This window comes from Pyrgilauda ruficollis, unplaced genomic scaffold (genome assembly GCF_017590135.1).
Source record: "Pyrgilauda ruficollis isolate IOZ18807 unplaced genomic scaffold, ASM1759013v1 scaffold203, whole genome shotgun sequence".
NCBI classification, from domain to species: domain Eukaryota; kingdom Metazoa; phylum Chordata; class Aves; order Passeriformes; family Passeridae; genus Pyrgilauda; species Pyrgilauda ruficollis.
In genome coordinates, this window is record NW_024519541.1 from 310636 (window position 1) to 430843 (window position 120208).

At 44.8% G+C, this 120208-nt stretch overlaps 1 protein-coding gene across 9 annotated transcripts; it reads right to left on the minus strand.

Annotated features, from left to right (window-relative positions):
* Positions 1-283: 283 nt before the first annotated feature.
* Positions 284-95157, minus strand: WNK2 (WNK lysine deficient protein kinase 2). 9 transcript variants are annotated; one of them, XM_041467218.1, is made up of 28 exons: positions 94047-95157; positions 60353-60525; positions 59160-59380; positions 55890-56047; positions 48814-48902; positions 47811-48030; positions 45116-45404; positions 42884-43080; positions 42169-42309; positions 39801-39992; positions 38296-38781; positions 35043-35357; positions 32237-32286; positions 31445-31610; positions 31248-31364; positions 30928-31095; positions 30673-30718; positions 30387-30503; positions 28986-29944; positions 27368-27419; positions 26875-26930; positions 26110-26801; positions 25396-25610; positions 23705-23920; positions 22706-22804; positions 17209-17253; positions 15522-15720; positions 284-518 (listed from the first exon to the last, which is right to left on the minus strand). In XM_041467218.1, exons 1-28 carry the CDS (start codon positions 94758-94760, stop codon positions 512-514), a joined length of 6399 nt encoding a protein of 2132 aa, XP_041323152.1. In that variant the 5' UTR covers positions 94761-95157; the 3' UTR covers positions 284-511. The 9 variants fall into 9 exon arrangements, with proteins under 9 accessions (XP_041323152.1, XP_041323149.1, XP_041323144.1 ...); XM_041467215.1 differs by having other exon boundaries at positions 15467-15720; XM_041467210.1 differs by lacking the exon at positions 284-518 and adding an exon at positions 6147-8435 and having other exon boundaries at positions 15467-15720; positions 39801-39989.
* Positions 95158-120208: the final 25051 nt, after the last annotated feature.

Sequence of the window (120208 nt, forward strand, 5' to 3'; positions counted from 1 at the left end):
GGAGGTTTTTAACTTGATTTAAGTTGATTTAAAATAGAATTTCATATTTTAAAAAGAACTGTGAGAAATTTAAATGGAACTGGAACTTCTCTTTCTCGTACGCGTGCCTAGTTTATCACTTGGAAAATTGCTTAAATGACAATTAACTGTGTGAAACAAAAAGCATTTGAAGGAGTGCCTCCTCCTCTTCCTCCTCTTCCCTCTTCTCCATCTGCTGCTCACGGAAACCTGGCTCACAACAAAAGGGAACAATTTGGAACAAAATCCTTTTCCCCCAAAATAATTCTCCTTTATTTTTTATTGCATAACATTTTTGTATTTCCAACTATAAATAAAAAAATGATTAGAAAGAAGTTACAAAATAGCATTGAATGGACCAAAACAGCACAGAATTCCTCACACACGACAAATCATTTCCCATCTTCCTCTTCCTCCTCCTTGGCCGCGGCGGGGCCTTGCGCTTGGCACCGTAGCTGTGGCGGCCACGTGTCAGTCACTGATGGTCTCATTTTCAGAATCTAAAAGAAAAAAATCCACATATGGATTTCACATCTAGGAAAGCCCAAATCAAACCCAAAAAGGCCATGTGAGCTAGGGCACCTCAAGTGTGTGAGAGGTGCTGCTGCCAGAGCGCACTCCCGGTCCCGCTCCCTGGAAACAGGGACAGAGATGGGCGCTTGTGCTGACAGCTCAGGCGTGTAAACCATTTCTTTTGGTGGCAGAACCTCAGCACCTCACAGGGTCCTCATACCTCTCATTCCTGTGGGGGGAGAGCCAGGCTCCCAAGAAGCAGAGATGGAAAGAGCCAGCAGAGACAGCCAGCGTTTGGCTCAGTTTGTTGGGAGGAGGGGAGATGGATGTGAGGCCGTGTGCAGGTGTCAGAGAGGATGGGGTTGCCCGGGCAGGTCATGGCACCAGCTCTCCATGCCTGCAGGCTTGGCTCCCTTGTCCCATAGGAATGAGCCAATCCTTGGATCACAGGATCACAGAGTGGTTGGGTTGGAAGAGACCTCCCTGCAGCAGGGCCACAGGGATGCTGTGCCCCACGCCGGCAGGGATGGGATCCATCCGCTGCCACAGGAGCAGAGCACGGGGAAGGTGCTTGGACAGACATGAAGGCACAGCAATGACAGGACGAGGGTAAAAGGCAAGGGAGGTGCCGAGAGCAGCACATCACTGAGGGTGTCACCTCGTGTCCCCCAGCCCGCGCCACACGCGCTGGCCACACTGGGGCCGTGCTGGGGCACATGCACCCCACACGGCTCCACAGACAGAAAGACACACGCACGCTGCTGTAGAGGGGCAGCACAGACAGATCTGACGCAGCAGACAGCTTTGGGAAGGGCTCAAAGCTCGTGCAGGGAATCCCCGGAGCAGCAGGGGAGGCAGGGGATGCTGGGGACAGCGCACGGTGCAGACACTGCCAGGATCTGGCACAGCTCCTGCTGGGTCTCTGTGGTCTGGGCTTTGTGTTTGTCAGATGCAACCCCAACTTTCTCCCACCTGTATTGCCTGCTCTGCTTGTTCACAGGAACAAAGGGAAGGAAAATCATGTCCTCCTCATAATTCCTCCCTGAGCTTCTGATCGTCAGCTCTGAAGCCTGGATCCACCCCAACACGTGCTCATGGTGAATAACCAGCATTTGGCATGGAGTTTCATCCAGGAAAATAGGACAAAATTAACTGTCTCCAGGTAACTGGGAAAAAAACATCTGGCAGCAGTGGGTCAGCCACAACACCCAGAGCAGAGCCAGCTCCCCAGGCACTCAGCTCCTAAAACAAACCCCCACAGTTGCTCAGCCATGGGCAACCACCCCGCTTCTTACTCCAGGCTCAGTCAGCCTGAGCTTTCCCAGGCTGGGTGGGCAGCAGTGCTGGAGAGGTCGGGGAGCGCAGTTACCCATGAGTTTGCTTGGTGACAGCAGAACTGTGGGAAAAGGCAGCCGTGGCACAACCTGCAGTTGCTGCCTATCTGGGACAAAGATACCAGATTCAGTCTGTCTAGTCTGACAAACAAATTAGAAATGCTGAGGAAGTTTTGACTTTATTTGCAAAAGTCATTGAAAAAAAGCAACACCAGAGTAAATACTTTTTGGGGCTGTTTTATGTCAGAAGACTGAAGAATCCCCATTTGAAAAGGACTGGCAGCTGGTTATTTCTTTTAAATCTCCTAAGTTTTTACAAGGTGTCAGGGCCCTAAATGCCTCACAAAAACTGCAACAGGCCCAGAGAAGTCCCCTGAAGAGTGGCTGGAGAGGCTCTCACCATGCCCAGCTCTTCAAAAGCCACAGTGCCATAGCTGGCACTCAAGTGGCGCCTCAGTCATGAAAGGCAAAGTGTAGGGATGTGCTCCTTTCTGAGGGGAAAAAACAATCCTAACTTTTCCCTCTGCCTTGTGACTACAATAATGTGCTCAATATTCACCACACATTCATCCTGTTGCATAAAGAAATTAATCCAAGTGCTCCTTGCTCACCAGATTTGGAAAAACCAAGTGCTTTGCACAAGAATTTCAGTGTTGCAATAGATACTTTATCAAATCATAGGGCATTGTCTATGAACAGCTTCTCCACAGTGACCAAGTGAGACCTAAAGCTTCCTGAGACTTTGTGTGTCACACTGAAGGCTTGACCCATGCAGAGCCTAAACTCCTCATGAGAAAATATTTCAAGGGAGAAGTTTGATAATCAAATATAGATCTAAGCATATGCTGAAACAGCCTTGATAGCACATGACTACACCTGAGAAGGGAGCAGAGAGGATCACATCATTCCCAACAGCAGCCACCTCCTGGTCTGAGCCTGACTTCCACCTGCATCAGATGTAAGTGATCTCTGTGCTCACACAGCCATTGCTCACACAGTGCAGCACATCCAGACCCCTCTGAGCAACAAATTCCTTCATAAAGCAAAATTTGTAGCCTGACAGTCCCTAAAATCTATCTCATTACACTGCACTTCTGGAGCCTGGCAGCAGCATGGCTGGGGCTGGAGCATCCCTGTCCTGCTGAATCTACAGTGATCACTCCACAGCCAGAAATGTTGCCCCTACCAAAAGGCACACATATGAGTTACAGCACAATTCCCACCAGATCAACAAACTGGTTCATTTCTGGGGTATACAGACAGGAAACTGACTGTCAGGTATAAAATAATAACAGAGGTCAGCACATCAGACAACTTCACTGAAGCTGAGTCTGCCCAAGCACCAACCAGGTGCCCAACACCGTGAACCACTGAGGTGCTCCTCAAGGACTCAATACGTTATAAATAATCATAGCCAGAAATAACAAACAATCATGGTTTTGTTGTTTTATAAATTCAATCCCATATCAGGCATTCATCCAGCCATGACAAGAAGAGTGTGAGCTCCCTGTCGTACACTCTGTAGAGAGACTGTGCCCACACTGCCCCATAGGAATCATCCAAAATCAGGACAGAGGAGGGCAGACAAAGAACTGGAGAAGGCAAGGAAACCTTACTGTACATGACACACAGTCAGAAACTGTTTCATATGTGACTGAGCCAACAATTTCAACAGCATCCATGGAAAACTTGGGGGGAACTAGCTGGCAGCAAGGCAGAAAACAAGGCAAGCTTTTGCCCTAATGGCTGTTATCTGATGATTAACATCCATCTCACTCCAGAAACCTTGAACCTTTTCCTTCACTGCAGTGGGGGTGGTAGGGGGAATGGGGATGACAGGGAAAGCAATACTGACATCACATAAATTTTAGAAGGGAGACCTCTGGCTACAACTCTCCAAAGCCAGCTTCCAAGGCATGTGTGAGGACAGATGTTTTTTCTGCTCAAACAAACACCAACCAGACAAAATCAACATGGACCCACAAAATATCCATGGGGCTTCTCTGGAAAAATTCTCCATGTTTCCAGACCTGACAATAATGCACTGGGATCATGAAAAATGCTTGAAGGGAAAGAGCTACCATTGGCAAAGCTAAGTTAAACTAATGATTCAAAGTATGAGTGATTTCCTTCCACAAACACCAAACAGCAAAACCTCCCCTGGAGGAAGAAGCTCATTTCAGGAATCCTGTCTCTTAGCACCTGGTTCCCAACACAAGTAACTCTGCAGGAGCACAGAGAATGCCACACCTCACCCATTCAGTCCCTTGTCTTGCCCTCAGCTAATGTCAAGGACTTCAGAGAACAGCAGAAGGCACAAACGGAGCAGAGCAAAGAGAGATATGGAGTAATGGTTAAGTAATCACAGAGCCCCAGAATGGTTTGAGTTGGAAGGGACCTTAAAGCCCATCTCATCCCACTCCTTGTCCTGGGCAGGGACACCTTCCACTATCCCAGGTTGCTCCAAGCCCCATCCAACCTGGCCTTGGACACTTCCAGGGATCCAGAGGAAACCACAGCTGCTCTGGGCAACATTTTCTCTTTAAATGAACTTCTTAAAGATTTTTTTTTCTTTTTTAAAGGAATTTTTAAAATATTCCCTCTTTAAAGTTGTAGAGACCAGAGTTAAACATGCAAACAATTTGCAAGGGCCAGTGTTGCACCATTCTTTTGAGTGAAATCTGTTCCAGGGAAGTTGAATCCAGATTTGCAAAAGAGCCTTAAACCACTGCAGTGTTTCTCCCTGCCATCTCCAGTGCCCAGCTTTGCATCCCTGTGGCAGATGAGTATTGGCAATGGCAGCAGCCCCTCTCCATGTCCAGTCTTACTCCAAGCAAGCTGGGAATGCAGTGGGAAAGCAGGATGTGGTCGTGCATTAAGACAGTCCATCATGTCATAAGGCAATCAGAAAGCCAAATGAAAGGCACACAGCAAAACTTCAACTACTTTCCCAACTGCCAAAACTGAAAACTGCAAAACTTTCCCACTACTGGCTATGGGGGTTAAACATTTTTTCAAGATTTGTATTATATTTCTATAACTGGAAGACTGAGAATCAGGGGATCTGTGAGCTCCCTCATTGAAACCTGGTATTTGAAGCTGGCCTCTGTGCTGACTTCCCACATATCCCTGCAGCACAGTGCTGGCTGGGAACGTTGGGTGATGGCAGAGCTACAGGACATGCAGGACTGGAACCAGCAAGGCCAGGAATTCTGCCAGCAGGTTTGACCCATTTGCTGCATGTTGAAGCAATATCCAGTCAGGAATAAAACAAGTTCAGTTCTGGGATCTGTAGGGGATCTTTTAAGATGCAGTTTTCCCACTGTGATGGTGCAGCATGGACCCCTCAGTTCTGTCTTACTCTTGGCTCACCTTTTGCTCAAGAAGTTGTTCCATTTATTTAATCTCGTGTCATTTGCTTAATTGCCACTGAGGTCAAAGCACCCTGAGACACAATCCTCACAACCAAGGGCAAAAAAACCAAGGCTTGAATTGAACAGCCAGAAGAGCTGCGGCCAAGAGAGCCATCAGGAAATTACAAATCACAAGTACGACAATGCCAGCAACAGAATCTGAGCTCCTGCTTGCCCCAGTGTGACAGGCAGGTGCACACCCCCCAAGGCCCTGGAAGCTGCACCCATGCCCTGCTCCCCAGCCACCCCGCTCTCCCGGGAGCACAGCCATGCAACGCAGTCACCGCGGGGCACACGGGCACCAGCGTGGGCCAGAGACTTCCCAACCAACACAGCACAGACAGCAAAGCCACACGGAGACAGAAGCAGGAGTGTCACACCTGCATGCCCTTCTCTCATTTCTCCTGCAGCCTCACCCAATGACGGTGACTGTAAAAAGGGTGCTGGCAACGGGACCAAGCTTCCTCACACTTAAATGATGCCAGGATCCTTCAGAAGGGCTTCCCTAGTACTTTGCAGCTCAAGAGAGAGTTCATGGGCCTCTTTCCCACCTACCAAACTGAGCATCCTCACGAGCAGCACCGGCACCCCTGAGGGAGCCATGTGCTCAGAGGCTGCTGAGGCTGCAGCCCCTCTGCTCTGCAGAGCCCAGCCCCAGCCAGGGCTCGGGGCTCAGTGCCCCCGAGGTGCGAGCACGCACCCCGGGCACGCTGTGGGGAGCACCCAACAACTGCTGGAGGCACCATATCTGCTCCTGCTACCAATCCATGGACAAGAACGAGTCTGGAAAACAAACACAGAATTACCTGGAACAGCTAGAAATTGACACTGCTCTATGGTTTAGGAAAACACTGGGTTTTTCACACCGTTTTCAAGCACAAAATGTTTATTTTTCTTTTTAATCTATACAATTTCTTGGGGCTTTTAGTGCCACTGACTTTGTCAGTATACAAGGGATGGACTATACAGGCAATAGCAACATAAACTGTAGGAATCAGTGTGAGCCAAAGGGAACCCGGTGTGAGAACATATTTTCCATGTTTGCTCATGAAGCATACAGACATGAATCTAAAAAACCCAAACAAATTAAAGATACATGGTACAGAGAACAGAAATCTCTTACTGCAGTAAGTATTTTGCCCAGGCAGAAGACTCTGCATAATTGTCTATAAATTCAATTCTAACTGAATTGATGGAATAATATATTCAAAGGGTACAAACAAAGTAATTTAGACCGGTATAATGCTTGAAGTACAATAGAACTATACAATTCACAGCTTGGCAGCACAGGATGTCTCTGCTCCTCAGCAGAGGGCTACAAAATGTCATTGTGGGGCATTTGGCTGTGGCCACACCTGGGTCCTGTGCCTGTAGTGCTGCCTGTAGCACTCAGGGAAGGAAGGAGACTTACCATGGCAAACCAGCTTTAGTGGTTACCTTGTGCCTTTACACTAAGTGTAGGTGGAGGCTCTGTGCACAGTAAAATAGGAAAAAAGCAACTTTCGAACAGGAGAGAGGTGTCCGTGCCACCTGGAGTGCAAACTTGGGTAAAAATAAAGATAAATAAATAAATAAATCATTACAAACAGAAGGCAGTGAGACACTAAACCTGGAGTGTCAGATACGAAAAAGAACAGCTTGACATTTTTATTCTGTTTTAGCATGAACACAGCTGGCACACCAGGGACCAGACATCACCGTCAAGCTCAGGGGCTGGAGCAGAATCTGGACATGTGTGCGTGCTCTGCTCACACGGGGCTCACAGCCACGTGCCGACACGGTCTGCCAGAATCAACAGTTCCACGTACTTGTCTTCACTTATGGAACATGCAAAAGCTTGTGATTTAACTAAATTATAAAAGCCCACGACACAGGGAAAGGAAATGAAATCCAGTGTGCTGCTGATCCAGAGGAAAACAGCATTTGCTGCCTGTTACAGAATTAAGTCATCATCTACAATGTCTTTGCCACAGGCTGGGAAGGAGAACGGAGAGCGCTGCCTGAAGCTGCTCCCCTGTCCTTGCACACACCTTCCTTGGATCACTCTGTAGAAGCTCTTACATTACAGCGTGCACTTCACTACTCCTTGTACAAACACCAACAATTTTACGATCAGTGCATCAAACAAGCATGTCAAAGAAACCTCACCTCACAATTCTTATTTCTAAAAGCTTCAGAAATGAAAATTCAACCCGTGAATAAAAACAAAGCATTTACAGCAGAAGGAAGCTGATGAGGAACATCAACTGTAAACCTGCAATATCTTTGCAAATAAAAATACCTCCAACTCTCAAGCAGATTGTAAATAAAATACACCTTTCAAATAATTGTACATCTCTTTCCAGCTGGGACTGGAAAGCTGAGATTCAAGGCACTGAACTCCTGCAGGGTTAGTACAATTTGCTAATTATCAGTTCAAGTACAATGATGTTAAGGATCACAAGTGTGAAACAGAACACAAGGAATAAAGTGTCTTCAGCAACGGGACAGAAGCAGGTATTGCCTTGACAACAAACGATCTGTGGTGATGCCGCCTCACAGTGATTGCTGATGCAGGGTACGGCCGTGCCCGGGGCCCTGCCTCATCCCACACAGAGCACGGCACGTACAGAGCAAACACTCCAACACGACGGCATCAAAACCCAGGGCAGGGTCCCCGCGGCAAGGCCACCCCCTGGCAGAGTCCCTCAGGCCCGGGTCCCCGCGGCAAGGCCACCCCCTGGCAGAGTCCCTCAGGCCCGGGTCCCCGCGGCAAGGCCACCCCCTGGCAGAGTCCCTCAGGCCCGGGTCCCCGCGGCAGGGCCCCGCGCTAGGTCATGCGCAGCCGCGGGCCGGCCGGCCGGGCCGGGCGCTGCAGCGGCACCGGGTACATCCGCAGGCAGCTCCGGCCCAGCGGCGAGAAGCGAACGATGCCGGGCCCTCGGACCAGCCCCGGCTGCGCCACCGGCCCCGGCCACGGCACTCCGTACACAGGCGAAGGGAACACGGCTCCGTACTGACAGAGAGGCATCACGTACGGTGTCACCGCGCCAGCCAGGGCGGGCCCCGGCACGGGCACTGGCAGGGACGGCGCGGCTCCAGGAGCTAATCCTGAGGGCATGGGGCAAGCCACTGGAACGGGGCACTTGCTCCCCAGTCCTGTCCTTACCGAACTTACCTACAAAAAGAGAAACACAACAAGTGTTGCTACAGGGCACTGCTCTCCCCATGCCAGCAGCGTCCCGGCCCAACGCTGGGCCCTGGGCAGCTGTGGGCACGGGGTGCCACAGTGTCCTTGGGGCTTTCTTTTGCGCTCATATTTTTTTTTGTCTTTTACTGAGGGGTTGGGTTGAGTTTGTTTTTTTTTTTTTTTTTTTAAGACAGAATATTTGGAATTTAATAGAAAAGGCTGATATGAGGCAGAGGGGAAAGTTACCTCATATAACCTCATTCTTTAGAAAGACAGGAAGCATCATTAAACAAGTGAAAATTAACACCCTCCTATGTCCAAAGGAACTCAAATGTTAACTTGTGCATGAAAGTAAATAAACTTCACTAAACACAGAATTTACCCAAATCCCATGCTCTTACAGCCAGCCTCCAAAGAGCTTTAAAAACTCCAGCCCTTATTTCTGTACGAAATTGTTTCCCCAGCCACAGGGAGCTGAGGGTGGCGAGGGTGGCAGGAGACCGCTCACAGTGGCTCGGTGCCCGGTGCTCATGCTGCTTGTGCCAGGTGAGGCAAAGCCAGCGAGGACACAGCAGGGCTGCTCTGCCTCATGGGCTGCCAAGACCAATTCCAGACGGTTTTCTAAAATTCTATTAACATACACTTCAATTACTCAGCTTTTGCATGTGAGGGGCAGAGAAAGAGCTCTCCTCCCTCAATATGGAATGGCAGAGCTTCCCAAATTACACACTCCATCCTGCATGATGCCATGGGAACTGCTGCTATCCCAAATGTTTGCAGCATTTCATTACATTTTTCATGTCACAGCATTTACAGCTCCCTGCCAGGGTTCCCACCAGGCCACAACCTATATATGGCATAAGGAAAAAAGGTTGTTATGTAATTCTGGAAGTCTCCCATCAATGTGACATTCCACATTCAATTGATAAAACTGGTAGGAAGGTGAAATTTCAGCAGAAAAAATGAATGTATGTTTAAGGTTGGGTTGGGTTCAAATCACCATGTTTGTGATTTTAATCTCTCTTATCAATGAACAACAAAAATTGCAATGTCTCCCAGGATGTCCTACTTTGGGGAATTAACCTCTGTTCCTAGGGCAATTTTAGAAAAAATACAGGACTCTTTGATACTCTCCTTCACTTCCCTGTCTCTCATTCTCACCTGAAACCTGAATCTGATGGTGAACATTGAACTGAAGGAGATGCTTCAGGATCACAAATTAAACACCAATAATGTATAAAACCCCACCAAAATGAACAGAAACCAAAGAACAAGAAACAGAGGAATCAAGGATATATTTTTAAGACCTGCAGACGTCTGCACGCTGTTACTAGATTCTTGTTTTAACATCCTCAAAATGGTGGTTTCCACCAAACTAAGCACCTGTGAGGAGTGCCAACAGATGTTTGTGAAAATGCTGCATTTTGGACAATGCTCCTAGGCATGTGTGGGGCTGTTGGGGTGCCCTGTGCAGGGCCAGGAGTTGGACTATACTAGCAAGAGATTATTCAGTGGCACTAAAAATGCAAGGTGACATTTTTGCCCCTTTTAAAAATTAATTTGAAAAAGCTTATTTTCAGCTCTTTTAAAATACTGAGAAATCTGTCTCATTCCAGTTCTGAACTTTTTCCTTCTCAGCTGAATTCCTCAGTAAAGCAGTGGCTGCATTTAATGGTATGTGTGACCAAAAAAAATTGTCATGCCCCAAACCCAACATTACACATACACATCAAACCTGATAATGTCATGACAAACACACATTAATGGTTTAAGTTTGCTTCCTTTACCTTCCTCCTATGCATCAAGTGAGCTAAATACACACTTTAGGAGCTATGGTACCGCACTCTTGCATCTTCCCCTTGGTAGGAGCCTCTTGGCTATGATGTATTTTAACCATTATCTTTTTAACCGCTTCTGATGACTCAACACTGATGGAGGCCCACACATCCCATCAATTCCTGCATGGAGGTGCTGACTGAAGCATCACAATTAACATGTGCCAGAAAAGCAGCCCCAAAGCTGTGCATTTCCCAGCTCCAGGAAAGCCATGAGATTGCAAGTCCCTTTGCTGGTCCCATTCAAAGGGCAGCAGATGGACATTCAGGAGCGACGAACGAGGTGCGCGCACCGCTCTGCTGGGATCACAGCACAGCCCTCAACAGGACTGGCTCAGCATCTCAAGCCAGCCAGGCTGATGTCGGATGGCAGCCAGGGAAGCCCCTCTGCTGCACAGTGCTGCGTCCATGGTCAGGGGTTCACCTGAGGAGGAGCCCGAGCTGCCGGGGGTGACAGTGACCAGCGCAGCTGTGAGTCCGCGTGGGCTCCTGTCACTCCTGCTTTAGCCCTCATAGCATCCCCACGGCCTCCCTGTGCTGAGGACCCCAGACCTGCAGGCAGCCCTGAGAGCGGGGTGCCATGTATCATATGGGTAGGAAGGGAAGCTCTTCCCCTCCACATCTCCACTAGGCTCCTCTGTGAAGCTCCGAACTCACCGAGCCAAGGGAGACAGTGGCACCTTCACCCGCCACAGCTCTGCTCGTGCCACCTCCTCACCTGCACGCACCCAACTCTCTCTGCACTGACAAGCCTCTGCTCGAGCACCTGTAAGTGTCCCTGCAGGTACCAGCCACCAGCTCCGGCTTCACCCACACCTGCCTTCTCCTGACAGTTTTTCCTTTGTTTATTCCCCTTCCCCCAAATAATCACACAAACTCATTTAGAAAACAAGAATAATACATACACAGAGAACAACATACCAGAAAATACTGGTAAAAATGAAAAAACTTCACAAGACTAAGACTAGGGTAGTTCAAATACCCCAAATCTGTTGTTTGGACTTGTTATAATTTTTCCTGTGGTCTACCAGGCAAACTTCAAAGTGCCACCCCAGTGACACTCACAGCTCCAGTACTGTCAAACTACACAGGCAAGCACTGGGTGTGACTTACCAACATCATAAATACTTCTGGGTTTCTATCAGAACAGAGGAAGCCAGGTAATTCTGTTGTGAAAGCTGACCATAACTATCACAACCCACTTGAAAAGGCAGGATTTTGGACAGTTTTTCTTTTGCTGGCTACCCCATTAGCATCAGTGTTTTCCTTCTGTATGGACCAGCTACCGCTGAAAGGAAACTGAGTCACAGGGCAGAATCAGAGCTGGCTGCCAACACGAGCTGGTAAGGATGATAAAAGAGATGGATATCGCTTTTATCACTTCTGCCCAGTTTTTTGAAACTCCAAATCTTTTAGGCACTCCTGAAGAGATCTGTGTGTGCTTTTCCAGTTCCCTGGAAAACTATTCAGACCAAGGCAGTGTTGAATAGTTTCAAATGCAGATTCATTTTTTATTATTTTCCCAATCCAACAGAGAGGGAAGACACAGTGAAGGGGCTATGGCTTGGTTTTGCCATCGTGACCACGTCCAGCCCGGCTGCTCCCGGCAGCACACCCAAGCCCATGAGTCAGGAAATGCCAGCAGAGGTTCAGATGCTGCTCAAGGTGTCCAAGCCCTCAGCTCCTGTCACCCAGTGACACAGACCTGTGTGTTTTCAGAAACAACCTCACTATGCACTGGGAACATGTTTCAGCTTTTTGGGGGTAAGGTTTTTTTTTGTAAAACCTGTGGAGCTACACACAGCATGGAGAATAGAAAACATTTTTGGCAAGCCCTTCATTCTCAGGCACCTTCAAATAGTGTCTTTAAGTACACAATATTCAGTATTCTTTGCACAAAAGGCAGCTCATATTCCTAAGCTATTCCTTGACTAATGCTAACCAAAATTACCTGTAAAAATGATTATTTCATCATATCTTCACAAAGATCACACAGAGAAATCACTCAGGCAGTTTGACCTCAGTTTTAGTATTTCCTACTGCATTTCAAACTGCTGCTGATGAGAATCTACCTGCATTTCCATGCTTCATAAAACCATTTGAAAAGGTGCATTTCAATGCTCCTGTGACACCTTGGATGAAGGCTCCTCCCCTTTTGAAAGGTCTCCCCCGGATTTCTAATATGATTAACCAGGATTTGCAGGCAAATGGACTGGTAACTTCCGTAGAAACAAAGCACAATATGAAGTTTTCCTTTACATGCTGATTACATTATTGCTGTCTACATTTCTGATGGTAGAGGATGAAAAGAAAACCACTCACTCTTATTAAAACACACCACCAGTTTCTCTTCTATTTCCAGCCTTAAAGAGTAGCTTTCACTTAGTTAAAAAATAATATATTTTATTCACAGCAAACAATTTGCTGCTAGTGGTAGAAGGAGTCTTGAGTAAAAAAGAGATAACTTAGGGAAGTGAGTCCTCTGTTCCAGGGGGAAAGAGAAGATTTTGAGTAAGCCACACAACTGCCCTGCATATTCATAACAGTGGGTGAACAGTAAGAGAAAATTTTGAGGTAAAAAATGTATTTTTCTATTTAAATGTTTAGTTAACATTTTGTATTTTTTTTAAAATTGTTTAATGTATTTTTCGTCGTGGGACAACTCCCTTCACTCCCACTTCTGTATGAAACCCTTTAGGGAGGCATTTCTCTTTACAATAATCCCAAGAGACAAGGCAGAAGTGAAGGTACAAATCCTGCCACCCCCAGCCCCTCATTTCTGACCATCACAAGGGACCACTTTTCCCAAAACAACAAAGCTTTTCCCAAAACTAAGCCCATGTGACACAGCCCACCCTAACAGCTCTGTACTAGTTTGTTCCGGTTAAAAAAAAACCAAAAAAACAAAAAAACAAAAAAACACAAAAGGCATAAGAATCACCTTGTTTCCTACTTATCCAGCCTTTATTTTCAACATAAAACCTTATAACCTTCTCTGATGGGCTGGAAATCTGCATAGTGCTCCTTATTCTTTTCTTGCAAAGGCATTTTTGATCAAAAGAGGCGACAAAAGACTGTGTTACCAGATGAACTGAAGAAGTACAACCTGAGCTTCAGATTCTCTCTCTCCTGGAAAGTCATTTTTTCCATCCTTTATGTGATTTCCCAAGTTCTTTTTGTCTTTCCAGTTGACTCAGCTGTGATTCAGCACATGGACATCTCCCCATGGAGCTCATCCCTCCAACACACAGGTCACTTGTCCAGCTGTCCACACTAGGAGTCCTCTTATGCTGTGCCCTTCCCCTCCTTTGGCCATTTCTCTCCCAACACCACGCAGTTCTCTTCTCCCTCAACTTCAATTTCCCTGTTAGGGCCAATTTCAGAGGGTGCAAACAGCAAACCAGTGCTGAACTCTCAAACCAACCCTTGTCAAGCTCTTCTATATCATACCTGCCACCTGCAGTATCCTGTGCCATCTTCATGGCTAAAACACTCAACAGAAAGTACACCAGCAGTGTTTGCCTTCTGCCCTTGCATCTCTGCTGCAGCCAGCACGGTCCTTACAAGGACTTCATGCCCCAAACCACCCCAGGTCTCACCCACCCCAGGGCTCCAGCTGATGCCACTCCTCCACACAACAAGGAATTATGCAAAATGAAGAGCAGAGAATCCCAACCTCTCCATGCTCCTGGTAAATCACCTCCAAAAAACTTCAGTCAGCTCTGCTGGCTCCCTGGAACAACTGCCATGGTTCAGAAAGACACAAACCCTCCAAGATCCAGTCTACTGAGACAGGGACATTCCTGCTCCTCTCACAGTGACACACTGCCTTCTCCACAGGCTTTGAGACAGAGACACCAAAACTGCAGGAGGTAAAATCAGCCCTAAATTGATACTGACAGGTGATTTAAATAAGTAAAATAACCACTTATTTCTCCAGAGATACGGGTGGGCAAAACATCCACATTTAATACTTCAAACTTCTGCAGCGGTCTCAGAGGAAAGACACCAAAATGCTGCAACAAGTTTATCAAAAGAAAGCAAGAAGTGACTAAACAAAATCTGCACCCTCCCCGCCTCTTTTATGGAAATCTTCAGTTTGGGTTTACTAGCACCAACTTTTGACTTATTTTATGAAAACTGTTAGGGTCTTAAGTAGACATTGCTTACTCCTGAGCTGGTTGAAGCATTACTGAGTAAAAGGATAATTTACTGACTCAGGAAGCAGCAGGTACCAAAGCAGATGCAATGGTGAGGTTCCTGCTTTGGTACATTTCACCTCACCAACTACTGCTACAGGATTTTTTCCTTCTACATCTCAAAAAGGCAGTGGTTTGCTATCCAGGTCTAGTCCTCTTGCTTTTAGCGGATTACAAAACGGCTCCACACTGTTATTTCCCTCTATTTTGGCTCAATTTGCAGCCTTCCAAGAAAATGAACCCAGCAAAAATTACTAGTCAAAGAGTCTCCAACTGTGAGAAGGAAGAGGTTTGGAAACCCAGACCAGGGTGGGCCAGAATGGTGAACTGGGATTCTGGGTGTGTGCTCATTTCTTGCTGAGTTGCCTCTGCATCAGCCCTCAGCAGCACTGAACACAGACACGATACACCTGCAATGGCTTTGTCCTGCTGCTGACAACAAAAGGGACCAGTGGGAGCTTTTCAGTTCCTTATTTTTTGTAGGATACTTTGACAGCATTTCTGAGGATGGTGTTGTCCAACAAGCAAGGGTCAGCACACTCCTAGCTGTCCCCTCTCCCAGCACAGGACTCACTCCAATTCCACTCAAACAATGGCTCCCAACCACAGAGTCGCCAGCCCCTGTTCTGAGGAAGGTTAATATTAAACATCAAAAAGAAAACTTTAGTAATAGATGAAACTGAAGTTGAGCAAGAGATGATAACAATAAGAGTATTGCTCTGCATTGCTGTTAATAAGCAGTTTGGAATTTTAAAATATATATTATATATACATATATATATATATTGCTGCCCATATATCCCTTAAGATTATTCCAAAGGACAATTAAAAAAAATTTTGATTTAGTACTGAATGAAAAGAGCTGGACATTTATAGAAAGCATTTATCTGGAGTAATTTTAGTCTATGTCCTCCTCCTCATCTGAGGTCTGCAAAGGCTGTCAGACACATAGCAAAAGGTATGTCCTTCAAGGAGGGCCACTTACTCCACATGTCTCATTCTGCGTTTGCATGGGGTTAGCCTTTGGCTCCATGTCTTGCCTTTTTTGGTTCTGCTTCAGTTGGTTTAAAGAAGGTTTTGTCTGTGCAGCTCCAACAGTTTTGCTCGTCCACTGGTCCACCAGCTTGTGCAGGTCATCTGTGAACGTCCCTTTCTTGTTGTTACTGTTGTTGGCCTGAACCTGCAGCGTTGACTGTGGGAGGGGCTCAGGACATGTCACCAGGCTGTTGGTCGAGGATCCTGGAAAATCACACAGAGAGCTGAGATGGTGTCTCTGCCTCACCCCTGCAGCTCAAACCCCTTCTCACCTATTGCCACTCCAGTGGTGGCTTTTCAGATTTCCAACCCTCCCCCTCCTGGCTGCAGAACACATTTGCTTAAAGAAATGGTCCAAGTCCAATGGTTTTGCATTTTCTATCACATCATGTTACCTTGGCTACTAATTTGTACTAATTTGGGTCAAATTAGGGACAGGAAGTGAAGCCAGGAATGCAGCCCCATAAAGCTCACATCCCATACAACATCTCCTCAGACACTACCATGAGGAAGAGGGAGGTGGGATATACTGCTAATACTGCAAACATTTATAAAATGAATTTACCATTTATTTCACTTGCCTAAGTTTACTGTCCTCCTGGAAAAATGCTATTGTCACAGAGGTTACAGGCAGGGCTGGCTCCTGCTCCTCTGGGAGCCCACCACCCCTCTCGATGATGCCAGGACGATTCACATGGCTATTTGTGTATTTTGGGGGGAAAAAACCCCATCAGGACCATGAAAGTATAAAAGAGAGAGGAGAGAGTCTGTAGTGGGCAGGGTGATTGTTTGAGACAAAGACAGAGAACTTTTGGTATAGATAAAAGCAGTCAGGAAGAGTATTGATAGAGATTTAATTCTGTATGTTCACTTCTTTCCAGAAGAACTAGTAAAAACAAAATAAATTCTATCCTTTTTCTGCTTAGTGACTACAAGTCTGACACAGCAAGCTCAGCAGGGGACTGCAACTGAAGGAGTCTGAATTTGACCCAAGCAGAAAATGTAAAGTAACTTCTCAGCTAACATACTTGGGACAGCTAAAGATTGGAAATAAAGACCATCTCTCCAAGCAAAAAGTTCATAGAACTGTAGTAAAATGATTATATAAGCAAACATGAACATGGAGTATTTTCTCTGTTTATCAGTTACCAGCCCATGAAACCGAGTACACTAATTAGTCCTACAGTTACATAAAATACATTAATAACCTTTAAATGATCATGCATTCCTGCAACATCACTTCTAAGTGAATACTGCTCAATTCCTTCTCCTTTACTTGGGGTAAAAGTGAGAAAAGTAAGGATTTTTAGAAGAAAGCTCTTCAATTGGTGTTTAATATTTCATGCAGCTCAAGGGGGCTGGAATGGTTTTAAGCTATCAATTCTTCCAGCAGAGAACTGCAGTCATATAGAGGTGTGTATTTCAGAGACAGACACTGGACCCAGTTTCCTGGCTGCATGCGTGCACGGTCTCACACACAGAACACCACGACTCTTGCAGCATGCAAGGTTCCCAAGACATCACAGCACATGCATTACTCTCAAAGTACCACAATTTATACAATCTAGCATCCGGTAAGTGCATCAGCTTTAGTAATTAAATAACCAGCTTTTAGTAAAAAATAATAATAAAAAAGCAAAGAACATCCCATGCCATGAAGGAAATACTGAGAAACAAAAATGGGATAGTTACTACTACTGTGATCTTTGCCTAGACATAGTCGTTTCAAGGTGGACCCTACAAGGTAAAACAATACAAGACACACAGAATTAGGTAAGACTAAACAAAACAAATCAGACGGACAAGTTTCTGTACTTTTAAGCAATCAAAAAGTAGTTATTATGCAAGAAAGGACAGACAAAGTCAGCAGTTCAGGTGAGTAAAGGAAGCCTAAATAACTGGACAGCTCAAACCTTTCTTAATGTGCAGCCATTCAAAAGCTTTGGGAAGTACCACAGCATGCCAAAAGCAAGGGCTCGTGACTTAAAGATGCATTTGTTTGGTTTGTTTTGGTTGGTTGATTTTTAAATTTTTAAATTTTTTTTTTTTTTTTTTTTTTTTTCCCAAATATCCTTGGCTTCCTAATAGAAGGTTTTGATTTGTTTCCTATTAATGCAGGAAATAAGGTCAATTTAGTTTGTGATTGGAGGCCAAAAATGCTTTCAGGAACAAGTCAAGCTAGTCTGGCTGCAAAGACAAACCATGAAACAACCCTAAAAATCTTGTTTTACAAGTCCAAAAAGATACATTGTTCTGCAGGTCTGAGGCCAATTGTTTCCAAATAGTTTATTTGTAGGATTTGTGTCTAAATGTGAGACTCTGAACTTCAATTGAATGAACTGTGAATGAGTTTCCCTTATGCCTTGTCCGAGTGCAGAAAAATAATCTGTCAGGGTAGCCGAGTTTTAATTTAACTAAACTACTTGTTTTTTTCATTATTGTCTCGTTCCATCATTCATCATGATTTTACAGTCTGTTGACATATAGCAGAGTGCCAGAAGTGTGCTGAGACCCCGACTCGACTGTCAGATCTTGCCAGACATTGGCACCGTTGCTATTTGGGTGCCAAAATTTCCTGAAAGGTATTTTGGACTTGATAAGAAGAATATTGTTATGGGATGGGGGGAGATGAGTGTCTGACATGGGCTATGGTGGGTTCATTGGGAAGAAGCATTTGAAACCATGAGCAAAATCAGACTGGGGCAAAAAAGTAAGATAGAGGATGATGTGCTTTTTCTCTAGAGTAAACAGTGGTGTAACATTTTGTTACTGTGCCAGAAATGCAGCTTTAAACTCAGAGATTGCAGGTCCAGGCTGACACAGGCCCTGAATGAGTCTTCAGAGGAGAAGGAAACAATTTCAGTCAGAGACTGAGGAAGAGAAAGTAAAGAAACGAGGGAGAGAGGAAGAAAGGGAGAAGAGATGTTTGTGCTTAGATATGGGTGGCATGAGGAACAGAGGACTGCTTTGAAAGAACTTCTTATTATTTCATATAGTTCATATGGATTTCTACCCTGAGAAAATAAGGACATGACTACAACAACACAAGCATAACAAGTTCAGTTCTCATCTCAAAGCCCAGACAGCAAACACAGTCATATTCACAACTCAACCATCTGTCTTGTATTCTTATATCTTTTGCTCTTTTTTCCCTCAGATACACCTTACCTTGCCTATCCCAAAGTTAGCTACCAATTTCCACAATGGAAACAAGTCCCCACAATGGCAGTGACCACGGCAGCAATCCTAGAGGCTATTTCCTGCTATTTCCTGCAGCAACAGGCACTTCTTAGCACAATATGAATGCAAATGGAAAGCACCTGCTTGCAAGAAATAAAAGCAGGCAGCTGACTGCAGTAGGTGCTCGAGTGTGTGTAAAAACACCTTCATCGCCAGCCCCTCTGCTTCCTGCACAGCCAGGAAGAGGCTTCCCAGCACCTCAGGTGCCAAACCCAGCCCGGGGAATGACAGAAGCAGCAATACTCAACACATTCAGGAAGCACCTGCACGAGGGGCTCCAGCTCTGAGGAAAATATCACAGGCGAGTCAGGCACCAAGAAGAGAGCTGCTCCTTCCAGCAGCACCACTCCAGTGTGGGGCTTGGGAGATGGGAAACATTCCCTAAGCGGTGAGACTGCCTCAAGCAGGGACTGACAGTTATCAGCCACGGCTGGTTATGAACTCAAATTCAATTAAAAAGTCACTTTGCAGATCTAATTCACCTGATTAATTGTATTACTGCTAAAATTAACACGTTTAAGAACAGTAAAGGAGATGAATCACAATTAAGATTTAATGGAAGACTGTGAAAGTTCAGCGGAGCATTTTACCTACAATTCCAGATCTCTTATCTGAGGAATTAAACAGCTATTACATCATACAGAACAGAAAAAATCCACTGTCCCATATTTGCGCTAACAGCTGCCAAAAAGCTGGAAAGCTACAAAAAAATGGAAATGGCAATAAACTGCTAGACCATTTCCATAATTGCATATGCACATACACTATATGAATTGCTACAAACCTGGCAAAAATTGCATTACACAAGATTCCAAGCCTAAGCCAAATGGAGCTTTGAAAATTCCACTCATGATCAGTGAAAACTCTTCCCTAGGGCACTCTTGCAGTTTAACACAGGAAAGGAACTCAGGAAAAATTATGCCGAAGCCCATAAAAAATATTTTATTTCATGAAACATACAAAGGTGAAGTCAATATTGGACATGGGCACCAGATCAAAATGTCCTGCAGAACACTGTGAAAGTGTTTCAATGGATCTTGTAACCAGAGCAAGATCCTTGTGATACTGTCTTTAACCCATCTGAACATTTATTTTCAAAGTTGTTGCCAACTTTTCTGCCAGTGCAGCAGGTCTCCTGCTGGCACATCCTCCCTCGCCAAAGGGCTGGTTTTCTTTAACCAAATATACAGATTCGGAGCATTTCTGAAAATGCAGCACAGTGTTTCTCAACAGCTCTCAAACAAAAAAAATACCAGGGAAACCTTGACTTATGGAATAGACCCAGAACTCTGAACTATCTGCGAGCTGCTGGCACTGGACAGCCATGTCCCAGCCCTGTACAACTGCACAGAGGATGGAATCCTACCTGCAATGGTTTGGGTTAGAAGGGACTTTAAAACCCATCCAGTTCCATCCCTGCCATGGGCATGGACACCTTCCACTATCCCAAGTGCTCCAAGCCCCATCCAGCCTGTCTTGGGACACTTCCAGGGTATGGATGCAAACATGTTTAGCACCTAATGCAAATTCTTGGCTGTGCCTGCCTGCTGGGTCCACTGACGCCCCTTCCAGAGGGAAAGGAACATGAGACAGCTGGTATTGCCAACATAATCACCTTCAAATAATAGAATCAAAGGATGGTTTATGTTGGAAGACCTTAAAAGCCCATCTTGTCCCAAACCCCTGCCACAGGCAGGGGCAGCTTCCACTAGACCAGGCTGCTCCAGGCTCCATCCAACCTGGCCTTCCTCAAGCACTATTTTTCCTGAGGCTCCAGACACAGCTGCTCTGGATCCCAGCTCCACAGAACATCCTGCTGTCCATCCTGCCCTCCACCATCCCAGCCCAGCCACCCTGGGGAAGGACAGGAACGCACGCAGCCCCACTCCTGCACTCACACACACATCCCACCTGCTGGGCTCACAGGAAAACAAGCTGGAATAACCTCCTGCCCCACCAAACCTGCCCACAGCTCAGCCATGGGGACCTGCCAAGCTCCCCAGGTGAGATGCAGCCCAGGTGAGAGGCTCCCCTGACAGCCAAGCTGTGCTCTCAGGACTGGGACCCTCGGGGGGGACCAAGGATTGCAGTGTCACGTTAAGTGCCTGAACTGCACCCATGTGCTGGTGTGACTCAGGGATGGGGGAGGCCAAACCTCCCCCAGCACTCGCCCAGAACCTGAGAGAGCACATGGGCTGGGAACAGAAAGCAATTAGTCATGCTGAGTTATTTAAGCACGAGGAGACTTCACGATTCAAAGGATTTACATATTCCCTTGGTTTCATTCACAACATCCATGAACCCAAACATTTTTAATACACTGGTTTTAATTGCCACCTCCCAGACTTTTTGCATCCAACTGAATAGTAATTCCATAGAAGATTAAGGAAACATCTTCTGGGAATTACATGTACAGAAGAAGAAATTACTGTGGCCACTATAACACCAAACAGGAATATTTAGGAGCTGAGAATTCTCCTCATGTTCTCAGAAAAAAATCCCTAAATGCAAAATTGTCTAATGACTTCACCAGTCATTAAAAGCTTACATGATAATAAATTCTGTAAACATCAGTCACCTGAGCGTTTGTGCTTTCAGGGAGCTCAAACAAAAAAAAAATTTCGACATTATTTCTTAAAATAATGTTTATTGATAAAATTAGAAGGAGTGTTTTGGAGTGGTCTTGTGCCTTTGACCTGACCCACTTGGATAGTAATGAGCAGTGCAGAACTCCAAGGGGAGAGCTGATACTACTGTAAATCCACAGTTATTCAACCAAATACTTTCTGAAAAACGTTATCAGCCCTTCTAAGGTTATATGTAAGTGGCCTATAGTACCTGTTCAGCACAACATATCTTTATTGTACAAGCAAAATCTGTTTGCCTAAAAAGCAGCATCTACAATTGGGTAAAAAAGTCTTAATTTTTTCATTAAATAGCTTGATATCATTTGGTGGAATTGCCAATTACTTTAGAAGTCAGACAAATAGGGTACAAATAGAAGGTGCACAGTTATTTGAGACAAAACTCCTGGATCCTAACAATCCATTTCCAAGTATCATCTGAATATCTGATATTGCTTTTTACTTATTTATGCTTTGATGAACTGCTAATTGACTTCATCTCTGAGGTCACATAAGGTCATAAGAAAATAAACTGAGTCAAGTGCTTCAGCCAGATCAGCTTACACAAAAAGTTGAAAGGACTCTCCCTTAGAGTAACCAGATCTTCCTGTGCCTTATGACTCCATAAAAAAATTGCTCACTTAAACTAATTAAAGTGACTGCATGGGGAAAAGCCCACCTGGGACAGAGATTTGGAAAGAACTAGCTGGAGCACTGTTGTCTCAGCATTTCCACATGCAAAGAGCGGGGAAAAAATTAAAGAAAATAGAGTGGATATAAACAGTACTGTATATCGAGTTAATACAGCCCTTGTATGGAAGTTATACCCTCCAGTGACCTTCTAGAATTGTATCAGCTTGCTACATGCATGTCTTCAGAGTCCAAACATGTGTGAAAGAGACCATTCGTCTACAGAAGGATGGATTTCATTTTGTTGTCGCTGGAACCGGGACAGCAGACATGTATATTTGCCACATTGCAAATAAAATTACTTCAACAGAAATCACATAAAGTACATAAGCTTTGATAACTCCAGGGTAAAATTTACCATCAGGCTATATATAATAAATGATGAGATCTTCCACACATGCTTTTGGTGCCCAGGCATGAGCCAAAAGCAGTGCAAAAAAAGCTTTCACATGAAAAATTAATATAAATAAGGTGTGTTCATGATGATTACTTAAAAGAAAGATAAAAAAAAAAGAAAAGATGGCTGAGAAAAGGGGGCATCCTGCCAAACATATCAGAGATATAAATCATGGAACTGGAAAAAGGGGGTAAAAGAAAGATGGACTGTGATAAAATACAAAAGAACAAATACAAACAGATGGACAAAGACACAGGTCCACTGAGGAATCTGGTACGAGGTTTGCTACTAGATTTATAGGTCACTCTCTCAGACGTTTGGTGGAAAACCGTCCAGCCTGTAAATGAATATAAAGGGAAGAAAACAAAGACACTTATAAAGTACAAGTAGCTGTGATCAGATGTCCTAAACCATCAGTCAAATCAGCTTTGTTAGTTAAACCTCCATATCTCCCCCTTAACTTTGCCAAAGAGGAGCAAGTTCACTGACCATACACAAAGGATGCAATAACAGCAGAAGAGGACAGATAGATATTCTGTAGATTAGTTTGGCAGGATGTGCAATGAGAGGAAGGTATTTTAATCATCATTGGAACTTCCCATATGCATGGCAACAAGATCAGTCAAAGCCTACGACAGGGGCAATACACAGAGGTCTCAGAACTGGGGTCACATGAGCACAGTCCTGCGGCTGGGACTCCAGAATTATGCACAAAGTGAACCCCTCATAGAAAGGAAACATAACTTGGTCCCCTGGGTTTGGTTTTCTTTTAATTTAATTTTTATTTTCTCTCATGCCCAAGATGGTTTGGCAGTTCATAATGAGGAATTTGGGGTCAACCAGAATCAAGGGGCTAAAAAAATGAAACCAAGCAAACCCTCTCCTAGCCTTTCGTATCTTATTTGTTTTCCATTCATTTTTTCTCAGGAATCTGTAAGGCAGACTCCAGAGGAGGTATTAGGATAAAGCCACTGCTGGAAAAACTGAAAGGTATTTATTTCCTAAGAATTAGGGATGTCTTGGGGCATACCTTCTTGAGTGTTGGCAACACTCGGCAAGATACTTAAATTTTGCTCTTCTGACAATACCACAATGCTCTTTTTAAAGATAAGCCAGTAATTTGGATTGCCAAAGGTTCACATTCCTCTATCACTCCTAAGAAGTTCAAGCCTAAGGGAGGGGAACTAATTTTAGCACGTGCTGGAAGAGACACGAAAGAGGCAGCAGGAAGAATCACCTTGGCCAGAGCCTGTGTTGGCGTCAGCTGCGTCGGGGCCCAGGCCGGAGCAGATGTCAGAGGACAGAGAGGCTTTGACAGAGCAGGGCTGCTGCGTCTGCACAGCCTTGCCGAAGGCAGGGGCTGCACCCGCAGGCACCGCGGCGGCTTCGGGGAAGCCCGGCTGTGAGTTACTGCTTTCTTTGTGGGGTGAGTCTTTAGAGTCTGAAAGGTTACCTGAAAGAGCAAACAAACACAACACATGCAATGGCAAAAGCTAGGAAAACTCTGAATGAAAAATCCATGCCTAAAAATAATCCATATCTTGACCCCAAGAGGAACAGCCGTTCACCATTCTGATGCACTGCATGGAACACAGACTTTGGAGACAGCCTGCACCAGAAAATAATCCACACCTCCTATCGCTGATCCTGTTTCTCCAAGAAGCTCCTGGAGCAGGTTTGATTTTTACAGTTTTCAGGAGCCGCAGAAGGAGCACTGCTGGAATAAAGAGAGAGCTGCTGGGGTGCTGAGGAGGAGGATGGACACACAGAATGATGAAGCAGGACACAGAGGTCTCTTCTCCCACACCAAAGTGAAATTCAGCAAATGGAGAAGAATAAAAAGTTGCAGCAAAGACACAAGGAGCTTTTTATTTATAGCTATTTGAGTATAATTGTCATTGCCACTGTCAGATGCGTCTACTAATAAATTCATGTAACACATGATTGGAAAGGTATTTCGGTTTTTAAGCCTCTTTACCTGAGATATTTGTGTAGACAAAAGTACAGATAGAGATATTTATCTAGATATCTACAGATAAGTATCAATACATAACTATCTAGACAGATGTAGAAGTACAGACAGTATCAAACACTGCTTCAGTCCCTGTGGGCAAGAACACTCAGTCTCAAGATGGGCCACAGAACTTATTGCCTCTGAATATATTTGTTTTTCCCAACTCAGCTGAAATCCTTACCTAAAAGCAAAATCCTCCTCAACACCCTGTCTATAAAGATTGATGCAACAAAATTCAAAGGGGCCCTATGATGCAGTAATATTGAACACAACAGCCACCAGGTTTGAAATAAAGGGTGAATTCTGGAAATGCTGCTGGTCCCCCAAATAACAGCACAAACTAAGCTGAAGAAAAATTATGCATATTCTATTCTACATTTTGCTGAAGAAATAGGTACTGAGGTTTATCGGTATTTCCCAGGTAAATTATATTTTTATACTTTTCCAAGAGATAAAAACTCAAGAGTGTAGTGCTCTGTGAAAATCTCATACTACTTCAGATGGTCAAGGCATCCACCACAGTTTTGTAAATGCTTTTACTTCCCATCCTTTGGGGGAGCAAATGCAATCCCATCTTTTAGACATGGCATCTTGGAGGAAAAAGGAAACAAGAAGATACAGCACCTAATCAACACAGCATAACAGCACCTAAGAAGTGAATACAAACATCAGTAAATTGAAGAACGGAGGAGATGTAACCAGGCTGTTTTCCAAATTGAAGTGGAATATTATTTCTCTGCCAAGTACTGTAGGCAATGCAGAGCAGGCAGGTATGGCTTGCCACTGGGACCTGGGATAAGCATGCCAGCTTAAAACCAACAAAAATTCCATCCTTTCCAGCAGTCCCAGACATCACAAAGCACAGCCACAACTGATAAAAGCAACAGGTGAAGGGAAGCACCCAGTACACCTACTTGTGCTTGATGTTCCACTCCTGAGCTGCTGGACCAGAGGGTTTAAGAGTTTTCCAGCTTTCAATTTGTTTTTGCTGGTTCTTCGGCGTCGGCTGCTTGGTGGGGCAGAGTGAAGGAAGCCCAGGTTGGGAGGAAGGGGTTTCCCCAGGCGAATATACAGTGCCTCTATCTCGTTCTTCTGCTGCGTCTGCAGCTCAGCAATCTCTTTCATATGCCTAAAAGAATAAAAGGATTCTGTTAGCAATGTATTTGATAAAGCACCATATCCTGACAGTGTAATTAATTGTAAAAGAAGAAACAAAACAATTACTGGTTATAAAACAATCAGCTGCTCATCCCTAAATATGCAAAGCTACAACAATCTATCTGTGGTGACTCCCCATCCCTGGAAGGGGGAGTCTCTGGCTTCAAGGCCAGGTTGCATGGGGCTTGGAGCAACCTTATATAATAGAAGGTGTCCCTGCCTATAGCAGCAGTTGGAATGAAATGATCTTTAAGGTCCTTTCCAACCCAAAACATTCTGGGATTCTATGAGTTCTTCTAACTGGAACTGGCAGGTAAGGCAATGCACAGCAGGAAGGTGGGGGAAGGTCCTGGCAATGCCTGATTTGCCCAGAACCAGTTTACTCCTTACAGTTCTGCTCATCCTAAGCTGAGCTGCTGCTAAGGTATGGTAACACAAGCTTCCTTCGCATCACTTGCAACTCAACGTACTTTTCTCTCAGGTTCTGCAATTCTTTCTTCATATCAGCATCTTCAAACTCTGAGTCATTGTCACTGCTCATGTAGGACGACTGTGAGTGGAAGGACGTGATGTTGATGGTAGGAATCTTCGCACCTTGCCCATTGGGCGACTCCGGGCCAGGGGAGCCACCTTTGGCAGACCTCTGCAGAAAAGCAGCTGCTTTTTTGATTAAGTCCGTGGCTGTGCTGCTGCTGGGGGGGGAGAGCTGTGCAGCTGCAGCAGCCGCCGGCTGCCGTGGGAAGGGCTCATCGGCGGAGTCGCTCGAGGCCTGGTCGCACAGGACGTCCACAGAAGAGGCCGTCTGGACCCTGCGGACAGCAGCCTTCATGTCTGGGCTGGAGGGCAGCTCGTCCAGGTACACGTCCGGCGGGGCCGAGAACCTCAAGCAGTGCGGTGCCGCTAAAGTTAATTCGTCCTGCGTGCTGATGACTGAAAACCTGCCAATGGTTTTGGCCGGCGTGCCACTCTCCAGAGCCTCAGCCTGTTTTCCACAGGAACCAGAGCCCGGAGAGCCATCCCTGTGGAAGTTACTCATCGCCCCATCTGCCGTCGCTCGCCGCATTACGCTCCCTGTGTGTGCGGGCGAAGCTGTACTCTTTGCCTCCTCGCTCCTCTGGAAAGTCTCCATCTGTGGAGCTGTGCCTGATGATGGAGGTGCAACCTGGAAAAAATGAGAGCGCTTAACAAAAGGAACTGTAACAGTCAAGCAGAAAACCACTCCTAGTTCTGGTTACCTGAAGGAGGCCTTTTGCTGGAGCAGCAGGAGCTGAAGCGATGCTTGTGACTGGACCTGATTTAAAGTTGGGAAAAAAAATATTTATTTCTGGAATGCTTTAATATAATAAAAGGCAATGTTTCACTGTGATAAACTGAAGTGTACCACTGACAAATAATTTAAAACCCCAGTCTTCATAATACAGGATTGAAAATGCAGGAGGCAATAGCAACGGCAATACAAAATATCTACAGGTTGGCAGATCTAGTGGTTTGGGGAATTCAAATAATAATAGGTGTGTGGAATTTCATAACTCAGTTAACAAATTTTAAGGAGAAAAACAGAAGCAGAATGAAATCTGCATGGTACATTGGGCCTGAACTATTCTGATGTTCTTGGTGTCTCAGAGACACACAGGGCTGCTGGGCACGGAAGGCTGTTGCCCCACTCCTGCCACTGACACCGAGCAGGGATGGCGGGAGGAGCATTACCTGTTCTGCCTGCTGACCCACCTCTTGCCTCTGAGGGATGAGCGCTCACACCAGTGACTTCCAGCTTGTTCAACTTTCAGTAAAAGGAAAAAAGAAACACAATTTCAGTCTCTCTCACAAAGCAGAATGTGTTCTCCTTCCCTCACTTCCCCTTGCTGCCCTGGCACTACGAGAATACTGAACTATTTCACAGTGCCTGTGGAGGTGGCCTTCAAGTCTTGCCTCCAACTCCCCTATTTTCTTCCTCCTTCCTTGGAAGAAATAAAGCAGTGGCAGCATCGCAGCTGGAACTGCAGCCCAGCTACTGAAACCCAGTATATTATATATATATACACACATGCTTGGGGCTTGGTTCTGGTTTGCTTTTCCAGCCAGACTGTGCGTTCCTCACCTGTACGTCTGTCTACAGAAGTTCTATGTCTCTTTCCTTACTGGCACAGATCTTAATAGGATGAATTCCAATTACTAGAGAGACATGGCACCTTTCACAGAGAGTGAATTTAGTTTGCTGTAGAAAGTAATTTACCATTAGAAAACAACACACCCCAAAGAGTCACTCCAGTACAGCTGCTTTCCTGTACCACACAGCACCTCTCGAGCAGTTGATAAGAGTCCCTCCAGCTGATGCTACACAGAACAGGCTCAGCCTTGCTAGTGGGGATGGAGTTATCTCCAGAAATGTTACTTTTGAGTAAGATATAGAATCATAGAATGGTTTGGATGGAAAAGGACTTTAAAGCTCATCCCATTCCCTCCCCTGCCATGTACAGGGACACTTTCCATTAATCCCAGGTTGCTCCAAGCCCCATCCAACCTGGCCTTGGACACTGTAGGAATGGGACAGCCACAGCTTCTCTGAGCACCCTGTGCCAGGGCCTGGAATAGACACTGATCTAGCACAATGTGCTGCAAATCTGATGATTTCATAAACTTGGAATTCTACCTGAAAAAACCTAACATGGGGGCTCAACTGAGACAGAGTAACCACTGCCCTAGACTGGCTGCTACCTTTTTCCTAGAGGCTTCTGTGGCAGTCTTGCTCTACCAAGCTCAGGAGAAGACAAAAGAAACTATTACAGGAAACAGAAGAAACTCCTGCCCATGGAATGTCTGCCTTTGGCTGCAGCATGTGGACAAGGCAAAGGTACTTGAAGTGTTTGCTTTATCCAAGCTGACTTCAAAGGCAGTAATTGCAACCACTGCCATTCATTTATACTTAAAATTGAAGCAAAATCGCCTTCATTAGAACTAGAATGACTATACCATGCATGTGTTTTACATTCTTAAACTACAAAGAAATTGACACATTTCTGCCTGCATTGGACAGGACACTAGAGAAGATGAATTGAAGTATTGTACCACTTCTAAACCCAAAGGGAAAGTCTGGCTTTCATTAACAAGCATTTCTGAAAAATGAGTTGGGATGCATCTGACAAAAAAAATTTAAGTGAGCTTTACACACTGGAAAGCAGTCAGCAGGCAAAGGTAACACAACCTGGAATAGATAGGAAATGTTTAGAGAAGCAAAAGATCTACATGCGTCAGACCTCACAGGAGAGTGAGTCTTGAGCTGTGCCCTGGGGCCAGCCCTACAGGCTGGCTTTGAGGGGATGAAGAGCAGAGCCACTGGGGGACTGACCAGTGGGGGGCAAGGCAAGCCCTCCGAGGGCACAAGGGGCACCAGCAGCGCGGCAGCAGCTTTCACCTCCTGGCCGGTGTCTGGGATGCCTGGTTCTCTCCCATCCAACGCTGGGGCAGGAGCTTGCTCTTCAGGAAACGGGGATAAGGTAAGTTCACTGTCGCCCTGTTCGGGTGGCACGGAGGTGTCCGGCGTCCCTGCTGACGCCGAAGAAGTTGGAACGTACTCCTGGTACAGCAAATTGCGCAGCTTCTCATCAAGGCTTTTAATTGTGTTGTCCACGAAGTCCACCCTGGGGGGGCCCTCGCTGTCAGACTCGGCGGTGCCGGGGGGGTTCTGCTGCTGGAGCAGGCTGACCCCTGCCCCGGCCATCCCCGCGCCACCCTGCGCCACCGGCGGCTGCTGGGACGCGGCCAGCGGCACCTGCGTGGGGCTCTGGAGCTGGGACCCCGACAAGCCCAGGGCGTCGGGGCCGGCGGCCGGGGGGAAGGGCTGGCCGCCCTCGGGCAGGTGCGGCCCCTGCGGCGCCGGCTGCCGCTCCAGCACCGCGGCGTCCGCAAGCGCGGGCAGCGGCCCCGGCGCCGCGGGCACGGCCGCGGGCGGCCCCACGCTGCAGCAGGCGATCTCCACGTCGGGCACACATGCCGGCTCGTCCGCCTGCGGCTGCAGGTGCAGGGCCGGGGCCTCGGGGGGCTCCTCCAGCCCCACGGCTCGGGGGAACTCCGGCTGACCCCCGCTGGCCGCAGCGGGCTCCGCGATGCTCGGGGCAGATGCCGGCGGGGCTGGCGCTGGGAACTCCGGCTGGCTTGCTATGCTGGCAGGAGCTGGTGCCAAGGACGGGGTGGCTCCAAGGGGGCTGTCACTGGCCCCTGTGTGCAGGGGAAGCTGCTGGCCAGCCCCAAGCCCGGGTGCCTCTGTCACTGCAGAGCTCACCGGCTGGTCATCTGCCTGCTCCGGGTCTAGAGAGAACACAAGTAAAAGGTGAACCTTTAAAGGAAAGGAAATCACTGCTAAGTACCCCAGTCAGCTGCAGGGACAACCGACTAGTAATTCCCACCAGCAAATAGCTGTTATGTACATCAAACAAGAATTTTCAGATCATGCAAAAAATGTATCACTGAAAAGACACTATAGTGAATTCTATAGAATTTCAGCTACCCTGCAGCATAAGGTATAGCTAAAATACTGACGCTTTACTGAAACTCAAAGATTCCCAATTTGGTTCAACACCAGGAACATATGTAAATGCACATGCACATGTAAATGCACAGCTTAACAAAACTCATCATCTTCCTCCTCTGATAAAATCAAGTGAAAGCATCACAGCTGAGTGAGGTGAGGACAGAAGAGAGACAACACAGCAGCTCTGGAGAAGATGTTTTCTATAAAGTTTGGAGATACCTGGCCCTTCTGTCTGCTGGGCACTGGGAGGCACCGGGGGAGAAAACTCAGGGGCATCTGTAGTAGGGTTTTCCACCACTGGACAAATAATAAACCACCTTTTTCCAGTATGCAAAACTAGGGATGAAAAGAAAATAACAAGTAAACACATGAATTTTTATTGACTCCAGATCATGGCTTTGTCTTAATTACACAGGAGGCTGGAAGAGACCTTAAAGGCCATCTAGTTCCAACTCCCTGTTATGAGCAGGGACACCTTCCACTAGAAATTCAAAGGCACTCTTACCGTTTTGCTGATACACAGGTGTCTTCATTTGAGACTGACGCTTCTCCTGTTAAAGAAACAACACAAGAAATAGCTGGATCAGTGCAAGAGGACCAGCATCCCACTCATGTTGTATGACTTAACACAGCAAAAGCATTATTTTTCTAGTTAAGAAACCTTTTTATTTTTTTTTTAACACAAGATGCAAAGTAATTTAAGTATCTGGCTGTTAAGAAAAAGGAATCAAACGAGGAATCTGTACTTAGCATTTCTTACCTCGCTTATTTCCAGCCTATCTGCATCTTGTTGGGGACTTATTCCCTGGTCAGAACTTCGCTCTCCTTCTGTATCCTCACTGAGCATATCTTCTGCTTTATCAATGATATCCTTCATTTGCTCAATAAAAGTCTCTTTTTCACTTTGCAAGATGAATTCATTCTCCACCTAGAAGGCCACATCAAAATAAAGGGGAAAACAGACATTTTTTTATTAATGCCTCGTTCCACAGCTGCCAGGGAGCTTAGGCAACAGGCACACACGAGGAGCTGCCTGAAGCAACTGGGAGCACTGAGAGCCCATGGGCAGCCACATCTCACCATGTAAGTAGCAATTTCCTCCGGCGCATCACCATCCAAGTCAAACTTGAACGTCACCATTTTGTGGTTATGGGTTTCAAGCTGGCACTCCACCATCTTATCCCCTGTGTTACACACCTGCATGCAGAGATCAACAACCCTTATTCCTGGCAAAGCCAAAGGAACCCTAGAGTTGCCCTCCAACAGGTTGTACTTGCATTTAGTATGGTCAGTTTGGGTCTGCTGGACTTCTCCTGGCGTGAACGAGCACGCGTGGATTTCTTATGCTTCTTTGAAGACTTTCCTTCTTGCTTTCCACTTCCTGTTGCTCCTTCCAAGCTGTCACTCATCTCTTTACCAGAGGCAACATCTGGACTCATGTAGCTTCACAACAAAAAGGAAAAACAGCCCCAAAATAAAGGCAGAGTCACACACAATGGAGTCATGCATCACATGTAAGCTATAAGAGAGGCTGTGAAGAAGGACACATTTGCACTTTTTTTTGGCCCAAACTGAGTCAACTGGAAGATACTCAGTGAGTGAAGGGCACTACTCTACACTGGCTACAACACCTACCATGAAATGATCTATTAATGTTTCTGGTAGTAACACAGTGAAAGTCCCATCACTCTGAATATATCCCTACATCCCCTAATCCCTTCACTTAAGGGGCCCTCACAGTCCCTCTCTGAACTGCACTAGCTCCTACTCTTCTAAGGTGAAGTTTTCTCAGCTCCTGTCTTTCTGCCCTCCCAGCAGAAGGGCAAACAGATTAGGTTTGCTGTAGAGGGAGGAAAACAGAAGTTCCATACAGCTGTACATACACCAAGGCTAGGATGCTGCATCCAAACTAAGGAATTAAAAGAGCTGCAGGTGCCAGAATGGGCACACGGCACCCAACACGGTCAGCTTCTCCCTAGACATGCTCCCAAGTCCTTCTTCTTCTGATCATGTCAGAAAAAACAGCCTCCAAAATACAAGCATTTCTTATGCCAAAGAGGTGATAATACCTTTCGCAACTCTGGGACAGAGCTTGGAGTTTGTCCTGTATTGCCTGCTCCTAAAATGCAAGAAAAAGTAATTTAAGCAAACACATTATATTAGCAGATGAAAAACACCTTTAGGAAAGGGTTGGCACCAGTAACTCTAAAACCATTCTGTTTAACCAGTTCTTGAAACCTAGAAATAAAATAAATGCCTTATTTTACCCTTTCAACATGACTTCTGTCCAAGGCACCAACCACTTTTTCAGACTGAGACACTAACCTGTCAGTTCCCTTCCTCTGCCCACAGCAGATGAGATGGTGAAAGCAATAAAGCAGTTCTCACCACCATGGCAAAACCTGACTGAGAGACAATTCCACATCAGCACCCACTGTCTTTTATTTTTGAATGTATCTGCTAATTTGATTAATTGCTTTATATAGTTTCCTGAAATACATTCAGTATTTTCATTGTGCTTGGCTTAGTGGGAAAATTTCTGAGGAAATTAAAAACAAAAGATGAAAATTCATCATTTAAGAACACCACCCTTCCATCATGTCCTCTTGTTCCCCTACATGAATTTCCCCTAAAAGCTTCCCTCTTCACTGGCTGCAGCTCTGGGACAGACATCACAGCATGATTTCCACATCGGGCAGACCCATTCTCACAGAATTTGTGACAATGCTGCAGGCCCTGCTGTAACAAACTTTCCACGTATGCACAAAGACACACACACCCCCATACATGTATATAGCTGTGTATATACACTCGCACCAGATATACCCATAAATATATATAATTAAATATATATATTTATAAAATTTTATATATCTTTATAAAAACATATCTATAAAATCCTATAGATGCACAGCTAGAAACAAGCCCCTCGACTGCCATGGCTACACTGAGCTCAAGCAGTGATGAGCTGGGGTTAAAAGCTCAGAGGGGACCTGGTCAACAACACACCGGTTCTCTGCAGCTAACCAGCCAGCCCCCCTCCTTGGCTGTAAACACCACACATAGGCCATGCCAAGCTTAAAAGCAGTTTCAGTAAAACTGTAACATCAATGAACAGTGACAACACAGACATAATGTATCGACATTCTGGTAAAGCACTTCACCAAGTGCCTTCCAAAACCTCTTTTGCCTGACTGGTTCAGGTTGGTTTGGATGTAAGCGCTGCCACGCGCCTGAACACAACAGAAGAGTAGCAACAAAATGTAGTGTTTTGATTATACAGACAGGTATGAAACTTCTCTTACACTCAAGGAAACTTTAGCAATGTATGTCAGAAAACCAGCATGGAGAGGAGGAGCTGGATTGGTACTTGCTTCATTTCTTGAAGTGAATGAGAGATGGACGTGAAAATGAAATTAGCAAACCAGTGGTTTAATGTTCTGAGGGATGTGGGATGTGACGGACAGACACGTGCCTCAGTGGCCATGAGTTTCTCAGGAGAACTTGTATCCCCCGTATCACAGTGCACAACAATGAGATTTGTTCATATTTCCAGAATCTTTAATGGAATGGACCCAGCACGAAGGCACCAGCACCTACCCTGCCATGAGCTGTGCATTCAGAAAAAAGACAGCAGGAGAAGGAATAACTTGAGTGATGGATATGCCTGACCCAGCCTAGCTATTCTGGGGAGTCTGCAGGTGAAGCACTGGAGACAGGCTCTACCACTCCTGCTACACTTAAACAACAAGATACAGACATTCACCAGGAGACATCCTACATCACAGCAGGAATGCTGATGCAGTAAGAATTAAACTGCCATTGATGGACAGGAAAAATGGGGAACAAGAATCCATTTTTATTGTTAGAACAGCTCTTCTGGAGCATCTTCTGGAGGCAGCATTGAGTTGTATCTCCAATGGAATTTCAGGCTGCACTGAAGTCAAGGCATGTGACAAGCCATGGAAACATCGGCAAAACCAAGAGATTAATTTTGAAAAGGTGAAATACATACTTTGGGAGGAAAGATAACTCAGAACAGAGACTCAAGAGGAACCACTCTGAATGCAGAATCCCAGAGGGACATTTCCATCCAGGAGTGGAGAAAAATCAGACTTATTTCCTGAAATCAGGTAGAAATGCCAAAGCTTTTGTTTTGTTATGTTAACAGGCAGCTGAAGAGAAGGAAATGTTCTGTGATGTTCTGTCAAGACTGAAGATTAAACAATTATGGGAGTGGAAAGAAAAGTCAAAATAGCAGATGAGGAGCTGACAGTTCTATAAGGAAAACAAAAAGCATCCTGCTTCTATGTCCACAGAGAACTGGGAATGCCTATGAGTATCTTAAGAAACAAAAATCCCAGGGCTACAGCAGACATAAGGCAATACAGGAGGATACAATGCTAAATGAAATGAGAATAGGGCTCAAACTGAAGAGTATGAACGGCTTCCACAATACAAAGACTCAGATTGTGGAGCAGTTTCTTTAGGCAAATGATGGTTGGTTGAACAAGTGCTTGAGACATTTAAAACAAGACTGGACACAACATGGGTGACACTCTACAGAACAACTTCTACTTCACCCACAGTGGGAACTCCTTGATTTCTAGCTCCATGCTTGTGCTCAGCTATGGAGAAGGAGGTGCTTAGTCCTGCTGCCTCATGAATTCAGTGAGACATTTCTTGAGCTACAACATGAGGTTTCATTTGGAATAGCCAATTATTTGCTGACCCAGAGCTGCTGGCATCAAGGAGCAGCAGCTCAACACACTGAGGGGATAACCTCCCTTGTGCAACAAGCCCACTGTTTCACACAGGAGTAACTAAGAAGATTAAGGCTGAGGCTGGTGAGTTACTTCAGAGGAAGGGCTCTACCTCTTGAGAAGTCTCTGTGCCTGCTGCGACAGCCGAGCAGGGAGCTGGGAGCTGCTGGCCCAGTGGCTGGGAAAGATCAGGCTGGAGCTGCAGCAGAGCAGAGGGCGGGAGAGGCAGGCCAGGCTCTATGGGGGCGGGCGGGGCAGCCGTGGCAAGGCTGCCATGGACCTGGGGAACGCCTTCGGGAGCGACGCAGGGCGGCACCAGCTCCGGCTGCAGCTGCAACGGCGGCGACATGACCATGGAGGGTTGCACTGGCAGCACGGGCACCTGGGCTCCAGCTTCCAGAGCAAACTGAGTGTGTCCAGGCATGGGCTGCAACACAACGAGAGCTGTTAGCACACATCTCTGCGCCAAGGGCTCAACACGTATCTGACAAGGGAGCAAAGTCACTGGTGTTCATGAAGAAAGGACTCAAACTTCGCAGTGCGACTGGGTTTGGGTGCTCTCCGTAACAACTACAGAGATAAACTTCCTATGAAATAACCAAATAAAAGCTGAGGAGTCTTTCTGTACAATTATGACAATGTGCGTTGCTCAGGTACTCGTTTATTAGTAGGGACAAAGCCAGATTTTGCTAAGAAAGGAAAAAAAATCACAGAATTCCAGAATGGTTTGTGGTAGATGCAACCTCAAAGCTCATCTCATTCCACCCCCTGCCATGGGCAGGGACACCTTCCACTGTCCCAGGCTGCTCCAAGCCCCATCCAACCTGGCTTTAAACACTTTCAGGGATCCAGGGCAGCTGCAGCTGCTCTGGGCAACCTGTGCCAGGGCCTGCCCACGCTCACAACCAAGAATTTCTTCCCTATATTGCATCTGTCCCTGCCCTCTGACAGTGGGAAGCCATTCCCTGTGTCCTGTCCCTCCACGCCATGTCCCCAGTCCCTCTGCAGCTCTCCTGGAGCCCCTTCAGGCCCTGCCAGGGGCTCTGAGCTCTCCCTGGAGCCTTCTCCTCTCCAGGTGTCTACCCCCAGCTCTCCCAGCCTGGCTCCAGAGCAGAGGGGCTCCAGCCCTGGGAGCAGCTCCAGGGCCTCCTCTGGACTTGCTTTTAAGATCTTAGGTGATGAATCCATTTTCCTGAATAATTTGTTCTGCTTTCAACAACCCCACACTGTCCATGCAGAGAAAAACGCATTCTACCCATAACCTAATTTAGCATATTTTAAGAAATCTGCCAGATATGTAGAACCAGGATCTGGTACAAATGACACATTTACTCTTTCACTGAATATACACCAGTGCCCTCCTTCAGTTCAGTGCAGTTTACACACCGCTGTCCCAACTTAACCCTTGGTGTGCCAAGACCCAAGGCCCCAGTTCTACCAACACGTCCAAGTGGACCGAGGGAGTTTCACTTTTCTCAGTGGATTTCTCCAGTGCATTAAAATCACTCGAGTGCGTAAGCACTTGGTGGGAACCAGACCCAGGCAACAGGATGCCAACTACCTTTGAGACTGCGCTGTTATTCTGCATAACAGTCCTTTTGTGTTGTACATTTAAAATCAGAACATTCTCGTTTTAGGTACATCATGTATTTTTCCAGAGGGACTGAGCTTGTGGAAAGAGGAAGAAGTAAAGAAAGAAGCATATGGAAGAAAGAAAGACTTTTAGTACTAGGTAAGAGTGTGCCCAATTTTTACTTTTTTTGAAGTATCATCACAAAGAGACTTCAGGGTATTGGAAAATACACTAAAAAAAATAAGACTCAGATGAGAACTAGGCCATATGATTTCATTGCTGCATGTTCTCAGCAGGTTCTGGGTATGAGCTAAAACTATTATTCCAGGTTTTAATGTAGATAAAAGTAAAGACAGGATGTGCTTCACAACTCCTCAGAGTTACATGGCTGTCCAAGGGAGGGTTGTTAGATTGACAAGTGTGGTGTAATGCCACAGAAGGCTGGTTCAATTTTAAATCTTATACATCAAGAATAATTCACAAAATATTTCAATGTCAAATCACAGAATCACAGAATATTCTGACTTGCAAGGCACCCACAAGGATCATCAAGTGCAGCTCTTAAGTGAATGCCCATACAGATTTATCCAGGCAAAACAAAATTCAGAGGTGCTAAACATCAATTGTGAAAAGAGCACAGCATTATACACAGAAATACCTCTCCATCAGAAATCTTCAAATCAAAACAATGCTTTTTAAAATATTTCTCTGCACATTGTAATAGCTATTTTTTATCCTAAATTCTTCCATATGCAATTCTTCTACACATATTTGATAGCTAATGACTGTGTCAGGATGGTTTGGGAACATCAGCTCTCCAGTTCTGGTATTTGCCATGCTCACTGTGTCCAATGTGCTTGATTCCATTCCCTCTAAAGCCACAGGGAACACTGAGTAACACTCCCAAACTCCATGCTGCTGACATTCTCAACAACAGCAATCCTGTACAAAAGATATGGCTGAAGAGAGAAATTTAAAAACTACGTACTGCTCTGAAGATGCCATGACAGGTTGGGATGGAATGTCACAGATTTTAATTAGTGTGTTATGGTGAAGGGATATGGCAGAATACAGATTTTCCAAATGCTTTATTAACAGGTTGAATGCCCTCTCCTGCTCTGGTCAGACTGTGTTTCACGTTGACATATCACAGATGTGGCGAGAGAAGTATTTGCAGACTCTGTCACTCCTGAGGCAGCTTCTGAGTAAATACTGTTCGAGCTCATTTACGCTTCGTTTTTTTCAAGGGGGAAAGAGTCTGCAGATAGAATCCATCCCTGCCCTGCAGGTCTGACAGCGCTCTTCCACAGAGCTTTCCAGAGTCCTTACCAGAGGGCCACTTCCCTTTGCTGTTTTAAATATGTTCTACACCAAAATAACTCCACTGCTCTCGCCAGCTCCCCTGTATTTGCTGTGTGTACCCAGCAGCCCCTGCATCCTACATGGATCAGCCACAGGCACTGGCAAGGCCCTCCTGACATGGGAAAACCACAGCTCACACTTCCCAAGATCTGAGACCAAGAAGGAAGAGGAAATTCAGAAAGCGCTCGGCTCATTTACTGCTCAAAGCCAGTGGTATTGTGCCCTATATCCTTGACAACCTCTGTCCCTGGCTGAGGAGATCACCTGCCACCCCACAGCTAACAGCTTCAGCCACCACCTCCAGAACTGAGAGCAAGAAGTCAACAAAACATCTCAAGAACAAGGATTAATGTTGGCGAGGAAGAGAGCCCCAGGAAAGGCAGTGCCCTGGAGCACCTGCAGCGCACGGCCCCGCGCCCGGCGGATTTACCTGGTGAGCTGGCTCAGGAGGGTGGATCACGCTCGGCTGCAGGGCTGGAGGAGGTGGCTGTGCCTGGGACACGGGCTGAGAGCTCTGTGTGTGGTGGGGCGAGGGCGCGTCGCCGGGCAGCAGCGGCTGGAAGGCGGGCTGGAACACGGGCTGCGGCGGCAGCGGCGGCACCCCCGGCGGTGCCACCGCCAGCAGCGGGATGGTGGCCGCCGGCATGTTTGGCACGATGGGCTGGCAGGGCAGGACCAGAGAAGCCACGGTGGTGTGAGGCAGGTTGACGGCCTGCATGGGCAGGGCGGGGGAGTTGGGTGCCATGGGCAGCGTGGGGTTCATGGGCAGGCTGGGCAGGATCACAGCCGGAGCAAAGTACTGGGAGGGAGCAGGAATGGGGGGCACGTTCGCAGCAGGTATGTCAGACAGGTTTGGAGGAAGGCTGTCGAGCCCTGCCAGAGGAGTAATTGCAGGAATGACAGGAAACTGAGGAATCTGAAAAAAATATAATATTGCATGAATTGCCAATGCTTTCACTGATGGTATAAAGCAGTTTCATTTGCCACACAAGTCCCTAAAAACCACCTGTGCCGGGAGGATAATTATGTCTGTTTGTTAATCACTTCCATTAATTCCCTGAGCTTCACAAGCAATAAAAACTGATTTACGCTTAAATCACCAGTAAAAGCAAAAAAAAATACATTTGAGGGGGCCACTTTTATACCTTAGAAGCTCAGAACTACTTCTAACACCAGCCTGAAGCCTTCAAGCAACATCCTAATTAAAAACTGCTTTCATTTTAACAGAAATTAAAAGGAATTGGGCCAGACCTAACACAAAACTCTTTCATGCAAAATTAAGTGGGGCAATTTAAACCCTTGTTTTCAAACAAGCTGCAACTCAGGCAGCATGGAAGAGCCCAGAAAAAGGATTTTTACAATCAAAACTTCCCAGTGATGGAGCAGACATCGGCATCATGGCAGCAGCTTGCTCCTGCCCTTTGGCACAAGCTGCTTCGCATTATGGTGCCTGTCACTACCAAACACGGCACCATCCACCTTCCTAGGCCAAGGGAAGGGCTTGTCCCTGCTCCAGAGAACAGACCCAGAGCAGAACAACACTGACATGGCTGGCAAGTGTTGGGAGAAGTGGTGAAGTCAGAAGGTCAGAAAATAGCAGTAAAAACAGGCAACTGCTCATGCCCTCAAGCCTGGGATAGGGAAGAGATTGTGCCAGAGGGAACAGTGCAAAAGACCAAACCAAAACAACCCCAAAAAATTACTGCCATTTTGGAGTTGCCATTAACTGGACGCGACAGAGTTGGGCACAAAGGAGATTTCTGATTCACCAAACAAATAACAAAGAAATAGAAAGGAATTAAGAAAGAGCAGTAATATTTTTATCGCCTAATTAAAGTGGCATGCAGTCAAAATAGCCACATAAAACCTGCAAATCATGTTAATTATTAGCCGGAAATTTCTCCTCAAACGGCTGTGCTCACAGCCCTTCCTTACCTGGGAAGGGGCCACGGGCGGGAGCTGCGGCACGGTGGGGATCTGCAGGGGCTTCAGCGGGGTGCTGCTGGCGGGCACCTGCGAGCCCTGTGCCGGGAACGGCGGCAGCAGGTGGGGGGCTGGCGGCAGCGGGCACACGGGCTGGCTGCCGAGCACCTGCTGCAGGGAGGCTGCCTGCGAGATGGGCTGCTGCTGGGGGGACAGGAAGGAAAGTTACTGCTTGTGTACTGCAAAAGAACCAGACGGCCGGCCATGCTCCCCATTTCTCCCCATCTTACTGTCAGAACAGACCTGGTGCTTGGAGTACAGAATCCCAGGCTCATTAGGGCTGGAAAACAGCTCTAAGATCACGGAGTCCAACCACTAACCCAGCACTGAAAGGTCCACCATTAAAACATGTCCCCATGTGCCACATCAAGATGTTTTTTGAACACTTCAAGGGATGGTGACTCCCCCACTCCCCTTGGTAGCCTATTCCAATGCTTAATCACTATTTCAGTAAAGAAAATTTCACTGATATCCGACCTAAACCTTCCCCGGCATAGCTTGAGGTAATTTTCTCTCGTCCTGTCCCTGCTCCCTGGGAGCAGAGCCAGACCCTTCCCTGGCTGCCCCCTCCTGTCAGGGAGCTGTGCATAGCCAGAAGGTTCTCCCTAAGCCCCTTCTTCTCCAGGCTGAGCCCCTTCTCCAGCTCCATTCCCTGCCCTGGTCATGCTCCAGCCCCTCAGAATGTGCTCCAGCAGGACAGCTCCCAGGAGAGACGAGCACTCTTAATTCAAACACTGCACAGGAGCCCATACTTAAAACCTATTTAAATGCAAGTTATAAAATGACAAGTGCTAACTGTCTTGGAGAGGCTGTTTGTAATGACTCACTCTTTACATCCCAGAGACTGTTTGGGTTGGTCCTGTGAAATCCCCACCCACTAACTTCCAAGATACAGTTGATACCCAGCTCATCCTGGCAAGCAGAAGTTGCTACATAATGGAGCAGGCATGGCAAATACAACACTTATTACCTGAGACACAATCAACCGCAATAATTGCAGTAAAAGCTAAGTTCCAGATATTTCTGATGTACTGTAATGACAATGTGGTAGCCAAAAAAGCAGTTTTACTTTGCCAGAGAAAGTAGTGCTCCCCTGGCCTGCCAGGCTTCAGAGATCAGAACAGAGAAAAAGCTGCGAAAAAGTAACAAACCCCCACATTTTATGTGCTATTGGTATCTTCTTCTTCAGCTCCTCTAATTAGTTCTGGAAATACTTAAAAAACCCTTCTGGTTCAAAAAGATGACCCTGAGGCATAGGCTGCCTGCCTCAGGGTGACTTACTTGGGACCACAGAGCTAGTGGCCTCAGCAGGCCCTGCAGCACACAGAACCTCTGCCATCTCACATTTTGGGAAAGACATGGCATCTCCCCAGCTACAATCCCAAACGCATGGGAATGGCAGCGCAGGGGCTGGCCTGGCTCTGGTGATGGGACAGAGCAAACCGGCCAAGGTGGAGGCACTGGAACACTGAAGGATGAGGCAGACCCACCTGGGCTGGGGGGGGAACCCCCCACTCCATGGAGCAACTCCTGCAGGACCAAGCCCCAGCTCCGGGGTGGAAGAGCCGCATGCCCACGGCGCTGGACTGAAGCTCATAAAGCTGCCAGCTCCCAGAGCCAGCTCTGCTCTCGCACCCCAGCTGGGTTAATCTGCAGCTCAGACAGCTACCCACGGTTCACCAAGGGGACAGAGGGCACTGGCACTTGTGGCTCAGTCACCTCCCACTCCAGGAGACATCGCATTAGAGCAGGAAAACTATGCTCAGGGAATGGAGCTGCTTCCTAAAACCTCCCTCTCAAACCTAGCTTGTGTCTTAAAAAATGCTTGTGAATTGGGTAAGGCACAGGGAAGGGAAAATATCCAGGTAATTAGGTAACTTTGCCCCATTATAACTTTAGCAGTGTAAATGCACGGACACCCAAATTGGAAAAATAAATAGAAGTTAGGAGACACAACATTGATTCCACATGTCTGATCCACCAGCGCATATTGAGACAAGATCAAAACAATTCATTCTGTAGGTAGCTGAATTTCTCACCCTAATTTCCATTCTTCTGCTGTCCTGCCCTACCCTCCTTACCATGGACATTCACTGGACACTACTGTCTCTGAGGAACATAGGTGCCCTGGGAAGTTTTGCAGAGAAACTTGGGACACCTTCCACTGTCCCTGGGTGCTCCAAGCCCTGTCCAACCTGGCCTTGGACAGTTCCAGGGATGCAGGGGCAGCCACAGCTGCTCTGGGCACCCTGTGTGAGGCAGAGCAGCCACAGGGAAGGGCTGAGATGGACACAGCTCCATGACAGAACCCAGCTCTCACCTGCTGGCCGGCCAGCACGGGCGGCGGCTGCCCCAGCGGGAGCGAGGCCACGGTGCTGGGGACCACAGGGAACGGCATCGCCGGCTCCTGGTAGTGCTGGGGCACCACAGCGGGCGTGGCTGGCACCGCAGGCAGGACGGGCTGCGGAGAGACAGCAGCATGAGGGACAGACACTTCCACGGATGGAGCAACCACAGCTGCTCTGGGAAACCTCTTCCAGGGTCTCACAACCCTCACAGGCAACAATTCCCTCCCAATATCCCATCCATCCCTGCCCTCTGGCAGTGGGAAGCCACTCCCTGTGTCCTGTCCCTCCATCCCTTGTCCCCAGTCCCTCTGCAGCTCTCCTGGAGCCCCTTTAAGCCCTGCAAGGGGCTTTGAGCTCTCTTTGAAGCCTTTTCCTCTCCAGGTGAGCACCCCCAGCTCTACCAGCCTGGCTCCAGAGCAGAGGGGCTCCAGCCCTCAGAGCATCTCCATGGCCTCCTCTGGACACACTCCAACAGGTCCATGTCCTTCCTGTGCTTTGCTGCAAAGCCACTAATGCAGTTCAGTGCCAACAGACTGACAAGGGACTGAGCAGGTCACTATGTGCAGAAGTGAGTGAGGAATACATACAGACACCCCTGGAATCCATACCCTCTGGGAACAAGAGCATAAATGATAATATGAAATATCACCCAAGATACAGAACTATTTGAAAAAGCTTTGGACTTACCGCCGAGGGCTGCTGGTAGTGGCCGAGCTGGGGGAGGCTGTGTGGCACAGGCTGGCCCTCGCTCAGGGGGGGGCTGTACACCCTCTGGATGGCAGGAGGGACAGTGTCTGGCAGGGACGAGTAGATGACGCTTTGCTGGCTGCTCTGTGAGTCCGAATAAACTGTGGAACCCTGGCCACTGTCAAACGTGCTGTCAGCTGGAAGAACAGTCCTTTTAATAAAAAGTTCAACAGCTCCCCATGTTCAAGTGATGATCTTAGAGCAAGGTCACCATGGTTTATGACATTAGCATTTTTACTACTCTAGCCCTTTCTTTATATAAATAAATTATACAACACCAGTGTTATGCTCTACAAAAGGCACACACTGCTTCGCTTAAGCCACAACCCATCCCCATGGATTTCTGCACACACTGATATTTCAGGCACTTTACTATATCCTTTAAAGGGCATAAGGCTGACATTCAGAATTGCAGATGCTTATAGATTTTGGAGATGAAAGGAGAGGAAACCCCGATTGTCACGTTCAGAGCAGACCATGGGGTCTTTCAGAGTTCCATCTTCCAGGGATGCACTGACTTTAACACTGCTTTTATCAGCAGCCCTGAAAATTACAACATTCTTTATGCTGTATGATTTTAGTTCAGCAAGTCATGCTCTGCTTGAGTGTAGTGCAATTAAGGTCAGACAAACCCCTGAGCAGGTTCCAGTGGGTTTGGCACACTCAGCTCTGTGTGAGTTTCTCGTGGAGCCCAGTTAACCTATGGAACTACACAGCTATGGGCACTGGGCAAGCACTGAGCCCTTTGGGAACTGGAAATATTGGTATTACTGACTTTAAAAAGTCTTTTCACAACTTTTAAAATGTGTAAAATACAAGTGCCCAGCTCCGTTTGAGCCTAAGTTACTGTTTTCTTCACTAGAGAAAGGAAGTGAGACAACCAGACTGCAGTAGATGTATCCCAAGGACAAATAGCTTCTAATAGGGATTTAAAATTCAAAACTGAAAGAAAACTGCAACACAGTTTCAAAAACCATCTTAAGTTACTGCTTTTCCCAACACCTTCCACTGTCTCTTTTTTCCATATTTTAAATAAAGTTTTACTTATTTGGCTTTTAAATAATGAATTATTTTTAATAGCACCAGAGATGACATTTCTCTTCAGTACTCCCAAGCTATTCCCCCAACTGTTTTTCTTTTCCAGAATTAAACTCCCCTCTCTATTTATTCAATTCATTTCTGAAGAGCCAATATAGCCCTACTTTCATGATGGGATTTCTGCTGCATTAACATTCTGTTTTATTACAATTATTCAGGACCTCAAAGGAAAAAAAAAAAAGGAGAATCTAATGGTAGAGTGTTAAAGTAAAAGCTGTGAGTCAGTCTCAGATTTTTATAGAATGTACACTGCGCACATTAAGTTATTAATTTCCACTTTTACATTTAATCTCAAATTATATGAATGGGTGCCAACCCTAATTTACAGAGGTCCTATGCTAACAAAATGTTCAAATAATCTGACAGCAAATTCCCAAATAATACCAAGTTCTGGTTAAAAGTTGAGGAGGAGTAAAAAATAAATTGTGGAGGTTATATTTAGTATAACATTTTGCCAACTCATGGCCAGCACAGCCATGGGAAGCACAAGTCACTTCACTGCAGCACTAGAAACAAAGAGCCATAATTGCAGTGTTCCTCAAAGGAATTAGCATGAAATAAGTATATGATAAAAAAAAATGAAATGAGCTCATTTTAGCTTCAGATAAAAAGCTTTGTGAATGTGGCAATATTGTGAGTGTTATGCAAATATAGCTATTTCTCATAGCATGTAAAGGGATTTTTCCTGCACAGGTACACATGGATATTTCAGTATTCAAAGCAGACCTCAGTGTAGCCCTTTATAAAAACCTGAATTGAAGTAGCAGCTGTCTCGCTAAAGGTAATGCATCTTTTACTTAAATGTGCTTTCATACAAGCCCAGAACAGTGAAACAGAAACTCTGTGATAATTGTTTAGTAGCAAAATACATAGAGAGTTATAGAGATATCTATATAATAGTGTTTTCTTGAAACGTCATTGCTTTCCAAATTGTCACGCATCTGTCCCAGATGTTTGCGGGTTTTGAGCTACTGTGCAAAACCACCCACATCGGTTCCCCTGAGCTCAGGTCACTGTGGGTTTCCCCCTCAGACATTCATCCCTGTGTGTCCACGAAGCCAACGCGGGACTTACAGGCGACAGAGGTGACGCTGGTGGGCAGGTTCTGCTGGAAGGGGTGCTGGTCCGCCTCCGGCTCCTCAGGCTCCGACAGGATGTGGTGGCCCGTGTGGGACAGGTAGGTGACCTGGACCTGCTGGGCCTGCGGTGCCTTCAGCTTGTCCAGGCACTCCGAGTCGCGGCGCTCCTCCAGCTGCATCCTGGGCCAGATGCGCTCCCTCCTCCAGAGGATCAGCGCCACTCGGTCACGGATGGACTTGGCCACGATCTTGAGATCGTTCTCGTGGAAAAAGCCTGAGTCAATCTGCAGAGGAGCACACACTTAGCAAGGTCCCAAGCACGTGGCTGGAACGCACACGAGCATACACACGATACTGGAACCTCTTCCCAACAAAGAAAACATCCATTTGAAACGACACTAATTTATATAAATTTATTTCTCACAAGAACAGAACTCAAGAGCTTGATGGAGTGGGGTTCTTTCTCAGTAAAATTTCTATTCCTAATGCATTAAAAAACCCAAGATGTAATGTCTAAGACCTGAATATATACTGGCTCTAATTATCCACCACTGAACATCCATTGAGGAGAGCAAGTTTAATGGCAGATGGGTTTCCCTCTTTTTTTTTTTCTTTTTAACACTAAAAGAACAGACAAAACAGGAAAAACAAACAATGCACCTGGAGTGAATCAAACTGCTCCTAAATCTGAACTTGTCTTAACCCTTCCAGCACACAGTTATCCAAATTGCTCTGCTTAACAGCACAGAAAATCATGAAGGACAAGATGTTAGCAGAATTAGATTTCAAATTAACTTGTCTTAAATAGTGAAATCAGTCAGTATTGATTGACTTTTACAAAGAAAAAGCAGACTGCTCCTATTTGATGGAAAAGGGGAGGAGGCTTCTCAGAACTCAACTGCTCAACAGATAAAATGGAAATTCATCTTTGTGTTACTTGTTTGCATAATCTCCTGCAGTGCAGGGTATGAATTTTCATTTAATAACAACGTACCAGAGCTCTGTCTGCTCTCCCTACATTCTTAACATGCACATTCGACTGATTTGAAAGCACTTCCATCCATGGGGGATATCTAGAGGCTTTCCTGTTTTGCTCTTGCCCAAACATAAGACACTTCCACAGCTTAGATTTTCACTGCTAAAATTAATGGGTGCAAAGCATCTTAAAACACAGCTTCAAGAGCTAACTTCACTTTCCAAACCCACTAGAATGTTTCCAGTTCCCTTTGCCCATATCCTTTGGACAGGTGGGACTGCCTAACTACCAAAAACCCATCAGTAATGATAAATAATTCCCTGTACTCAGAAGGTCTCCTGCATTCTTCTCTTCCACAGCACACAAAGCAACAGACAGATGAAAGCACATGGCTTTGGTGTTCCACATTCATAAGGACTAGAAAAAGACATTTAGGAATAAATGTCCCCTTTTTCTGCCCCTGCAACAGCCTCAGGTTTGAAAGCATTTAATGGACAGTCTCTTAGGTACGCATTAATGTACAATATAGATTTTTTAATTATTTGGGAATGGGTAGAGTGTCACTGTAGTTTGGGCATGATCCTTTTAAATATACTTTTCACGAGAATTATTTCCTCTTCAAAATAAAACATCACAACTATGGACCAAGCAACTTAAAGAACTGTGAAACTCCAAATATTTACATCAATATTTAAATGTAAAATATAACAGTAAGTAATGGTACCAGAAAAATTTTTAAACTAAATGAGTTCTGTAATAATAAATTGCTGGAAAACCACTGGACCTACTGCAAACTAACAACAAGAAGACAAAGGAGACTGAATTCCTCCCACTAAACTTGGAGTAGATGGTGATGAGTTCCAGCAGAGCAAGGCAGCATTACCAAAATGAGTGCCTCCTGAGCAGAACACGAGTGGTGAAGACATCATTACATGGGATCCCTAGCGATTTTGAGTCTAATAGGAATGTTTCTGCAAGCACAGAATGTTGAGACCCTTGGTTCAGTGCTTATTTACCCCGAGCCTCTGTGACATTAGAACACCAAAACAACGGCAGCAGACACCACCAAAATAGGAGTTCAAGGACAATGTGGTGAAAATGGAACACAGATTCTCTAACAAAACCCCACCATTATAAAAATACAGAAATTCAGCAAGTGAAACTTATCGGTTAAAAAATCCAAAGCTTACTCCTAACTCCATTAATCCAGTTTCCTATCAAAGTTTGGGGGTGGAGCAGCTGACCACAGACCTTTCTCACCTACATTCCTTCTAAGGAACACCAACAGAAGAGATGCAGGAAAGTGTTTTGGAGAACTCAATGCAAGATATTTTGTGACTGAACTTCTGAACTCTTCTAATATATTTCTAGCTGCTGTCTGGAACTAAACAGATTCTAAATAAATTCAAAGTCATTCAACAGCCTATAGAAACTGGCAGAAGAGCGTGCAAAATATAAAAGTAGACCAGACCTCCATGCTCCCTAAGCTATGTAAACTGATTTCAGGCATCTGTTTTCAAACAATATGTTTCAGTTAGTTGTTCCCCATTCACCCCTTTCTTGTGGTAGTCATTCCAAAATCAATGCAAAGCACCTGAACTGGACACCTGGAGTGGTTCAAGTGAAGTTACTTTACCCAGCTCGTTCCTGTTGTCCCCTGACATTTATGCACTATTTTCTATATATACACATTTTTATCAGAAGTGTATTTTACCATTTCTTGTGCAACGTCATCAGGAGTTTCCTTCTCCAGATCAAAAGTAAACTCAATGGCTCCATTATCTTTGGGTTTTCCTTTCAGTTTCTTAGGATCTTCTACCCAGAGTCTTAAGGCAATAGAGGATTTCCTACCATGGTCTTCTTCTGCAAGTTCCACTCTTACCCCAGTATCTTCAGCAAAAAAGGCATGGCTTAATAAATCTTTAATTTCATATCTGCAAAGGATATAAAGAAGAATCAAACACTGCAAGTCAACAATTTCAGAAAGGTTTGTGAAAAGAAATTGCTGCTAAAGGTGGAAACATTTACACTGTTTGGTGTTCATCAATAATGAATTTGTGTTCTTTTTGGAAAGATGTGGGATTTCGAAAATGAAGTGAAATTGAAGAAGTGACATTTCCAATATTCATATACCACAAGCACTTAGAGAAATGCAGATCATAGCTTTGTTCAACTTTTCTTGAGTATCTGAGCTTAAAGAGTACCAGAGAAGAGATTCGCTCTAGGCAGTCAGCTGCAGTCCCTAAAAACTGTATTTGTGAAAGCCAGGAAATACTCAGCAGGAGACAAATTGGCAGAGACCAGTAAAACATTAATTTTTAAAACCAGAGCTGGAAACTAGGCATAACACATCTCCATGTCCAGAGGGCAATGAAATCTGCTACCACAGCTTGTTATGAATCCACCACACCAACTTTTATCACCCTCCCTGTCCCTTGCAGAACCTTCCCAGTGACATTTTTTGGACTACTGAACCAGAAATTGCAAGAGTACCCTAGCTCAACTCCACAGTGATGCTGAGCAGCTGAGAGACACAACAGCATTGCTTATACTGACACTGAATATCAGGAAAGCAGGAAATAATTTAGATTTCCACTTCCATGCTGCATTTTCTTCTGCACAGGGGAGACCCACAGACCAGAGCAGAAATCCACCGACAGTTCTGAAAGACCTGCATACACATTATTTAATACAAAACTCGATCCCTTGAAACAAACCTTTCTTCTTTGTTTTTGCAGATGCACTCCCCAATTATCTCTTTAATTTCAGGATCAGTAACTTTCTCAAAGCTTGCTGGCTTTATACCCTAAAAGCATAAAGAAAAACAATTTAATGTGAAAAATAATTACATTATACCTCTTAATTAAGCATACTTTCTCTGCATTTTAAAGGTAACTCAACCCAGGAAGTTACTGTTACTTTTAAGTTGTTAGTCTTAATGCAAAACTGAGTTGAGGACTTAGGAGTACTATACTTCTAAATACCATTGCACTTCAAAATTAATACACCAGTTTGAATGAGCTCAGCCATACACAGGGAAGTATTCCTTTTTCTTTACCAACCTTCGCAAATTTTACCTTTATATCCTCTGGACTCTGAAGCGAATATTCAAGAAATAGCTAAGTTTAAATTTCAAAAATAACCATTTTCTGAAATTATCCCTTTTATGTTTTTGCCTCAACTCTCAAAGCACTAAATGAATAAAGACAGATAATCATGGTTTTCTTCAGATAGCTAGTACTGAAAATGAGTGGAAAATACCTTGGAATAGTCCATATTCCAGGTTTCCTTCCTGCTTTTTCATGACCCAAACACTCTGCAACATATTCCCCTCTACATAAAAAATTAAAGATCAACCCCAAAACCAAGCAGGGAAGCAGGAGAATACAACATCTCTGCATTGTTCCTGAATTTCCCAGGATACTGTTAGAAACCCCTTGGGAATATGTGATAGAGCAGGTGCAACCTATAAATCTAGTAAAATCTCTGTCAAATGTTCGCATTTTTGCTGGGAACAGATTTGGAACAGCAACCTATGAGCATGGCCTTTCAAGGAGAAAACCATTGGGAAGCACTGCGGAAAAAAACCCTGGGAAGCAGAATCAGTGCCCCCAGGTCCATGTATATATTCAGCTACAGGTGACAAGTGGCAATGCAAGAAGTTCTTCTGTTTATTTCTGATGTCCAGCATAAATCACAGAAGTAATTAATTCCCTTTTAAAAACACGTTATTACCTCTACTTACTAAACCAAGATGTATATGGATGAAAATATGACAAAATTTATTTGAGAAGAGATGATGCAGTTGGACCCTATCACTTAAGGACCCAAGTACTTCCAATGAAGTCAATGAGCAGAACAAAAAGGAAAGACAATTTCCTTTATCTAGAAAACAGAATGTGGTTAAGCACATAACTGAATTGGGAATTGAACATTTAGCTCCATACAAATCCTTTTAATGTTTCACTCTGAAATAACAGTAAATAATGGCTCATGCAGTCACAGATAAGGAGCCCTGCAGAGTGGACTTTTGGCTTACCCAGTGGATTAAAAGAAGAAAACAAGTATTTTCAAAGAGGGTCTGCAAGTAATACACTGAATTAAGTTCTTGAGTAATTTTTATGGATGAATTTCACTGAGGGCTGGAGCCTCTCTCAGAATTTCTGAATATTTCAGCATCAGATTATACTTTTATCCTTTTTTCAATATTCTGTTGTTATTCAAGCCTCAGATTCTACTTCAAAATTCATTAATTAATAATTTTAGATCAACAAACCCCTATTTGTCTTGAAATTCTAGTGTGAAATATGTAAATTGTAGATTTTGAAAAACCAATAATAAATATACAGAACAGTCACTTAAAGACTCAGCTCCTTGGTTTTGCTTAAGCAGAAAGCTGCGAAAATCCAGAGAAACCCATTTTTGTGAGAACAAAACAAAATAATCTGTACATGGCTGGCTGGCTGTGACCCACTAAAAAGAATTACTTGCTTAAGCAAACTTAAATCTTACTGATGAGACAAGGGTTCAAATTTTGTGTATTAGAAAAATGTGTCAAAAGGCACTGGAGTGCCCGGGCTGCAAAGCCCAGGCTGACTCCAACGTGCCAAGACGAGCTCTTAGGAGAGCTCTGATACCTGAACTAGAAATGAAAGAAAACAAAGCACCATCAAAATGTATTCTCAGCAGGACTCCTCTGTACCATAATTCACCTTTAAGCTACAGGTGTCTAGTGTGTTCTCCATCAGGAAGAAGGATAAATCTATACATTTCATTTCACTGTTGTTTGCTATGAGAAAACTGATTTCCATATTGGTGTGACACTCTCCAGGAAGAAAGCGTAATAAGATCTAATAAAGGCTTTAAGCTGAAGAGAGGCAGGTTTAGATTAGACATAAGAGAGAAATTCCTCCTTGTGATGGTGGGGAGGCCTTGGCACAGGAAGCCCAGAGCATCAGACCCCTGATGACTGGTTCCCAATACTGACCTTACAAATTGTTTCCACAAATAAAAAACAGCAACTCTTCCACCAACACTTTATTTTCCCCATCTTTGGATGGAACCCGGACTACTCTCCAAATATCCACTGTGTTAATCTGCTGAACAGCTAAGCTATGAGTAAATGACTAAAACAAACGAGGACAAAACATGCAGAGTGAAGTACTGAACAGAGCTGCTTTGGCAAAGTGTTTTCTCCCTGTCCCTGTGCTATAGGATGCTTTTCTTCCTAATTCTTCAATAAACTCTCCAAGGCCAGCTCATTGGGATGCTGCAAACCATCCCTTGCAGCACAGTGCCCCTGACAATGAAGGTGGATTCTATTTGCCATCAAAGGACTCATCTCATTCACCTGAACAAAAGCCATCTGTCTTCCCTGAGCATTCCCCAGGAAACACAGCACCAAAATTCAAAGTGTATTAGCTAAGAGATTATCCATGACAGTTTGAAAGCTATACAGCCTCCTATAAATTAAAATAAATTCAATGCCACTACATGTGAAAGGCAGGGCTCACTGGGTGGCATAAGGGGCATAATGATAATACAGATTCCTTACATGTTAAAATATATATACACATATATAAACCAACAGCAAATCGAGAGATCAAACTGAGAGCTTCTCTGCCCCAAACAGGATGATTTATTCTGACTCCCTCACCACCACTTATTTCCAATCCCTTCTTTCTGAACCAATTAGATTTCTGATCCATTGCCCTCCAGTACAAGGCAGCTGATTCTACAGCCAGACACATACAAAAAAAGTTCTATCTCTCATGCTAAGGGAAGAAAGGTGTGGCTTATTCTGCAGGGTCTAAAAACAGCCGCTTGCCATTTTCCATCAACAGAGCGCACTTTGGAAGAGCAGCACATGATGCTCTGAAGGGACACAGCAAATGCCACTCAAGTTACTGTCACGTCTGACCCATGTCAGTCCATTTTCCAGAGGCTTTCCTGGCCCCTAGAAGTGTCCTTCTACCTCAGAGACAGCCTGCCCTGGGCTACCACTCCACCTTCCACCTGAAGGTAACTCTAGGCTCATGTCATTCCTAAAAAAGGAAAAAAAACTTCTACCAAAAAAGGTGAAGCCATGTTTCCAATTGAAACTGCACCCTGGCACGCACTCTCTCTGAAGTCAGTAAAATGAAGGCAAAGTTCTCAATTTTACCAGGATTTTGTTCCATCACTGTGTACAATTATAAACTCATCTCTCTTTTCCTCCAGAATGGAGCTCCATCTTAATGCAAAGCTAAGAGGGTTACCTGCAGATCTAAGAAGATCTCCAAAAGCCACAAGAAGTCCATGCAATGACATTGACAGCATTATTTGCCTGCTGTCATTGTGCCACAGCCGCAGCATTAATTCTCCCTGTGTGCACAATGGCATACAGCCCGCATATGCTGAGGAAACCTTAAACAGTTGATGAGAATAAACAATATGAAAGCTTTACATGCAAACCAGAACACTGTCACAGGGAGGGTTGTTCTGAAGCACAGGTTTGTACCACAGGAGACGGCCAGGAACTTTCTGGAGATGCAGCTGCTCTGCTGCGCATTCTGCAGCACGTGCCTAAGAAAACACTAGGCTGGAGCAGTCTGGGAAGGTCACAGATTCCGATGCCTCATCACTATTGTCTACATCAAAATCACTTGGCGGAATGATTAAACACAAAAAAAAATCTGAGTAAGAAAAACCATCAAGTTATGCATGAAAAATGAGATTACAGCATCAGAACGAAGGGCACTGCAAATATGCTGACCAGGAAATCACTTCAAAGTGAACTGTGGTAAATGTGGCTTGGCCCCACTGCTTGGGAAAGATGTGTTTTCTATTTATGGTACATATCCATTTTTGAAATGTTTACACTCCATCATTCAGGCTGAAAGGGCAGAGAGAGGTGACAAGTTGGAACAAGCATGTCTTGTCTGGCAGAGAAATGAGCCCCTCTGCACATTCCCAAACATGACCACCTCCTTATCCAGGACAACTGCAAACATACAGACACACGTAGAAAAACAGGAATGCAAAACTTAAAGCAGCAATTTAGCCATAAGAGTACAGTCAGGCAGAATAAAAGGTCACTGAAATAAATTAAGTATAATAATCTTACACTACAGATGTGCAGAATGTGACATATGCTGAAATAATGTCTCAGAAAGGTAATGTTTACATTTTCTACACCAATAAGGAAGACCAAGATGTATGATCTGCACAGCCAGGACTTGAGGCGTATCTCATGTCCTAGTAGCAGGCAAGGGTGTGGTAGAGTGTTAGGACACAGAGTAGAAACTACTGAAAAAGATATTATAGTGGCAAAACCCAAACCATACCCTGTCTGTGCTGGGCAGCAGAGGGAATATCAGCTCAGTGGGACCCAACAGAAGGCAGGCATTCTAAACATTTTGTTGGTTGTCACTCCTTGATGCAAACTCTAGCCAGCAATTCCACCCCCTATGGAGGCCATCTATCAGCACCTCTGGTGGTTGCCACTACAATGCTGAGCCCAAGGCAGGAAAAGAAAGTTATTTTATTTTATACTTTTTAAATAAAGGCATCAGGCAGCTAGACACAGCAAACACATTTCACAATGCACTGATCCTCAATTTAAAACACTAGAAATAGTATTTATATTTCTAGTGCAAAAAATGCTCCAGCTTCATAAAGAAGCAGATGTCCCACTGAGAAGCTACAGCATTCAGGGCTCGGCATCCTCTCCATCCAAGAAGGTCAGAGCCACCTTCTGCTCTAGTGAGATCCCCAAAACTAATCTAATACTGGATGAAAACAGTCTAATTCAGCCTCTTGGGTTCAGCCTACACTCAATTTTTGACTATATTTCAGTCTATAAGCCCCAAGGCTCACATAAGCTGCTGCATCACCAAACCTAACTCTTCATCCAAGTGATCGCAGAGTTACTTTGTCTTTTTGTAGCCACTGCCCCACCCACTGCATGGTGCCGGCTCAGGACCCCAGACCCCAAATTCCTCCACCTCCTCAGACCCCGCAGGCTACTCACGCTGCCCGGAGCAGGGTCCCTGCTGTTGGCAGCTCCCCTGCAGATGCAGCTCCAGGATGCTGGAGAAGCTGTTGAGCCCACCAGAAGGTTCCTCCTAGGACAGAGGATCTCCCCCAGGATGAGGCTCCTCCTGCACCCTCACCCCAGAGGTCCACCCCCAGCTCCTCCTTCCTGCCTGACAGTTGTGCAGCTCATGGCATTTGACAGGGCTTTCTCCACTCCACAGGGAGCTGGTTAACCCTTTCCTTGGAAAAACAGTAATGCCAATTTTGCCATCTAAGGAATCCTGCTGTCTTTGCTCCCACTGCAACCACCCCAAATTCAGATGAAAACTGCACACCCTCCGTGCTGGTACCTGATGCTTTTGTCTTCAGCTTTCCCTGACAGACAGCTCTGCTTCAAAAATACCCCCTACAAGGACATCTCAACAGCTTCTCCACCATTGTTTTTTCTATATGATAAACACAATCTGCCTCCTCTCTGAAGCTGCCAGTATAAAGCCAGTTTTACCAAAATATAATAATTTACCATCTAATAATGAGCTGTGTAAATGTTACTGCCATAGAAAATGAGTTGGCTTAGGCTTCCATCAGTGTTTAAAACAATGGCTACTTAAGTCTAAAAATTGAAATATAACATCTAATTAGAAATCTTCTGATTCTGAATCACTATTCTTTGCCATCTTGGCTATTGCTTTGATAAATGAGGCTTAGGAGCCTTGCAAAGTCTTAATTACCAATATTCCAGAGGGCTACGAGGTGTGCACACAGCTTCTCTGGGTACATGGAGCAATGAAGAGCTCGATGTTCTCTGTGGTTCCAGGTGCACACACACCTTCCCCATGGTGATACTGAGTACCTGACTGGTCTCACATGCAGGACATGAGGCTACACAGCCTGAAATTAGAAGAGCTTCTTGTGAGCCATTCTGTGAGGCTCTAGAGTACAAGGAGGTGCCCCCTAAGCTGCCCACACTGGTAGCATTTAGGCCACATCTGAAGGACCATACCAAAACAGAGCCAACATACCTTGTGCCAAAGCTAATAAACACTGTGATGAAGAGCCATGGAATAACAACACGGAGTAACCATGTGGCTCTATGATCACAGAATCACAGAAATGCTTGGGCTGGAAGGCACCTTAAAGACCATCTCATTCCAACCTCCCTGTAATGGGCAGGGACACCTTCCACTAGACCAGCTAGCTCCAAGCCCTGCCCAACCGAGCTTTGAATAACAGGGATAAAGTCAAGGAACTCCCCTGAGCCATCAAACCCATTCCATGTCACTGAGAAGCTGCAGCATGGTTTGCAGCCAGTCCATGGTGCAGAGCATGGTCAGCAGCCAGCAGATCCATGGCTGCACACACTCACCTCCCTGCAATGCCAAGGGAGCGGCTACAGCCACAGGATGAAGGTAACTGCACTTCTGAGCAGTTTCCAAGGCCTTTTGTGGGCTTTAAAATTATTTCTGAGTGACTCTGGGTTGGAAGCAACACTCTAAGAAGAAATAAACTACCAAGCACAAGCCCATTGGGCCGTATTTGTGGCCAACGGAGATAAAATCAGCGACAAAGATAACTGAAAATATTCAATGTAGCTGTACCAAAACACACTCCAAGTGTAGAACTGTAAGCTTACACGTAAGCCGTATGTGCAACACAGAGCTCAGACACCTCAACTTCTAGAACACAGTATACACTCAGCAGTACCGACACCTCACCAAAATATGCTTTTGAACCTTCCAGTGACAGGATCCAACACCAATTAAGGATGCGTACTCACACAGGTTACTTTCCGGTAGATTTGAGCAGCATTCTGGCATTCTGAGTAAGGGTATTCTGAGGTAGCCATTTCCAGCATGCACATTCCAAACGCATAGACATCCACAGATTCATCATAGTGTTCCTCGTACATTTCCGGGGCCATGAACTCTGGTGTACCTACACAGACGTACAAAGATAATGTTGATTTTTTTACAGGAGTCCAAACGGCTTTAACCACAAGCTTTTTCACCTTTGAGAAAAACTGTGTACAGGTGCATGCAAGATAATTTCAAAAGAGCTCAAGCATCACCCAGGGGGGAAATCCAGTGTCAATGTATGCACTTCCATGCCCATGGCTTGCTGACAATAATCCAAAGTGGGGAAGCGGGGCAGAGGGGAAGCAGGAGAAAGGGGAGGGGGAAGGAAAAGAACAAAAAATTTCAAAAATGGTCAAGAAAATGAGCTATGGTTGTTTTGTTGCCTATACTGAAGTGATAGAATGGTTTCTGTCCAGCTGGAGAGAAGGTTGTGTACAGGGCTGGGGAGGTGAGAAGGGAAGAAGAGAACCTTCACTCTTGCTTTTCAGCGCAAATTTGCCTTTTTTTTGTTTCCTCCAGAGATACAGAGTAACCACCAGCAAGCAGACAGCACTTTGGAAGCCAGTAGTATGACAAATCACCTACAGAGTCATGCACAAAACATCAAACCTAATTCTGTCACTGGTTTAGTGGGACAAATCAATGAGACTACTCACAGAACAAGGTCCTACTCAATAGGAATTAGGGTATCAGGAATCTGATGCAACTTGGTAAATATGAAGTGAGGCACTGGGAGCTGCAGCTTGGGGACAAGCAGCAACTTCCTACACCTGCAACATTTGCTCAGCAAACTACTCTGAAAAGCAGGGGCTTACAAAGCAAAAGAGAACTATTAACACTTGGGTAATTCATTCCAGGAACTGCATTTCATACTGTTATTAATTTATTTCCTTTCTACCTAGAAAACATTAAGGAAGATAGATCAATGCAACGGTGTGTATTGGGACAGTAACAAGGGTGGTGCAAGGGCCAGTAGCAGCAAGCTGTTGGGATGCCAAAAAGAGAGTGGCAGGTCTTGGACCATGAGAAAGACCCAGATAAACCCTGCCTGTCCAGCCTCAGCACCCAAACTGCCCCCAGTCCTGGCAGATCCATCAATGCTTTGTTATGCCATCATTAATCAGCAGCAAAAGCACAACTGTAATTTAAGTAACACAGAATCAGAAAAAGTAGTTCTGGCATATCCCAGGATGGTTTGGATTGGAAGGGGACCTTAAAGATCATCCCATCCATCCCCATCATCCCATCCACCCCAGCCACCTCACCCCTGAGAAGCAGGGACACCTCTCACTATCCCATGTGACTCCAAGCCCTGTCCAGCCTGGCCCTGGACATTTCCAGGGATCCAGGGGCAGTCACATCTGCTCTGGGCACCCTGTGACAGGGCCTCACCACCCTCACATTAATATGTTTCTTCCTAATATCCAACCTAAATCTCCCCTTCTCCAGTTACAAGCAATCAGCCAAGTCCCTAAAGAAACTGAGGAAACGTCACACCTGGAGGTGTCCCAGGTCAGGCTGGATGGAGCTTGGAGCAACCTGGGGTAGTGGAAGATATCCCAGCCATGGCAGACAAGATGATCTTTATGACCTCTTCTGATCCAAACCATTATAGGATTTTTTGACTTGCCCTAAACTCTTTTTAAATGGCAACATAAAGGACAACCCTCAAAAGTAGGGTCTGCTTTTGCATACATTTCTGATGTAGACTCGACTTCACTCGTGAACAAGCATTTTTGTAAAATTAATTTCAGAAAATTCAAGATTGATCTCGTCCCATGTTTATGTTCTTCCACCTTGTCCTTCCATCTCAAAGACACTCATTCCTCCAGCCTTAGCAAACCAGCCAGACCCGTGTCATGGAGGCTCAGTGTAGTCCCTCTCTCTGGGTGTTTGTTACAGCCATCACCAAGGCAGAGGCTGCTGCTCAAAAAGGGTTAACGGCTGCCACAGGAAATTATTTTGGAGCTGCTGCCTTGCTTCAGAAGGAACACGACTCAGCAGCAGGAGTGAATCTCACGAATTACAGAGCATTTAAAACAAACCTGAAAAAGTGATAGCAATCGTCTAAGAAGCAAATTGAATACTTGGCACCATTCCAAAACAGGACAAAAGTGACATTTCCCCCTATTCCTTGGGGTGGAAAGGAATACCCACAAGCATCCTTCAACATAACAGCCCAGCTAGATGTGAAGCTGTTCAGCACACACTCAGCTGCTCTTGGCAGGAGCAGGTTTGCCCTGGCTGGGCTCCCGCAGAGACACCGCAGTGTGCTGATTTCACCCCTTGCAGACAATGTGAAATGCAGCTACTCATATGCCTTTAGAGCTACTCCCTCTGCAGAGGGGCAGCATTACTCATCACCAGTGTTTTCAAGCCTCCTTAATTCTCTCCTTGGAGCAGTACTACTCATGAAAATTATAAGCTCAGTTTTATTGCCAAAATGAACGCAGACACTTTGCCAGCATCCTGCAGCCCTTACAGCATCAAATTCCTTTCAGACATAAGTGTATTTTAATGGTGTTCTGTTCATAACTGATTTTACAAAAACCTGTATAAGTGTTACTAATATTCTTACCAATATTGGTATTACTGATGCAACTCCTTGTATTGGTACTACTGATACTATTCCCAGTATATCAGTATTACTGATATTATTTCCAGTATAAGTACTTCTGGAATTATTCCCAATATTGGTATTACTTATATTATTCCTGGTATTGTTATTATTGATATTATTCCAATATGTCCCATGAACAATTGTTACCCTGCAAAAAAATTATTTGAAGAAATACTGACCCTCAACAGAGAAAACCAACCCCAGTTACCAGAAGTTAAAAATAAGAGAAACTTAACAGATATAAACAAACAGGAGTTCATTAAAATAAATTCAATTAAGCAGACCCACAGTAGCCAAGCACATATCTGAAATTTCTGTTGTTTTGACTTCACTGGTTCTGGGCTCCCTGTGCATTAAGGATGATACAGGAGGAAGGAGAAGAGGAAGTCATGATACCATTACTTACTGATTCCTATTTTTACAGGGGTATAGAGGCAACAGTCCCAAACCCACTTTAACTTCCACTACCAATCTGCTACTTAAAAACCACTAATGCAAAATGGGAAAGGAAGATGTTAAATAGGCAGCCACAATACTGACCGAGGGAAGCCAAGGAGAACAGGAGCATTACCTATGACACTTTTGGCAAATGAAGCTCTTTTGAGTGTTGCCAGACCCAAGTCTCCTATTTTCACAGATCCAGTTGGTCCAGTAATAAAAATATTATCACATTTCAAGTCTCTGTGAATTATTGGTGGAGTTCTTGTGTGTAAGAAAAGAAGACCCTTCAGGATTTGCCGACACCAACTCCGCAGGACTTTAGGTTTCATTACTTTAAACCTCTTCAGATACCTGGAGCACAACATACACACAAGTGGGTATAACAGAAGTGAAAACATTTTGTTAGTGATTTGAGGAGCTTTAACAGCATAGCTTAACTTTTCTGAAACTCCATTATGGATAAAAGCCCCTTATTAGACGCCGCAAGAGCGGCACAGAAATATCCCAAAATGGAATGAAATAGATCTTTTCAAAGGAGGAATTAGAGCATTCAGTTTCAGGAAGGATGATAATATGCATTTTTGGTGCAAATACAACCAAATATTTTGAAGTCCAAGAGTTCAGTGATTCATTTAATGCAGCGAAGAGCTTTAGAATATGTTCGTATATTTAGAATCAGAAGAATACTGGAGTTTAATTTTAACCACAAAACTTAGACCTTTGTACCACACACCTGCATTTCTTTCTATTTGCCTGAAGCGCTGGTTGGGATGGGGCACTGGGGGGAGATGTAGGGTCTGCTAATGCACCGGCAGAGTAGCACACTGGCTGAGTACTGCTCCCACTGGGGCTGAAAATCTGTTCCAAAATTCACGCCAACTGCTTTATATCAGCCTTAGCATGACTGTCAGTACCAGAAGCTATTAATTAATATATTTTTAGGAGATAACCTAGAGCACCTTCAGCTTCTTAGAGATTCTACCATTCAAGTGCTACTCCATTTGAATTCCCTAACAAAACATGCAAATAAAAGCCGAAAAGCAAGCACAAAACACACCCTGACAAATCCAAACGTCACAGGTGGAAGATGAAACACACCAGACAACAGCTTCGACTTGCATAACCGAAACAGGGAAGCAGGCAGAAAGACATGGAGGCCAAAATTCTGCCCGTCAAACCACTGCGGTTCAAACGACAGACACCAGAGAACAGCTCAATTTTTTGCTTTTATCTGGAGATGGCTTTTTTCAGCATACAAAAGTAGGATTTTGCTATAAATGCCTGCTGCTATTCTTAGCCCCTTGCCAGGAGCACAGTACTTACGTCTTCAGCGTTCCAGAGGTCATCAGCTCGGTAACCAGCACGATGCATCTTTTGCCTTTTGCACAGGATTCCCAGAAGTCATAAAACCTCACGATGTTTGGGTGCTGCAGACCTTTCAACATTTCTGCTTCCTCTTTAAATCTCTGCCTCTCTACTTTTGTGAGTTTTCTGTCCTATAAGCCAAAATGAGACATTATTATTAGCGACAGACAAAAATAAAAGCTCTGCATTGCCAGGGTATTCAGAATTTTAGATTTGTTTTATGCTTGTGTCAAGAGCAATTATAAAATCTTTTATGTAAGAGAGCAGCAGCATTGTGAACTAGGGCACTCGGCCTAAATCCAGTATCAAGAAGACAAAGAGATGCCTGTGCTATGCCATGCTCCTGACAGCACTAATATTTCAGGCACCATGAACACATCTGTGGCATGATGGATCAACCCTCAGCTATTTCTTCACGTTTGGGTGTTGTGAGGCTCCTTATTCAAGGGATTAATACCCACAGGATGCTATTTCCAGGTATGGATATTCTCACAGCCAGAACAGCTCCCACTGCCCTCAGCTGCTCCTGTGATGCTCTGGTACACAGCACCAGCTGAGGTCCGTGCAGCTCACCACACTGGTTCTACAGCCCATCCTCAGGGTCAGTTAAAACCATGTTACCTTCCAAAAAAATCCAAACACGTCAATTTTTCTATGTGTTTGCTGTTCTGCTTCATTTTAGAGACTTTTCCCTTCTTTTTGGTAAAAGAAGTGTTTGCAGCTGTCCTTCAGCTTCTTGCATAGGCTGCTTATGCATGGAAATTCTTTACGTTAGAAATGTGAAAATGTCATGTTCTACTACTCTGGCTTTCCTCAGGAATTTCAGGGCATTTCCCACAAGCTCCAGGCTGTGACGTGACCCTGTCCAGCACATGCAGAGCCTCTCTGTCTTTCCCATGGCTCAAGAGAAGCTCCGGGGCTGCTGGGACCTCCCCAGCACATGGAGACCTCAAACAGGCAGCCCGGACACTCGCTTCAACCTCCCAGGATGATGAAACAGAGCAGCAGGGGAGTTCCACCCCAGACCCCACCATCATGCCTGCCTGGCTTGCCCCCTTTGGCCAAAGCACTGCCCACCCCTGCCCTAGAAATGGAGATTTTGGGATCTTTAGAAGGTGCTCTTACTCAGAAAGCCAAAGGCACACCAATCCCCAAGATTAATTAGTTCATATTTTAACCTCAGACTTCCTTCTTTTCTCAAGTCACTTAGGCACGTCTACATGAGCTGCAGTCCTATGCACACAGAGTGAATTAAACGGGAACAGAGCTGACTTGTAGCCCAGATGCAAAAGCATCAGCCACTGCCATTTCCACACCCTGTCCTCACCCACAATCCCAGACAGTTCAAGATGGGAGTGAGAATTCCCATGGCTACGAACGCTTCACACGGAGACTTCATCAGAGGAAACAGTGTTGGAACCATAATTTGGCTCTTGGAGGATGACAAAACCCTGCCACAGTGCTGTGTGTGCATGGGGGGAGCATTCCCATTGGCACTGAGGCTGTTCAGGGTGCTCTCTGTTCCCTCTGAGATCCGTGGAGCAGCATCAGAGCAAACCCTGCCCAAGCAGCAGCAGCAGCCCTGGGACTGGGCTGTGCAGGGTGCCTGCAATAACCTGGCCTGGGTCCCCAGGGCAGTCAGAGCCCCCCATGCTCCATAGGGACAGCAGCACATGGAATGCCCACAGCCGAGCCAGGCAGCACCTCTGCTGCTCTGCACTAGCCACCTTTCTTCTAAAACAAAAAAATAAAGAAAAAAAACCAAAAAAAAAACCAAAAAAAAACCAACAACAACAACAACAACAACAAAAAAAAAAAAAAAAAAAAACCAAAAAAAAAAACCAAAAAAAAACCAACAACAACAACAACAACAACAAAAAAAAAAAAAAAAAAAAACCAAAAAAAAAAACCAAAAAAAAACCAACAACAACAACAACAACAACAAAAAAAAAAAAAAAAAAAAACCAAAAAAAAAAACCAAAAAAAAACCAACAACAACAACAACAACAACAAAAAAAAAAAAAAAAAAAAACAAAAAAAAAAAAAACCAGGCTGTCTAACGAGTCAGGCAAGAAGAGCCACAGAACTGCTCCCAAATCCATCACTTCTTCCCTACTGCTGAGTTTCCTTCTAATTTAAAACCTGTAGAATAAACCAGACACACTGCTGTTACGAAGGAGAAGGAGCAAGTCCTCGTTCTAGGCAGGAAGAGCAGAGTGGGAGCTGGCAGAGGAAAGGAAAGGTGGCCACATAGATCCAGCAGATTTGCAAAAACTTTCCAATGTGGGGAAAAAAAAAGGAAAAAAAAAAAAGAAAAAAAAAAGGTAATACCATAGTGCTTGACTCGTTTCTGAGCACTGTGAGAACTTTTCCACTGCTACTTTATTGGCAACTTTTAAAACTATCCTTCAGCACACAACCATATTCTGTATATTCTACGTATTATGAGCAGGATAATTTTGGCAACTGCAACAAAGTGATTCTGAAAGGCAAATGTGTGTTTTATTTGTAATTACAGTAGAAAAAATCTGGATTATTTTTTCATCAGATTGATGAAAAAGCATTGAGCGTTGTTGAAGAATTGAGCATTGTCTTCCAGCTGGAGAGGCAAGGGCCCGGGCAGAGTGGCCACTCCTGCGGCTGCAGCCTCCACCACGGGAGGGTCTCCAGTGCCACCAGGGCTCAAGCAGCCTCCTTGAAATTCCTCCAGGCTGAACCTGACACAGGAGTCACTGGCAAAAACATAAGCTGATTCTGAAATGGCTTAAGGGGCAAAGTGTTTTCTACTCTGAAGCAGCAGACACACCGGTTTAACTGCATGACTCACTCAGGGTTTAATCCAAACCCAAGAAACCTTCACTGGGATCACAGACACTCATTCCCCATAGTATAACCCACACAAGGCAAAATGTCCTCATCCTGAAGCTAAGGGTGCAAGCCTGAAACAACCTCTAGGCATTACATTTTAAGATAGAGAACAGGATTGTTTGGAAAGGTCATGACAAAGAAAGGTGGTCATAGACTCATGGAATAGTTTGGGTTGGAAGGGGCCCTAAAGATCATCTGGGTATGAGGAAGAAATTCTGCACTGTGAGGGTGGGCAGGCCCTGGCACAGGTTGCCCTGAAGCTGTGGCTGCCCCTGGATCCCTGGAAGTGCCCAAGGCCAGGCTGGACAGGGTTTGGAGCAGTCTGGGACAGTGGAAGGTGTCCCTGCCCATGGCAGGGGGTGGACAAGATGGGATTTAAGGTCCCTTCAAACCCAAACCATTCTGTGATTCCATGAATTTCCAATTAGCACTTTAGAGCCTCAATTTTGGTAAATCCCACACTCATTTAAACTGTATTAACATGGTGTTTGAAGCAGGAAGATACAAAGAAGTGAATATCCTATCTATAATCAAATTTCTGCTAATCTAACACATATATGTTCTCTGCTTCTCCCTACTCATCACAGCCAGGGAAAAACAAAAGCTTCTCTCTGTTAATATAAAATTTATCTCTTCATTAAGTTCCTTATGGGGAACAACTGCAAAGACAGGAATTTTAGTAAGTAAATGTGCTAACAAAAGGAAAGGGAAAACTTACTAATTAAATTTCTGGAATGACACCCAAATTAACAGCAGGAACATGTTCAGTTAGTCATCCCCAAGCATCATTTCCTCCAGGTTGTAACATATGGGCTCTGACTAAGGATCTGAAAATTATACAAGCAGGAGACTGGCTTTCACCTGAGCCTTCAGAAGATTTCCAAGATTAACAGACAAGGTCAAGTTTCTTGCCTAATTCCTTACAAGGAGCAAACAGATTTGGGAATGAACTCCATCGCCCCACCATGAAGAAAAGGGCTCTTGCAAAGAAGATTACATAAATTTTTCAAATTCAATGCGTAGAACCATGTAGGAGCAGGGACTGGAGCACAGCTGTTGCAAACTAGAAAGTTGTGTTGCTTTGCAGTTTCACAGAAATTTTTTAATTTTCTCCTTTTAAAGTCTTGAATTTTCACTAATGTTAAAAAATTTTAAACTACTTTAAACACTTGGATATCTTACCTACTTCCTGGCCTAAGGACTTCTGTGTCCAGCTAGCCTATAAATACTGTTTTCTTGAGAGTTTTGTGTTTTGTTTTTAAATTCTTAAACTGACATAGCTGCATTTACTGATGGCTATTTCATTTTCTCTCATTTTGAACAGATGAAGGCATGACTGTAAGGCAAGGAGGAGCATTAGGTCAGAAACAAGGGCAGGGCTCACCTCCATCATGCAGAAGCCTGACCCATGCTGGTGACAAAGAAAGAAAAACCAGAGGCACTTCTTAGCCAGGGACAGAAATCAAATACCTACATCAGCAGAATGAACAGCTGTACAGATCATTCCATTTTCACATCTGCATTCCAAGTATGTACTTTTGCTCATGTACCACAACTACTCTTCTAATCAGAGATGGCCTCGAGTGTGAAATCACTGCCAGCTGTCTCCTGTGGAACTGTCGGTTTCCTGTGGATTTATGGACAGAAGCACAGTTCTGCTTTCATGTACCAGTCCTGTATCTTTAGTATTATCCTGCCCATGTCATAAATGTTTAATAGCATCCAGGACCTTTCATTCCCACACCCCGTATACTCAGTTTTAAGCACTTATCACTTACAGTAATCCTAAAGGATAAAATCCCCTCTCTGTGAACAAACAGTACATGCCATGAGACAACTTGCAAATCAAGAAAAAAGATTATACAGCTTCATTCCCTATCAGAATCCTGCCAACATTCTTCTTCAGTCAGTAACTCTCGGCCAAGTTACAGCCTGCTATTTGTCAGCAGCACTACTGAAGCACAGGGAGATTTACCCAGGGGGAACTCATTTTCCAAAGGCATTAAAGCAGTCCTTGTCCCCATGGATACTCACAATTCAGTGAACAGGAGCCGTGGAACAGGCTGAGGAAGATTTACTTATTTGCCTGAGTCATTGCTAGAAATCTATGGAAAATTAGGAATTGAATTCAGACATTTATGGCTAAATTTGGCACAGTAGAAGAGGCTGAGTGTGCTTTATTGCTAGATGCAATCACAGCTTGCTGCTTTCTAAATTGATTAAGGCATACCTCAAAGCCTTACAGAAGAAGAACAGTGGGATTCACATCTTCTACTGAACCTCAGAACTCATCCTGCAAGGACAGGATGAAGGGGAATGAACAGCCCAAATCTCCAACCCCAAAAGAGCCACAAGCACACCCAAGAAACACAACACCATGGACAGGCCATGCGTTTTAGAGGTGAAAACCTCCTAACACCACAGCCAGAGTGTGTTTTACAGGTGAAAACCTCTCAACATAACCACACCATGACAACTGATGCTTAAACAAAAGAAGTTCCTGTCACTAGCAATTAAATTAATTTCCAGTAGCACCTCCTTAACCTCCTAAATTACCAGTGCTTCACAGGTTCCACATAAGCTTCTGATTGCAGAGGACATATCAAAACAGTTCTGACTTGCCTCACAAAACACCTTTTTCAAAGGAAACTCTGAAATCAATGTGTAAAGAAAGCTCCACAACATCAGGTCCCCCCTGAAAGAAAAAGCCCTAACCACAAAAAAAAAACCACTTCAGGCATGTCATGAGAACCTGGTGTTTCAGTATTTTCTGGAATCCCATCTGAGCCCAGCATTTACTGAAGTTACAGCAACCATTGGCTGTGTTTTTAAAACGTGTTTTGCTTCACCTACTTCCTGTAACCCACAAACACAGTAACTGGGCAGGTAAATTAACCTCGCTCCAGTTCTGGACTTGTCAGCACAGGAGGGATACTCCAGCTATCCCTTGGAAGCGCAGTCCTGGGCTGGCCCACAGCAGGAGTGGAGAGCGACATTTCAGTGCTGCTGCCTAAAATATCACCTTCAGAGAGATGGAAATGGGGGAGAGGAGCCAGAGAGAATCCACTGCCCTTGAAGGGCTGTGCTTCCCGGTGTGCTGTGAGCATTAAAAACTGCCTCAGCACCAGCCCAGAGTGCTCATGTGCTGGGACAAGCCAGCTTTGTGCTTCTTCCATCTCACCTCCTCACTCTAGGGCAGTTTGCAAGTTAACTTATTGTATAGGTATGAAATCCCCTTATATTTTCTGGTCTAGTGGAAGGTCACGGGGGTTGAAAGATGATCTCTGAGGTCACTTCCAACTCAAACCATTCAAGGATTCTATGATTCTCTTTGCTGTATGTTTGCTACACAGACATGGTATTTTTCCTAAAGGGAGATGTAACTCCTTGACCACCAGAGAGCCGGCCAGAGAAGCCCTATCACCCTCTGCAGCCTGAGAGGAGGCACCAAAACTGTTATTTACCCAATGCTACCAAACAGCATGCAGGCATTAATGCTCCCTTGGCCAATGAGCTTCACCAACCAAAATAAAAGAAGTGTAAAGAATTAGCAGAACAAGCAAAGTTTGATTTAGCTTTGCTTTGGCAAATTTAATCTTGGGGCAGCATTCAATCCTGCCTTTCTAACAAGAAAACAGCATTTTCATCCCATTATTGCTACCATTTCCCATCCAGTTATAACCTAGCACTTGCATACTTCAATCTGTAGAACACTCTTAAAGTGAAGTATTTGTACCAGTGAATTAATCATAGTCCACCAGGAACCCTAAGAGGCAACAGGATGCTCAGTTGGTCTGAGATGATGGCTTAGGAATGGTACTCCCCAGTTCAGTTACCCCCAATGAGACTGTCCAAGCCAAACGCTTTCTCTCGCTCCCCTGTTTCCCCCTACCAGCTGTGGCAGGATGGAGAGTAGAATATGTATTTTCTGACTCCCAAATAAAGCCCTTGGACTGTGTTGCATTTGTCAGTGAACCCCAGGTTAGGCAGCCTTACCAATCCCAGAAGATGCCCATGGAATAGCCCTTCAAGCCTTGTGATGACGTCCCTGAAGGGTTGGCAGTCTTCAATTACACACTAAGTACATTTATTTTAGGAAACTATTTCAAGTTCAGATTAGTAAGAAAATCACCACAAACCCACAAAACACCCTAAGATTCCCCACCAAACCAGACAGATGGAGTAAACTGTAGGTGAGATTTTCAGAGTTCCTCAAATCATCTTTCCTACACAGCCATGAATATACCTCTAATGTGACCACTCTTCTTACAAAATCACCTTGTGTCCCATAAAAGCAGCACTAAAAAGCCATTTCTCACTTGATTCTGTGCTGAGCCCAGGAGAGCACTGAGCATGAGGAGATCCCCTTAGCCACTGAACCATAGAATCCCTTGAGCTGGGAAGAACCCACAAGGATCATTGAATCCAATGCCAGTCCTGCCCAGACCCCCCAACAACCCCACCCTGGGCATCCCTGGCAGCGCTGTCCAAAGGCTCCTGGAGCTCTGGCAGCCTCGGGGCCGTGCCCATTCCCTAGGGAAGAACCTTTCCCTGAGATACAACCTGAACCTGCCCTGGCACAGCTCCATGCTGGTCACTCAGGTCCTATCACTGGTCACCAAAAGGAAGAGATCAGTGCCTGCCCCCTCTCCTGTCCCTCAGGAGGAAGCTGCAGACCACAATGAGGTCTTTCATCATCACCATCGTCATCACCATCATCGGTCTCACTGGCCAAAGCTGCAGCAGCTGCCTCGAGCTCACCGTGCAGGAGAACATCTTGTACCATCCACATCTTTTATCACCCCAGTGACTGGAGCCTTATTGAGCTGGACATATTTTATCTTCTTCCCAGTGAAGAGCTGTCCTGGTGCCAGGCAAGCATGGAAAACTTGCCCGCACAGCCTTCAGTGTAAGTTCAGCATCTCAGAACTTTTCACATCCCCATTTCCACAAAACATGCAAGACTGACCAAGTTCACATGTGCCTTTATACAGACATGCTGAACTTTATTATACTGAGGGATAGGAATGTAAAATAGCTGGAAAACAGAAAAGTGCTGGGTCTTTGCACAGATCTTAATTTAAACATCAACAGTGGCTCAATGAATCCTGGAGAGAAACTTTCTCAGTTCTTTCCTCACACTGTGGCCTACTGAGCCTCCTACACCAAGCCATTTAATGCTTCTGTGCCCACATTCTGAATTTCTAACACACACACAGAAAAAGGATAAGGAGTTCCTCAGTGCACCCTGAGGATCTATGGAAGAGCAGCACCCTAACCAGCAGTACTGTGAGCTCTTCCCATCCCAACCTGCTTCTAGTTTTAGCTAGGGGCCTTTTCAGGGAAATACAGGAAAATATTCCTTTAAAATAATTTGCTCTGTTTTGAAAAAAAACATCCTTGCAGAGGGTCATATAACTGCAAATACCCAACTCCTCAGGAAATGTCCAGTGCCAGGTTGGACAGGTCTTGGAGTGACTTTGTCTAATGGAAGGTGTCCCTGCTAATGGGAGGGGTGGAACAAGACGAGCTTTAAGGTCCCTTCTGACCCAAACCATCCTGTGATTACATGATTCTATAAACTCCTGCACCTGAAAAGTCATGAGCCTCAGAGGCCCTGAAGCTGCTCCAGGAACACTCTGCTCTTGTTCCAGCCCTGCTCCACAGCACGCAGCACCCAAGAAAGGACCAACCGCTTACTGCTGCTGCTGGAGGTAAAATTCAAAAAAAAATGAGTGGGAAGAATATAGTGTGGAGATGAAGGAAAAAGCAAATAGCCCAACTGCCGTAACAACTCAAGAGACTGGACAAGCATTCAATGCTTGCAAAGCTCTGGGAAATTGAGGAGAGGGACCTTTCACTGTCACAAAGTCACTCTTCAGATTGGGGTATCCCAGCTCCTAAATATTTAACAGAGCTATGTGTCTAGAGTTTGGAAATGTATTCCTTGTGAACCTTTCTAAGCGCTGTAGGGAGCTGTCACTTCTAGTGCATTCCTAACACCACTTGACAACCTGTTAGAAAACACTCCAAGGCAAATGCTGCACTCCCAGACAGGACACATTCATCACAGTCTCCCATAATGGTTAGGAATTAAGTTGAAAGCATCCCATTTGTAACAAAACAGTTCCTTTTTCTTTTTCCCCTCCTGCAAAACTTGACATTCTATAGCCCTGCTCAAAAGAATAACAGGAGTTTGTCAACTAAAACACACTCATAGTTAAAAATTGAACTCCCCATTCCTTGGACAGCAAGGCATGAAAGAGTAACATCAACATGGGTATATGAGAAACAGATCTGGGCCATTTGCCAAGAAGATTATATGTTTGGGTTGATAAATATAGTAACATTAACATAATAAACTCAGATTTCTGCAATGCATTTGCTTCACATCAAGAATTTCATTGAAACAGAAAATATCTGTTTATATAAAATAATTAACAATTGGGTAAGCAATAAAAATACATGTCCTTGAGGATTTTTCATGAAGTTTTGCAGGGCTCAGGTTCTATTCTAACAAAGTGATTTAAATTTTTTACAAAGAACTGTGGAAAAAAGCTCATCACTAGTAACAAATGTGACAGTTTCGAAAGAATCAGGAGAATTCTGCAGCACAAAAGTGAGAGGCCACAAACAGGGACTGAGCTTCTCTGTAAACTGCAGGTAAGCAGCCCAACAATGCTGGGGCTAGACAGCCAGCCTGGCCATGGACTGGTCCCAACAGAGCTGGGAATGCTGGACAAGGCCTGGACAGCCAGCCTGGCCATGGACTGATCCCAGCAGAGACTGCGGTATCCTCCTGCTGAGAGGAGCAGCTCGCAGTGCAGAGAACGCTGTGCTCCTTATCATGGACCCTGATTTAGGGACAGGCTGTGAGAAGCAGTAAAGCACTGGGCCACACTGTCCGTGCTGAGGAGCTCAGGCTGAACAGTTTCTCTGAGAGCGTCAGGGATTACCAAATTCACTGAAGAAACTCTTACAAACCAAGGCACATACAGGAGGCTCGATCTGACAAGTACTTTATAACTTAAAGTCTATGAAACTATTCTGTTACAGCCCCCGTTATGTTACAGGACCCATGACCTTGGCTAAGGCCTAAAATACTGATTCAAATGGTCTTTATCAAATGCAAACAAGAAAGTTCAAATCTTGGCTAGACACCACCTATGAAAACAAAGTCAGCAGCTCCAAATCTAAACAAATGTGAGTGATGCTCAGTGATAGGAGTCCCTGCAGCCTATCATGACAAGAATTTGAAAACTGGATAAGCAAAAAAAACCCAACAAAAACAACCCATCTCATGCTTGCAGATTCCCAACTGGTGGGCACAGACATATTCCTTATCAGTTGATGTGTTCAGCCTTGATCACAGCTGTTTTGTAATTTAAATCTGTGGCCTACAGCAATATGGATTTTACAATGTGATGGAAGAATTATTACATGGACTGTAGTTAACAAACAACATTTGACAGAGACTCTATGGAAAGCAACAATAATCAGGAAACACTACATTTAATTTTCTGAAAGATTTCAAGAACAGAATCACATGATTTGGGTTGGAAGGGACCTTAAAGATCATCTTGTTCCCCCAATCATGGGCAGGGACACCTTCCACTGTCCCAGGCTGCTCCAAGCCCCATCCAACCCAGCCCTGGACACTTCCAGGGATCCAGGGGCAGTCACAGCTGCTCTGGGCACCCTGTGCCAGGGCCTGCCCAGCCTCACAGGAAACAATTCCTTCCCAATATCCCATCCATCCCTGCCCTCTGGCAGTGGGAAGCCACTCCCTGTGTCCTGTCCCTCCATCCCTTGTCCCCAGTCCCTCTGCAGCTCTCCTGGAGCCCCTTCAGGCCCTGCCAGGGGCTCTGAGCTCTCCCTGGAGCCTTCTCCTCTCCAGGTGAGCATCCCCAGCTTTCCCAGCCTGGCTCCAAAGCAGAGGGGCTCCAGCCCTGGGAGCAGCTCCAGGGCCTCCTCTGGATCTCTCCAGCAGCCCCACACCATTCTCCTGCAGAGGCCCCAGAGCTGGGTGCAGTGCTCCAGGTCCCACCAGAGCGGGAGAATCATGTCCCTCAACCGGCTGGTGACACAGCCCAGGATCCAGATGGTTAAATACTGAAAAGGCTTTCAAATGGGAAAACTAGGTTACAGGAAAGAACTGCCTGGTAGTTTGAGCTTCATACTCAGATTTCATGGAGTAGTGCGAGAAGATAGTGTTTACAGAGACTATTTGCCAAAAAAAGGTTTGTTGTATGTTTAATCACATATTGTTTCCTACATTGATAAAATCCAATACAAGTTAGCAAAACATATGGAAACCTTCTGCTCTGCTCTCTCTCTCTCCTCAGCTGACAGGAAAAAAAATGCAAAAGCTGACTTTATCAACTCCCTTAAGAGGGGATGTATAGAGATGACACTGCTCTTGACTACCTTGACGTGCACCTATACAAAGCAAACAAAAAAATCCCTTCCATTTAGCTGCCATTTGACTTCAGGCACACCAACAAGGTACTACGGAACTGAAGAACTCGCCACCAGAGAGACAGCCCAACAGAAGGATTTTGCCTCTATCCATTTAAGTAAATAAAAGGACTAAAATCTCTTCAAACTAGACATCTGAAAAGAACAGTAGTGCATACACATATCATATTAATTGGAGTGAACAGCACTTGATTTGATTGTTTGGATGTGGGGTTTGTTTTTTTTTTTTTTTTTTTTTTTTTTTTTTGTTTTTTTTTTTAAAGAAAATTGCATTGCCAGCAAAATAGGACTGAAGAACCATTGGGTTCAATGCACCTTAAAATGGTTCAATCCATCAATCCATAAACTGAATTACTGGTACACATTTTCACTAACAAGTTTTTAAAAATAGCTCTTTTCTCTGAAGATGGATCTCCTTGCTCAGTAAAACTTTTTAAAAAACAAAATACAGCATCATGAAAAACATGACTAGAAGTTTGGAGAAATTACCTAGGAACTATGCCTAGTTTCCGTATGACTTTAAAAGGTTCTGCAATTATTTTTTTAACTTTACAAAATTCAGGTCATCTCTCCTTAGAGGATGAAGGCTTTTCTATTGGTAAAGACCAATCAATATTCCCATTTATGATTGCAAAGACTGGTCTCTCTGAGGTCCCTGAGACTGCACAGAATAAAAGTTTTCTCCAACTGTGAAATAACAGCTTAATTACTACTGTAAGAGAAAAAGCAATTGGAGTAAGACTTTTTTAATTACCAGCAATAATGGACACCCACTGCACGGAATTTAAATCCTAGGACTGTGTTTCCCACAGGCCCCAGGATAAGTGACAGGTGAGTACATGAAAGGGCTTCATCAGTCAACAAGTTATTGTGTAGTCTTGGGGAAAATGGTACTTGTACAGAAAAATGAAAGCACAGATGACTGCAGCATTGCCTGAAAAAAAAGTAAGCAGTGTATTAACCATGTATCACCAGTATGCCTCACCCTGGGAAAAAGAAAGGTTGTAGTATAGGACCTTGCCCGAAATATATCCTTTTTGAATACTACAGAGGAAATGTAGGTAAAGAAATTATAAATAGCACAAGGCATGAAAATGCCTTAAAACCTTACATAAGAGGGCAGGGCTGTCTTTAAAACTCACTGGCACATTAAAACTCAAGGCCACACACTTGCTTGACACGGACTGTACCCAAGTACAAGGCACACACAGCAGTTTGAGTCCACCTGAAAGTCCAGCTGAAGTCAGGAATAGCAGTTTTTGCTTTTCTTACAAATCAGCTCATGTTATATGTAGTTGGGGAGAGGTACTGAAAAAGTTCAGAAAGCACAGTTTAAACAAAAGGGGTTTGTTTGTTTGTTTTACATCACTGTGCAATTTGGCAGCTCTTTATCCTCAAGTGAGCACACTAGCAATGGGCTTCACTCCCTGAAAGCTGCCAGGGATTTCCGGGCCTTCAGACTCCTTTCCAAACAAATGCTTTATTACAGATAAAGCCGTGCACTGCTTTAGTGTTCCCTTCACATCCACACCAGGATTACAAAGGGTTCCACAGATGCTAATTTTGCCAGGTCACAGTTCTGCAGGAGGAGAGAGATGCAGTGAGAAATGACCACAAGCCTGAACCCACCTGAGTTATCCCTCTCCATACACACAGGTCCATCCCCAGAGAGGGAGAGATGTCAGCCTGAGCCCACCCTATGAGCGTCATCCCCCAGAGCAGGCTGGACTTACTGTGTATGTACAATAAATTAACACGCCCACACCTGAGAGCTGGGCTGAGCACAGCCTGCCCACTCGTCTCAGATCCCTGCCAAGCACACAGGGAGCCATCAATTTCCTGCACAAAATGTACAGACTCATCGAGAGGAGATGCCCATGGAAATCTGGCCATTTGACAGCTCTACTAGCCTCACAGGAAATATACAGGAGCCCTGTTTTCTTCCTCCTGGTGCTTACCATACCTCCAAGCTCTTCATTCCACAAACTACTACCCTGTCAGCAAGCCAGGCAGCACCAGATTGGACATACAACACTTCTCTGACTAAACACCATCTGCTTCGTGTGCCAAAGAACAATTCCACTCACAGCCAGCCAGCACTACTCTCCAGAAGAGCACCAGTGGAAGTGATTCATGCCATTACTAAATAATACTGCTCATGTTCTACTAACAGACACACAAGGACCCATTTTTGGTTACGAAAACACTGACAAGGTCCACTGGTTTAATTTTATCCTGAAATGGGAGCATATGGAAAATGGTGCCCTAGGGAATAAAGCTATTCTTCACAACAGATGTTCTTGTCAAAGGAAGCATTTGGAAGGAAAGCAGGTGTGATTGATGAGATGGTTCACAACTGTAAACCTTGGCCACAACAGCAATACCATTTCCATTTCTTTTTGGGCTATATAAAGAAAGAAAAGCAATTATATTACCATAACAGAAAGTGAGGAGGGCAAACACACACTCATTCTGTGTCCTTACAGAAACCATACTGCATGTTAAAATAATAACTAGTAAAAAGAGTAATAATTTAATAAACTTTCCAACAGTATTATTATTTCACCAAAAACACCTTTAACATAATATGGTATTACAGTAATGAATTTAGAGCTGATTTACCACTACAACAAATCAGATTTGTTCCTGTATTGTTATTACTGCTGTCTCTCTTTACCAACCTTAAGTTAATAACCAACAATTTCTTCTAGTCTATTTACTTGGTTGCTTCACTAAATATGCACTGAGCCAGGAACAGACCTACTCTCAAGATAAGAGGTTTTGTGGAAAAGCAAGCAATAACCTCAGTGTTTTAGCATCAGCCAAAAATTACACATTAACACTTCACTGCTTTTGAGATTTAAGTGCTGCATTTTTCCTCTGCTATGACCAAACCCCACCATACATGCTGTGACAATATTGGCACAAGCTCGACACTTTCAGATTATGCTGAGCAGAAGGTAGCAAGACATTCAATACAGCATCCTTAGGAAGATTGTATGACCGTGGCAAATGCCCCCAGACACAGCATTTCTAGAAGATATCAAGATAGGGCTCCTTCATTCTACAGGATTCTGTATGATGTCCAGGTACCCTTGCAAATTAAGCCATAGAAACATTGGCTGAAAACCTTTTTTCAACCCTGTCATTAAGGAAAAAAGGAAAATGAATCACCACTAGTAGACTATTTAAAACAAGATCAGAAAGACAGTAGGAAGCATCAACATCTACTGCAAACGCCCTACCATCACTTCCACAGTTGTAACAATCAAGGTTGATAAAGTAAGGATGACAATATTAGTTCACATATGACCCCATCACTTTGGGCTGGAAGGTGAATCCCAGAGGAACGGCATGACCCCAAGAGCCAGGGCCAGGCACCCATGCTGTCCCCACCTTGCTCTGAGGCTCCGTGACCATCTCTGCACGCTGAGCAAGTCACACACTCTTCCTGTGCAGAGCAACATTTTGCTTAAAACCAGTCCAATCCTCCAGTGCTGGATAAGCCACAATCAATCAAGCCACATCAGTTTATCTCTGCTCTCAAGTTCAAGGCTCCACTGGCATCAGACACTTGGGTGAGATTTCTGATTCTGAGCCTCCAGTCATCACCAACAACTCCAACAAAAATCAAACCTATAAACAAAAGTGTAAATGTACAACCTTAGAGGCACCAAAGCTCATCGGCAGACAAAAAGCCTTTTGTCCTGTTTCTTTTTAAATAGGAAGGACTCTCTGGAAAACAGAAATCTCTGTGTTGACTGGTACATTCAAAACTCAAGGATACCTGCAGGAGCAAACTTGACATAACTTCAGGATACTACAGATCTTTAAAAGAAAAGGTAAAATCACACAATTCAGAAGCAATATGAACACTTAAAAATATACTTACAAATCAAAGTGGGTGGGGAGGGGGGGTGTTAATCTTTCTGAAGTTTCCACCTTCACTACTACAAGGTGTTGGATGAAACCTAAAAATTTTGACAATATGTTCCTGACATTTGAAAAAAGAGACAAGCAGTAGCTCAAGATCTTAGAAGCAAGGCCGCCTTCTTTTGGAAGCCTCTTAGATGAGAACAACCAAAGTCAAGAGCAGGACATGCCAGATAATCAATCTTGTTCATAAACTTAGCAACCTTCACATTAAAACAATTAGAATTCTTGTCATGCCACTGCTAAAGCAAAGCTGTGCTAAACCTTTACTCCTCCTCATTTAGTTTGCTCGAAGTCAGTCCTTCGCAAGCCAACTTCATCCTCTAGCCTTCACAGCTCTCTTCCTTATAGTGCCTTTTCCCTGCCTTTGCCTTTCTACAGAGTTATTACAGACCTCTTGGCTTGCCAGGCTAACTGAGCTGAGGTCCAGTCTTGCTTTAGAAGCAAGGTCCTCCTTTCATTGACTCACTCTGGTGGCCCTTCGTAATATGTTCTTCGGTTTTAAAGACAAGTGTCAGGGCACTGCCTGCACCCCAGACAAGTCCCTGCTGCTCTCAGGTGCTTGATTACTCTGCAGCAGAACAGGGATGACTTTTGTTGACTGGCTGTTATTTGCAGTTATGCACCATAAGCCTTAATGCGATCTTAAACCAGCTCAACCCACTGTTTATGAAATAAATGCAAACAGAACTGGTCAACATGTCATTCTGAAGATGAGATAACTATTCAGTTCAGACTGGCTCCTTACCAAAGTAAACCAAACTTTTATTATCCGTGTGCTGGTTGAAATAACAGTGCTCACAGGACTGGCCATATCAATGTCAGTGCAAACCTTGTGACACTGAGTGTGTGACCAATGCCACAGGACAGAGTAATAGAATTGCAGCAAGTGGATCTGGAAGTCATCGGGAAATATCACATCTGCTCCCTTGCTCCAAGATAGGAGCAATGATTTTTATACTATTCCTGACAGACCTGCACACAGCTCCAGTGAGCCTGCCTAAGGAATATTTGTCAATGCCTAACTGCTCTTAGTTAGAAAGGTCTCACTGTTCTCTAACCTACATGTCCTCGGTTTAATTTTGAGCCCATTAATTATTTGCCTGTACATGGTGGCCAGGAAGACTAATTCACCTCAAGTCCTCCTTTAAGAAAGTGTTTGGGTTGTTTTTCAGATTCTATTCTTCAAATGGACAAACCAACTCTCACTATCAGCCATGTATCTGAGATCTCCATGCTGTCGTAACCATGTGCTGGATTCTGAGGGACCAGTCCCCCATCTTTCTTGAAGTGAGATGCATGAAGTGGTTTGCACCAGTAGCCTGTGGCCAGTTATCCCAAGGAAGTTCCCAACATTTTGTACAATAAAGTTGGGGAACATCATCTGAGAGCAGAGTTCATGGTTCCCAACTCCCCTACTGATACATATCCTGGCAGAGCCCCAGCAGGCGTGCCATAGGTTTAGTTTACCTGTGGGACCAGGTATACAATACAGCGCTAAATCATTTTCTAGAAAACCTTTCAGGTCTTGGTGCACTTGCTGTGCCTTAGAACCATGGGACAAGGCACTCCAGTTAGAAGGAAAATCCAGGAAAGGCAACAGGCACTGTAGCATTTGGGATATTAATCTTTCAACAGAAACAGCTTTTCAGAATGGCCTGAAGAGGCTCATATATCCCAATTAGATACATCCCTCCTAAAGGAACACCTCAGAGGAGGTTCTGCATCCCCCCCTCCCAGCGACTGCATTCACATCCAAGGCACCTGGGCCAGCCCACTTGTGTACACCCCCCCAGCCCCACTGCTCCGTGCATGCGGTGCCTGCTGTCCCTGCCCACCACAGTAAGGCAGGCACACACAAAAGGTGCTGCTCAGAGCAGCAGCTGAAGGGCAGCACCGATCCTGCATCCCACCGGGAAGGCAGAGAAAGGGCAAGGACTTTCTCCACAACTCACTGCAAATGTAATGCAAAAGGAGAAAGAATACAGGCAAAATCCTACCCAGTGGACAGAAATCCTCCAAGCCCCACCTCACACTGAAGACTCAAGCCAGCTCCATTTAGGTGAAGGAACCAGGAGAGGATTCAGGCATCCCAGGAGAGAGGGGGATAAGAAGGGATCCCTGCAATGACTGCATATTGCTGCAGCTCCTGAACTGTGAGCTTGTCCCTTTCCATAACCATCCATCCCAATATACCCCAACTCCTCCCTCCTCCCCTCCCTCAGTCATCCTGAGTCCCTGAGTCACCCTTCTTGCAAGCATCCATTCATTTCCCTTATCTTTCCTGAAGAAACACTTGGAGTGCCATCCAATTTTCTGCTGCACTGACGTTACTTTATTATTTACCTCCCACAAAAAAACAAGCCCAAACCCAAAGAGCCAAGCAGTGCAACATGATTTCCAGCAGTTTCCAGCAAAATTCCACCTGACACCAGCAGGGCCCTAAGGATAACCCGCCCAGGAGAAACCAGCCAGGCAGAAAGCCCGGGCGTGCCCAACAAGGCAGATGCAGTGCACAGCTCACTCATCTTAAGACCTTGATTAACTCTTTCCCGAGCTGCATTTTCCCTCTGCTGTGTCCAAACAGTAGTGAACACTATGCAAACATTTGAGATTAAGCAGACCAACCAGTGTCTGCGACAATCCCATTTCCTTTGCCCTGTGTGTTGGTGTGGAATGCCAAGCTCACTCTTCTCCACCACTCGTGGTTTCACTGCAGACAACAGCTCCTGTTGTTCCTCATGCCCACACTGTGTAAGTGTGCCTCTGCATGCAGACAGAGCTCTCCATGGCCAGCTTTCACTGCATTGCCCCATGTACTCTCACAGTTTTGAGAGGAAGGAACAATAGGAACTCTAGCCTGCGAATCATTCTCTTCCACAATAGCACAGGCAATAAAGCAACAGCCTGTGCATGAACAACTTGTGCATGGAAAGAAAAGGCCCTAATGGCAGACCGACCTGCAGCTCTGCTTTACAAGAGGCTCTGTTACAATTCCCTGTTTCCAAACAGCTCAAGTTATTCATGCAACAAGTTATGCAGGTAACAAGCCAGGCAACAAATGAGTCAGGACAAGATGAGATGGCCTAAAGTTGCAGTAAGGGAGGGTCAGGTTGAATATTAGGAAAAAATTCTTCACAGAAATTGTTGTTCAGCCCCAGCACAGGCTGCCCACGGCAGTGGTAGAGTCACCATCCCTAGAAGTATCAACAAAAAGCATGGATTTGGCACTTTGGGACACAGTCTAGTGGTGTACATGGTGGTGATGCTGGGGATGGTTGGACGCGGTGGTCTTAAGAAATCTTTTCCAACCCTAATGTGTCTATGATTCTGTTTGCCAGTTAACACAGCAGGAGGGCAGTGCCCACAGGGCCCCCAAGAGCCTCATCACCACCACCCACTGACCCCACCCCCGAAATACCCACACAGGTCTTGCTCAACAGATTTCACAGCAGGTAACCCAACTAATCCTTGCCTTCCTGCTCTGCCCCATGACCCCTCTCCCTGAGCTGCTGCCCTACAGACACAGCTCGGTCCCATGGAGATGCCCCAGCCCACCCTGCACACCGGGGAGATGCAAAGGCCACACAGGGAGACACATCTGCAACCATCTCTGTCCAAGTTTCATTTCTGATGATAAAAAAAAAAGATATCTGAATACATTCCTCAGAAGACAGCTTCAATTTCTCAGCAGCAGCTGAGAACTGTCTGTCACAGAAGAATCTGCTTGATTTTTTTTTTCATATTTTTAACTTCAGACAGAAGATCATTCATTAACTGCAGAGTATTATATGGCACAACCAAGTCTCATGGTGCACCTTGCATTCATTATACTAAAAGCTTGATTTGACATGCAATAGTTTATTTAAATTGTTATGTAAAGTGAAGAAAAGATTTCCTCACTCAATTTAATTTGCAGGCTCTTGAGAAAGAAATTCAGGAATACTTGAACCTAAAAAATTATGCAAAACAGATGGAGAGAATATAAACAAATCTCTTACAAAAAATAAGTGTGCACTTAAATCCTGAACAAAAAACACCTCTTACGTAACTCAGCAGAGTTAACTAACTTAAAATACTTAAATAAGAAAAAATACTTAAATAACTTAAAAAAGAAATTATAGGAATAGGTCTGTTCAGAATAAATAAATATTTTCTGTGGCATTAGTAATTGGAAAATTGGAATCCCTTACAATAGGGATACCCATCTGCAAAGAAGAATTATCTGGAAATAAAAAGATGAAGCGCAATGAGTTATCCCATAAAGCCCAGACAGCTTCTCATTATTTATTAAAAACTTAAGAGAAAAAAACTAAACCACATTTAAAGGAAGCCACCACAGGCTCATACAGGTTAGTTTAGAGGACATCCCATTAAACTGAGAGGAGGATATAACGAATAATTTTCTTATTGTGGCTTTTATATGTTGGCTGCTGTGCCAAGGACGGATTAAATACCACGGCTGCTTGGTTGGATATCAAATTAAAAGCTCTGTGATGACCCTTCATTCCCAATGGGACATTTTTAGTCAGTTTTTCTTTTTAAAAAAAAAAAATCTATCAACTACACAGTAGATCCTCCAGAACATTACCCTGAATAAGAATGGTTTCAAATGACACAGAAGAAAATAGGATAGGAAACAAATATCTCAACAGAGGTTTGGGCTATGATTCAACTGACAAACCTCCCAGATGTGCACCCTGTGGGTAAGCAAGGGGAGTCCTTGGTCTTGCTCTGACACACCTGGAGCCCTACAAGTACCAAACACCAAGAACACGCACCACAATATTAAGACATTTCACATGATAATAAGATTTTGCAACTTAATAAGCACACACAACTAATTTCTTCTAAAAATCTCATGGGCTTGACCTGGAAAAGGATTCATTATTTCCAACTTTCAACTATGCAGGTGATAAAGGTAAAAGACCAGTCCCAATCCGCAGCTTCTGAAAGGAACCAGGAAATAAAAAGTGAAAAATAAATGCCCTTACCTACTGAACATGAAAAGGAAAAAACTGAACTATGCCAGGGTAGTTTCTTTTTTTGTGTTTAAGTCCCATTACCTTTCCTAGAGTGGGAGAAACTCAAGTGAGAATCAGGGAGTATTCTCCCCTCAAAACAGAGACAAGGCTGGTTGAAGAGATTTTTTTCGTATCACACGCCTTTCTTACTAGACATTTCCATGGGACAAAAACACATTAACTACCCCTGTAATAATATGCATGAGAAAAATGTTATTAAAAGAGCATTACAGGCACTGGCCCCCAGCATGCATTCCCAACTGCTGGCTACCAAGACACAGCATAGGCCACATCAGTCCTTCCCATTCTCCCTTAACTATAAATCCAGAAAAATTCTCCTTACCCTTTCAATTAACCTGATTATAGAATTAATCTGTGAGATTTCTCTGCTGCAGTGCGAAGAACTAGAGCAGTGGGCAGCCTCCCTGGGTATTCAGTAGCAGTATCACACTATGCCGAGCCTTTCCTCTGGAAAAAAGCTTGGTTTTCATCAAGCTCTAGATGAGAAAGTTGTCAGGACCACTCAGTTTGTGTTAGCACACTTGAAACAAACAGAATCTGATCTACTGCAAATAGCATTCTTTTACCAGAACATGTTTTTTTTAGTCTGCAAGGCTAAAATTCAGGTAGAGTACTTTAAAATATTGTCTGTGACATCAGTAAGCTGGGATCCCTTTATAATAAGGGTTCCTTTTTGGTATCCCAATTTTAGTCTACAAGATTAAAAATACACTAAATACTCCAGCTCTTGTAGATTATGTTAGTCTACAAGATTAAAAATTTACAAGTTGGACCTCTAAGAGGTTCTAGGTAGCTGTAGTTAAATTCTAGATCTCTCAGAAGAGGATGCTCAGAGGTATTCAGCAAAGGGCTTTTTGCAGCAGGAGGCTGGATTAGTCTTGCCATCAGATTCAGCTGATTTTCATGAAAGTCAATGGTTTCAATATCACAAAAGTGATAACAATAAAACATCAGGATCTAGACATGGATTACCATCCCATACAAAAGCCCAGATATTTTCAAGATGGGAAAAAAACTTTTGAGTCATGAAGTGATTCACTTAAATATTTTAAAGCTTGGTTTCCAGAAGCTTTCAAAATAATAACTGTCATGGAAAATTTATTGACTGCAATGAAAAAAAATTTTAGCACAGCCTTCACTGGAGTTGCAATTTCATTTTGAACCCCAAATTTTTTAACCTTCTAGCACCTTAGAGTATGACAGTGAATATCAGCACAGCCTCACACTCAGCACTCAAGGGAGAGCTGATTCATCAGTTGCAGAGTAAAGACACTTCCAGATGTTTGTAAAAGCCTCAGGCAGAACTACCTAACCAGTTCACAGTCCACCTAAATGACTCCAGGCACTTTTAAAAGAAAGCACCTGAGAACTGACAAGCTAAAGAAGATTTGGGTTTTTTTTTTTAAAATCATTCAACCTACCAGAAGCACATTACCTATTCCATTATGAATGCCATGTACTGCAATTCATTTTCAAAGCCCATATGCTTCAAAACACCTTTTAACAAAGAATAATACTCATTGCCATAATCTCATTTACTAATTCTTAAATTTAGGAGGACACTGACAAATTTAGATTCTTGTATTTATGTCACCTGTCCAAACACTTTATTATGGTAATTATTGCACACACGTGTGTGGCCTTTTAAAGTAATGCTCACATACTTCTTAGGGACAAGCCTTAAGCAAAGCACAAGAATACAAAGGGCAAAGAATATGGAAGAAAACAGCAATTCAACAGTAAGACTGAAGCAACCAAAATCAAGTCAAATCACTCCACAGCCACCTCTTTAGGGATTCCACCTCCACTTGCAGTCTTGTTCTCAGATTTATCCCACATCAGCTATTAAACAAGGTGTAACACTAAAAAATGCAGCCAGACAGCAGCTACAATGTTCCTTAAATCAGCTTCATAAAGAAAGGCAGAATTACCAGAATATTCTCTGAAAAGCAGAGGAAGCATTTGAGCCTGTATTTTCACCTCCGTATCTAAGGTTAAGGAGGAGTCAAGCCCCGGAACCACCAACTCTATCTATGTTATAGAAAGACACGTATTTGCAAACATACTGATTCTGCACTGCCATTTCCCCTGTGGGGATCACAGCCCCAGTCCAGGTTTACACACTGCTGCATACTCTACATAGCTACACTGTGGCTTTTCATGCCTCCCATCAATTAAAAAAAATTGCATGTTCACTTTGATCATGCCAGATTCTTAAGACCATCCCAGCACGATCAGTGCTTGCAGTTATTTTTAAAGCAGGTAAATTTACATGGGATTTTGGGCAACCTAAGAATAAAGCTTCTGCTCTGAGAATGTTACCATATTTCAAAATATGTCGCATCCTTAAAGAACAGACTAGACAGAATGCTTATAGAAACATGCATAAACCCTGCCTCAGGGGGGTTAAAACTTCAGTACAGGAGCACCTTAGAAACAGTAGGTTTCTTTCTTAACACTTTTTTTTTTTTTAACTGAACACCTTAAAAACAGGTGAACAGGCTTTTATGACTAATTATTCATCTGTCTTAGACCTCTAAGACTAATTAACATTCCAGCATATGTAAGATCTTCCAGTTAAACCAGTCCATCCATTTCTTTCAGTCACACAATGAAACACTTTGCTGTGTCACAGATTATAGCTTAGTGAAGGATGTGTCCTCCAAGAAAAATACATACAAAACTACTGGGAGTTTGTTATCTTGCGTCAACTTAAACTTATGAAGAGCAAGAATTCTTCTACGGGACAAATTGTTCCCTGTGAGGGTGGGCAAGCCCTGGCACAGGGTGCCCAGAGCAGCTGTGGCTGCCCCTGGATCCCTGGCAGTGCCCAAGGCCAGGCTGGATGGGGCTTGGAGCAGCCTGGGACAGTGGAAGGTGTCCCTGCCATGGCAGGGGTGGCACGGGATGGGCTTTAAGGCCACTTCTAAAACAAACTACTGTGTGATTGTAAGAGTAAAATAGTCATCCATTCTTGTTATTTCTAGTGGTTGTCAAAAACACATTCAAAGGTTGATTTTCAGTCTTTGCTTCTCCACAACACAATTAGTGAGTAAATCAGGGTAGCAACACATGGAAACAAAGCACTTCTCAATTTTCGGTAAACTTGATAAGAGCACTATCAGAAATAGCCAAACTGTTGAAGCAGCCACATGGGGAGTTCACATCCTATTAGACACCAAGGACCCCACTGCCAGAGAATTTCAAGTTACCCTGCTGTCAGAAATCCATTAGGAAATATACCCTATACATCTTTCAAGGCACAAAGGTCACAGTTCACAAAACATACTGTTATCTCTTTTTGCACTCAAAAATTAACTTTCTGGAAACGTTTTAATGACTTTTTTTTTCTTTCTCTAACAGAAATCATAAATTACAATTTCAATTCTAAAACTCTGAGATACTGCAAACAGGATAAAGCCTACAAAAATGCTCAACATATAAGCTTTATGGAAGCTTGTTTTTAAAAAAAGCACTTCCAGCATGTGGACTGTACTTGCAGGAGCAGAACTACAGTATCAAAGCATCAACAAGGCAGGCAAAAAGATAACAACTGTTAGTAACTGGTAAGAATCAGAAACAATTATTGCACAAGAGGTTATAAATTGCCTTTGCATCTTATCTCACTAGGTGACACCCGATTTTCCTTTGTTTCTCTGAAAATCCTGATTTCTCTCCCAGGTTCATCAGGATGTTCAGAGACACCAGATGCTGTCCCAGCTGTCACTGACTGATGGTCCCAAGGCTGCACAAAGCAGTACCCAAGGAAACACCCTGAACAACTGGGAGGCTCTCAGGTGAAATAGCATCTCATCAGATTAATCACAGGAGATAATTTCATGCAATTGTTAAGATGACCCTCTAAAGAAAAATAAGGAATGTGAAAAAAGGATAAGTGTATATACCCTGTGGCAGCGTAGAAGGTATTAAGAGCAGAACCGTGTCCTTTTAACTTTTAGAGGGCTGGCAGAAGACTGGAAAAAGAAGGAACGAGAAAGAAAAAAGTAATTTAAACTGCTTATTAAAAGTCTATTGGAAAGTTTTTGTGAGGTAGCACCCATTTTACTAATAAAGCCTTCCTAACAAAGCAGTGAGGGTGACGAGGCACTGACACAGGTTGCTCAGAGAAGCAGTGGATACCCCATCCTTGGACATGTTCAAGGCCAGGTTGGATGGAGCTTGGGACAACTTGGTGTAGTGGAAACTGTCCAAGCCCACGGCAGGGGACTGAAATGAGATGGTCTTTAAGTTCCTTTATAACCCAAACCCTTCTGTGATTCTAAAAATGTCAAAGGCAGGCAGGAAGGGGCTGATAAAGCACCCTGTAACCCTTCCCTCACCTGTAACAAAGCCAGACCTGCATCAGTCACACCTATCACACCCAGAGAATATGGGGTTCAGCAGCAACACTGGATTTAATTTTCAGGGCCCAAGTTTGTAAAGTATGTATTTTTTGTGGTGTCCTGCTTAGATAAAGCCAACTGCCCCAGGCACAGACCTTCCCATTCCAGGCACTCTCCATCAGCAGCTCCATGCTGAGCGATTCCCTCCCAACATGGCTACAACCCCAGCAGTGTTTGTTATAAATGGGGCTGTTATTCAGCAACATGACAAATAAAAGGAAAAAAAGTCTGCATAGTATTTGTGTAGCTAAAATCAAATCCCCAGTCCCCTCCTTGTGGCAGTTGCTTTTGAATACCCAGGCTTCATTATACCAAGTGTCTCATTTCACACTGAAAAGCCTCAAAACACAGCCATGCAGCAAACATTCTTTGAAGCTCACAGGTGCATAAGCCTGAGCTTGTTATCTCCTTCCCTCCAACAAAAAACATGGTTTATATATATACATGCTAAAAAAACTATATCCACACTTCAGTAAATGAAGCTGTTTTCAATGCTTTAGTGTTACTTAGAGAAAGAATTGCTCTAATAGTTTTCAAGCTTTACTAGTTAAAAACTTGTTATTATAGATTCATCCAAGTGAACAGATACAGGGATGTCAGCCTCTCATCAAAGCCTACCCTGTTAGCAGCCCCTGTGGGGATGTTGTGTACCTACTGCATGGCAGGTGCAAGGGTTCTGGCAGAGTACTCGTGAGTGAGGACAGAAATTCAAGTTGTCAAGTCCTAAACATAAAAATTATCATTTATTCCAGCAAGTTAAAAAGACATTTCACTTCCCTCTCCCAACCAGTTATTTGCTACAAGTTTCTTCTTTCTGCACTTTGAAATCCTCTTGCTCAGAGAGGGTTCAGTTGTCTACAGCCTAGAGGAAGCCACAGCGTGCCTCCACAGCAGCATCTTGTATCACGTGGGAATCTATCCAGTCGGCTTAATTTAACATGAGACTGTAAAAATAATGTATAAAATTGACCTGGGTCCAAATGAACTCTGCTGAAGGCACCTGGGGCTCTGACAGCCAGTCCTCAGCTGCCAGCACACCGAGGGCTCTGTGCCTTTTCTCAAGGTAAGGTGCCTGCAACATCTGCAGCCTCCAGCACACGCCCCAAATGGCTTCAGCCTTGGGATGTGCCCCGCCATGTGTGACCACAGCTGGGACCCAGAAATTAACTCTTCAGCCATGCCTCAAACTGCACACCCATCACACAGAGACAGAGCTCAGTGATGGCACCTACACTCCTCTGACATGACACCTGGAAGAGGTACTGCCCATCTCCTCTCCCACAATGGCCAAACTTAGACTAAAGAACTCACACCAAGAGGGGAGATCATTCCCAGCTCCCCTCACGTGTGCAAGGCTCACTGGAGCCTTTACCAAACTGCCTTAAACTACTACCCTGGCAGCTAAGGAAAGAGTGAGGGGCAAAATTCCTGCAAATTCATGCTTTGAAAACAGAAGGTTCTGCCATTCTTAGCAATATAAGTGTTATAAGTGAGATAAAAGCAAGTCCATTTCATTAGTGCAACACTTGCTTTATTATCTACTACAACTCTGCAAACACACACTGATACGAAAGAGAAACAAAACAAATTCAGATGCACATAACCATGCCTGTTTTCCTTAATTAATCAGCAAAGCCCAGAACAAAACAAACCTATTTTGATAATATCTGTCTCTTGTAAAACTGATTCCAGTGTTTCAGCAGAGCACTGCACAGGCCAGCAGCAAAGAGCTACATCCACTGGAAACTTTGTGATTCCCCCCCACGTTCCCAAGTATTCTGTTTGAACAGTAGGATTGATTCTGCCCAGTCAAGCACCACAGCTGCACCAGCACTGGCTAGCACAACGGGGCACCTGAAATGCTCCTCTAACTGAAGCAGTCCAGCATCAGGAAAGGCAATGTGAAAAAGCTGCTTATTGTATAAAAATCTGGAATAAATACCACAACTTTAATCCTTTGAGCATGCACTAGTGAGAGAAAGGAACATCCATTTTGGAAGCAGACAGAGGCAGTGCCTGGTCCAGATAGTATTTGTGTGGCTAAAATCAAATCCTGCTTCTGTAAAATCAATAGTCAGTTCTCAATACATGAGGTGTCCAACTGTCATCTGTTCTTTTTAATAAAACCTTATTTTATAGAATATAGAACAAATTTTATTATTCAGCTAAAGAAAAAAACCCTTCCTCCATCTGTTTAGTCTGAGTTTTGGGCAGTTTAAGTGTGCGAGATACACTAACACTGTCTTTGGACAAGCCCGGTTAATTCAGGAATACAGAATATCACATTACCATGCTCAGTTCTTAATCACAGTTTAGAGATTCATGCTTTGAAAAAAGTTAATGGAAGATACTTGACAGTTCCCCAAAACTACATAAATAAACAAGAAATCCCCAAACAAACAATAAGGCAGCCATCATCCACACAGGTTTACACTCAAATTCTCTGAATTCTGTGAAACAAAAGGCCTTTAAAATAGAGAGAGATGAACTATACCAGGACTTCCAGAATCCGAAAAAGATATTAATTAATAGCTTTAGCAACCAGCTACTGTACAGCCTCCCCCCCCCCCCCCCCCCCCCCCCAAAAAACACCACAAAAAAAAAAGAAAAAGCTAATTTCCTTTTAGGTTTTCATTTTTTTACAAAAAATATTAATCTAACCAATATCTAAAACTCAAATTAACCTTAGTAAGGTGGTGCTGAGACACATCACAGGATCAAATACCATTCTAAGAACATTTAAGCTTCCTTTAAGAAGGTCAAGAATGAAGATCAGATTGAATTCACATAACATGGCCAAGTTAGAATCCCCCACAGTGTTACTTGGCCCTGCCTTCTCCTCTCAGTTTTCCTCAGAGTTCATGAATAAGTGATTTATAGCCCTCTGCAGCAAACTGAAGAACAGATGGTATTAGGTCTTCAGTTACTCCTTCCTTGACAGTTCAAACAAGATGGACATTCCCAGAACATGGGCATTCATTTTGCCCATCACTCCAACTACACATTTAACCATGTATTAACACTATACAGTAAAATAATTTTCCAGTGGGTGTAATTTTTTTTAAAAAGCATTTTGGAGATTATGATGAACTGAAAGCACAGGTAAGACCATTCAAGACCAAGATGGAGCATCCCCCATAAAATACAATTCAAGATGGGTACAGGTACGAGTTTACTTATATTTCTTTAAGGGATTGAGAAGGGACATCACCACCCCCCACTATCTGCATATCATGGAAGAGTCACTCCAGAAAGTTTTCAGTGCACATTTTTTACCAGCTGATTTGAAACTCAATCTAGGTTCACCAATTGTTACAGAAAACCAGCTGGGAAATAAGATTCTTCCTAAGGCTTAGAGGTGTTCAGTGATGTGTCACAATTTGCATTCACAACTTGTATTCACAGGTGATGGGTGACGGCAGGGGACAGGGAGAACAAGCAGGACTTGTGATCCACTCCATGTCCCAAACTCCCAGTGCCTTTTACAAGGTACGGGCATTTGCATGTGAAAAGAATCTCTCGGAAGCTATGCAGCTAATTCTGAATGGACAAAATTTCCAATAAGCACACTGTTTGGGATAAGCATAATGTCAGAATGAGATGTGGACCTGATTCCTTTGGAGGACAATGAAATTTTGATCAGGGATAGAGGAAGTTGCTTATGGTTTAAAGATCAGTCCATTCCGGAGCAAGGGACCAGTCACACACAAAAGGGGCTCTATTTTGTGCTTTATGTAGAAACTGGGTTTAGAAGGATGCACAAGTACTCTTGTACTGATGCAGAGTCCAGACAGAAGCAGCTACAGCCAGGCAGTGCTGGAGAAGGTGGCTGTGACCCCTCCTGTAGGACAGCTGACCTCTGCTTACCAGGAGGCAGGAGGGCAGCACGATCAGGGAGCTGCTCCCTCCTTCCAGAGCTACACAGGAATAGCAAGGTAGTGGTCTGAAGGTTGTTTCTACTTGACTTATCAACACCACAAGGAAAATCCTCTGCTGCCCTTCTTGGCCAACCTCAGTTCCAGACACATCAGAATCAACACTGGGATAGCACCCATACTGTCCACAAGTGTCACTTGAGGGAAAAGATACATTTCCAAACACAACCTCATATATACACACTTAAACATGAAGTTCTGCTTCCACATGACCCTTGTGGATATTATCCAACTGCTATCTGCAAGCCCCTCCTGTTGCAGCAGAACAGAGATGTCTCTCCCAGCAGGAGTGCCAAGTGTCACACATCTTGTGTGACACACCTTTGGCTGCCCTTGCCTTACAGCTACAGCCTGCCCAGGCATCACGCATCAGCACTTAGCTCATATTTATGTCTTCTGGCCAGCAGATCCAGTCCAGAGCTTAATGCACACACAGGTGAGTGTCCTGCTGCTGACTGTCGACAGCCACATCGTGGCAAATCCAAAAACCAAACTTCTTAATTCTGACTGAACCCACACGCACCACTGCAGCAGGCTCCTGAGGCAGGAGCCTCCCTCCTCAACAATGCTTTCACATCCAACCCTTACAGTGGGTCTTCTACCTTCCAGGAGACACTCTTTCAAACCTCTGCAGCATCTCTAATCGTTCAGACTACCAAAATGCATTAACTCCAGCAGCCAGCATCTTTTAGCACATCATTACCATTGCCTCTGAACTCTCAAACCTCTGTTACACCCTAGCCACAAAACATCACCAGTGTAAACGTCACTCATGTCAGACTGCATCGCTCATGTCAGACTGCCTATCAATTGCAAGGATCACCACAGTGACAGCTTGCAACACCAACTTTTTCCACCCCCCATCAGCTGTGGCTATGAGATGACCAAAGGGACCAGAAATAACCTTTACACCCAGCTCTGATTTGAAGTTGTTTACTCTTATGGCAGCTGGACCCACATATTTACCATTAAGAGTTTCACCAGAATTAAGAGCACACAACCAACCTTGAGCCACAATGTGCTCAAAGCAAAAGAAAGGAGTCTTGTGTGATCCACAAGCAGAATGTGAAGCCTGACCCAGCTCTATTTCATTTACTGAATTTGAGAAGCAGTCTATTAATAGTTCACTACCATTTCCCTGCCCTGTTTCTCCATGCCAGGGCAACAGCTCTGCTAACAAACACCAGAGATACAGGCACACATTTTCATACTGACACCACAGAGCACAGCTAAACCAATTATTTCAATTTAAACAGAAGTCACACTCACAAGAATTAACTGGAAACAGACAAAATTGGTCTTGAAGTTCACTTAGTGTGAGCAGACAGCAATACCAGACTCAAGCTTTCAGGTATAATCTCCGTCTCGTTTCTTCTCCCAGGTTTTCTAAATTATTCTGTTCATTTACACTACAAAGTCTATCTGGCCAATAAATTACCAGCACAGATAGTAACCTGCTACTATTTCGACATCAGATGAATGCTGCCAGCCAGCAAGGTCACTAACAAAAGCCAAACTACCACACTACTTGAAATTCTGGAGTTACTACCCTTTTCAGGAAAAAAAAAAGCCGGAATTTTGATACAGGGGCATAAGACTGTGATCATCAGGCATCTCGCACCTTCCTGCAACAGCAGGACAAGACAGCCCAACCTTTCCCCATTTCTCAACACAAAAAAAAAAAAAATTAAATACAATGGTGGTATTCACAGTCCAAGCAAGAACCATAAAGTACAATGAGGCTTCTGCATTTCACAATATCAGGTCTGACTCTCTGCAGAGTCCCTATACATTCCCAAAGGGAAACATGATGGGCATTTTGAAACCATTCATCTAACTAAACAGAATATTTGGCCTGCAAGCAGGGGAGTGGCAAAGCCTGTATTCCTTATTCATGACCCAGCCCTACTCAGGAGTGCAACTGTTATGCCAAAGCCTCACCACACAGCGACTGTAGGCCATCAATTAATATTAATTATAGCTGCTGAAAACTTAGGAATGCAAACCCTTCCAAAACTGCAAGGGCACACTAATCCTGCTCTAGCACTTTAGCTTCATAAAGGAACAATAGCCTTATTTTCTAGCTAGAATTCAACTATACAGCTCTCACCTCTTCAGACAGGTCTAAAGCCCAGATCACTTGGTTAGCGCTCGGGTCCCGCCCTAATCAGAGCTATGGCTTCAGTTCTGAACCCTAAAGCCGTGTTTTCAATGAAATAAAGCCACTGAACAAGAATGGCTCGCAAGGCCTTTGTACAGATGGACAAAGACACACAGGCAACAGCACAAGTGGGCTCAAAAACCGCTGAGCCAGGACAGGATTAATGCCTGCACGGAACCTCAATGCTGTCCACTTTCATTTCCCCGCTCCAAGCGGAACAAGCGCAAGTGCATCTCCACAAGAAAAATACTACAGCCTGCAGCAATTTTTCCACAAAAAGGCTCTGGCCTGGGTTCTGATGGTGTGAGGCTGCAGAGGGAGGCATTTTGTCTCCAACAGCATGGTGATATGATGGCTTCCACTCAGTCTCCTGCTACCTATAGGGAACTTCAAATTTGTGCAGAGAAACACATATCAGGGCAGATCTAACTGACACAGCTCACAATTAAAAAAAAATAAATTAAAGCAGCCATGAATAAAGTGATTTACTCGACAGCACCCTCTGAATGTTTTCCCTAAAATTCCCCAGCTGAACTGAGAGTATTCTACAAGTCAAAGAAACAACACAGCCATTCGCACCTTCTCCCATTGCCTCCTCCATGCAAATCCAGTCCAGAGGCACAGGCTTTAATCCTGTAGCCGTTAAAGGCTTTTGTCATTCAATGAGGCTTTCCCAATCCAGACCAAAGTACTGGCTTCCAAAGTCACATCCCATCTCACATTACCTCCGGCGTCACTCAAAACTGCACACAGTACAGTTTAAGGAGACCCAGCAGGCCCTGCCTCCAACGGATTCACACCAATTTCTCTAAAGCAGCCAAATAATTTTTCTTTCCACAATTAGAAGCCTAAAGCAAATCCTGTATCAAATTGAAAATATCTAGCAGTAAGATCTGATTTGGGCTGAAGCACATATAGTGAAAACTAATGGGAATTTGAGCATTATACAGATTTTTTCACACACAGTCAGTACAAGAATTCCTAAACAAGGGTAATTAAGAATATGAAGGCCGTTCACCAGGTAAGAAAGCTTTCATACTGCAGTTTTCCCTTCCCAGTCTCTTCCTTAGGTGTACATGATCCAGACTAGCACTTCCAAGCAGTGTTCACCGATACATTTGGCAGGTTTTGGTCGTCAAAGCTGCTCCATTACAGAAAATACTTAGAAAATCCATTTATATCAATCCTGCTGCTAGAGCACTCTGAGAAAACGTGGCATCATGCTGAATTCTGGGTCTGTGCTATGCTCTGCAGCAATGGGGCTGGCCTGGGCTGCATGGACTGACAGGAGCAGCATCAGCCTCTTCCAGCCTGCCCTCCAGCAGCACCCCGGCCACCATCCCTGGTGGATTTCAGGCTGCTGAAGTAGAAGCCTTACACACTCCGGATTCAGCTCCCAGCAAAGCCAGACAAGAACCCAGGCCTGCCCCCAGGCTTTCCTGCAGCAGCTCTCTTTTAAATCCCCTTAACAATCTCCCAGACCCCCCTCTCCCCACAAAGCCACCAAGACCCCCGGGCTGAAGGAGGGAGGGGTTCAGCCCCTCACCACCAGCCCTCGAAACCTTGCCTCGCTGCTGTGTCTCCCATTCTGCAGCCCTGCCTGATAAAAGCCGGGGAATGCACGACTATGAAGACTGAGAAGTGTTCCCCATAATTCTTATTACGAGAGCACTGCTGCAGTAAATTATGATTATGTTGTGTAATGAAATCATCAGAGAATAAAGATGTGGCTGTACATCCATCCCCAGCTATCCCAGGCAGCCAGGAGTAATTTACAAACAGACTGGGCCAACATTAAAATATAAACAACTAACCAAGAGCTCAGACATACAATAACACGTTATTTCCATGTCAGTTTCAAATACTCTAGTAAGCCATAAAGCTCAGCTTTCCAATGGAATTCTAAAGATCCCAAATTATAATGAAGAGTTAACCTCCTTTCACCTAAGTTGCAGAGTAACTCAGGCTGAAAATAAAACAGTATTAATTCTGTGTTACGTTTTTCTCCTAGATAGGTTTCACTCCAATGGATACCAACAAAAGTGAGATAATAGGCACTATGAGCTTCACTATAAGCAAAAAAAAAAAAAAAAATTAGGCGTGTACTACTGTGATTTTTACCAAGGGCTACAAAACCCACCAAGAACAGGGCAACAGCAAAAGACAGCATCTAAACCTTCGTTCTCTTTAGATATTGCTGGATGATACTACTTCATTCTGAAGATCTAGAACTTGAATGTAAAAATCCGCCTTTTCAAAGCTATTTGGATAGATAAGTCTTTAACCTAACCAAAGTACTGCAAACATGGTACCTAAAAAAGGGCAAGCACCGGGGCATATTAGGAGGTTTGATTCACCAGGACAGCGACAATTTCATGGCAGGGGAGAGGGAAGGTCGGGGGAAGCAGCCTTCATGAAGCCGTAACACAAAAGGAAATTTTCCTCTGCAAACGCACTCAAATCACTGGCTGTCGGTGTCATTTTAACCGGGAGCTGCTGCCCCGAGAAAGGGCTGGGGCCAGGCCCAGCATCCCCGCTCCGCCCTTTCCCACGCGGCGGGAGCCACGCGTGACCTTCGCCGCACCAGGCGGGCCCTGCGCGGGCAGCGGCGCCGGGCCGAGGGGGTTAAGCGTGGAAGGAGTGTACATAATAAGGTGGTGGATCCGGAGCCAATGGGGATATTGCGCTATAGTTAGACACTGGATTCTAAGCGATGGTGACCATAAAGGATGCTCAGGGCTGAGCTGCTCTGAATGACACCAGCACGGTGCCTTTAGCTCCCGGCTTATAAGGCAGAAAAAAAAGCACAGGAGGATCAGCTAGGCTTACCTGCAGTTCACACCACGCGACTTCCACCCACGTCTCCGTGTCCAGACCCTTGTAGACCGTTTTGAAGGATCCCCGCCCGAGTTCAATATCAAACTTTAGGAACCTGCCATCGGGCGAGGTGGCAACCGCTTTCATATCAGCTTCCTCCTCCGGCTCCTCTTTCTTAGCCTTGCCCTGGTCCTTGGCAGCATCCTGCGTCTCTCTCCGCTCCGCATCCTTGCCTGGCTCCTTCGGCTCCTCGGCGCCCGCGGTGCTGCCCGCGGCCGGCGCTGCCCGCGGCTCCCCGGAGCACTCGGCCTCCCGGCCCGCCGCCTCCGCCGCCCCCTGCCCCGCCTTCGCCCGCTCCGCGATTATCCTCCTGGTTTTGGGGAGCAGGATGATTCTCCGCTGGTGCTCCGCCTCGGGCAGGTCGAAGGCGGGCTCCTCCTGGTCCGAGTCCACCACGCTCCTCCGCAGGAACCGCTGATGGACCAGCTTGGGGTCCCTGGAGCCGGGGCCGCGAGGCGGCGGGGTGGGGGCCCCAGGGGCTGCCGGCGCTGCAGCAGCGTCCGTGTCTGCGGCTGCCCCGCTCCCCCCGCCGCCGGGCCCATCCATGTTCACGCCGGTCTCCGCGGCCGGGGGAGCGCCGGGCTCGGCAGCCGCTGGAACCCCGCCACGGCCGCCGCCTCTGCCGCCCCGCAGAAGTGCCGCTCTGGCATCACCCCCACTTTCCATCCGGGCCGAGGGCTCAGCGCCCGCCGCCGCCCCGGCCCGGGGGAGTCACCGCGAGCCGCGCTCGCGCCGCCACCTGCGCGGGGCAGAGCGCAGCCCTGAGGCGCCGCCACGGCCCGGCCCGGCCCCAGGGCACCTCCCCCGGCCCCGGGGCTCCGACGAGCCGGGGCTCCGACGAGCCGGGCCCCCGGGCCGGGCCGCGGCCGCTCTGACCGGGCTCCCCCCTGTGCCCGGTGCCCGGCAGGGGCGCGGCCGAGAGCGCCAGACGACCGGTGCAGCCCCTCACCTGCGGCGGGCCCGCGCACAAAGGCGCGGCGGGGCCGTTACTTACGTGCGGAGCCGGGGGCTGCCGCGCTCAGCGCCATGCGCGGGGGAAGGCGGGCGGCGGAGGAGGGGCGGCTCCGCCTCCCGCTCCGCGCCCCTGCCCGCGGGCACCCTGCGGCAGCCCCGCCGCGCCCCCGTCCGCCGCCGCTTTTTTTGTCAATGGCAGCGCTCCCGGGCAGCGCCCATTTAGGACATCGGCGCTCGGCGGCCGCCAATGAGGCTGCAGAGGGTGGGCGGCCGCCCCTCGGCCCCCGGTTCCCCCGCCCCGCCCGGCCCCGCCGCAGACAATGGGAGTGTCCCGCGCCCCACCGCCGCCTCGCTCCGCGTCTAGAAACGTCCGCCCCTCGGCAGGTTCCCTCACGGCCCCGAGAGCATCCCCAGGGAGCATCCCCCGAGAGCGTCCTCCCACGGCATCCTCCCGACAGGCATCCCCCGAGCGTCTCCCCTCCAGAGCATCCCGCCGAGAGCATCCACCGAGAGCCTGCCCTCCACAGCATCCCTCCCAGAGCGTCCCCCGAGAGCATCTCTCCCAGACATCTCCTCCAGAGCATCTCCCCGAGCACTCAGCGCCCGCGCAGGTGTGGGATGGGTGCAGGGCGCGGGCCTCAATTCCATCTGATTTCTGGATCCAGGAGGTGGCTGTGCCAAGCAGCCGATTGTCACGGTTGCAAAGGGAAGGTGACTTGAAGGGAACTGGATACTCTTGGCACACAGTGTCTTTCAGCATTCCTCAAATGCAAAATGTGACCGGGGACCGACTCGTGTGGCCACTGCAAACACCACACAGCCCACCCATGTACTGCGTGGCAGGTCACAACACATGACAAGCCTCACAACCCTGGGTTATCTTTTTTTGGTTTTTTTTTCTTTATTCCAGGCAGTTCAATAATCACTCTATGGATATTAACCCCATCACTCACTGTGAACAACACTTCAAATTAGCCTAGATAGAGGGAAACTTTGATCTCGACACCCATCTCTGCTTTGAAGAACCCAACTGGAGCACTACCTCCAGTTCTGGGGGCCTCAGCACAAGAAGAATATCAACCTGTTGGAGCTGGTACAGAGAAGGCTGCAAGAATAATTGGAGGGCTGGAGCCCCTTTGCTCTGGAGGCAGGCTGGAAGAGCTGGGGGTGTTCACCTGGAGAAGAAGGGCTCCAGGAGAGCTGGAGAGGGATTTTGGGCAACAGCCTAGAAGGTCAGGACAAAAGAGAATGGCTTCCCACTGCCAGAGGGCAGGGTTAAATGGGATATGGGGAAGGAATTATTGGCTGTGAGGGTGGGGAGGTCCTGGAAGAGGTTTCCAAGATTCCAAGAGAAGCTGTGGCTGCGCCATCCCTGAAAATGTCCAAGGCTACTTTGGATGGGGCTTGGAGCATCCTGGGATAATGGAAGGTGTCCCTGCCCATAGCAGGGTTAGGAATGAGATGGGCCTTAAGATTTCTTCCAACCCCAGCTTCTGTAATCCATCCTTAGGTGAGGTCAGAGATGTGGGACACTGGCTTTGCCAAAGGCTGTGCCCTGTAACAGCTGTGACATTTCTGCTCTGTAAATTCACAAAAGGACTCTGGTTGCCACTACTGCCAAGCTGCTTTCTCAAGTATTAGGTTCATACAAACATACCATATGTTTTTGTAATTAAAATTTAAGTAAATAAAGAAGAATAAAAAGAGAAGGTTTACCAAGTAATTATTCCCTTAGATTTCTGAGGGAAATGAAGTTGATTGTCAGGCAACCATAATTAGTTCTTCTTTTGATTAATTAATTTTCAGTTAAGAATGATTTTTAAAAAACACCTTTAAAATAAGAAACTGGATAGTTATTGTCATTAGAATCACTGGTGTTTTATTTTTACAAACCACTTTTACTTCACTAATAATTCAGCCTCAAGGATACATTTGATCTTTCAGTGGTTTGCTTTTTGAAGTGTTCAAATATCAGTGATATTTCTAGGACTTCCAATTGTGGCATGAAACACGGATTTGTGTGCTGTATAGAAACCTGAATTCCCAAATATTAGTCCTGTATGCTCTGCACATGGAGGTTTGGTACACAGAGAGCAGTCTGCAGTTACCAGGAGAAAAGAAGAGAAGGTGAAGAGCTCTGACACTTTCTCCTACTTATTTCATCAATTGACCTAAAACTCTCTTCAGAGCAACAGAAATTCCCACCGTCATGTATAAAAGGAATAAGATTCAGGGTAATGAGAGGGCTAAATGTAGCTGGCAGCATTTCACTCTGCAGGTGGACAGGATAAAATGGGAATATTCTAGAGCTGACCAAATATCAACCACAAACCCACAAGCAAGAAAAATATGGGAAGGGGCAGGGGGAAAGGAGACTGGATTTCCCTGTCTACCAGGCCTTGCCGGAAGAAAGAAAGAATCTGTACACCCTCAGGTGTAGGGAACATCCCACCCTGCCTCAAGAGGATACATGAGCACTGCCATGCTGCACCAGTGTCCCCTGACAGCTTCCCAGGGCTCCACAGATGAAAGAAGACCTGTTCTCACAGCTGAATTTTTGTACTGTCCAGTGCCACATGGTGCCTAGGGCTCTTTCTGTGTCCATTTGTCTACTGAAGACTTGGCAATAATTTGCATGTCACAAACTTAATTGTGATCCACTATCAAGTGCTCTGAGTCTGTTACATGATGATCTTTAATATTCTAAAATGGAAAGAAAATGCTTCTTCCCAGATAGCTGTTTGACCTTTTCCATGCTGCCCTCTGCCTGCTCCACATCCCCAGGTGAGTGAGCTGGGCAGAAGTGTGAGAGGACGGGGCACCATGGGACTGGGGTCCACACCCCACTTGGGCAGTGCCACACCTGCAGAGCGGCGTGGCACAGCGTGGGCAGCTCTGGGACTGGCCCCAGCCTGATCCAGCACTCCATGGCAGCAAACAATGGCCAATCCCAGCAGAGGGATGCCACCCACCAGACAGAGAACTTTTCCTCAGCCATCAGGAGCTGTCATTCCAGCCTTCCCAAGTGTCAATGACCACAATGGACACACAGCTTCGGAGGGATCCAGTGCCCTGTTCTGCCATGCCCTGTGCTCAAGCAGTCCAAAGCCAGCCCCCTGTCCCAGACTCATGCCTGATGGGTGAGGAATGCTCAGCAGGCGTATGTGGTGGACTGGAAAGACACCCAGAGTACAGACTGGTGCACTCTTTGTTTCTGCCATCTACCCAAAGCCCTCAGCACTGGGAACATCACCTACAAGCTCCCTTTCTATACGGGAGAACGTCTGTCCTGGGCAGGGGACCTCGCAGTGGAACAGGCTACACAGAGAGGGTGCAGAGTCTCCCTCTCTGTCTGTGGACACAATCCTGTGCTCTGAGTAACTCTGTTTGAGCAGGAGCACCAGGTGACCCACTGTGGTCCCATCCAACCTTCTCCATCTTGTGACGGGGTTTTATGGGGTTGCCTCTACTTTCCTCAGTTTACCCAAGACAGAAGCCTGTTATTGATTTTCCTGCTCACCTGTTTCAGCCTGTGCAAGCCAGCAGACACACAGACACAAGGATGTTGTTCTACCCACACAGCTTGCTACATCAGTGTGTTTTGTTACCAAAGGGCATGGAAAAAGATGAACAGTTGCAGTTTTCCTGAATGTTGGATCATCAACCATCATCAGAGCAAGCTAGAAGCAGCTTCACCCTTCAGAGCTAACTGGTATGCAGATGGCATTGAAAATTACAGCACGTTTCAACTAACAGGCAGCGAAGGTGCTGCCTCAGACTGTGACCGTAATCAAACCTTTGACTTGGAGAACTGCTCCTTGCAGGAGTGAAAGCCAAGATGCTCATCCCCTGGGTGAAGTTCTCTCTCCATGCACGGCGCTGAGTGAGACACATGTCACCCCAGAGCACAGATGGGCATTTCCACTTGACAAGCAGATTACCACAGGTCTGTCTTTGACTCGCCTCACTTCTGGCAGGAACAGTCAGTCACTCACTGACACAGAGCAGGACAACTTGTCCCAGTTAATGGCTAGTGTTAGTTTAAAGGGAGAAAAAGAACCATTATCACTTAATAACAGCCCTTATTTTCCTTCCGTGTTTGCTAGTTTTAAGTGAGGAAGTTCAGTCATGTTCCACCAGCTTGACTTTCAGGTTCTCAGATACTGAGAAATTTTTTATTTGTTTAAAATAAATGCTTGCAGGAGACCATGGAAACCTCTGTACTGGCCTCCAGTTTTCAATTGACTCAGTTTTTTATATAATTTATTACCAGATTGAAATCAGGTCAAACACCTTTGGAGAGCTACTTTCAGTTGCACCCAGGGCATGCTCTTATACCTGCACATGTGCTGTGGGCCCTAATGTAGTGTTATGTAGTAATTGTTTTTTCTTTGAAAGAACAATAATGACCGTTTAAAAACCCAGCTTCACAATATATTCTCCGCTAGGTCATCTGTGTTCTGTTCTAATAATTTGTTTATAGATACTATAGATACAGTGGTCCAAGTATCATAGAATCCTAGAAGGATTCAAGGTCATCCCGTTTCATCCCCTGCCATGGGCAAGGACACCTTCCACTGTCCCAGGCTGCTCCAAGCCCGATCCAGTCTGGCCTTGGACATTACCAGGGATCCAGGAGCAGCCACAGCTTCTCTGGGAAACCTGTGCCAGGGCCTGCCCACCTTTATAGTAAAGAACTTCTTCCTAAGTATCAGTTAATCAAGTTAATGGTTGGACTCGATGTTAAAGGTCTTTTCCAACCTTAATGACTCTGATTCTATGATAGTCATTGAGTTAATACAAACTGATCACAAAGCTGTAAACAAGCATCTCTTTATGTCAGAATGATGGATGCTGTTGACAAACTCACCTTGCAGGTCAGGCAGCCAGGCAAGGGCAGGGAGTGAGCAGTGGGAAGGTGTGTGCCACCCTCCTCAGGAGGGGCTGGGCTCCATTTATCTTTCTTTATCCTGCAGTGTGACACTGGTACTACACATCATTCTAACATGCTTAGACAGAAAAAATGTTACATGTTTTTAATTCCTACAGATTTTAATAGGCATAATAATATGCCACCACATTACCTCTCTGGTTTCTTAAATAAACAAGCTTAATGGTGCTGCACAGAAGTTAATGGGCAGTATCTTCATTGCTGTATGGATTTATGAGGTGTGATTGCTGCTCCCCAGTCCAGGAGGCAGCTGTGCCCAGGCCTCCCTGAAGGGCAGCTTAGTCAGCAAAAAACACAGTTATTTTACAATTCTATGATTTACATCAAGCATTATCTCTCCACACCACTCTATGAAAGTGAGGTTTATTTTTCAGACAGGCAGCCTGTCATCTTTCCCACACCAAATATGACCAATGATGAATAGTTCTTTTAAAATTACTGCGTAATTCCAAAGTTTGTACTTAATTATTTATCTGCTTTTCTTTGCCAGAAAACAATGGCTTTCAGCCTGCCATAAGCCCAAATGAACGACCCAATTAATTTCCAAATGCTCCTGCGTGGCCACAGGGATTGCAAGAGTTCAAAGAGCAGACTGGGTTTTTTGAAAACCTCTTTCACCTCTTGTGCCATTTCCTGCTATGATCCCTCAGGTACCTTTATAATGAAAACAAAATAGATGGAAAGAGCAATGCAAGAATTAGATCAAAACAAGGAACAGAGCAAAATAGATCAAATCAAGGAGTTGAACGTGACATTTAGTAGCACAGTTAGGACTTTCCAAAATGTTAAATATTTAAGTTGAGCAAGTGAATACCTTTACTTTTTATTTTTAGCATGAAGCTGTATTTTATCAACAAACACATTGTGTTGCAAAGTATGCAGATTTAAGACATAATGACAGTGCCATTATTCCTCCTAACATAAAAGATGGGGCATAAGTACTTCTAGCTTCAATAAGAACATGTGCTGATCTCGTCTCCATGCAACACTGCTTGCTGCTGGTTATACTGAGCTCTTTGATCCTGGATTTTCCATGAACTGAAGAAGTAGTGAGAGCACAAAATCTCAGCACAAAATCCTCCCTCCATGCAATGTGCATTTAGTGACGGGCTCATGTCACAAACGAGTCTGAACAGGTGCTGTGCTGTGAGGATTGCACCCATGTGCCTGACTGGTTCGGGTGACTCTGAACACATCACTGTGAGGAACGCCCAAAAGTCACAAGCACCTCTACCATGGCATTACCCAGAAGTTAAAACAATATTTACAAAGGTTAACCACTTAAGGAATACAGAAACTGTGTCACACACAGATGGCAATGCAAGACCTGTGGAGTCAACGCCTGTGCTCCAAACAGCCTTCAGCCTCCACCCTCCTCATGAGAAACCTCCTGTTTAGCACACTGACACTTCATTTTTAAGGGCTTTTAAGTAAGCAGCAAACACCATTGGCTTCCTGAGGGGAGTCACCACAGGGACACACAGAGCTCCAAGCCTGTTTAGGGGTCACAACAAGGACAAGGAACCTTTTGGAGGTGACTGAGATACATGACATCTGAGATACATGACCAGGCCTTTTAGCCAGTGCTAACTGCTCCGCTGGAATCATTGGAAAGCAGGCAGTACATTCAGGATAAATAGGTCTATCCATGGACTCAGTGCTCAGACATGGAGTGTGGGCTACACAGGAGAGGTGGCCTTACGTCATCTCCTGCAGTTTTATGCAGTTGCTTAGTATAATGTTGCTCTTCTCTCTGCTGGATCCTCTGCAAACATCTGAAAAAGCCATAGATTCAGTGAGGTTGGGAAAGCCCTCTAAGGTCATCAAGTCCAACCATTAATCCAGTACCGCCTTATTCACCAGTAACCCAAGAATCGTTAACATCTGTTAACCCATGCATCATTAACATCTGTTAAATCCCTTAACAGATATTAATGGTGACTCTGCCATCACCCTGGGCAGCCTGTGCCAGAGCTGGACAACTCTTTCAGTGAAGAAATTTTCCCTACTACCCAATCTAAACCTCACCCCAGGGCAACTTGAAGCTGTTTCTTCTTGTTCTGTCACTTGTTAGTTGGGAGATAAGAAACCCCCATCTGGCTACACCCTCCTGTCGAGGAGGTGCTGAGAGTGAAAAGGCCTCCCCATGAGCCTCATTTTCTCCAGGCTACAATTTAAGTTGTATCACCCTTTTGGGCAGAATTACATGTGTGGCTTTTTTTCTTGTAATAAGAATCAGTGGAGAGCCACTGGTGCGTGGGTTGCAGAGTCACAGCTACCTCTGAATTGTTTTTAGAGGTCCTAATAGAATTTCACTCTTACTCTTATGCCTTGTAGAATAATACTCCAGAAGAACATTGATATATTACCAGTTTTCAGTATTTGATGAATATGTATGGCACATTGCTATGTCAAAATTTCCTTCTCATCTGTCAGTCCAAATACAACAAAGAAGAAATTGAGAAATACCACGGTATAAAGAAGCGACAATTACTGTTTCCAGTTCCCAAGAGGAAGCCAGAAAATCCATTTAAGATCCTACCTCAGGCCACAACAATAGATTCCAGGACTGAGTCCTTTGCTCTTTTTCCGTCTTCTCCCTGACCACAGCAAAAGGCTGCACGTGAACCCTTGATCTCGGGACTCTGCCAAGATAGTTGGCATCCTGCATGAGGAGGGTTTAGGAAGAGCCTTTGAGACCTCTCAGTTACAACATACCTCCAAAAATAAAAGCAACATATCTCACTTTGTGTACCAAACACCAAGGTCTGGAGTGCAGGTTCAGATGTTAAAATTCAGTATTTTCAAAACATCAGATATCATTCATTGGACAGTAGTATTTGTCTGATAATTTAGAATAAGTGTTGAACAAAAATACAAAACTAAAAGTCGCAGAGCAACTAATATATACTTAACAACAGGTTGTTTAGATGACAACAGAGTGAAATTGGTGTAATGTCCTGAGTTTCCAGGTAGGCTCTAAACACAAGATCTATGTCTGAGCTAAGGTCCCAGTTCTGGTTTAATTGCACTCACTGGCCATTGATTAAAATGAAGGCAGGATCAGCATGTGATATAATAATTTCCTAGTTTAATTGTCTGCACACTGTGCATGTTCTTGTTGAGTAAAAACATGCATTCAAAAGAATGTGAGGTCTCTCACCCAAATACATCCCAAAAACCTGCAAGGGAAATTAAAACATGATTTTTAATCTGAAAAATTATCAAACATGACATAATTCTACCTATCTCTCATCCTATATACCATACATTCAAAGGTCCTAGGCCATATTTTAACTTTTTCCTTGAAATTAGCATACTATATATTTTATTGCTTTTGAGAAGAAGAGATGATTACCAAAGTCATTAGCAGCTAGGCACCAGCACCTTGCTCATTAGAATTTATAGTTTACTTTCTGGGCAGGGATTTGGCCCATTTTCAAGACAAAGTGACAACTGGTTGTGTAATTGAAGAGTAAGTTTACAAAATTATGTATGTGAGAGCCAAAATCACCAAGCTCCACCAAGTGGCATAAGAGAGAAGGTGTTGCCATAACGTTGAAGCATTAGAATGGTTTCAGAGGAACTGATCTCTCTCAATGCTGCCATACTTCAGTCTGCAGCTAGCTGTGTTCTCTGACTTGTACGTGGCAGGTGAGTAGAGCACTGAGGGAGAGATTCTCTGCAATATGATTATTATCCACTATTCAACTTGTGATCCTGCAGTACAGGTCTACTCATCCATCCCATGGGTTACCATGGAACCGTGGAATATCCTGAGCTAAAAGGGAGCCATAAGGACCATAAAGTCCAGCTCCATGTGTGTCTGTATTTTGAGCTGTAAACACACCATGTCCTTTAAAATGTAGACCATTCGATAAATATTACAAATAAATATGAACAGAAATAACAAGTTCCTTGTCAATAGAGTGCATATTTTTCTACTTTGCTCTGCTGCCAAATATTTCAGTGATCTTCTCTCTTCAAAACCTCATATTAAGAACACCTGCATGTTACAGGTAATTTTGACAAACATGTAGTAAATGTTTTTCGTGCAAAGCTGCTGGTTGCCAATTCCACTCTGGTGTTATTATACAAGTCTTAAGTTAGAATTTGGTCGAGTTCAAAAACATGTCTGCTTTTTCCTGGTCTATCAGCTGATGTGATAAAGGCCATCATTTTCATCCAGGAAAAAAAACCCAAAACTCCCAACAATCTTCATTGCACAGAACTCCAAAGATGTTACTTTTAGAATCACTTAACATACTTAATGTCAACCCTAGCAGGGTGTTCTCCCTCTCAGTGAATCATTCAGAATTGCAGACCTCCCCCAGAGCAAAGATAGAGGCTGAACATAATAAGAATCATGGGAAAGGTGCCAACACCCTGGGACAGGTCCCATAGTGAGAGTAATAATAAAACTCCACTACAACTACTCACAGTACTCTTATCAGTAGTGGTTTGGGGGGATCTTTTACCCTTTGTTTATTTTTAAGGGGACCAATACATGTCATATAACATGTTGTAAATTGTGAATTTGACGTGAGAAATAAGCCAGATATGATTTGGTGTGCCCAGAGCATAGAGGGAGAGAGCACACTGGGACAATAAAAGCAGCAAGTACTGTGCAGTTCCCTGGCGTGATGAGTGTGGTAACAGGAAGAATGAAGCCACCAATGCAGCCATGAGGCATCTCAGGCTGCTGGCTGGTATGCACATCTGTCTGAGACTTTTGGGATTCCAGTACCACCAGCCAGGGAGGAAAGGAAGGAAAAACTTAGAGAAAAAAACCCCTCAACAAAACAGCCCCAAACAAAAAAGAAAGAGTGAAAAAAATGCAGGCCTGGATGATCCTTGTGGGTCCCTTCCAGCTCGGGGTATTCTACAGCTGTATGATTCTGTTTCATCAGTGTCTTGCTAGTCAGACCAGAATGACTAAACCTCAGTTAAACCCTGCAAGCTATCTAAAAATAATGTTAGATTTTAATCTTTGCTCGAGATAATTCAAGGTATTTTTTTCTCTCTCACATATTACTTGTCTCAGTAATGTCAGGACTGACATTAAAAGAGCTTCCCTAGCAGAGGAGAAGCTATTACTATGTTCCCAGGGTTTAAAGATGAATGCCTTTTAATATAAAAGTTTCCTAGCAACTTTGTTCTGAGCCCAGAACGTATTCCAGAGGCAGCGATGCTTTCAGCGCTGTCTCTTCCACTCCATCTGAGGCAGTGGCTGTGCTCTGCTGCCATTCCTGCCTTCACACCCACAGCATTACAGAACAGCAGCATCCTCTCCCTAGGTTCATCTTCTCACTGTCTCCCACTTTGCTCTTACACATGAAAATATCTACCCACCCCTGTCTAGTGATGCGTATCTGTTGCTTTTCTTTCGCATTCTGAAGGAGGATCTCCTTTTCCCTCACTGAGTATCAGTCTCCTGAGTATTTCTGGCTCTCACATTACTTAGACTGCACATGCTTCAAACTAGGCGGCCCTTTTATCTGTGTTTGGAGAGCTGTGGACAGCTGAAGGATGGTCCTGGACCAGCACCAGCACCTGCCCACCTGCAGCGCCACATTCTCCAGCATTGTGCATGAACACAGAGCAGGAGCAGGGAGCAGGAGCACCTTCGACATCAGGAACTGCATCCCACAGGAGAAATAAACATGGGAAATGGCTTAGCAAACTGGGTTTTTTATATGATTGAGGAAGAAGAAGGAAAGGGGAAAGTAAAGAAAAGGAAGAAGGAAAGCAAGAAGGAAGGGGGAAAGGGTTATCCTGTAACTCCTTTAAAAGGGAATCATGATCCAAAAGGTTATGCCAGGCCACTAAGTCTTGAGGAAAATAATTTGGAGTGTGGGTGTGGAGACTCAGGTCTGTGACAAAAGGTTCTTCTTCCCAGGAGCAGACCCTGGATCCTGACCAGACCATCGCCCTCTCTATCCAGGATTCCCCTCTCATGATCAGGGCTCTCCAAGTGCTGAGAGAAATGACAGGGGAGGGAGGGCACAGGCAGGGAGATGGGATGCTGGAGAATTTGTGAAGGTTGAGAAGGGAAAAAAAATTGCACCCCTGACTATTTCTTGGAGGAATTGGGCCCAAATGCCACGATTGTAAAGTGCAAACAGACAACTGTCTGTCTGGCAACCTGAAAAAATACTAGAAATACCGGTTGTGTGTACGGCTCCTCCTCTGGAAGCAGGGAATGCCAGCAGAAAGGCACGTTTCAGTAGCAAACACAGGTTACACAGCCTCAGAGGGAGCAGTGCCTTCCTCACACTGAGGTGCAGCTGGTCCTCAGCAGCTGAAGGGTGGATGTCACAGAATCACAGACTGGTTTGAGTGGGAAGGCAGAGATCATCCAGTGCCACCCCTGCCATGGGCAGGGACACCTCCCACTGCCCCAGGCTGCTCCAAGCCCCATCCAGCCTGGCCCTGGGCACTTCCAGGGATCCAGGGGCAGCCACAGCTGCTCTGGGCACCCTGAGCCGGGGTCTCTGCTGTGCTGTCTGTAGCTTGGGCTGGAAGTGCAGCCCTTTCTGGCTTTCACAGCTCCCAGGTACATTTGAGGATGTGTGGCATTAGGAGCTATACAATGTGCAAAGGCCAAATAATCCAGATCCTCAAGGGACGTTAGCTTTGCCCCAAGCACTTGTTGATCTCAGAGGAATAGGAAGGCAGTGGGATTTCTGACAGTTTCCTGCTAAGTCAGGTTGTTCCAGCCCGAACAGGAGGCAGGCTGCTAGCGAACACTCTACGCAGAAGCATCTAGGAGCAACGTCTGAGCCCTTTTGTGATCCCTTTCTCACTTATTTACTGCAAAAACATACTAATGAAGTTTTGCAAACACAAGGGTAGGCAGAAGCAGCTGAGATACCACACTGTCAGTGGTTTTGTGATACAGCATTTGCTTTAATGCACCCCTCAACAGCAGGTTGTAAGACTGAGTTAGAGAAGCTTCAAAGAACATTACTTTCAATTTACTCAGATCCTACAAGGAGAAATTAATCTGTAATGTCACAGAATACATCTTTATTCCTTCATTTCACAGCAGTTCTGCAGTGCCCCATCCCATTAAACGAAGGTGCCTCACACCAGCTGTGCCAGTTCTGGACCCTGCAGGGTGCCACAGGGAACACAAAGCCAGGAGTCAGTCACTGGCACACAGAGCTCTCTGCCAGGCTTTGGAGTTGCCGTAGGACAGGTAGGAAACCTTCTTTGGGTTTGTTTATAACACAGCTGTAGGATCCTGCAGCTGTAGGGAATATACTCTGTACATGGACCTGAGCTGGTTAGCAGCCCCTTAATGTTTGCATATTGTGGGATCTCTAGGCTGAGGAGCCAAAGTTGCCCAGAAAAATTCTAACACATAGTTCCTTGCAAGGGGAGCCATGACCCCACCACAGCTGTTTTGAGAATTCTGCACCTGCCTCAGAGATTTCTTCCACAGGCCAATAAGGGTGTGAGTCCCTTTTCTTTGATTAGGGCAAATGTGAAGCAGAAATGGCTTTAGAGGAAAAGTTCTCTTTGTGCCTCAGGGGCTGGTGGAGGAGACCTTTCCTTTCCCTGTGACCCCAGAAATCAGACCCCAGACACCTCCATTTGGGAGCCAGTGCCTTGCTGAGCACAGATTCCTTGATGCTGAAAATTACCAGTCCAGCAGCATTCTCACAGGAGACAGATTTGGACTTGGCAAAGAGGAGGCATAACTGGGATTCCTCTGCTGAATGTCAGGGGTGTCTCACCCTCTCCCTTCCTCTCCTAGGGGACTGAGCTGCAAACCAGCTCCTGAAGAGTCTGTATTTTTCTTGTTTCTGCTAATTCTGGGATAAAAGGGAAAATTTAGGTTCTTGCTATGGGAGGAAAATATTCAGATAACTACAGTGTTAATTGTAGCACATACAACCCAAGCTTAAGCCATATATTTTCTTTTGGCTCACAGAGCACAATTTGCACACTTTCCTCTTTCCTTTTTGGGTTCTACATCTGAGGTACCTTATTTATAGACATCTGCCTTTCTCAGGCAGTAGCTCTGGCCCTTCTCGCTCTCCACAGCTCTCTGACAGGAGGCTGCAGTCAGGGGGTCTCTCAATCTCTTCTCCCATGAAAAAAGTGATAGGACAAGAGGAAACACCTTCAAGTTCCACCAGGGGAGGTTTGGGCTGGATATTAGGGAAAAAGAAATCACTGAAAGAGTGGCAAAGTATTGGAACGGCCCTGGGATGTAGTGGAGTCCAGGGCTGCTCAGAAATAAGAGCAGACATGGAACTTTGCAATGTGGTTTAGTGACCAGGTTGGGTTCTGGCTGAAGACTGGCTGACCTTGAAGGTCTTTTCCAAACTTAATGATTCCATGATTCCACTATTCTTCAGAACTATGAGTGTTACAGTTTCTATCCCATACCAAAAGCCAAACAAGCAAAGGAAAAACACTCTGCAGCCCAGGAGTGCTGCTCTTCACATCTTAGCAAAGTCACAGTGAAGAAACAGCCAGAAAAGATAGGATCCTATCGTGCCCTAAGCTCATATTCTTCTTCTGCTACTTTCAGTGTGCAAGTACCACAGAACCAAGAATGGCTTGGGTTGGAAAGGACCTTAAAGCCCATCCAGTGCCACCCCTGCCATGGGCAGGGACACCTTCCACTGTCCCAGGCTGCTCCAAGCCCCATCCAGCCTGGTCTTGGGCACTGCCAGGGATCCAGGGGCAGCCACAGCTGCTCTGGGCACCCTGTGCCAGGACCTGCCCACCCTCACAGGGAAGAATTTCTTCCTAATATCTAATCCAAATACAGAGATGTTCCCCCTTGTCTTACCACTATCTGCCCACATAAAAAGTCACTCTCCATCTTTTTATAATCCCCCTTAAGGTACTTGAAGGATGTGTCTGCTCTCTTTCATTCATGCAGGAGTAGAAGAATTCCTTCACAAACACAAACATCATAAATCCATAATGAGCTGTTATCATACATATTGTTGATTCTCTTTAAATCCATCCTCTGGATTTCAGCCATGTACCCAAAACAACTAATAACGTATCTTCAAAGTTCCACTAACATTTAGTTCTTTTAAACAAACTTTTGAAAGCAGGACAGATTTCCCAGCTCCCAAGTCCACCTTCCATGTCAGAGCAAGGTATCTCCTGGCACTTCCAAGCTTTCAGTGCTATGGAGTTTTCATAACTGCTCAAGGGGACCAGTCCTGCTTCAGCAGCAACCATGGACCCAGCCCTGAGGGCCAGAGAGACCAAAAGGTATATGCCAATTTTCCTTCCTGCTTGGAAGGAAAGCAGGAAGGAACGTGCTGATCCTACTCTTACCTCATAAAAACATTGTGCTGAAAGTCCAGTTTCTGATCTGTTTTGCTGTCCAGGCATGTAAACTTAATTCCCTGATCCTGATTTTTTTGCAGGTTCTTGTCCTTCCTTAGCTTCACATTTTTAAGGCTTCATTTCTTTTTGCTTGTAAACTGTGCTGCTCCAAAGAAACCCCTGTGATGAACTAGAGGAGGAAAAACCTAGTAACACCTGTACTCATAATGCCCACTTCCTTTACAGTTTTACACGGTCTTGTAAATTTTATGGGAACTGCTCTTTAGTGCTGTTCCTGCTCTCTGCAAATGACTGAGATGATGGCAAAACACACAGAAACTGCGCTGGGAATAGAGGGGACTGCCACTGTGATGAGACTGCACTAAATCCTCACTTCATAACCACACTGGGCTGTAGCTGCTTGAGGAACTATTTTGCTTATTCCAGCAGACCACATTGTCATTATTAGTCAGTGCAGTTATTCCTTCCCCATGGGACTAGAAAACTATAAATAGCAAAAAGAATAAGAATAAGCAGCAAGCAAGCAACAGAATATTAAAAAGGTCATATGAAGTGCACGGCACCAAAATATCAGAATGGCTATATTAGAATGATAATAGCCTCCCAATTCCAAGATAATACTAGCATGGAAAACTAGTACAAAATGTGAATTTGGAAACAAGAACTGTTTAAAAGACAGGGTTTTCTTCAACATTCAAATTCCTTTTCTGAATGTCAGATAAATTCTGTGAGCTTTATCATCCTTTTACCAGAGGTTTTAATGATGCTCCATTATATGAGAATGCAGTAGAATGAAGAAGAGCCTCAGTTGTTCTCTTTAACCCTGCTCTTCCATTTCTCATTACATGCTCCACCCAGGCTCTGTGAAGTTCAGTAAATCCTGTGCATCCCCACAAACATGAAAATACACCCAGCTCCCCACTGGTAAAAGATCAATCCATAACAATCATGGGTGCAACCCCAGGGAAAGAGTGGAAGAGGGAGATGTATAATTGCATATCGGATGAGAGATCAGTGGTTCGCGAGCTCATCACCCTGGGACGCGGGACCAAGCTGCCGAGTCATTGATCATTTCAAATGATGTGCACAGTGTCTGCTGCTCCTGAACACCAGAGTGGCTTCAGGCACGTCAGACAATCTCTGTTTGATTTGTTTCTTCCAGTGCCCTCCTAGAAAGGAAGCCAGTTTTCAAAGACTTCAAAATCTCTGCTATTTTCATACCTGTAAGAATTGGTTTGCCTCTAGGATTTTCATCTGAAGACTATACATCACCTTTCAGGGCTTCTGTCAGAACACCAGAGATGGGGACAAATCTGTGTTGCTACTGGAGGCCAAAGCAAGGTTTCAGTCCTGGTTTCTGGAAGCACCAGGTGACAGCACCCAGCGAACACAGTCCTCAGCTGGAACAACAGGCATGACCTGAATGTCACCTTTTAGCTGGGCAAAGCATATTGGTATCAGACAGGGAAGTTTGAATTAGACAGGGAAAAGAAGTGTGTGGCTTTCACAGTTAAATGCCTGAGCAACAGGCATTCAGGGAACTGTGAGCATGTCACTGGGAATGAATGAGGGGTGGCTGTGCTTCAGTGCACACTGGAAAGTTAAATCTGCAATTTTGATTACACTGGTAATGAAAGGGTGTGAGGATGGGGAGGCCTGGCATAGGGTGCCCAGAGAAGCTGCAGTTGTCCCTGGATGCCTGGAATTGTCCAAGGCCAGTCTGGACAGGGCTTGGAACAGCCTGGGGCAGTGGAAGGTGTTCCTGCCATGGCAGGGGGTGAAACAAAATTCTCTTTAACATCCCTCCAACCCAGACCATTCTGGGATTCTATGACATATAAGAAACTGCAAATAGGGTGGCAGTTTCCAGAGGCTGAATGTGCTGTCCTCTGACAGATCAGGTGCTGAGGGTGGTTCAGCACTTCACCTGGGAACAGCACCACCTAAAGCTGACTTCCAGCATGCTGATCCTACTCTTTCCTGCCTGGGAAGTCAGTCTTTGGCCACCAAGTTACAGCAGTTCACAACATTTGGTAAAATTTAGAATACACAGCCTAAACTGGCAGAAGCTCTCATTTCTACAGGACATGGAACTCAAAGCCAGGCATGGTTCAGGATGGTGGAAAATGCTGTGGGAAACAATTGAGGATTTGAATGAGGATGCCTAATTTTCATTTGGCCTTCCAGATCTTCTTTAACTGGGTCTTTAGGTGGCTTTATAGCTCGGCTTTTGTAGGAAACAGGATAAACAATGCTTCTGCTGGTACTAGTTATGAGTGGATTTTTAATAATTTACTTGCACTTTTTAGGGGATCATAATAGTTCTCAAACAGTGTCACCTCATAATATCATTGCTTCCTAAATATCTCTGTAATCAAGGGTGCACTGTAAAAATCCCAAAGATCCTAGAAACTGGAAGAGCAGCTAAAACATGGGGCTTTCAGGCCATGCATCAGAGAAGCACTCTAATTACTTTTTGGCAACTTTTGACAACAAGACACAGACCATCCTGGACTGCATTTCATTACAAGTTTGGACAAATCTGAATAACAAAATCTGTTGTACAAATTTATACCCATAATGCAGATGGACTTTCAAAGTTTTTCAGAGGTTTGCAGAAAATATTTGCTAAAAATTAAATAAAACCAGTTAATAAAATATTCTTATTATTATTTGAAAGCAAAATTCTCAGTTCTCCCCTTTGTGCAATATCCTGTTACAGCTGGATCTTTTTCTATTTCATTTTGTGTGGCAGAATTGCTCTTCATAAGGCATTAAGGTAATACCTCAGTAGAGAATTTTAAAGCTCACTCTTTTAAGCACTTACATTTTCTGAAGTGTTATTCTAGTTTTACCAATATACTCAAACTTCAATATGTAAGTGAAACTCTATCTGTGTTCAGTAGATCGAACATCCCTTATCTGAGCCACAGGGGAGCAAAAATAAACTTTTATCCTCTGCACTGGAACCCTGAATTTGGCTCTTTCCAGTGATCTTGCAGATTATATTGCAGAATTAACTATTGGGGGCCAAATTCTCCTTGGGTTCAGGTCCATTTGATCTAATTACTAAATAATAGAAACATTGGAACAAATTATAAAAGATCAGTTGCAAGTGTGTCCTATTTAAATACATCTGCTTATCCCTAAGGTTGTTTATATCAAGGATACAATAGAATTAGTGCAGTAGACATTGGAGCTGTATCATAGCAAGGAAACCACCACTGCTTGGGAATGCATTTTCCCAATGTGACATATGAATATGCACATAACCACAGCCTTCCCAAACACGGCAGCCCTGGGGTCTCCCAGAGCAGGAAGAGCGACAAAGGGAGCAGAGGTTCTGGGAGTGCCATGGAGAAGGACAGTGACAGCACCAGTAAAACCACAGTCTCATATATCTGCTTAGCTGGAAGGGCCACCGAGTCCAGACCCTGGCCCTGCACAGGGCACCCCAACAATCCCACCCCGGCTATCCCTGAGAGTGTTCTCCAAATGCTCCTGGAGCTCTGGCAGTCTTGGGGACATGACCAAACCCTGGGAGTCTGCTCAGTGCCCCAGCACCCTCTGGGGGAAGAACCTTTCCCTGATATCCACCCTAAGCCTCCCCTGGCCCAGCTCCAGCCGTTCCCTGGGTGCTGTCCCTGTCCCGGGCAGCAGAGATTGGAGCTGCAGCCCCTGGTGAGGTCTGACCTCAATCTTCCCTTCTCCAGCTGAGCAAACCAAGTGCCCTCAGCCACTCTTTGTAGGGCCCCTCCAGACCCTTCTCCATCTTGCACCCGTCCTTTGGACACTTTCTAATGAATTTCTTAAAAATCATCACACGGTGTCTCTCTGACACGGGGTAAGAGATCACAGCAACAGAAATCTCCCCATGCAAGGCAGATGTCCTAAAGGCACTCAGCCTGCTTTTATGAACATTCTCTGAAATGCTTTGCCAGCATTTCTGTAGGAAGTTGTACACTATCAGCATTTGTTTTATCAAGGATGACACAAGCTCTGCAAAGCCTGCCCGGGGAAAGGCTGGGCTGCCAGGGCTGTCACAGCCCAGGACAAGAGATAGCAGCCAAGGCTAAACCTTCCGCAAGCACATGGCTGCATTTAATGCCTCTTCCAATACCTTAAAATAGCTCTATTTGCTTTTCTTTTGTCATGACACTTGCTTCACTCGCAGGCTGGAGCAAGAGTATTTTCTCACTTGATTAATGTCCCCCTAGCAAAATGAGTTATAAATAGATATAGAGTGAGTGTTGCTGAAGTGTCGAGGGCTTGAGCCTGTCTACCACTTTGGGTTTCATAACCATGAACATGCTGCTTTCCAAAGCTTAGCCCTTCTCTTTGCCATTCTGCTGACTCAAAAATAGGCCTGTGTTAGGTTTTTTCATAAGCACCATATGGTGCCTAGAAAATCTTTGGTACATTTGCAGTTCCCTGGGGCCTGCTCTGGATTTAAGAAGTAGATATCTGAGGATGGCAATCATTTATGGCAGCTCAAGCAATTTTAGGGGTGGCTTTTTACATCTTTTCTAGCACTTAATGTTTGTCCAGCAAAGAGGCAGCATCTGAATACAAGTGGCTCCTCAGTGAAACTGTGTATTGCCTTTTCAGTGCACCAGATTTGATGTCTCTTGATTTAAAACACTTGCTTCTGCAACCAAAGTACACAGAAGTGTGAGATTTCTCTTCAGGTCTCTAAGCTCATCCCCTCCTACCTGTACACTCCCTGCCTGCCATTTGTGTGGGTTATCTCTTACCCTGCTTTTCTCAGTAGTTTTTATTTTAAACATCCTTTTGCAAACAGAATTGAAAGTTGTGCTGCAGGTGAGGCTGTGATGTGGATCTCAAATAGGATGTGGTTACACTTGATGTGGCATTTATCTAGATTATTATCCATCTTCTCACATTTTATGATATGGCCACAGCCACACTCTGATCAGCTTCCTTTAATTTCATCCCTGCAATGTCTAGAGATGCTTCAATTTTCTTTTCTATTGTGGGTTGTTTTTATTAACCCTAAATATTATCCATTTTGTGGCTTGGTTGGTTACATTCATCTGAAACTTTCAGGTTTTATCTTTTAAATGAAATTTCTCTTTGAAAGCTGTGATCTGAGTCATCCACATTTACTTCCTTGCCCTCTTTGCTCTAACGCCTTCTGCAGTTTCTTCTGTTCCAGAGATGAGAATAATTAGTACCCACTCTTAATTTTATAGTTTTGGAGTGTACTATTTTTGCTAGAATGAATATTCCCCTTCTTCTGAATGTGTTTTAAGACAGCTGGAGGTAGGTGACTTGATCTGAATAAATTAACAGCTAAACTTCCTTACGGAACAGACCAAGATGTACTTTGATGAGTTAATTCATTATTTCCCTTTTTTTTTTTTTCTGGAAACTGGTTTTGACCTCCACAATGGAAACAGAAATATTTAATAATAATTATACAGGTCACCTTTTTTAAACTACTGAAATCTCAAGATTGTGCTGGCCATTTGTTTTGGGGACACTTCTGCCCAGTTTATCACCCCAGGCCTTTGATCAGAATTTTCCAAGTACCTAAGATGTAGATGTCATTAATTACAAAGCAAATAAAAATAAACGAGATAGCACTTTCATTATGAAAATTGGTTAGAACAAATACAACAGCCTGAAATTAATCTACAGTGGATGTAATATAAGCCCCAGGAGATTAACTGAGCACTCTCATAAGCATGGATTTACTAGAATAAGTCATTGGAAGTAGGTGCTTTTAAACAAGACCCATTAGAGTCTGGAATTTTCATTAAACACATTTCAGATGTTAGCTAGGAGAACAGTTCAGTAGATCAGCTCCTCTGGCTGAGTTAATTACTGTGACTTTGAAATACATAATCAGTTTCAGGCACAGGGATTGACCAACTCCTGCCTAATGCATCCACCTGGCAAAGCACAGACACAGGCTCGTGGTGCAGAGCTCCCGCCACAGCGGGCAAAGAGCTCCTCAGCGTGAGTGACCCTGCTGAGTAAATCTGTGCAAGACGGCTGACAGAAACAGAGCAGCTTAGAATCCTGCAAGAATGGATTAGAGGCCTGGGTTAGTGATGAACAGGGATGGATTGAACTCAATCTTAGGCAGCTTTTCCAGCCTTAGTGATTCTGTGATTCTGTCCCTCCATGTGTTGCACAGACTGGGCAGCAACAGTGGCTCTCTGCAGAAGCAGGCACAGCTCCACCTTAACCTCACCTGGGGACAAGAGCCCCCCACTAGAGATTCCCTTTGCTCAGGTGCCACCATCCACACAATCAGCTGGAACTCAGCAAAGGCACCTTCCCCTTTTGTTAGATGGTTTTTCTTTACATTTTCCACTTGGGTGGTTCAAACACCTTATCTGGTGGAAACACGCTGCACAGAGGAAGCTCCCAGCAGAACAGCAGAGGCATTTCCTTATTAAAGCAAATAGCATTTTGAGAAACCTAAGACCTTAACTGCTATAATAAAAACAAGCAGGAAAATCCACACTGCCATACATGTGCACTTGTGAAATAATTTACAGTTTCTAACCACGAAACAACAGAAAGGAAATGCCACAGGCATTCCTGCCAGTGCTGCAGTGGGTGTATGCGTCACTGGTCCAGACTCAGCACCGCGAGCAGGAGATGCCTGTTTGAAGCAGGCTCTCACTCTGGGTCACTACCTGGTTCCTCACTATCATGAACCAGCAGCTATGGGAATATGCATCAGGGTCTTGCAGTCTTTCTTCCAGGTTTCAGCAGTTTATAGGGAAATGTGCTGATTCCAGCTGCTCATTCTGGAGCTGAAGTTAATGAACATCACAGCAGATAGAAACAGTTTCAGATGCAGAAAAATAAGGAAAACCAGCAGGGAAACAATAATGGGAAGTTAAAAAAACCTTTGGTTAAGTTTTTTTTTTACTGGGTCATTATTTCTGCTGTCAGAGAGGACATACCTTACCAAAGAGAGAGTTCCAGTGCAACTGCAGAGAGGTGTTGTTTTCTGCTATAGCTGGATAAAGATTCACACCATCCAAAAACACTTCTGATGCCAACAACACAAATAAAGTACATAGTGCACCATACTTTCAACAGCCTCCTGCTTTCAGCAGTTCTCCAGCTTGTTGTGTGTTTTCATTAGGGCTTCACTGCCATGCAACTCTATTCTTAACTCATGTTAACTTTGTTCAGACCTTCCTTCTGCAATATAAATGAGTTTCTTCAAAGGAAGACAACTCAACGCAATAGGTAACGGGCCAGGCAATGTCAGTTGTATATCACAGCTAAGCTGTGAGGGAAGCCTGGTTTGAGGCTCATTTCAGTGAGCTGTGCTTCCTCTACCTGCACATTCCCTTCATCATGTTCTGAAGGCAAGACATGAAACAGCTGGGTAAGATGTGCTCATCAGGTGAGGGGGCTGCATGTGTAGAGTGGCAGCAGTAGTTAATACCTCAACTCCCTTACCTTTTCTGGGAGCTGAGATACACAGAATCTGAGGTAGACCTGGTAACCCTTATTTAAAAACATGACAGTAAAAAATATCTAAATGTAAATATGTAAAAAAATCAAAGTTTGATGGCAGTGGCTGCCCAGTTTTGTGACTCTTGAGCTAAAATGAAGATATGGGCTGGAACTAGTTGATCTTTAAGGCCCTTTCCAACCAGAACCATTCTGTGATTTTATTTGTCACAGCTGTAAACCAAGTAAAACAAAGCCAAGTATTGTGGCACTAATGAGCTAACTGATGATAAAGTAAACTTTAAGAATATTGTCTTCTCTATCATTAAAAGAAGACTGTATTAGTATGCACAAGATAGTAAAGCAAAGCTGCCTTTATTAGAAACTAAGCAAAGGTTTCTTGCTAAATTTAGACTAGATCAAGAGAGATAGAGAGGGTTTCTGCCTATTTTCATCACATTATTTTACACTGGATATGTTTTAAACAATAATACGACACCCTAGGAAGGACACAAAGAGCTGTCAGTGGTTTTTATTGAAAGCTGTGACATTTACAGATTACTCTGAATAATTCAAATAATGAAGAAATGTAATAACTTCTGGATAAAACCCCTGTTGGAGAGTTACCAGCTGAATATTGCCTAAACACCTTTTGGGTGTTAAATTGCCTCAGAAGGGATGAAGAGAGGAGAGATTTTGCTACATTCCCACATTGGTCAGGCAAGGACTGGATGAGATACATTTACTTGGAGAAAAACAAAAGAAAAAAAATTTAAAAGTAAAAGAAAAAGCTCTTGGATCATAAAATCTGGTGCATCATAACTTAACAGCGTTCACTCATGTCAGTCAGAACGTATTAAAACAACTCACTGCCAGTAACAGCACAACATCCACCACTTCAGGATGGTTGCATTTTCTGAGCAAATTAAGGCCCCATCCAGCTTTACCTGGATATATCATTCTAAGAATTCAAAAGGCCTTCCACAGAATTACAGCAAATTTAAATATATTTCTTCTTATTGCTTCTTAAAACCAAACACATTACACCTTTTTATTTGCAAACTCAAAAGGTTACAAAGGCATGGGATAGATTTAAAGAATTGCAGCAGGTTTTTCTAGAGACATGAATTTTCCAGATCTGGTACAACTTTTAAAGTTTTTAAATGACAGATTCAAAAGGAATTTAAGCAGATTTTGGAGCACCCTCCTGGAACCCATCTGGGTATCTTTGTTTTCTCTGCGTGCATCCTCCATTCTAAGTCCCCTTGACAGAGCTGTCCATCTGCTCTCCATGTTCTGGGTGTGGTGTGTGGGGCCCTTTGAAGTGCAGTGCCATGGGCTTTCCCTCTCCATGCTCCCACCGGAGCTGCACGCTCCTCTCCATCTCTGCAGCCTTCCCCTGGGGTCTGAGCCAACCTCCACTTCTCTATTTTCTCACAGACAAAGATAGAAAAAAATTACTTTGGGGGCAAAACTTCAGAACCAGACAGAGTTGTTGCTTAGCTACACACAGGCATTTACATTTTTATCGCCTGTCAAGAGGAAAAAAGACAACTCTATTGGAGTACCAGGGATAAAACAGTACTGTAGAGAGGTCACCCAGCCCAGCCCAGTGCTCTGAGGCAGGCTCCTCAAAGCATGCACCACTCCTGCCAAGTTACATGTTGTTCCAGCCTGCTCCTAGCAGACCTCCAGTGGCGGATAATCCACGTCTCACAATGCAGGCCAGCGGCCAGGGCCCCGGTGGAGGATCCTACCCTCACACCAACAATGGTCCTTTTTATTCTGTTTTGGCAAACACAGAAAGGGATTTCTTATATCCCATAGATCAGGATAATTTTCTTGCTTGGTTCGTTGCTGCCAGCTGAGCTTTGAAGATGCCAAATAATTCTAGTCCTACAAGACTGTTACGAACTGTTCTCTGACGAGCACATCATCAAGGATAACACTTGAATGGTTTTTAAATTGTTTCTCTTAGTCACAGCCTTAAAATAAAAATTAAAAAGAGGCAGAAGAAACAGTACAAGCTTTAGACAAATGTAAAAGGAATGCTTAGACACTGTGAAAACCAAGAGAGAACATAATTACAGACCGTGTTTCACTGAGAGATGACTCATGAGAGAAGACTAAAAAAATGCTTTAAACATATGTATCTAAATGTTTGGCTGATAATAAAAGTGATAATTAAAAACTCCAGACACTTCGGGACTCCTCGAATCCCTCAGATCCTTACATCCAGAAATACAAATCAGAGCACATCCTCAGGTGGTGCACGGAGTGTTCCAATTCCCCCAGCTGTCAGATGGCTGCTGCAGTGCAGAGCGTCTGGACCTTGGACAAAACACATGCAGACCTAAGGGATGATGGCAAACAGGAGTTGCTTGGACATATGGCTAATGTTTGAGTGGTGCCCCATCAGGCTGGGCGGGCTGAACAACCACGTGCCCCAGCAATGTTGGGCGTGCCAGTAATCTCAGATAGCAGCCAGGAGAGGTACTTCCAATTCAAAGAGATTTTAATAAGGCCATCTCCACTCCCAGTACACTCACCTGCACCTGTACAAGATTACTGGAAGCTCAGCATTGTGTGTTCCATCACAGAAGTGATTTGAGCCTGAGTTATTAGCAATGTATTGCCAAGATTGCAAGGAGCAGGGTCATTGCAGACATGCACAAAGACACAGCAGCAGCATGGTTAGATTATGTTTCTGCACAGCTTCCAAGAAATGGAAAAGAATAGCAAAACGTGACATTTTTTTACTGAAAAAGTGGTAAAGCATTGTAACAGGTTGCTCAGGGCAGCAGTGGAGTAGTAAGGCCAACAGGTAAGGCCAGCTTTAAGGTTCTATGATGCCTGTCTTTTGCTGAGAAAAGTGAAAGAAAAATAAATCTGTTGATATCTGACCACTGAATAGATGTACTCCAACAAGATTTACATGAGCACCCACATACACAAGATGTTGTCTGATGCGTGTAAATGCAGGTACATAAATGTAGATACGTGTACTGATTAACTCCCACAGCAGTTTAAACCTTCCAGCTATTAAAAACTCCAAGTCAAATTGCTTAAAAGTTTAAGGAAAAGCTACTTTCCAGGTTTTATTATTCTGCATTCTGTCCAAGAGCACTGAAGAAGTCTCAAGGCACGCCTAGAGAGACATAATCATGCTGGTAAAATAACCTCAAGATGCTTTTGTGGAAACCTGTACTATGCTGTGTCCCTGAAGTCCCATCATCCCATGAAGATAATGTTTCCATAATGTAATTGCAGCTGCATGATATTACCACCACTGCATTTTAAGAACACATGTTTAACTGTGTAAGAGAATGAACAGGAGCACTTGGAAAAAGCCATTACACAGTAAAATCATACTCTAGGCAATTTTCTTCAAAAAAATTGAAAAAACCCAGGAACCCTGATTTTACGTAAGTTAATTGCA

Bases quoted from the DNA above. Each gene is read 5' to 3' on its own strand.
- WNK2 (XM_041467209.1), bottom strand. From the start codon at position 94,760: ATGGAAAGTGGGGGTGATGCCAGAGCGGCACTTCTGCGGGGCGGCAGA. The intron at 43,081-45,115 runs GTAAGTCCCGCG...CTGTTCTTCCAG, and splicing joins CAGCGTCACCTCTGTCGCCT to CTGACAGCACGTTTGACAGT. The intron at 23,921-25,395 runs GTAGGTGTACTG...TTGCTCTTTCAG, and splicing joins GAGTGGAACATCAAGCACAA to GTAACCTTTCAGACTCTAAA.